Source organism: Sturnira hondurensis, unplaced genomic scaffold, assembly GCF_014824575.4.
Source record: "Sturnira hondurensis isolate 20B ecotype Veracruz unplaced genomic scaffold, ASM1482457v3 Scaffold0013931, whole genome shotgun sequence".
NCBI lineage: Eukaryota > Metazoa > Chordata > Mammalia > Chiroptera > Phyllostomidae > Sturnira > Sturnira hondurensis.
In genome coordinates, this window is record NW_028086562.1 from 2,688,838 (window position 1) to 2,829,061 (window position 140,224).

Here is a 140,224-nt window from a genome sequence, read left to right on the forward strand (position 1 = left end):
CACAGACACACACACAGGGGGATGTCATGCGAGGATCGGAGTGAGGCTGTCGCAGGCCAAGGACCCAGCAGACGTGGGAGATGGGGGAGATGGGGGGATGGGTCCTGCCAGGCATCTTTAGACAGAACACGGTCCCTCAGCACCACAACCTTGGCTTCCAGCTCCTGGAGCGGGAGACTGTTTAAGGATCTGTTGTTCCAGGCCACCCAGTTTGTGGTTCTTTGTTCCAGCAGCTATGCAAACCGATAACTCAGGGTGAAAAGCAAAAACAGATAAAAAACCAAACAGGCAGTGGATTGAGCGCGGGCCTGAGAACCAGATGGTCGCGGTTCGATTCCCAGTCAGGGCACATTCCTGGGTTACAGGCCGGTTCCTTGCAGGCTAACTACCAGCAGGGGACGCACAAAAGGCAACCATACATTGATGTTTCTCTCCCTCTCTCCTTCCCCTCTAAAGATAAATAAATAAATAAACAAATAAATAAATAAAAAGTTTATTTAAAAAAAAAAAAAAACAGGGCAAGGAGCCCGCCCTTCCGTTCCCGGAGCCCCACTGTCTCCGGCTGGAGCAGCCGACCTAGGGAATGCTCCGGGGTCCGTCCTGGGAGCCAGCCCGTGGCAGAGCCGATGTCCTGGGTGGGCAACACCCAGTCTGCCCGCAAGCTCCCTCTGCAGAGAGCAGGTCCACTTTGAAGACCCCAAAGCAGGCTGCCTCCCATGCAGGGCCTTCTGGATGCTCCTGCTCGGCCCGGGGAACACACTCGTGAGCTATAGGTGTGTCTCCCACCCAGGGCGTGGGCCCCTCAGCAGGGTCTCTGCAGCCCCTCCGTCTGCCTATAAAAGCACCCGGGAGGTCCCCAAGCCATCGGGGGCAGTTGTGGTTTCAAACACGCGTTGCGGGGAAGCTCACTACGCTAGCCCAGGCTCAGTGACAGCCCACTCCACCCACGGAGACCTGGAAGACTGTCCTTGGCTGTGAACCTGGGGAAGCCCTGGCTGGGAGACCACGGAACCCCGGATGGGCCCAGCAGACTTTGGGACCGTGGCACGGAAACACGAACCCCTGTGTTCTCCCCATCTGTCTCCGCACCTTTGTTTAAAAAACGAGTAAACAAAAGTGTAAAAATAAAGTCCCCTGGAGTCATGGCCTGCACTCGTGGTGATCCTGTTCTTCTTTTTTCCACGTGATACTGTTTTTAATGCCAACATCAGGGCACTAGCGACTCACAGGGAGTTAATGCAGGGGCCTCAGTTACAATGTTCTCCAAATGCGCAGTTTTGAAGTCCGGAAACGGCTTTAGAAAAGCTAGAATAAAGGTTCGCCTCTACAGGAATCCCAGCCAGCCCGCCCCCCCGCCCCCACACACCGTGTCACCGCCCTTAATCAGCCGCGACCCAGGCGCACGCGTGGAGAGCACCCACAGGCAAGCACGGGGGCTTGACTCATTGGAGAAGGTCATCTATAAACACGTCTGTCGGACGGCCGTGGGAGAGGTTCGCGTCCAACCCTGAAACAGAGAGACTTCCATTTTTCTGTTGGAAAAAAGCAGGTGCCTGGTGTAAACGTGTAGTCAACCGCTGACTGTGTCAGAAAATACTTTAGGGAAATCAGAATATGCCCAGTGTCATTACGCGGGAGGGAGCAAGAGAGGAAAAGTAAAGTCCACTGTGTGACCCGTGAGAACAGGCCCCACGGTGGCCCTGGCCCTGTACCCATGAGGGTCGTGGCCTGGGAGTTTCCTGGTTCCGTGGGTGCACGGCGGGGGTGGGGAGGGGGCAGGGAGAAGTGGGCCCCTCTGAGCACAGAATGACAGCCGGGGTGCTCAGTGTGGCTCTGTGGCACTGGGAATGTGGAGCAGGCCACGTGCCCTTCTGCTGCTGAGGCCTGTGGCTCTCATATAGCGCCCCCCCCCCCGAGAAAAACCCCGCCCGTCACGTGGATGCATGTCTGAGTGTCTCGTTCACGCCACCGCAGTGCCCGTATGTGCCCAATAGCCTGTGCTCGTTGGCGGTCAGGCGGTGCGCGCAGACAGCCGGCCGCCTCCCCCTCCCCCCCCACATCAGAGCGGCGGGCTAACGACCCGTGACGAGTGTGGTCCGTAAGGAGCTGCCCTGGCAAAGATGCCTTTGGACTAATTGGATTTCTTTTCAATAAACCGCACCCAGCAGCCAGATTTGTCAGCGGTGCCGACCGTGCCGCCGGCTCCGCCGCTCGTCCTCGCTGGGTCGGCGTTTAACGAGCCGTTTCCACTGAATTAAACAATAATCGAAGGGCTGCTGATGTCTCCTTTGTGTCTGGTTATTGGGATTTTCTAAATGCTTTTCAGGAAACACTTATTTGGTAAAAAAAAAAAAAAAAAGTGGGAAATCCCCGAAAGAACCAAATGCCTCACCCTTCCTCCGAGGCCCCGCGTGGCCCTGTCTGGGTCTGACTCACGTTCAAGGAGCCTCCCGCTCGCTTGTCCACCCAAAGCTAAGTAAACCAAAGCGACATGGTCACTCAAGTCCAAGTGAGGCGTCGCCACTGTTCTGAGTCTGGTTGAAAGGGTTTTTTTGTTTTTGTTTTTTTTAAGATTTTATTTATTTATCTTTAGAGGGGAAGGGAAGGAGAGAAGGAGAGAAGTCTCGATGTATGGTTGCCTCTCATGAGTCCCCTGCTGGGAACTGGCTTGCAACCCAGGCATGTGCCCTGACTGGGAATCGAACTGCAATCCTGTGGTTCGCAGGCCCCCGCTCAGTCCACTGAGCCACACCAGCCGGGGCAGGTTGAAAGGGTTTTAACCTTGAAGGGGAACCACGTTCCGGGCTCCGGCCCCACGGTCATGATTCTCCGGGAGGGGCAGAGGAGGGGAGGAAGTGATCTCAGTGGATTTGCCAGCAAAAGCAGGGGGAAACCTTTGTTTTTTAAGAAAACCATTTTCTGAAGCCCCAAACTGGTCCTACGTTTCCCCCCATCACAATTTCACTCCCAAAAGCTGCAGGTCCCCAGGCCTCCCTGTCCCCAGACCAGGTGGGTGCCCCTCGCATCTGCGCTCCCACCGAGCGCGCAGATCCGTCCAGAGGCTCCGAGATGCCGGCTGAGCCTCGGGCCGCTCTGTGTCCTCCGGGCAGGAAATTCATCTCTCAGGGTGACATGCGTGGCCCGTTGACGGGCAACCAGCTTTGCTCAGGGCCATGCACCCTCCAGCTTCAGAGGAGATGACCTGAATGCAAGCAGTGACCCACAGAGGGACAGAATGTGTCCGCGGGTTCCAGCAGGTCAGATCCGGGATCCTGTGGCCTGCGACTTCTCGCAGCTGATACTCGGGAGTGCCACCAGACTTCGAGGACCTTCGCAGGCCCCTCCCTTCAGAATTTCACGTGGGCTCCTGTGCACACATGAGACTGTCAAGGAGAAGTGCTCGTGTTGCCTGGACCTTGAGTCGTAGGCAGTCACAGAAGTTCGTGTCGGGAATCCATATGCGTAAGTGAGAGGTCGTCCCAGTGGAAGCCCAGCCCCAGAAAGACTTTGGAGGCAGAAGGGGAGGGGTCTTCCAGGGGCAGCAGCAGCTACGTGAACCTGGTTGAGAGCAGCAGGCTCGGCTGGCTGCCGCCTCCCCTGCCCGGGTTTCAGCAGACCCCTTCCCCCGCCTCCACTCAGTCCCCTGAAGGTTGGAAATCGGGTTTGGCTGTCCTTGTGGGTTTGGAATTGTCCCTTTCGGCTTGGGATGATTGGAGAGTAGAGAGGGGTGGGACGGCTCCCTTGGGAAATGGGGCGGGGGCCCGTGCGGCGGTCTGAGTAATGAACTGAAATGATGATGGGGGTCCCCGCCCTCGGTTTTCAGTGGCTCCAAGTCCTGCAGGCGCATGAGGCTGCCCAGGCACAGAACCTGGGCGGCACTGTCCTGGCTGCCCCTACTGTGGCCAGCGCTCTCCCCAGGTCTCTGGCAGCCACGCCGTGGCGGATTCAGTGCGGCCAGCACTCGCTGAGTCGCCGAGCACCAATGCCAGCGATTTTATTGCAGACGTTCAGTGACCCTCCCCGAGCTCACCCGGCCACTCGGCGGGGTTTCTGTCCGCAGAAGAGGGAGGCTACTTGGTGTTGCAAATATTTGGGTACGGATTTACCCCTGAAGACTCAGGTCCCCGGAGGATTCTACTTTAAGAGAGAGACCACCTGGGACAAAGCCAATTAACTTCGACCAGGGAGAGTGTCCGGTGATCCAAATCTCTCTGTGCCCGTCTCTGCCGAACGCCGCTCAGCAGACATTCTGCGGCGAGAATGAAGACACTGGCCAGAGCTGAGTGGGCCCCCGGGGCATCTCAGCCGCTGTCTTGGCTCATGGTCAGGCCCCATCAGATTGATGCTGTCCCTGTTGCCCATGCCTCTCGTTCCCACCCACGTGGAAGAGATTACAGAACATACGTCGATATGTTCCCTGACCCTTCCCCCAGGACTCACTAGCGGTGCAAACTGCACCCACCCTCAGCGCCTCCAACCTGGGAGTCCCAGATGGGCCGGGCCAGCCCAGGTGACACCAGGCTCGGTCGGTGGACAACTCAGAGTCATGGACCCTGGGGGGTGCTGTGGAGCTCCAGGGCTGGCGGGGGGGGGCGGTATTTCCGCGCTTTGGTATTTCTGATCCAACAGACACAAGTGATAATGCAGCTCGCCATTCTCTTCAGTTGCCCTGACAGTGGGGTGTGGGCAGCGCATTTGGGAGGGCGGGGTGCAGCCCTGTGGCTGCAGGCATGGTGTCTAAGAATCCATGGGGACAAGCCCTGCGCAGCTAGCCCTGCTGCCCAGCATCCGTGCAGCCCTGCCTTCGACTCCCGGGGTGCACCCTCACNCCTCCAACCTGGGAGTCCCAGATGGGCCGGGCCAGCCCAGGTGACACCAGGCTCGGTCGGTGGACAACTCAGAGTCATGGACCCTGGGGGGTGCTGTGGAGCTCCAGGGCCGGGGGGGGGGCGGTATTTCCGTGCTTTGGTATTTCCGATCCAACAGACACAAGTGATAATGCAGCTCGCCATTCTCTTCAGTTGCCCTGACAGTGGGGCGTGGGCAGCGCATTTGGGAGGGCGGGGTGCAGCCCTGTGGCTGCAGGCATGGTGTCTAAGAATCCATGGGGACAAGCCCCGCGCAGCTAGCCCTGCTGCCCAGCATCCGTGCAGCCCTGCCTTCGACTCCCGGGGCGCACCCTCACCTCCCTCTCTTGCGCCATCTATCTCCTGGTGCCCTTGTGTGCACGGCCTTCCCATCCCCTGCAGCCCTTGGTTTGAGCCCCACCCCCCAGCCAAAGTGAGACCGGATGGCGGGGCATGTGGGAGCAGGTCCGAGCTGGCTGCCCCCGGCCATGGGACAAAGACTGTGACTGGCCCTTTGGGGTAAAGGGAGACAGTGCACAGAGTTGAATCCCCACCCGGGACCGGCTGTTCACGCATGTGAACTCCTGAGACTGGCAAGGGTGTGCTTGCTGGCTGAGATCCTTCTAGAATCGTTTGAGGCCCACGTTTCCCTTTGGTTGATGGTTGGGAAGATCGGAAACATGATGACATTCTGTGTGTGCCTCAGTTTACCCAATTCTCACATTCAGAGGCAAAGGGCATCCCATTGGGGAGGAAGGGCTGGTGGCATGTTGCACAGGGTGACTCATGTGAGACCACGCTGGGAACCCCCCCGATGAACACGGAGTGTCGCTGCCACATCGTTCTTGGCTCGGAGCGGGGGGGGGGGGCAGGGAGGCGGCAGCAGCTTGTCACAGAGCCCGGAGCCAACAGCGGGGCTCGGGGCGAGAAGAGTCGGCAGACACCCTCAGCTGGCGAATGCGGCTCACTTACCTGGGCCGTGCTGGTTACGTCGGAAAACAAACAGACCACCCGGAAACAATGCGGCACAGCAAACTGACCGACCACTGCCGCCCCCCAATTTCGTGAGTCACAGCCTGCTTTGGAAGGACTGCTCACTTAAAGGCAGATGTTGTCACAGACGTGTGGCAACACCGTGGAAGGTGACCTCTGAGAGGCAGCCGCCTTTCTTATGAGGAGGGGGTGTACTCCCGGGGGCCCCGGGGCAGGTCTGTGCATCCTGATCCTTACTTACCGTGTCGCCAACGTGCGGGAGAGCACCACGGCCACTGAACAAGCAGTGGATGAGTGACCAGTGAGAGATGGGGACCCACAGGGTTGTCGCTCATCACCGTCTAAGTGATGTCTTCTCACAGGTCTCACTCGGTGGAACAAGCACGGCCCCAGAACAGCCACAGAACTCGGGGATCTCGGCATCTTTTCCCATCACCACTTGCAGGGCCGATGGTGGAAATCGGGAAAAGGCAGCCGGGGGATGCTGAGACTCATGGATGAAGGAGGGAGACGGTGTTGAAATGCGGACGCCACGCAGGTCTGCAGCGATGCCGCTGTGCACCACAGGCCGTGGAAAGGCCCGGCTTGGCCCCCCAGGCCGTGAAAGGGCGAAGGTCCCGGCCTGAGCCTCAGTCCTGGCTGCTTCTCTCACCTCCCAGAGACCGGTCAGCCCGGCTTCCTGAGCCACAGAGGAGAGCTGACCGCGTGGGGCGAGAAGCGAAGACGATGGAATGTCTCTGTGGGCAGCAGAGTCAAGCAGAGACAGGACGAGGCGAGAGGGTCAGATCTCTGATGTGCCCACGTCACAGTGCCACCGCACGGGAGTGACATCCAGGCCCGAAGCCCCGGAGACCAAGCTGGGAGGAAGGCTGGAGGGTGCGGACCGGTGGCCAGGGGGCGGTGGAGCTGTGAGGAGGAGGAGGAGGGCCCAGAGGCCGCGTGATTGCTACGTTGTCAGCAATTGCTGCCCAGACAGAGGCTGGCCTGCTGAGTCTGGCTGTCCAGGCTGAAAGTGCTCCGTGAAGGGCCCGGAGGACTCTCTGGGAGCCCCCACCCCGAAACTCGGGACTGGGAAGGGCCAGGGACACATGGGCAAAAACATAGCTTCCTACGTGGCCTCTTCTTTCTATGCCAGGAAGACACTAACGGTGAATTGTCACAACCCGGCCGTCCCACAGGGGCCCTGCCCTCTCCCATAGAGTGTGAGCAGGGGACAGTGGGTACGTGGCTGGCTTTGAGTGGACGCTCTGCAATCAGGCCCAGGGGAAGGGGTTGGGAAGCTGGACTGCCTGCCCATGCCCTGCACCTCTTCCCTGTGGCCCTCAGAATTTGTCAACAAAAGTGATTACGTCCATTACGTCAGTCAGATAAAAATGGCCTCATGTTCTTGAAGATCAGAAGGGATTGAGCTGGATTGGACTTGACCTCCCGGCACAGAGTTCCCCAAAGCCAAGCCCGGGTGTTCCGAAAGCTTTGGGGGCCCCCGGTAGGTGGGGAACAGTGGATGCTGCCCAGGGGCCCGAGATGTGGGGCTGCCGGAGGAGAAGGAGCTGGACAAAAACGGGGGGGCCTCCCCAAACCACACAGCCCTTCCTCCGGCTGCCTTTCCTGCGGGGAGAAGGATGCTAGCGGGAATGGAAAGGCCTTGGATGTGGGGACGGGGACACTCGGGGACAGGCTATCGGACTCTCAACTCCAGAAAGCCAGGCAGAGAGGACCTGAGGACCCCGGGCGTTGCCTGGGACCAAGGAAGGGCGCCGGCCACGCACCTTGAGCCCTGACGCGGGTCTGGGAACAGACTTCGGCTTGCCCCGTGGCACCTGGTTCAGACTTCCCGAGCTTCCGTTTCACAGACTCCACTGCGGGGGTGGCCGAGGGGTGCAAGCCTGCTCCCTGCACTCACTCTCTCCTTGTCCAGAGGTGAGGTTTCCAGATGTTTCCAGTAAACCATAAAAAAATGGATTCTGACACCCAGGCCCTCAATCGCCTGCAAGGAAATGGTAGCCTTCTCCCAACTGACCGGTTCTGCGCAGAACGTCAGCTTTCCTATCGGGGAGTGTGCCGTGTCCGCTACTTGTTTGTGTAGGTGTCTGGCTGTGTGTCGGGGGCGGGGCACACAGGGGACTGTCGTTTCAGGCTGCCCCCCCCCCCGCCCCGGTGTGGGCAGGGGGATGGTGGAAGAGCTTCCCTCTGTGGTTCAGTGTCCAATGGCACTCCAGAGAGAGTTTGGGCATCCAGAGAGTGGCCTGGAGTCGGAGGTGAGGTGGTGGACACTGAATGGAGGCCCCTTCGGAATCCCAGATTCCCACTGTCGGGGCACAAGGGTCACCAAGCCGCCACCTCCTTGCCGGCTGAGCTCCCTGAAGCTCAGGGCCAAAGGGCAGAGCGGCGGTTCCACAGCCTGGGCACACTGGCAGCCCTGGGCTCGCCTGGGTCGGGAAGGCCTGGTGCGGACTTCCAAACAAAGCCAAGGGAGGGAGCGCCCTCCGGGGGCCCCAGGAGCCTGCAGACCACCCGGTCAGGGGCGGATGTCTGTGCTGTCTCCACACCTGCCAAAGCTTCGCGGGACATGGCAAAACCAAAAGCAGAAAGACAAGACGAAAGCAAATCGACGCTCCAACTTGATGAGCGACACTGTGAAGACAGAGCTTGACGCGGCGGGCCGCACACATTCCTCCCCCTCCCCCAGCATGGCTCCTGCTCTCCATTTCAAGAGGAGCAAAGGGGAACCTTTCTAGCGCACACCAAGGTGTTTCCGGGGGAGAGCAAGCCCATGCAAGGATCTGGGTGTGGCCAGCCCTGCCAAGAAGTGGCCTGGGGTTAGCTGTCTGCCTGACCTTTAACCTTTGCACTGGATTGGTCGGAGTGCCCCATCGGTGAGATCACCATTGCAGGAGAGCCATTCCCAGGGGACCAGCCTTGCACTGGGGACGCAGGGCCCCCGTGAGGAGGGTGTGCTCTCTAAGGAGGGCCGAGGCCCTCAGGTGGCTTCCCCATCTCACAAGATGGCTCCCCTGGCACCTTCAGAAGGTGGGGCTCGCGGCGGGGGTGGGGTCACCCGCCTGGCAGAGGGCCGTGTTTCTAAGGCACCATGTGCCTGCAGCTGGGGTTTCTGGTGACGAGGCTGCAGCCTGCGGCCATGCTGCTTCCACAGGGAGGCTCCCCAGAGGCCGTGGGCGGGCAAAACCCAGATGCTGGCCAGCGGGGCCCCCCAGGAGGCACTGTGTTTGCCACAGTCTCCCCAAGACTCAAAGTCACCCTTGGGCCCAAGAAAGAGCAGGCGACCTCTGCCCACGAACGCGGCGGGAAAGGAAAGCAGCCCACGCTCGGGCCCGGCACGCACGCCGGCTTCTCTGTCTCTCATTTTCAGACGTGCCGGGGCCCTCGTCAGTTTCCCAGCTCTGCGCTCACGGACGCACACACGTGGTAAGGACATATTCCTTTAATTTTTGGAACTGGAAAGTTTCTTTAATTCGACCTACGCTTATATAACACAAAGATGGCCAAGGCCCCGCCCCCCGCCCGGTCCGGCGCCCAGGCCCGGGTGTTCACAGCCGGCTACAGAAACCACCGATCCAAAGAAGATAGTAGTTATGTGTGTGTATATATATCTATGTATATAAGTATGTATACAAAACCACGATGTTCTTCGCCGTGGCCCACGGTAACAGACCGCGCGTCCGGTGCCATCACCGAAGGTCTGGCAGACGCAGGGGGTGTCACCTGCGGGTCTGCTTGGGTGGGGCCAGGCTGTGCCCCGGACGGATGGCGATGAGATGCCGGGTCGCCAGAGGAATGCGCTCACGCGTGGGATTGCATTTCCAGTATACGCATATATACACGCGCGAAGACATCTGCGTGTTCGGGTGTGTGCCTGCGTGTGAGGCTGTGTGTGGCGTGTGCGTGGGTTTGCACAGTAGAAAACACCAGTTGATTCCGTTCGCACTAAAGCATGTTAAATAAATCTGGCGTGTCACCGATAACACTTATTTTTAAAAAGGAACATTGAAGATATTCAAAAATTGCTACGGTACAAAAAAGTGTGTGTGTGTGTGTTGTGTGTCTTTATAGACTTATGTACATCGAGATTAACCAGAAATAGCGACTCTACCGGAAGAGACCCCCACCCGTGTTTTCTGGGAGACGTCTGCGCGTGGCTCTCTCGGCTTCGGCGTGTCGCCACGTCTTCCGGGTCCGTACATGGCACATGTGGTATTATTGGCACAGGTTCAGAATCGCGGCACAAATCCCAGGTGTCCCTGTCGCGGCGTCCGCGTCCCTCGCCGTCTCCAGGTCCTCGCTTCCGTCCCTCGCTGCCGTGCTCCCGAGCGCACGGAGGAGGCAGGTCCCATAGGCGCGAGCATCTTTATAAAAATATATTTGGCCTATAGCGTCCTGCTCCGAGTTCCCCACCGGCAAACAGAAGTGGTAGGTGCGGGGACCCTCCCCTTAGAGAGTTTAGTTTTAGGGTTTTTTTTAATTTAATTGAAGTTTTTACAGGTTCACCAACGGAATCCTGTGTGGGGAGAAAACAAGAAGAGGTTACGTACGTGGCCGCCGGCCAAGGGCAGGGTGAGTGTGTGCGGCCACCCTGAGCCTTGCCACCAAACCCGACCACTGTGCTCCCGGCTAACCGACCCCGTGTGCTCAGCACGGGGAGGGTGTCCCACGGCACCCGGACACACACCCCGGGGACCCCAGGGCAGGCAGCGGGCCTGGGACCTCATGTCAGTCACGGTCATCAATGGAGAAGCCGTTTCCGCCCCTGCACCGGGAGCTGGGCTGAGCTTCCGAGAGGGGTCACCAAGCCCACGGGGGCCCCTGCTGGTCTGGGGCTTGGGGGACAGAGGCAGCACCCCCATCAACACCGCACCTTGCCTTCCTCCTCCAACGTCACCCGTGTGGTTGCCCCTCGGGACCGCCCTCTCCCCTGGGGCACCCCGGCAGACCACCCCAGCGCCTGTGCTGGAATGTGCCCAGCCCCCACCCGCCTCCTCCAATTTCTAGGATTCGGGGGGAGCAGTGGTTGGAAAAGTCAAATGATTCAAACGGAGGGAAAGGTCCGTTGGCACGTCTGCCTCCACTCTGACTTTCTGAGCGTTAAGATGCGTGGAGCCCAACACCGCCGAGTCCCGCTTCAGCCAGGTCCCTGGAGGGGTCCGACCGACCCCCCGGGGACAGAGAGCAGGTGGGGAGCCAGGGGCTGGGGAGGGGACGGGAGGCCGGGGTTCAGTGGGGCAGAGTTCCAGCTTGGGCAGGTGGAAAGTTCTGGAGAGGACGGTGGTGACGGGCACATGGGCGTGTCAGTGCGCCAATGCCACTGGGCTGAGCACTTAAAAATGCTTGGGAGGGTCCATTTTACATTTCCCACATTTTACTGCAACTTTTTAACACGTAAAAAGCATTTAAAGGCTGGTCCTGCTGACCATCCTGCCGGTTCCAGTGACCAGGGCTGCCTCTGGTTTTAGCTGCTGTCCGTGGTCTCAGCGTGGCGACCAGTGGCACCCCCTCCTTGCTCCCACGGGGACCAGGGTGGGAGGGAGCTTCCCAGGAGCCGCTGCCCAGGCGGACTTCCGACCTCAACCAGGTGACAGGGGCTGTCCCCGCACTTCCTCTCAGCCAGCCGTCCCTCAGGGGCTTTCCAAACAAATGTCCCTCGTTGCTTTTCAGACGCCAGCTCCTGGGTCCTTCTAGACTCGATGGACCCCACCCGTCCCCTTGCTGTCTTCCGCCTCCTCCCACGTGTCAGTGGCACCCAGACCTCAGACCTCACGTGTCTGTGGACGGTCCTTCCTGGACACAGCCCTGTCCCTAAACACAGGCTCTGTTGCATTTCGGTCTGTTAGTGAGTCCAGCTCGATGACTTCTTGGCCCCAGGACAAGTGGCAGTGGTTTTTATCTGGGTGCGCGTCATGCATGCGTCACCCCAGGTGACACAGAGTGCCTCCTGGGTCCCCCTCAGGATCGCCCGGTTCCAGCTCTGTGCCTGGCCCAGAGAGGGAGATCCGTGCCGGGTGAGAGAGGCCTCGGCCTCGACCCCTGCCTGCAGGCGGGTGCTGCGGGGGGCAGGTGTCAAGGATGGACGGGTGGAGGGCCTCTCGGAGGAATGACCGACGGCCGTGGGGACAGGAGCCTCTTACTAACCCACAGGCGTCTGCTGCTGCCCAGCGCCTCAGAGGACAGGAGGCAGGGCCCCTAGCCTGAGCCTTGACTTGCCACTTTGGGGGCAGCGCTGGGAAGCCGTGCTACGGCACCGCGCATGCGAGCAGCCGCTGCCGGGACCGCCCACCCGCCAGCCTTGGGCAGGGGGAGACGAAGGGAGAGAGAAATAACGGTCAGCCACCTCCCGCATGCACCGGGGACCAAATCCGCAACCCAGGAAAATGCTAAATTTCAGTCAGAAATTAGTGAAAATCTTCAGTTAGAAAATAGCTTGAGAGCCCACAGACACCTCACTTAGGCCCTACACAGAAACACCTGCTTGGATTGTCCATTGCTGGGCTCTTCCCGATTTCTGGGACAGCCACCTCCTTGAATCCACTGATGCCTGATTAAGAGACTTCTGGCCAAGACGGAGGTGTAGGTAAACACGCTTGCCTCTGCACACAGCTACAGCGAAGACTACAACTAGACTACAAAACGAGCATCGCCCAGATTCATCAGAAACCCGAGCCGCATGGAAGTCAGATGAGCAGGGATTCAGAGAAGCCACAGTCACCCAGACGGGTGCCTTTTCCACAACGGGTCACCCTGCTGAGACAGGGAGTCAGAGCGGCTCTACCCAATACACAGAAACAAACACAGGGAGGCCGCCAAACCGAGGAGACGAGGAAACACGGCCCAAACGGAGGAGCAAAACTCCAGGAAAAGAACGAAATGAAACGGAGATAAGCAACCTATCCGATGCAGAGTTCACAACACCGGTGCTCAGGATGTTCAAAGAAGGCACTGGGTACTGCCGCAGCATAAAAAAGACCCAGGCAGAAATGAAGGTTCTATTAAGTGAAATAAAGAAAAATCCACAGGGAACCAACAATAGAGGGGGTGAAGCCCACCAACAATTTGGAACATAGGAAGAACCAAGCACTCAACCAGAAGAACAGGAAGAGACAAGACTTCACAAAAACGAGAATAGAATAAGGAGCCTTCGGGATATTTCCAAATGTACCGATATCCGAATCACAAGGACGCTGGAAGGAGAAGAGGAAGATCAAAAAAATTGAAAAGTTATTTGAAAAAATAATGAAAGAAATCCCCCCTAACTTAGTGAAGGAAATAGACATACACATCCAGGAAGCACAGAGAGTCTCAAACAATTTGAACACACAGAGGACCGTACCAAGACACATCATCATTAAAATGACCAATTTTAAAGATAAAGAGAAAAACCTTAAAAGTAGCAAGAGATAAGGGGACAGTCACCTACGAAGGAGTTCCCATAAGACTGTCAGCTGATTTCTCAAAAGAGACCTTACAGGCAAGAAGGGGCTGGCAAGAAGTATTCCAAGTCATGAAATCCAAAGACCTACAGCCAAGATTGCTCTACCCAGCAGCTATCATTTAGAATGGAAGGACAGATAAAGACCATCCCAGACAAGGCAAAGCTAACGGAGTTCATCATCACCAAGCCGTTAATAGATGAAATGTGAAAGGGACTTATCTAAGAAAAAGAAGATGAAAACTGTGAGCATTAAAATGGCAACAAATTTACAACTATCAACAACTGAATTTAAAAAACAAACCAAGCAAACCACCAGAACAGGAACAGAACCACAGGAATGGAGATCACATGGAGGGTGATGAGTGTGGAGGAGGAGGGGGGAGCATGGGGGGCAAGTGCAGGGTTTAAGAAGCATAAATGGTACAAAAGACACAGGGGAGGTTAAGAATAGCATGAGAAATGGAGAAGCCAAAGAGCTTACATGCACGACCCGTGGGCGTAAACTAAGGGGGATTGCTGCAAGAAATGGGGGTACCAGGTCAAGGGGGGCATAAGGGGAAAATGGGAAAACTGTAATACAAAATCAATAAAAGATGTTTCAGAAAAGAGCAACGCCAGCTTCCTGGAGAGGTGGATGGATTCCCCGAGTCACCCCACCAGGGAGGAGGGGCCGAGGCTGCCCGGCACCTGGGCCTGCCCAAGCCCTGCTGCCTATACTCAGCTTCTGGGGGGATCCGGTTTTTCTGGCCCAAGAGCTGTCCACTGGGCACAGACCTCAGGAGGGAGGGAGAGGGACATGCGGCCCCACCCTGTGGGAAAGAGATGCGGTGAGCCCAGAGGCCTGGCCGGAGGACACCCAGGACGGTGTCCATACAAGCTCCCGGTCAGAAAAGGAAGCTGCGTGTTGCCTGGTGGTCTGAGATGGGGGTCCGGGCCAATTCTGACTTTGGGGAAACTAGTGCCCCCTGCTGCTTGGAAGGGGGGGTCTCTGCTCACTGGGTCCCACTGGCTACAGGCCACACGGTGGGTCACGAGCTGCATGACCAGCGTCTGCTTTTGCAAAAGCCAGAGCCTGGAGTCGCCCTGGAGCAACGTGGCCGCTGGCCAGCTTCTCCCCACCTGGAGTGGGCGTTCTCCCGCCGGGTTCCCCTTGTTCTGGGGGACTCTTCCCCAGCGCTCAGCTCAGGCAGACGGTTTCCAGAGCCATCTTCACGCTGCTTTGGAGAAAGCGGCCCTTCGAATGACAGAAGCTGGTGATCCTGTTATTGTGGGTTTTCAGACCAAAGTGGTGAGGGGCTCAGGTGCTTTTCCTGTTTTCTTATTACTATGTCCTCAGCGCATTGTTGAAAATAGTAATCCCGCATGATAGATGCCTTCATTACGTCTCCAGCTCTGTTTGGGATGAGGTGGCCTTGGCCAGCGGAAAGATCTGGGCACTGGTGAGCTTTTGTGAGGTTTCCTTGTACCAAAAATGACAGGCAATTAGCCCACAAGCCAGCGGCAGGTGTGTCTGCGGTCACTCTGCTTGCAGCGGGAAGGCCACCGACTTCCTTGTCCTTGTCCTGGGCATCCAGTCGGGCTGCACCTTGGAGGCAGCTGTGCGGCCAGGCTCTGCTGGAACCCACCTCAGAGGCTCCGTCTAGGGGCCCAGTGAGCGCTGCCCCAGCTGGGGCGCCTGTGTCCACCCGCCCACCCACCCACCCACGGGGGAAGCGAACACGGCCACGTCTGGGTCCCAGGTGCACATGTGGGTTAGTGTGTGCAGACCAGACGGCCTGGTGACAAACGGCTACAGCATCATTAAAAATGCATTTGCAGAGGCTTAGCGGCTACGCCAGAGATAAATGTCACCGCTGGCTCTTAGGCCTTAATTAAATGTTTTAGTATTAATTGCTATTTATTTAAGGGGTAATAAGGACCCTGGTGAACAGGAGAGATCTTCCTGGTTGTCCTCCACTCGGCGCTCATGTCCAGGCATTAATGACGAGACTCGGGGACACTGAGCCTTGGAATCTGTAAGCGTCCATCGGGGGCTAACAAGGTGTGCAGAGCCCCCTGGTCGCCCTCTACCTGGTGTCCGCAGGCACGATGGCTGGGCGTGGCCAGGCGCCAGCAAGTCCTGCGGGCTCTTCTCACCTCCCCAGCCACCTCCCTGGATCCTCCGTCTACCTGGATCTGAGCTGGTCAAGGTATTGGGACATGGGGCACCCCCTCCCTCTGTGAGCATGCTCCCAAGACGGCTCCTCAGGTACAGCTGCAGGGTGGGGCCCAGACACCTTGCTGCCTGGGGGCCTAATGGCCTGGGCCTCTTATGTCCTGATGGGCACATCACCTAACCCACCCGGGCCTCTCTGCCCCAGCTGCAGGTGGGGTTGCTGGGAGGGTTGAACTTGACTGGGTTCCTAGACGTCGGTCAGAGTGCCCCCACGCGCCGCCATTCACACGTCTGATTAGGGAAGTGTCCTGTGGCGGGCTACCTGAAGCCGAAGGTGTGTCTGCCTCCAGGCCTGTGGGCCCACAGGTCTTGGAGGAGGAAGGGGGCAGAGGACACACAGGCTGGCACTGCCCAGGTCTGATGTTCTCACCGCCATTTAGGAATCCTGACAGAGAGGCCGGCCATTGCGGGGCCAGCCTGCGGAGGCTTCACGCAGGGACAGGCGCGACTTCCTCTGCTAATGAGTGAGGTCCCCTTTGCCAGCCTAGCTGCAGGAAGGGCCCTGTGGCCTTAATGAGGTGTCCCCTCGAGGTGGACAAAGGCACAGGCTGGGGCAGGCCCAGCACATCTGGCCCTTGAATGTGGGGACAGAACGCATCCTGCCTGCTTTCTGAACAATCTCAGCGAAGGCCTGGGGGGTGGGGGAGGCTCACTTTCCGTTCTAACCTAATTACATTTCTCCGCCCGTTGGCTGAGCGGAACGCTAAGCAGGTCATTTTGGCTTCGGGACAGGAAGGGAGGGCTGGAGATTTAACTTGGAGCAAACACGCGATTCATTAGGACCTGGACCAGGAACTGACTAACCCACTCCCGCTTCTGAAGGCAGCTGGCCGCTCCAGCCCCAGCTAAGGGCTGTGGGCTGAGTCCTCGGCGTCCGGTGAGGGCCCGAGAAGACCCCTCAAATGGGGGTCCCTACTCAAGGAAGGGATCTGACCTCACGTTCAGAAGGAGCATCTCGGGGGGCCGCTGCTTTCTGTGGACGAGCAAAATGGGGACCCTTAGAAAACCAAGCACCCAAAAGGAAGACACATTTAAAGGACCCCGAGCCCGGGCTGCCTCTAGCAGCTGTGCCCCGGCCGGCACGTGCAGCCGGGGGGGTGGAGATGCCGAGCTGTCAGGGCGCTGGGCACACAAGGAGGCAACCGGACGCTGGCGGCCAAGTTAATGCCCTTGAAAGGAAAGCGAATGTCCCTGAGCAGCAGAGCGTGCAAAGTCCATCCTGCTCCTGCCCCGGCACCGGGCCCGCTCTGAATCAGTAGATGTCTTCTTTCTTTGCCATTTCCCTTCTTATCTCCTATCTCTATATTTCAAGTTTGTATCCTGATTCTGCCCGGCGCCCCCGCCCCACGTCGGGAGGTGGGAGGTGGGGAGCTGCCTTCTTCCAGGACCACTTGCTGCCCAGGTACGGGAGCTGTACTGGAGCTGGCTTCCCGCCCCCCAGGCCTGCTAGCGGTGGCCCTGCCTGGGGACGGAGGGACGCTGGCAGACACAACCCCAGTGCCGGGTCAGGGTGCCTGAGTACTGGTCGGTCCCGCAATGGGACCTGGGGGCGTTTCTAACAGGTGGGGCAGAGAGCGCGCAAGTCCGCCCCCCAACCCCCCCGACCCCGGCTTTGCTCGGAAAGGTGATGACGCTGGAATCCCACCCAAGGTGCTGATGCGCAGAAAGGGCCCCTCGCTCTCCCAGGGGGAGAGCAGGGCGGGGGAGGCGAGGCAACAGGGGAAGAGAGCCCAGTCCCCAGCGAGAGGTACGCACCATGACACAGACACGTGGCGTCTGGCCTGCCCCCAGGAGGTAAAAAAGACTTCGGCCAGTCAGCAGGAGATTTCAAACCACTTCTCAGACACGAAGGCCACGGGGATGAGGTGCCGGTCCGAAGAGGAAGGCCTGCAAGGAGCAGAAGCGGGGGCTGGCTCAGCCGCTCCGGACCCACAGCAGGCGGCGCCGGCCTGCTGCCCGGACGGCTTCTCCGGGCACAGAGAAGCTGCCCCCCCACCCCACCCAGGAAGGTGGTGCTCAGCCGGGACCCACCAGCCTTGGGCAGGAAGGGACCCTTGCCCTCCCTGTGACTGGCTAGCGCCCTGTCCATCCTGGGCGGCCTGGGAGGACACAGAGCCTGAGGGACCGGTCACAGGAGGGCTCGCCCGGGGATTTTAGCATTTCAGTCTCGAGACCAACACAAAGCGGGGGGGGGTCTCTGCCTGAGAGGACAGGGACTCAACCTGCATTGGCACTCGTAATAAGAGGGCAGGGCCTGACTCCTATCATACTGTCCCCGTGTTTTGTCATCGTTGAGTCTAAGCTAGCAATCCCCGAGGCCAGCGAGGGCCGGCAGAGCGCTACCTTGGGCCGAAAGCAAGAGCCTTTTCCATCCCATGCTGCCTGCCAGGGCGTAAGGACGCCGGCCGTGCCACACCTTCCCCCCTTCCCCGTGCACAGGGCTGGCACAGGACACAGGGCCAGGGCATGGGACAAGGTGACACGGTGACCAACCCACAGCCACCCCACTGACACAGGGCTTGGCCAGGATTCACATCCAAACCACACACACGCTTGGCGGCAGGAGGGGAGATTCCCCTGCCGATCCCCTGGGGGGCTGGGGGCGTGGCGTCCAGCGGCAGAGTGAAGCCAAAGCAGCATTTGGGAGGAGGATCCGAGCGTTCCCCTCTGCCCCCTCCTCCCCCAACCCGGGCACACAGCAGGGAAGGTGGTCCCGCGTGGGGACACCGGGTGCCTCAGGGCAGGCCCTGTTCTCACAGACTGGACGAGGCTGCGCTAACCACGGGCACTGCAGGGGAAAGTCTCCCTGAGTCTCCCCGTCCTGGTTCCGGGAGGAGCCCCTCACGGCGCCTCGGCCAGTGTCCCCGCTGCCTGTCCTTTCCTGACAGTGGCCTGCAGACCGTCCCTTGTTCCCTCCGAAGATGAAGTTGTTGCAGTATTTTTTTTAATTTCTAAAATGAGGCATGAGTATATGCCTGTGTAAAAAAATAGCTTATTGATGTTTTAATCTAATTCTGGATAAACCTTCCGAAGCTGACTCAGGGTTTCTGGAGCATTCCCAGGCATGGTTTCAGGGCTGTGTCTCCTTTAAAGGATTACAAGTGATTAATAAAAAGAAAAAAACGCATTTAATAACCAGGAGTCTGGCTGATGTTTGATAGATAGCTTTGCTCAATCCACTGTGGACGTTTTATCGGCGGGATTCAGAGATGCTGGCCAGGGAGGGCCGGCCCGGGCGGCTAGCCTCTGGGAGGACGGGCTACAGAGCTGGCTTTCAGGGCCAGTGAGGACGGCCACCACGGGGCATCGGGCAGGAAGGCGTCTGGTCCGCCCTCCGGGGCAGGTGTGGACGGGGGTCCTGACTGCCGCTGTGTCCCCTGTCTGCGCCTGTCCGCCCTCACGCCTGCTGGACCCTCAGAGACACGTGAAGGGCGCCTCCTGCCTGTCCCCGGCCCCGCGCCCGTGCTGAGCCCCCAGGGCTGGCAGCCCAGGGGCGGCCCGCGCCCCGCCCGAGCTCACCGGTTCCCGTTGAACGTGGACTTGTACTCCCCCACGGAGCGCAGCGTCTCGTCGGCGTACGTGGGCACGGACGCCCGGACGCACTCGTGGGAGCACTGCAGGGTCTCGTTGTAGGCGGTGAAGATGTCCAGGCTGCTGGGCACCCGGGCGGAGGTGAAGTCCGTCAGGTTCTGGCAGCTCTCCTCCTGCTGGTTGATCTTCCGCTGGTGGCTGTTCCTTCGGGGGTTCCCGCTTTGGGCGCAGCTGGAAGAGAGAGACGGCGGGTGGGGCCGGGGGTGGCCGGCCGGGGGTGGCGGGGAGAAGCAGCTCTCGCCCTGAAGGGCACAGCCTTCATCTCTGGGCATTCGCTACACACTGCTCAATGTCAGAGGGCGAGTCCCGGCCACTTCCGAAAAACCAACCGCAATCAAGCGATCAGCACCCCTTTTAAGTAAAAGTTGGATTTCCGAGGTGTCTGCTTTGCAGGGAGGGTTGTTAGGGTCACGGCTGTGCTCTCTTACCCAGAGCCCAGGCCTTGTTTGGCTGAAGAGCACCAGTGAGCCAGCAGGACCTTGGTCACCTCCCCCAGACCCAAACACCTTGACGGGATGAAAATCAAGGGGTCCCCAAGGGGGGACCTTTGTGCACAGTCTGGGGTGGCCCGATGGTGCATTTTGGGAGCCACTACATAATTATCTTTGCAGACCAATCTGATGGGGGACCCCCTCCCCTGCCCTTCCTTCACCCCGATGGAGTCTGGAGAGAACCGTGACATGTGCCCCGTGGGGACCTGCCTCGTTTCCCCATTCCCCTGGGCCACAGAGGCTTCCAGGTGGCCCTTAATATGGCCACGGGACCCTGACCCTCCTGAGCTAAGGGGTCAGACACAGTGACAATCAGAGACACCTCCCGTTCCTAGATGTCACTCTGGCAAGTTCCCAAGCGGGGAGTGGGGTGAGGGTGGAAGTCCCCACCCCCTGGAGAAGGGCGGCTATGAGGAAATTTGGGGAGCCCCCACTTTGGGGGACTAGCTCTCCTTCCCCACTCCCGCCCTCTATGCTGGGAGCTGATGACCAGGGAGGGGCGGCAAAGGGGTCTTTGTGAGCCCACCCCCTGTAAGGGGTGGCACGCCCCTGTTTTGTCCTCTCCCCCGAGAGGACTCCCCACTGCTGGCATGGAGCCCAACCCCCCAGGCCACGGGCCCACTCGCCCAGGGCCAGGCCATCTCCCCTGAAGGGCTAGAGCAGGGTTTGCCGAAAACGCAAATGTGTGGGGAAACCAAGAGGAAGCTGGCGGCCTGTCCGTCACACAGCGGGCCACACGTCCACGGTCTCCTCGGGGGAGGGGTTTTTCCTTCCACAGGATGCTCAGCTGATGCGGGGGCCACGCATCCACTCACGGGGCCTGGCCCCGCCCAGGAAGCCTGCTGTAGGCTCAGGGCCATCCGTCCTCCTCATCTGTCTAGAAACGCCCAGGGCCCCGGGCTTGCTGGCCGTCGGAGGTGAGCTCTGCACCCCACGGAGCGCCCCACCCCGTCCGCCTTGGCTGACCCCCGGCTTCCCACCCGATCTGCTGGCGGTGCTCAGGCAGCGCCCCCATCAGCCCCGGAGGATTTCCCACCAGTGTCTGCAGGCAGCAGGGCACTGCTGGGGCAAACTCCTCTGCAAGCAGGTTTACGCTTTGATGCCGGAAGGAGCCACGCTGGCTGGGGGAGGGACTGCCGGCAGGTGGGGGTCACTCGGCAGCTCCCCGCTTTCCCAGGAGTGTAGCAGGTGTGTACACCCAGCAAGGCCAACCTCAAAATAGGCCAATTTCCAGGAGGAAATAGGCAAAGACAGGCCGCCCGGAGCAAAGCAGTAACCTAATTCAGCAGACACGGGGCAGCTCCTTGAGGGAGGAAGGCGGGGCAGCAGGAGGGGTGGGACGGCACCGGTCGCCCAGGAGAGCCTGGGACAGCAAGGGGCAGTGAGGGGCTGGGAGGGGCAAGCACAGCCCCCACCCAAGGCTGCTTCTAGGAATGAAGACAAGGAGGTTGAGGGGCTGGGCCCTGGTCCAAAGGCGCCTGGATCTGATTAAAAGGAGGCACCTGCCGCCGAAGTCGTGATGTCCGGCTGGCCGAGCGGCCATGCGCGGGGCTGCCTATGGCTGGAGGGCAGAGGAAGAACCCCCTGGGGGGGGGGGGGGGCCGGGTTGGAAAAGTAGGATGTTTCTGTGTGCACCTCACTGGGGACCCCATGGCCCCCGTGGCAGCCCAGAGGGCCGAGGATCCTTACCAGTTTTTTAAGACAAGAGTTGTAATCAGAGCAGCTATGACCATGATGAGGGACACGGTGATGGTGACAATCTGATGGACAGCCAGACCTGCGAACAGAGAGGGGGCATGACATGAGAGGGCCACGTGGGGGTCCACAACCCAACCTGCTGACCAGCTTCGAGCGCCCGGGCCTGTCCGTGAGCAGCCTGCACACACCCCAGCTGGGGCCACGGTGGATGGCTGTGTGGGGACAGCCCAGGCCCCGAGGTCCCGCCTTTGCCATGCATAGCGCCTGGTGCTGGCAGCTGCTGGAGTCCAGGGAGGGTCGCCCCAGCCCCGCCCTCCCTCCTCCTTCCCAGAGCTTTCTTGGTCCCCGAGCTGCGACCTGGCCTATGGGCCACTGCATCCTTTCTTGCACCTGCAGAACCCCTCACCGGGTGCAGGTAAGCCCTGGCCACTCTCTCTCCTGCCACCCTGGGTAAGCTCTGCTCCTCTGTTCTACACACCTAGTGGCTGGTCTGCACGGGGTAGGGGGGCCTGGGGGTGGGGGACCTGGCCTGGCCCAGGAGGAGCCGGCACGGCCCAGGACTCACTGGGAAGGTGGGAGACGGCCTTGCAGGCTCAGGGCTCTGGGTCCTTGGGAGACACCTGCTCTCTAGAGTACTCCAACAAGGTCACTGCTCCCTGAGGTCCTAGGGGTGGAAGGCCAGGCCCAGCAGAGGCTCTATGGTCTGGCCCTGCTCTGTGTGGGTTTGCATAGTGGGAGGGGACAGCAGGACAGGGACAGGACTGGCCACCGCAGAAGCTGGGCGGCCAGAGCCCAGCCTATGCAGAGGAGGGGCACCCTCTCCCAGTTCTCCCTCACCCCCCCCGCCCGCATCTTCAGCTTCCACTCCAGTCCCTGCCCACCAGGCTTCACTCCTCCTGATTACACACCTGTAATGTCCCTCTTGGGGGACCCTGGAGGGGTCCACTGGTCAGTGTGGCCACCTGGAGCGTCCAGGGCTCTGGCCGCATATCCTGCTGTGAGCAGCAGCCATAACTGGGAGCCAGTAAGAAAGGCCGTGACGAGCCCCGCAGGCCCCCGCAGGCGTGGTCACGCCCCACCCTGGCCGTGCCAATGCCCACACTCCGTCACCTGAGACGGCGGAGCACCTGTTGCTCCCCACGCCTGGCGCCCAATCCTCACGTCCACTAGCACAGGCCCACCCATCCCGCCCGAGGTCCCCGGGGGCCCTGCAGCGAGAACGACGCGTGTACGGGCCCCGGCGTGGCAGGTTTCAGAGTGCAGCGTCTCTCAAAGACGCAGTCTCCAAAGGGAGCTAATGAGCGGCGCAAAGTTGGTGTGACCAGAGAACAAGGCTTCTCCTCCCGCCGGCCCCTCTGTGCGTGTCGGGAGCGACTCCGCCCCACACGCACAGCACAGCACACCGGGAAGACTGCGGAGGAGACCTGGATGTCACAGGCTGCCCTTGTCCTTTCACCTGTTAACCAGCCCAGTGGATTGAGCGCCGGCCTGTGAAGCCAAAGGTGGCTGGTTCGGTTCCCAGTCAGGGCACATGCCTGGGTTGCGGACCAGGTCCCCAGTAGGGGGCGTGTGAGAGGCAACCACACACCGATGTTTCTCTCTTTCTCTTTCCCTTCTCCCTCTCTAAAAATAAATAAATAAAGTCTTAAAAAGAGAGAGAACCAGGCTTGAGAACCTGCTCTGTTCCAGGCAGTGCCAGGGGTGCCCGCCCTCAGGAAGAGCCGCGCTGGCATCCAGTGTTTATAGGGGCGGCATTCACAGCTAGTTCTGGCCAGGGGCTTCCCATACGCCGGTGCCCAGTCCGTGGCAGCTGCAGTGTGCCTCTGAGACAGCCTGGCTTCCTCTCCGGGACTGCCCGACCTGCCGGCCAATCGGGAGAAGCTTTGTGCCGTATGGACCGCCCTGGATCTCCTCGACGATGGAGTGCCCCCCAGCTTCAGTCACCCCTATCTGTTTCACCAGCTTCCGTGACGCTCAACTGAGACATGGCCGACAGAGGGGCTGGAACGAGCGACCCGGTCAATGGACAGCCAGGGGGGAGGGCTGCTCAGTCTCCCCTCACCCTCCATCCACGCACGCCCTCCGGCCTGGTCCAGAGACCACCATGCTGACTTGAAAACCGTGAGCTCATGCCAGGTCTGCGCTTCCTGTGATGTGAAGTGAGCGGGTGATGATAATGACGATAACATTGGTGGGAAGGATGACAGGGGTGGTGATGAAGATGATGGTGATGACGGTCGTATTGATTTGACGACAGTAATGATCGCTGGAGGGGATGACATTGATCACAGGCACGCTCAACAAGTGGCAGCTGTCATCCGGTGCGTATTATCCCACTTAATCTTGGCAGCAGCTCCCAATGGCAGATGTGGTCACCATGAATGGCAGGGAAACCGAGGGGCGAGGCTGTGCAGGTTCCCTGGATCTGCACATGGGACCCGCCGGCCCCAGAGTCCGTCCTAAGGACTAATACACGATTCCAGGCTCAGGCGCGCTAATCTCAGTGCCGACTCTGGCCTGGTGGCCCAACTCATTCCCGTGGAGGAACCGGCGCTCCCACCTTCCCGAGGGGTACAAGCTTCTAAGTCCTAAGGCAGGTGCTTTGGCCTTGCTGCCTCCCCTGACAGGCCCCTCGGGAGTGTTGCAGGCTCAGGCCAAAAGCCTTGCACACCCCAGTCCCCAGGACAACAACTGAGTCTGTTTCCTAGGCTTAATCTGCCCTTTCAGGTGAGAAGAACTCAATGCTGACGGAGGTCCAAGTGCAAGGGCAGCCCAACTGGAGGTACTGAGGGTCCCCTAACAAGAGCGGGGCCAGAGCAGACCAAGCCACTGGCAGACCTCAACCCCCTCATCTTGTCACTGAGGTGATGCTCTCGAGGGTAAAAGCGTCTGTAATGGCCGAAGCCCCTGGGGGAGAAGACTTTCTCAGCTGTTGGATGCCCTCCCACCTCCCTGGGGGTGAGGACGGGAGGCCACTCATTGTCCTCTTCGGGGGGATGGAGACTCTGAGGTCCAGAGGGAAACTGTTGGCTCCAGAGACCCCCCTCCCCACGCAACACGTGACTCCACCACCAACAGTCCGCCCCTTTGCCTGAGGTCTTCACGAGTCTCTGAGCCCTTGCAGAAAGGGACGAAGTCATCGTCATCTTTATACCTACCCTGGCCCCACACTGCCCGCGACTCTGTAACTGAGAAGCAGGGAGTGGAGTTCCCCCACAGGACGCCCCAAGTTACAATTCAGAGGAAGTGGCACGTGAGTTAGTACCAGCTGAGACGGCTGGGCGGGAACACCACAAGACTGAAACAGCCGTGCTTTCTAGAAAGAGACGTCGTCCACTCACCCTCGTGCACGCGATCTGTGGGACCCATCACCTGTCCTGCGTTTTCACGCCCTGCCCAGCCGGAGGGAAGCCCTTCCCTGGGCCTGCCGATGGATCTGGGATGGAAGGCGCCTCTCCATCCCGGAGTGCCAGTGAAAATCCAACGCCTAATGGAAAACCTAACATGCACGTAACCGCATTCCGGGAATATAATCGGTTAGGGGCAAACGTCTCCCTGCTCCTCACCGATGTTATTACGGCCACCCCTCCTCATCTGCCGGGGGCACAGGCCAAGACCCCCAGAGACGCCCAGAGCTGGGGACAGTGCTGAAGCTGTCCTGTGGTTTTTCCTGCTCACACAGACACACGATAGAGATGAATCTGCCGGGTAGGTACAGTGAGACGTGAATCACAACTGCTAATGAAACAGAGCAGTGGTAACAACATAAGCTAATACATGCGTGGCTTTGGGGCCCTCACTGAGCGAAACACCGGTCCCTTCAGCACCAGCACGGTGACAGCTGACCGGGGTCCGATAAGCGGGACAGGCGCTCGGTGACAGGTGTGAGGGGCACGTCTATGGCCTGGACATGCCGGACAAAGGGGCAGTTCACTCCCAGGCGGGACACGGCAGGACGGCTCGAGGTTTTGCGACACTGCTCAGAGCTGCCCACAACTTGGGAGCTGTTATTTTTGGATTCTCATGGAATATTCTGGAGCTGCCGTTGACCATTCCCAGGAAACTCAGAAAGCGAAACCGTGGGCAAGGGAGGACCCCTCTGCTGCCAGACAGCTCCTTGCGTCCACGCCTGCCACAGGCTCCGCTGGGCCACAAGGCTCCTGAATACGGACCCCAGGGCTACAGGGACCCCACAGACCTGGTGGCCACGGTGGCTGACCGAGGACCTGGCCATGATGTGTGGTAAGGACGACGTTTGCATGAAGCAGGCTGGAAGATGCATGGGTCACACTTCCCATCTTCGGGAGGTCAGCTGGGAAGAGGACGGAACGGTGTGTGGGCAGTTGTGTGTGTTGCATCTACGGAAGCAGCTGCCTGGTGGCTCAAGCCCCCCGGACGCCACCTGCCTCCATCCCTCCAGTCTCTGTGTGGGTCCTGCGTAGGCGAACCTTGCCGGAAAAGGCTGGAGGGCACACATGTCAGGCTTTGAGGGCGGAGCAGTCCCCGTAGCAGCTCTGCAGCCCTGACGCGAGCGGGCAGAGCCGGCGTGGACGGCGCACTCCCGGCCGTGGGACCCGATGTGCAACACCAGGCAGCAGCCAGGGCGGGCCTCTCATTTTGCTGAGCCCTGGTTTCCGGGACAGGGTGTGGCTCACACATGAAGACAGGTTTCCATCTCTGCTGGATGCGTCGTCAAAGTGGGGCCCCAAAGTGCAAGCCTGTGGTCCTGGAGATGGTCCTGGAGATTCCAGCCTCCACTCTCCGTCGGCAAAGGCGGGCTTGCTTCTGAGGTTTGCACGGCCACCGTCAGTCAGTTCAAGACAGCCACAGCCTCCGTCTCATCAAATGGGGCTGTGACAGCCGGCGGCCGGCAGCTTCGCCCAACTGGGCTTGTCCCCGTGAAGCCGGCCAGCAGACCCATTGCTTGGTGTGGAACCCTTGATGGGTTCCCGTGACAACTGGATTAGGCAAGACTCTCGGTGTCGGAGACCAAACCTCAGGGGGAATTCTACCTACTTGTCCACCCAGTGACCCTGAGGGACATTTCAGCCACACGCCTCTTGGCTTTCCCCCATTAAGGTTTAAATAACCTGCATCCTTGGAAAGACAAGACTGTTTGGGTCACAAGGCCACTGTCCACAGGGACCTCACCTCCTGGCCCCCACACATGGTGCTGCTCCCAGAGACGGCCTGCCTGCTCTCTCCGTCCTCACCCATTTTGCTCAATGCTCACACCTCAGGGAACGTCCCCTGGGGGGCAGGTCTCTGGTTGTCATTAAAGAATGCAGGAGGGACATCTGTCCCACGGACCCTCCGACCCTGGGCGGGGCAATCCTTGAACAGACCAGTGCCACCCGTCAGGAGGGCTCTGCCTGGGTTGACAATGGCGCTGGCGCCTCGAGAGCGGGTGAACGCTACACCCCAGGGAAGGAGAAACACGCCGACATCGTCCTCTCCACGGCCAAGGTCAATCCATCTTCAAGCTGTTTGCCATTCGGGCCTGGTCCTGAGCTCGGAGCATGCTGAGTGGGGCTCCCCGCTTCCCTCTGCTGACAGGTGTTATTGTTCTTGCTAATTTAGGGGCTCTCTCCGCTCCTGGTAATTGCCACCGTATACTAATGTGCTGGAATCCGCTGCCACCCAGATAATAAAAAATTAGACCCGGAATAATGGACGGGGACAGATGGATTACCCAGCTCTGCATCAATCAATAGGGCTTTTATGGCTGTATTTGTGGAGGTTTGTAATAAGGCCGGGCCCCGAAGATGGGCTGGCAGTTGGCCATCCATCTCTGGGTCCGGACAAGGAGGGAACCCACAAGGGCTGCTGTCCCCAGCAAACGCACGCCCGCCCAGCGCCTTCTTTCCTGGCACCGGGGGGTGGGTGGCGCTTCTGACCGGCACGCTTGGGGAAGGTGGGGACAGCCGAGGCACAGGGGTGGCATTTCTGCGTATCCCCGGCCCTTCCAAAGCATGAGGATCATGTGCCTGCGTTAGGGACCCAGAGGCCCGGTGACCGATGGGTCAAGGCTGTCCTCATGGGTTTGACAGTTTGGAGGTGACACTGGGCGTCCAAAGTGCCCCTTCCACGGCGAAGAAAGCACTTCTCGGCCACAGACTGTAGCGTGTTGGCTCCACAGCCGCCCTTGACCGACGGTCTCGGGAACCCGTGGAGCTGGCAGCGGCCTCCCAGGGTGGACGAGAGGCAGCCCCGCTTCCCGGAGTCGAGGCTCTCCCAGGCTGACGTCCACTCGGAGGTGGTTGGCCCCTTCCCCGAGCAGAGGGTGTGCCTTCGACAACCAGGGCATTCGCAGAAACAGAGGGCCACCAGCTTTCGTGGTGGGGACCCGAAGGAGTGCGCCATTTTCTAAGTGACCTGCAGAGCCGTCCATGGGGTGAGTGATGGAGGAGCTTTGAGCCAAGGGGTCAGGACAAAGTCTCCTGTCACCAGAAGACCCTCTGGCTCACAGCAGGGACCACAGAGCCCTCACTGCAGAAACGGCCTGCTGACCTCACATTGGAAGCGGTTTCATCCGCCAACATGGTGACAACCAGTCCCAGGGACCTCAGAGCCAGGGTGCGGAGGTGGCCTCCACGGGGGACACCAGGCCATGTCTGGAGACATGTTTGGCCATCATACGGGTGAGGGCGCGACCCCCCCGCCAGCTGGTGGCAGAGGCAGAGACACTGGCAGACGCCCTGCAGTGCCCAGGACAGCCTGGGAGGAAGGTGGGCCCAGACCACCCACAGTGCTGAGGCTGTGCGCTCCCAGGAAAGGTACAGGGACCATGTCAAGGAACGGCGTCCACCCTTCTGACCCATGCCACGCCCCAGAAACGGGGCACAGAGATCCATCCGTGGGGCAGGTCCTGGTCGCCACCGTGCGGCTGCAAAGGGCAGACTGAGGTCCTTTCCCCATCACGCCCCTCTTCTCCGTCCAGCCCCTCCTGACTAACCGCAAAGGCAGGGCTGGCAGGGGGTGTGGGTCTGACCCCGGACAGCGGCTGTGCAGTGAAACTGTGCAAGAAAGCAGCCGTGTTTTATATGGCACTGGGTGCCGTGTGTGGGTCCAGGGGAACCAGGTCACCCTCGGCCACGCCCAGCTCACTGCCACCCCCTGAGGTGGGTGCAGACATGCTCTGCATTTCCATGGGGAGGTTAAGGGGAGTCCTCAAGGTCGCACAGAGCCATCGGGAGTCCCCAAGACCACCCTCAGGCTCAGTAACTCACGTCGAGGACCCACAGAGCTGAACACACCGTCACCCTCCAGTCACGGTGCACCGGGCAGAGCCCAGGAGGCACCAGGCACAGATCTGCAACTGTCCCCACCCTGTGGAGGGATGTCACGGCACTGACACTTCCCCCAGCGACGATGGCGACAATGCAGAGTATCGCCCCCCCACCCCCCCAGGGTGGGACCCAGAGGCCCAGTGGGTCACACACTCACAGCTGACCTGCGTGCGTGGGGCTGATCTGGACTGCAGCCCATCCACTGGGGACACTGCCACCGGAGGCCAAGCCGCCAGGTTAACAAAGACACTAATTAGGAAGGATACTCCCAGGCCGTAGAGCAACCCCCCAGGAGCGAGGGTCGAGGACCTCTCCTCGAGCAAGGCCACCCCTCACTCTGACCAGCAAACTTGGGACTCACACCCAGCACGCACTCCGGAGCCCCGGCCACACAGCCTATGGAGACCACTGTCCCTGGGGGAGGGGCGGCGCTGCCATGGGCTGAGAGGCCCTGGGATCATCAGACACACTGTGCTGGTTGGGGCTCCAATGGGGACTTGACATTGCACATGTGTCCCTGACATGGCTCAAATACAGCTGTCCCATGCCCGGTTGGCCACATGGAGGAGAGGGTTCCTCAAACATGGAGAATTTTCCTGAAAATTTGCTGAGCCCCCAGGCTCAGTGCCAGGCAGACCCCGCCGAACGCATGGGCCCGGGTGCACCCAGCTTCGTCCCTGGGCCAAGTGTCAGCCCCTCGTGTGGCTCAGCCCCAGGGTGGACGCTGTGCTTTCAGGCCTGGGATCCAAGGGGTGGAGTGTGGAGGGCAGATGGCATGGGCTGGGGGCTGGAAAAGCCCCTTTGCAGGCAGCACCGTTTCCCAGGAGAAAGGCCCACTCTGGGAGAGATGCACAACTGCTCGGTCAGAGGTCAGAGCTTCCAGAGCCCGAGCCTGGGTGCCTTCCGCAGGTCACTGTCCCTACCTCTCCCTGCGCCGTTTGCCGAGTCCTCCCGGGACTCTCAGGCACAGGCACGCACACATGCACGCCCTCCTGCGTGTGCACACACGTGCACACTCACACTGACTTTACTGCTCATCTCACTTAAGAACAGAAGGAGATGGCACCAGGTTGCTTTTGTTCAATATGGAAATGACCCACTTCCTCCACTTAACCCTCCCCAGCTTGACTATTTCAACAAAGGGTGACAGGCTGGCAGGCGGGTGCCGGGGGCGGCTGGTGTGCTGGGTGCTTGCAGGGTCCAGGGGCGCTGGGGAGGGAGGCCCGCCCGGCATCCGTCGGCCAGTGCTTCAGGAGCAGGGCCTTGTGCGGTGAAAGCTGCTCTGGCCAGGGTCTGGCAGCCGGGGCTCTGGTCCCGTGTCGGCCTGGAGTCTGTGGCCACATCGCTCCCCTCCAGGGAGGGCACTACACTCAGCCCAGAAAACGGTGAATGGTTTCTCTACGCTAATGCCATGGCTCTGCCCCACAGAGCCCGGCGGCCCCCTGCTCCTCGTGGGCTGGGTTCTCTGGTCTCAGTGAGCCCCATCCTGGTCAGTACGGTGCGTGCGTGGGGGGTGGCCGCCCTCACCCAGGTTGTCATCACAGGGGCATCTGGGTGGAGGCTCGGTCCCCTCCTGGGACCGGGCTGGTGGGCACGTTGGCTTGGAGTGAGGCAGGAGCGAACTTAGATCAGACTCAGTGGGGGCTGTGGGCAGCCTGAGGCCCCGTCTGGAGGCCACCTGCGCGCCCTGGGCCCCTCCTCGGTGTTGTGGACTCAGAGCCTTCTGCTCAAGTCAGGACAGGGCTTGGCTCCCTCCCAGGAACTCAGGACACACAGGTTTGAGAGTCTTCCAGAGAAGACACCCATTCAGAAAACTGGTGACTTTGACCCTGCACTCCCCAGCCACATGACATTTGCTCTCACTTCCACACAGGACAGACTGGTTTGGACCCCTGGCCGCACCCCAGCTCCATGGAACTCAGCCAAAGTCAGGCGAAGGGCGAGCGCATCCTGAGGTCCCACCGCTTCCACTACTCACCACCCAGCCCCTCCCTGTCGCAGCCAGGCCCTGGGGACACATTTGTGAGATCAGAGGAGGACCCCACTTGGGAATCTCTGAGCCCGGAGGGACGCTCCCTGGTGCCTCATGGTGGCTGGGATGAGCCCTGCCTTGGAGCCCGAGGGCCAAAGCAGGCCTGTCTATGGGCTCATCCACCCCCAACGTTGCCCAGAGCATTCCGGGCACCGGTCCTGGGCAGCAGCCCGATGACACACCGTGTGGGGACAGCCATCCTCGGCTGTCTCACCGAGACGCTTCCTGCCGCTCAGAGTCCCCGCCGGGGCTGGCTCCCTCTGGCTGGGGGCCCGTGCTGGCCTCCACTGCTTCCACAGGGAGAGAGGCCCCCGCGTGGACATGGTTACAGAACCCTCCAGCGGCACACTTTCCGGCAAGACCTGAGTCAAACCTTTAGGGATTGGTGGGGTCCGAGAGGCAGGTGGGGGCAGGGTCCGGCCCCAACTCCAGGGAGCACCGTGCAAAGCCGACAGAGCCCTGAGGCCTGGCTGGCAGGAGGACCCGGCTATCACCCCCCAACCCGTTCCCCAGAAACCCGGAGTGGGGGGAGAGCCATGCAGCGCTGAAGGGAGAGGGGTGCAGGTGCCCCCGCCCCCGCCCCCATGGGGGTTCTCAGCACCTTTTCGAGGCTTCCTGGTGGGGAACGCCATTCGAGCTAACAGCAGCTGCTGTCCTCATGCTGCCGTTTCGTTCAAAACAAGGAACAGATAAACGCATCTAAAGACCCCGGTCCCCCAGCCCCCCGCCAGTAGCCACGCCGGTTGCCCTCAGGGATCCCCCTTCGCCCACCAGGATTCGGCCCATGAGGAGCGTTCCTGCCGCCCCACCCACCCCACTACTCTGAGAGCCGCCCGGCGCGCTGCCTGGGAGGGCAAGGCCCTGCCCAAGTGGTACTGGGTCTCTCGCCGCATCTCACCCCTGCTGTGAGGTCTAGACAAGCAAGGCCCGGGCCTTGGTGGCCTTGGGCACTGTCCCTGGGTTACCACAAGAGCAGGAAGGAGGCCCTGAGGGGTGGGGGGCCAGGGCAGGGGGGTCCACAGTGGGAGAGGCAAGCCGAAGGGGGCACGGCTGCCCAGTGCTTTGCTGTGGGGTCCCTGAAACACTCGGACCCACGCCCACAAGACGGCCTTTCAAAAGCACGGGACCGAGACCTCTTCAGAAAGAACAAGCAGAAACGAGCAGAATGTTCAAGTTCATTCTGGGAAACCAGAAGCCAGGAACTCTCCGGGAGTTGGGAGAACAGAAAGGCATTGTTCTCCCGCCCCCAGACGACAGCTCCTCGGAGGCAAGGCGGCGTCTGGGGGCTGCGGCGGCAGCCAAGGCTGCCACCCTCGCAGGAGCCTGGCCCCCCATCCCCGAAACATGGAAACCCCGCTTCCCGCCTGCCCGATCCCGGCCAGCTGCCCGCGGAACAGCCTGCACTGGAGCCCACGGGCCTCTCCAGTAAAGGGCCAGACAGTTCAAGTTCAGGCCTGGTGCCCCACGGTCTCCGTGGAAACCCCTGAAGGCGGCTCAGAGGCAGCCACAGGGGCGATCAGGAGGGGCGGCTCTGCCCCAGCCAGACTCCACCTGCGATGCCGACGCCCACATTTCAAGTAACGTCCACGCATTAGGAGACCATATCCTTCTGATTGCTTTCGACCACTTCAAAGGGTCAAAAAGCCACTGTTAGCTCCCGGGATGTACGAAGCCCAGCAGCAGACACGGTGTGGCCCACGGGCCAGGTTCGCCACACCGTGACCCGGAGCCTGAGATCCCCCGCAGAGCTGGCCCTGCAGGGCCCAGCCCTGGGCGAGAGGCTGCCTGCACAACAGGGCTCAGGCCCGGCTGGGCCAAGAGGACCAAGAGGAAAAGCGGGCGAAAGGAAGAGTCTCGCACGATGTTCGGGGAGGGGGATATCAGGCACCAACCTTGAACGAATGGCGATTCTGACGCCGTAAAGGAAACAGGTTACGAGATGAAGAATTTCAAGAGCGAACTGGGACTCTGTATAAATATTGCCATCTTCTATATAAAGTCTGCACGTGAAGTGTGTTTATATATAGGTAACACACATGCGTATTTTTGGAAGAAGCCAAACCACTTCTGCTGGTTCCTGTGCCACTAGCCTCCGGCAGTCCTCACTCCCTTTCTTCATCTGGGTCCTGGTTTCCCCGTCTGTGCACCGGGGACCCGGGCCCACGCCGGTGGCCCCCAAACTGTTCCCCTGAGGGCCACCATCGTAGCTTCCAGGGGCTAGAGGAGAGTTCAGGAGGAAGCCCCGGGGTCCCACGCCTCCCCGTGTGGCCCCCCTCCCACCTGTTGCCCACATGAGGGATACAGCGTGTTACTTTGGGACCCTGCGCACCCGTTGGTGCACAAGGCCCTGCAGCCACGACGCAGGTGATTCTGCCAAGGGTCGCCCTCTCCCCAGGGAGCCTGCCTGTGAGAGGGGCCGCTGCAGATGCACGCACGTGCCTGTGGTCCCCACGTGGAGCGCCACGTCGGGGGGTCCCGTTTCCTGCCTTCAGCTCGACAGAGGCCCACGGGTGGGGGGGAGGTCACCTCAGGGTGCGCACAGGAAGACCCAGGGTCCGGGGACAAGGTGGCTTCTCTAAGGCAACAGGGCAGCGGGAGGCAGAGAGCCACCGAGGGCGGAGCCAACTGCGCTGCAGGTGAGGCCCTGCAGGGGGTGTGTCCTGAGAGGCGTCCTCCATCCCATGGGACCCGGAGGGGTCCCATCAGCCTTGGAAGCCCCCCGCAGACACCTGCCAATCACGCAGAAAGTGCAAATTCATGGGACTAAAATAACAAGAGGCCCAAAGGCAGGTCTGTGGGTGAGGTGGGGGGCACCCAGCGTGAGACGGGAGTCTGGAAGTGCCCTTGCCAGTTGGTCACGTCCCACTAAAAGGCGGGATGAAGCCCTAACCTCCAGGACCTCAGTGTGACCTTATTTGGAAATAGGGTCAAGGCAGATGCCATCAGTTACGCGGTCACCCTGGACAGGGGCAGCCTCCAACCCAACGTCACAGGGAAGGCAGCTGNAATAACAAGAGGCCCAAAGGCAGGTCTGTGGGTGAGGTGGGGGGCACCCAGCGTGAGACGGGAGTCTGGAAGTGCCCTTGCCAGTTGGTCACGTCCCACTAAAAGGCGGGATGAAGCCCTAACCTCCAGGACCTCAGTGTGACCTTATTTGGAAATAGGGTCAAGGCAGATGCCATCAGTTACGCGGTCACCCTGGACAGGGGCGGCCTCCAACCCAACGTCACAGAGAAGGCAGCTGGGCAGACGGCCTGGGGTCCCGCATGTGGCAGAGCCCACCGTCACACAGCGCAGCTGACTCAGAAACCCGCAGGCTCCCCCGGAGGCCAGAGGGCCCTGCCAGACACCTAAGCAGCCGGCTCACCCCAGCCATGGAGTGGCCTGGGGTGCAGTTCTCCCAGAGAACGGGTTTCCTGGGACCCACCCAAGATCCCCAAATGACATGCCTCCTCTGGACTCCAAGCCAAACGCAAAAGGGATGCCTCCCACCTTCCAGAGTCGGCCTCTCGTCTGGCATCCTCTGCCCACACCAGGGCCAGGAGCTCCAAGCAGCATGTAATCCATTCCCGAGTCACCTCCCTCCAAGAGGAAGCAGGAGGGGTCGGGACCCCCAGGAAGGACCTCTCAGACCCCTTCTCGAGGCTGCACTGCACTTGATCATTTGCTGCTGCTGGGGCTGAAGGTGGGGGTGGCAGGGAGAGAAGCCAGAGGCTGGAAGTGGAGAAGCAAACAGAGGAGCCGGCACACGTGTGTTCCCCCAGGAGGGAACAGGCACACACAGCCGCCATCACTGCTTCTCTCTGGGGCAGAGCGGAGGCACCGAGCCACCGGTGTAGGACGATGTCTGCCCAGACGCTCCGACAGGCTCTGGGCCTGGGAGGGCGTCTCCTCAGTTACACGTAGTGAGTCAGCGCGATGGCGTGTGATTATCTCGGTCGTTTCAATGCTGGCTGTGGAGGGAACCGCCTTCTGCCTCCCTTCCTTCCAGGCGCCTCGACCAAGGGGCTCTTGCCTTGGTGCAATGACCTCGGCCCGGGGGCCTGTACCAGTGGGCGCCTGGAGAGCTGCAGAGTCCAGCCTCCAGGCCCCGTCACTCTGCCTCTGTCCTGGCGTCCCTGTAACCCAGGTGGCCCTGCTCTCTCTGGTCTCCTGCCCCACTACACAGTGCCGCCCCCACCCTTGGACAAACCATCCCGCTTGGCCTGAAACTGGACTTTGTCTTTGTGTGAGCAGCATGTGTATGCCTGTGTGTGCCGGGTGCCTATGTTGGGGCATGCGACGTGTGTGCATCCGTGTGCGCACATGTGCAGGGGTTTTGTGTGTGCCTGGGGGTACAGGTGGCTGTGCGTGCTGCGGGCCGGGTATGTGGGGGGGTGCATGTGTGTGCACATGTGCACACATGTGTTTTGTGTGTACACGGGGTTCCATGTGCCTTGTGCGCTGCAGGCATGTGGCTGGGTATGTGGCGTGCATGGGCGAGTGAGCCCACACGTGCCTACGACCCTCACCCCGGCCCAGCTGGGCCGGGCCTTCCCCTTTTTCCCAGGACCTCTCCTGCGGCCCTCAGCACCAGGCTCTCCGATAGAGCTCAATAATCGCCCTACCGATTGATTCATTGACCTTGGACAAATCACTTAAAATTCTCTGCCTACTCATCTGCCAGGGGGAGAAATACATGAGAGTCCTTTGCGAATCATGAAGTAGTGTGCAAGTGTGCGGATGAAGCCTCGGGCCAGGATAGGAGGCGCGCGTCAGTCAGGCTCCGGAGCCAAGGCTCCTTCTGGCTCCAAACCCACGGGCAGTGCCGCAGCCCGTGCCCGGACACTCCGAGGCCTCGCTGCCCCTGACAAAGTGACTCAGGCCCTCCACGGGCCAATCCGGTCTTCACACTCAGAAGTCCCTGGAGGTCACGGTGACCTCGACCATAAGTCTGTGTACCTCTGCAGGCCCTCTCTCCACAGTCTGCTCTTTCCTTATAACTACCCTTGTCTGTCGATACAGATCCCAGGCTCCCCCAGCTAGAAACGCCCCATCCCGTCGCCCCCCACCACCCCGGGCTGCTGTCCTCGTGGTCCCAGGAGCTCTGGCTGTGTGTGATCACTCAGGGATCGCCTTCCCCTGCAATGATGTCATTGAGGCTGAATCAGCAGGAGGGCCCCAGTGAGGTCAGGAGACCAACCATCCCAAAGCCAGTCCTGAGTCGGTAAATCAGAGATTGTTCTTGGCAAGACCTCCCGCAGTCGGGGTTGAGCCAACCTGACCTTCACTTTGCAAATCCGCCCCAGCGGCACAGATCACTTAAAGGGTTCGGCACAGATCACTTAAAGGGTTCGGGTCAAGATATAAAAAAAGAACCCGTAGGGGGTTGGGGGAGGGAGACGAATTAGAAAACCATTCAGGCCAATCTGGCTGTAAGCTCCTGGTAGTAAAGCCTCAGCATTTGTTTGCTGGCTGACTGTTGATGAATGAACGAGTAAACGAGCAAGCGAATGAGCAAGTGAGCGAATGAGAGTGAGTGACTATGAATGAAGGAAGGGAGGAGAGAATGAATGAGAGAATGAGGGAATGAGTCAGCAAGTGAGTGAATGAATGAGTGGGGAAATGGATGAATGAATGAATGAATGAATGTGTGGTTGAATGAGTGAATGAGCGAGTGAGTTAATAAATAAATGGATGGATAGATGGAGGAATGAACGAATGAGTCCACAGACACCTGGACCGATGCGCATGGGACCAGCAGGCGCCGGTGCATCTACAGCTGCCGTCCAGTGCATTTCCAGTGTTTCTCCGCCCTTGCTGAGTCCCTTCCCCTCTAATCCCCTATACCCCGTCTGGTGGCCCGTCACCCGCCGGCCTCCCCAGCCCACCATGCAGGTGCTCAGATCTTTGCTTTCGAAGCTGCTGCCCCGTGTCCTGTCCCCGAGGGAACTCGGATGAAGTTCTGATCCCGGGTGATAAGAAAGAGCCAAAGTGACCTCATGGGGTCCGCCGGCCCCCAAGTGAGGACACGTTTCCACTTTGGCAACAGCCTCTCGCCCCTCCCCCAAAGACAGGCATGGCGGACAGGGTGCTGCAGCCGTCTTGGGGCAGATGAGTGGACTCGGGCCAAGCTTCGGGGTCCACTCCAGGAGACAATCGGGGGTGTGGGGTCCCCGGTCCTCACACCACTTTCAGCCCCTTGTTATCGCCCGCTGCTCTTTCTGGCCTGACCTTCGACTGTGACGGTGGCAACAGTGCGACTTCTACCACGTTTCCGAGTCCATTAGCTGTCACCCCAGGCAGCAGACACATCCCCCCTCTCTCTTCTTTATTCACTCAGGGACCCTACTTCCGTCAGCGGGTTATGCAAGCCATGTTCAGCCGCGCGCCGCCCGAATTCTCAAAACGGGCGACACCTGATCACTCGGCCGGGGGCACTGACCTCTTTCCCTTCAGAGTGTCACCCAGAAAAACGACAACAGTCAGCATGGCAATAGCCATCTGGTGGGAAGGAATCAAAGCTACTCCTATTTTTGGTCAGGTCGGCAAAACACGTATTCCAATGTGCCACAGAGCTTTAGGAACTGGTTTATGTGCCGCGAGATGATGAGGTTGAAATCGCTGGGTTACAGCCTCGTTTCTCACATGGTGTGTGAGGTTGTCTCGGGGTTGGCCAGCGGGAGCCCCTTCCCGCTGGCTTCCCCATTTCCCTGGCAGCTCCCCGGGTTCTCTGACCACTTCCTCACCTTCTAAGACGACCAGGTGTTCCAGGCCGGCTCCCCCTTCCCGGGCTCAGCCCTGGCATCAGCCATCCCTTCCAGGAGCCCTGTCCCTTTCATGGAGAATGTTGGAAACCGTGGCCCCAGCGCCAGGCGCACTCCCTGCTCCTGGGGGCTGCTGCGCCCGGGCCTCTCAGCCGGAGAGCCAGGACGTGGCTTTATGCCCACTCACGAGGGACCCTGTGCGTTCCTCTGGGCGGGCTGCATCGCGTCTCCCCGAAATTCGTATCCACCCAAACCTCGGAGTATGGCCTCACTGGGAACAGGGTCTCTGAGGTTGAGGTCGTACTGGGCGGGCCCTAAACCCAATGACTGTGTCCTCGCACAAAGAGGGGAGGCCACACAGACATCCACAGGGACAAACGAAGACAAAGGCAGAGGCTGGAGCGATGCGGCCACGAGACACTCGCTGCCCGCAGCCACCAGGGGCTGGGGGAGGCAGGAAAGACCCTCCCCCCACAGTCTCCAGTGGAGCTTGGCTCTGCCCACACCTTCATTTGGGACTTCTGGCCTCCAGGCTGAGAGAGAGTACTTCGTGTTTTATGCGGTGGCAGTGGGGGGGGGGGTGCGCATTTGCTTTTTGTTTTTGAGAGAGAGTGTGACTGATCTGTTACTTCACTTTTCCATGTACTCACTGGCTGCTTCCTGTGTGTGCCCTGGAGACCACACCCGCAACCTCGGCATCTGGGGGTGACACTGTAACCAACTGAGCTCCCCAGCCAGGGCCGCTGCTGTGGTTTTGAGCCCCCCTCCCACCCATCCCAGTGTGGGATGCAGTTGTACGGACCCCCCCACCCCGGAGACCTAAGCCAACCTAAGCCCCTGGAGCCTCCTCATCCCCGAGAAGCTGGCTCTCGCGTGTGTCCATTCGGTCCCCTGTACGAGGCTGACCTCTCAACCCCGCTGGCCACGGCCCTGCTGCCGTGCCCTCCTAGAATGGCCACCGTGCACCGCGCCTTCCGCCGAGACGGCGCAGTCCCTGCAGCTGCGAAGTCTGCCCGCCCCTCTGCGTTCAGCACCTCTGGGCATGTCCCCGCCTTCCACACTTCCCAGGACAGAGGCCGGAGCCACCAACAAGATACCCGGGGGTCTCCTCTTGTCCGAAGCTCAGTCAGATTCTGGGCTTTTTTAAAGACTTGGACGAAAATCACACAGCACAGACACTAAGCGTCTGCAGTGGGCGGGTCAGCAGTGGGACACAGTGCACACTGCCGCGTCTCCCTCTCCGAAAGCTCATCTCGCACAACCGGAATCGTCCCCATGAAGCAGTGACCCCCACTCCCAGGAAGGACCTGCCACCCCTCCCCTGCGTCCCCTGTCTCCGTGAGTCTGATGACTCCGGTCCTGTATCGGTGGAGCCCAGCAGAATCTGTCCTCTGGGGCTGGCTGGTTTCACTGAGCCCAGAATCTCCAGTGTTCACCCACGTTGTGGCAGGTGACTGAGCCTCCTTTTTAAGGCTGAGCAATATTCCAGTGGATGACGGACACACCACGTTGTTTCTTGGTGCACCATCGGCGGGTCCCCGGGTGGCTCCCGCCTCCGGTGGGACAGCGCTGGTGTGGACGTGGGGATGCGGCTATCTCTCTGAGTCCCCGAGTCCGTGCTTTCGGGGATGGTCCCTGTCAGATCCTTTCACCTTCTGAGATGAGAGGGTTTCTGAGTTGGGCGAGGACGCCCAGCGGGAGAGGGAGCCGTCCTGAACACTCTCTTAGGAGACAGCGGGGGAGGGCCCGGGAGGTCGTGGGCAGTGGGGCCCCTCCCGCCGCCGCCGGACACTCGGATGCCAGGACACAAGAAGAGACTAACACACCCTTGACCTAACACACAACTCAAAGTCAGAGGTCAGAGCACCCCGGCCCTGCCGCGCCCCGAGGAATGGACACCTACAGACAAAGGAAAAGGAGCAGCTGGAAGCGGCTGCCTCCCCTTCTTCAGATGGCTCCCTGTGTTAAAGAACAGGCTCCGAGGGGCATTTCTGCGCAGTGTGGGAACACGAAACACACCAGCAGCTCGGGCGGAACACCGGCCAAGATGACTAAGGAGGGAGAGCGGAAATGCAAATCGATCCCTGCCTCCCGGGAACAGACTGAAAAATATGTCCAAAATCAAAGTAACTTTTCGCCTGTTTCCCCCGAAAGCTCGGAAGGCAGCAATGAGAGAGCTGGGGTGAACTCTCGCCAGGGAAGGGCAGGGACGCCGGGGGGACGTGTCACGGATGACGTGTCCCAGCGCCTGTGCCTGGGCATCGGGGTCGACAGCGGGGCACTGTGTGTGCGGGCCGGGCCAGCTCCCCACAGCTGGCAGACCTGGAGGGCTGTGCCCAAGCCAAGAGGCCCCCAGCTCACTCCCGAGGCCCACGCTGGAGACGATGCACAGCCCAGTCTCTCAGGGGGACAGGAAGGACGTGGGGCCCCTCCAGTCCCACCTCTCACCTGACAGTGTCCAAAGGCCCCGGAAGCCTCACCAACTCCCACCCTGCCTGTCCACCTCCTCCTCCTCCTCCCTGGCTGTGAGAAGACCCCGCTGTGGTCACCCCAACATTTCCAGGGCCTGTGCGGCTCGGGGGCCCAGAGCACTGGGAGCCTCAGTTCTAGGGGCTGTGTGACTTTGGGCAAGTCCTTTAACCTCTCTGTACTTCTGTTCCTCCATCCACTGCCTAAGGATCAGAGAAGTGTCCACCTCCAGACCTGCCGTGCGTCTCCAAAGGTTTAGTTAGGCCAAGCAGTCCGAGCCCGGCTCACAGCGAGCATGAGACGCGTGCAGTGGTCACTACAGAGGCTGGAGCGGGAGTCAGATGTCCCCCTTCACATCCGGGGCTCAGCTGGTGTGTTGCATTCTCCCGAGAGGCAGAATTGGAGTTGGGGCCCTTCGTCCTCCCCCCGTTCCAGGTGCTCGGGGTTCAGGGGGTTTGCAGGCCAGTCGGCATCTGGACCTGAATCGCCATGACAGAAGAGGCCTTTTGCCATTTGCTCCGTTTCTTCCCGGGATAGTACTTCCAGGGATAGTACTTCCCGGGTTAGTACTTGGGACACAGTGGCTTCTGAAGGCAGCTGACTGGGGCTCCGGCGAGGCCCCGCGGAGGGCGCGCGGCCCTCGAGTGAGCCGCTCCACACACTCGCTGTCTCTCCCCACGGCTCCTTTGATCCACATTCTGTAAGGGCATCTCGCCCTAGAATTATGAGCGCAGAAATCAGAGCAGGAATCTTGCGCGTTCTATTTCTGGCTCTGGCACAGACGACGCGTGTGGGCAGATCAGACTCCAGAAGTTTCTCTGGTCTCTGGGAGACGGCGCGAGTCACAGTGGCCTCCTGCCCCTGAGCTGGATGGGGACTCAACCCGGCCACCCACAGTGGGTCGGGACGCACTGGACCTCCCCACCCAGTCCTATGCATTGGGGTTTCCCGTGCTGGGGGGTGGGACCCGTTCTCCATGCCCCTCTGGGCCTCCAGAGAGCAGGCAGACCCCAGACTGCCCTGCTGGGTGACTGTTCGGGCCCCAGCCCCTCGCACACGTGCGTGTGTACACACACACACACACACACACGCACGCACACACGGGCCCTGAATGAACAAAATGAATGAATGACCAGACGACATTCGCCTGGGCAGCTTCCTTACTGTACAAGCTGCTTCACAAACCAGGGTCCTCAGGGCAGCCAGGGCCCTGGACAAGGACGGGTCTGCATGGCCCCCTGGGTCTCAGGACAGACAGGCGTTCTGGGAGGGGTGTTGCATTTCCATAAAAATNACACTCGCTGTCTCTCTCCACGGCTCCTTTGATCCACATTCTGTAAGGGCATCTCGCCCTAGAATTATGAGCGCAGAAATCAGAGCAGGAATCTTGCGCGTTCTATTTCTGGCTCTGGCACAGACGACGCGTGTGGGCAGATCAGACTCCAGAAGTTTCTCTGGTCTCTGGGAGACGGCGCGAGTCACAGTGGCCTCCTGCCCCTGAGCTGGATGGGGACTCAACCCGGCCACCCACAGTGGGTCGGGACGCACTGGACCTCCCCCCCCAGTCCTATGCATTGGGGTTTCCCGTGCTGCGGGGTGGGACCTGTTCTCCATGCCCCTCTGGGCCTCCAGAGAGCAGGCAGACCCCAGACTGCCCTGCTGGGTGACTGTTCGGGCCCCAGCCCCTCGCACGCGTGCGTGTGTACACACACACACACACACACACACGCACACACGGGCCCTGAATGAACAAAATGAATGAATGAACAGACGACATTCGCCTGGGCAGCTTCCTTACTGTACAACCTGCTTCACAAACCAGGGTCCTCAGGGCAGCCAGGGCCCTGGACCAGGACGGGTCTGCATGGCCCCCTGGGTCTCAGGACAGACAGGTGTTCTGGGAGGGGTGTTGCATTTCCATAAAAATAAATCAAGTAGAACCCGAGCCAAGCCCAGGGGGCCGCAGCCGGCCAGCCCAGGCTCAGCGCTGCAAGACCAGGAGGAAAAAGACCAGCGGCGGCAGCCCGCAGCCCCAGGGCCAGGAAATCCCAGGAAGTTTCCAGGGTGAAAATAAGTGTTTTGACAGTTTTTTAATTGTTCTCCACACTAGCATGCTCTGAGACACCCCGCTGGGCAGAGAAGAGTCCAAATCTTACTTCAGTGTGTCTTCAGGGATCTGGGCTGGCCAAGAGGTCACAGGGAGGTGTCCAGGCCAAGACATGGATTCGGGGAAGGAGGGCCTCCTGGGGACCACAGGGGGAGAAGGAGCCGCACGCTCACTAACCAGGCGTGGTCGTACGTGGTTGTGTGCGAATGGATGCCCGGACGGAGGGTCGCCCCATGGCACGATGGGCACACTGAGGTCTCGGGGACAGGTGGCGCGCCAGCCCACCCCTGTGCTCCCGCTAAGCTGCTCTGCCCCAGCGGCACTGGGCAGCCCAGGACACCAGGACAGGGTGGCGCTCTTGCTCACCGGCGAGGCCACATCTGCAGGAGGGTGCAATTCCGAGGGCTCCCTTAGGAGTCCACCCTTACCACTTGTCTGGGTTGGCCCATGTGACACCCCAGCAACGAAAGGTCCCAGGAAGAGACGGCACTGGGTTCCCATGGCCTGCAGGGCCCCCTCAGTACGCCCAGAGCCCGAGGGTCCTCCTGCCACCAGCGTCCTTCACAGGCTGTCTGTCTAGGGAGCAGAGAGGACACAGTTGAGGCGCAGTGCTGGGTGGTCTGGCTGAAAGGATCACCTGTGCACCCTCAGAGGCGTGTGGAAATGTGTGTGACGCTGGCCCCCAGGAGAAAGGCATGCTTTCATCTGTCCCCAGGAAGCCACTCTGCCCAGAGGGCACCCCCCGCTGCCATCCAGAGCGCTCCGAGAGCTCACAGACACCCAGGACAGTGACGGGTGTCCCTTCCCCCGCCCCCATCACCGTCAGAGTGCAAATGAGGAGGGGGCACCTGGCCTCCAGGAGGGGTGTTGGGGGATGGGCTGCATGGACAAGGCCCCTCCAGACGGTTGTTGGGGGAGAGCCCTGGCCTCCCAGGGCAGAGTGGGACAGAGGGCAGGCTCCCAGGAGCCAGGTGCAGCGCCAGCTTGTCTCTAGAAACCGCCAGGCAAAGAGGGGGCCCTGGGAGTGTCTGGGCCTTTGCCATGGGCAGGGTGGGTGCCACTGGAGCTGGCCCCTCTGAGCGACATGCACCCATGCAACAGCGAGCTTGCTCTGTGCAGCCTTCTGTGTCTCTCGCCAAGCCTTCGGGCTGCAGGCCCTTCAAGCACCCGCTTCCTCCTCCCTCTCAAACCCTCCCTGCAACTCCGAGGAGAGACGGTGGCTGTGGGGGCGCCCGGCTCGGTGGCCGACCGTGCCCCACGGCCCCGCGGCCTGCCTGTCCTGTCCCGACTTTTCTCTCCCCCTCAGCTTTATAGGATCGTCACCAAATAAAAATGTACACATTTAAAGTGTAAAACAGCATGTTTGATATCCTGGATTTTCCTCAGCTCCCTGGGGGCATCTAGAGATTAAAGAGGAGGCCATTGTCTGGCAGCGTTTTGAAGGCGTCCAAGTGGGTGTCACTTTGAAAGAACAACAGTGAAGTGTTCTCACTGTAAAAGCATTTGCATTGTCTGGTTAATTTGGGGAGTTGAATCAGGAGGAGACCCAAGCGATTGCTCCCTGCTTTGAGGCCAAAAGGGGGAGTGCAGGTGAGGTTCGATCCAGCAGGCTGTGATGAGAATTCTCAAGCACCGAGAATTCTCAGTGGGGGCATCCAGTGTCGCTCGGGGTGTCTGCTCTTTCTTGTGCACCTTGTGTACCTCGGAGGGGCCCAGGCCAAGCTGCACCTGACAGGTGCTCCAGAAACACTTGTCCCTACAGCAGAAGGGGCTGTCCCCATGCAGCAGGTGTGGGCTCGGCACCAGAGAACAGAAGTGGCTGTGTTGTCCTCTTTGGGGAGACGTGTTTTCCCCTCAGGCTCCTCTGACCCCAGGTCCTGCGGTGCCATCCGGAGGCCCCGCGAGGTGCCCCCTATCTGGGTTAGTGGGAGACGCCGCCCCTCCCCCCCCCTCGACCCGCGCGGTCGACAGTCCAGCAGGAGACGCAGCAGCTTGTGCTTTTGCTTTTCTTCCGGCTTTGAAAAACGGGGTGAGGTCAAGGGGAAGGCGCAGGCTTCCCCACCACCCACTGCTTTGCAGGCTCCAGGCTGGGGGGGTGGGGGCACACTCATCCGAAGTGAGATGACGTCCACCCCGAAGGCAACAATAAAATCAGGGGGTATGAAGACTCGTCTTCCGCTCGCAGCAGCAGGTCGCTTCTCTTCCCGCCTGCCTCCTCCTCCGGCAGGACATGACAACTCCACGTGGGGTCGAAGGAAAGTTCCAGAAACATCTATTCTTCTGGGTAAACAGCTCCTTCCCCTCCTGAGGCCTTGCTGGTGTGGGGCCACGCAGGCCCTCTGAGGATACGGGGTCCCCCCCAAAAAGAGAGGCGAGCTGTATTGGATTGGTGAGGGGGTGAAGAGGCATAGGGGTCCTGTTACAGGCGGATTCTGTCGTCCCCCAAAAGACGCTGAGGTCCTAACCTCTGCCCCGTACCTGCGAACGCAACCTTTTAGAACTATGCCTTTACAGAGGTCATCTAGTTAAAATGGGGTCACCGGGGAGGACTCTAATCCAGTACGTCCACTGTCCTTACAAACGGGAATTCGCACGCATGGGACCAACACGCACCCCCGAAACATGCCCTCAGAGGGCCAAGGGAGGCGGCTGGGCCAGACGCTCCCTCGAGGCCTTCCTGCTGGTGCCCGCACCTTGGGCTTCCAGCCTTCAGTGCCAAGGCTGTGAACGTCGGCTGTGTAAGCTGCAGGGTCTAAGTGACTTGGGCACCCAGGGCAGAGAGAGAGCCCCCACGCCTCCGTCCTGCATGGAAGTTCTATTTGGCTTCTGCTGACGTGGCATGATGGTTCATCGGCAATCAGGTGAGTGGACAGGGCAGCCAGAACACTGTGACCATGGACCTCAGAGGCCAGGAGCCCAAGCCACGGCCTCCAGGAGGCACCTGAGCTCAGAGTGAGTGGGCAAGGGCCTTCCTGCCCCGCAGCTGGACCCCCGAACGTTGGGACCGACGCAGTGACTCACGGCACACCTGTGCTCACCTGCCCCACCACCAGGTGAGGCAGAACTAGTTGGTACCTTGGCCGGAAGCCGGGCCGCTTACTCACTCACTGTAGCTGCCGTTTACCGGCAGGAAGTCCAGTCGGCCAAGTGTATTAATTAATGACCCATCCCCTGGAGTGGATGTTGAATTCATTTCATTGATTTTTTTCTTCTGGACGTGGAAGAACAATGAGCTTGGTTGGTACTGGCCAGGGCCGGAAGGGAGGAGGGAGGGACAGTGCCCTCTGGGTCCGCAGGCCCTGTGAGTGACAAGGGCCAGTGGAGAGGCTGCCGGGGGAGGGGTCTGCAGCCGCGGCTGGGGCTGCTGGCCAGTGCCAGACTCTCCTGTGTCTTGGGCCACAGGCCCAGTGTGGCTGGGTCCCCTAGGGAGCTGGTGACAGCGAGGGGGCATGGGTCTTGGGCCTGAGGTGAAGATAAAGACTCAACCAGGAGACGGGGCCCAACAGCCCAACATGGACGTTTCCAGCTGGACGCTGAGGCCCAGACCTGGAAACGTGCGGGGCCATGGTACCCAGCAGCACACCTGGACCCCCCCATCACCCGTGGCCACCGAGTCCCAGCTCGCCCGACTCCTCCCCACACTGCAGTCACTGGTTCTCCCCAGCCAAGCCCCGCCCCCCACGCTCAGCCACGCCCACAGCACCCCACGCTCTCCAACCAGGTGAGTCTCCATCACACGCCCGTCAAGCTTGTGCAGCACACTGGTGTGTGCACACATTGGGTGGCCTCTGCTCTAACGCAGAAGCTTCCTGAAGGTCGGCAGGGTCTTCACCAAGCTCCCGCGTGATTCCCAGGGCTGCCTCGGGACAAGCTTTGGGGCCTGCGGAGGAAGGGGGCGAGCAGGGCACCTGGAGAGATAAACCTCCTGGCCTTCCCTGCGCCCGGTCCTGGCCCTGCGCCCCGGGCAGGGCGGCTCAGGTCCCAGAGCCTGTTCTCCACGGGGCAGCAGCCTGCGTGGCCCAGCTGGGAGCTCCAGCTCTCCTGACAGTGACCCATGCCCTCCCCAGTCTCGACAGCCAGCAGAGACACCAAAGGCTGGCCTCGTTTCTCGGGCAGGCGGCTCCTCGGAGGTCGGAAATGGGCACCGGCCTGGCCTTAGCAGTGTGTCAGCTGCCACGGACCAGAGACTGACGGCTGAGCCCGGTTTGGCCGCAGGGCCTGCGCCCCCAGGGCTAGTCCTAATTCTTTGAGGGAGACAAACACGTCCCGGGGCTGGAGCCGTCCAGCTGCCCCAACACGGCCACCAGGGGAGCTGGGCTGCTCTGCCGTCAGAGCCCGTCAGTACTGCCTGGCACGTGTGGGCTCGGCTCTGCAGCCGGACTCACAGGCAAGCCTCGGAGTGACCGTCCAAGGCAGAAAGTGTTACCCAGGTCTGCAGGCAGGACCCCAGGCCTCATGGCTTCGCTCACCCAGCCCCTGTGCCAGCGGAAGCCAGAGCCCCCAAGACTCTGCCCTGTGGCCACCGTGGGGGTCAGCGCAGCAGGAGGTCAGGGCCTGGGCCAGGTCTTGGTCAGGGCAGGGGCTCTGCTCACAGGCGTCAGCTCTGGGACTGCGTGTCTCTGTCACCGGAGTGGGGAGTTTCTGGGCCGTCCTGCTGAAAGAAACTTCTGGAAAGGGAAACTCACTCCTCCATTTCTGCTGATCCTCCACTCCTGGTGACAGACTTGAAGGCGGAGATTCAGCGAGCCGCACTGAGAGCAAAGCCCAGAGGCCTGTCTGACCATATGGCAGCCAAGTCACGCGTCTGCCCCCACCGTGGTCTCGGCTGAGCCTCCGACACCATGGAGTGCCGCCGGGTGGCGCTGGAGCTTCTCGCGGAACCCACCTGCCGCGACGGTGGGGCTGCTGCTTCTCCTACCAGGTGTGCTCGCCCGGCACCCTCTCCAGTTAGACTCCTGGGCGGGGCAGGGGAGGGGCTCACCCCGCTCAGGGAAAGGGCCGCTTCTCACCCCAAATAACAGCTCTGGAGACAGTCCGCAGCCGTCTGCCCCCCCGGACCCCCAGGCCTCACGGCTTCGCTCACCCAGCCCCTGTGCCAACGGCGCAGACCGAGTGCAGGGAGGTGGTCCGCCAGCTCCCCCGCCCTCCAAGCATGCGTGCTTATCGGAGCTCCGGCCTCGGCACCCNTCTGACCATATGGCAGCCAAGTCACGCGTCTGCCCCCACCGTGGTCTCGGCTGAGCCTCCGACACCATGGAGTGCCGCCGGGTGGCGCTGGAGCTTCTCGCGGAACCCACCTGCCGCGACGGTGGGGCTGCTGCTTCTCCTACCAGGTGTGCTTGCCCGGCACCCTCTCCAGTTAGACTCCTGGGCGGGGCAGGGGAGGGGCTCACCCCGCTCAGGGAAAGGGCTGCTTCTCACCCCAAATAACAGCTCTGGAGACAGTCCGCAGCCGTCTGCCCCCCGGGACCCCCAGACCTCACGGCTTCGCTCACCCAGCCCCTGTGCCAACGGCGCAGACCGAGTGCAGGGAGGTGGTCCGCCAGCTCCCCTGCCCTCCAAGCATGCGTGCTTATCGGAGCTCCGGCCTCGGCACCCACTCCCATCCCGCCCTCTGTCCCTCGGGCCACCGCACACCTCCCCACCCTCAGGACTTGGACGCACCCGCTCTTCACAGAAACCTGGCCGCCCTTCCTGCCTGGACTGACCACCCCCTCCTCGGATCCCCGCTTCCAGAATAACAATGATGCCCTTGCCTAGGCTGGGCCTCTGCAATGTTTCTCTCCAGTCCTTAACTGCCATTTGTCCCTGGCTCGAGCTCTTGTCCTTACCTGTCCCCCTTCCCCAGACAGATTCCTCACCCAGCGGGTGGCATTTAATGCCAACTAAGCAGATCCGGCGGCCAGGGCCTCTCAAACGGGCCTCCCAGCAGAGTCAAGTACAAACTCGACAGTAGGTGGCCCAACCTCGAATCCCACACTTGGAGCCCTCCCCCGGGAATGGGTGAAAACTACCAGGTCAGGGCGCCGTACACCCAGGGCGAAGTTCGGGGTGTGGGGCAGACACACTCTGCGGGGGCCTGTCTCCTGCTTCCCCGCCACCCTGGGAGGGGACCCATTTCCAGGTGGCGGGGAGTGTGGATCCAGGCCTCTTCCTGCAGCTCTGGAGGGCCGGGCGGAAGCGGGGGGAAGGGATGAATGGGACTGGGATTGTTGAGGGAGGCAGCTCCCAGGTAGAAAGTGCCTTAGGATAAACACCAGGGATCTGTAGGAATTAAAGAACCTTCAGGTCCCTCACTGCTCTTCGAAGGAGAATGAGGCCCTGGGGGAAGCCAGGAAGCTTAAGAAGCACTAAATGCAATAAGCTGGGGCAGGCAGCCTGTGAAAGGGAAATGAAAGGAAGCCAGGATAGAGCCATCAGCAGAAGAATCCAGGCTGCTTCAATGAGTCGGAGCTCATTTATCCGTTTGCAGGGGACGCGGCTTTGCTCAGCGGACACAGAGGGGCGCTCCAGGAGGCTGGGCGGGGCCCGAGGGCCGTGGACAGACCCCGTGGACCCATCCCCCACGCGGCTGCGGGTCCCCACGGTAGCCGCGGCCCGCAGGAGGGGCCGCCTGGCATCCATTCAGAAAGTCCCGATTTAGACCCCCCGGGGCAGCCAGGCAGCCGACCGAGTTCAGGACATTGCGCAGAGAGCTCTGTTGGCTTATTTGTGCGTGGATACTTTTATCCTAATTAAGCCACTTGAAACTTTTGAAGTTCATGAGTCATTTGCTTCAAATATCTTTAAATCAAGGACAGATTCACTTCCCTGGGAGCAAACACCCAGCAAGTTAATTAAAAAGGGACTCGGCCTTTAAAGCGCCATCTTGGCTTGGACCCCAGCAGGAGGGAGCCCGTCCTCGCTCCCCGCCCAACCCGGCGCTGGAAAAACCGTTGTGTCATCACGAGACCGGCTCCCGAGGTGGTTCCACTGTCTAGGTCAGGGGACCGTCAGGGCGAGAGGAGATGGCACCAGCCCATCGCTCACGCTCACAGAGGGACGTAGCTGAAGGACACTGAAGGCCTCCCGGCGACAAGGACAATGCAGCTTGGAAATCACCCTTGGCAACGCACGAGTGAATTCCGAGGTCGCGATCACCAGGCAGGACTGGGATGACGTCGGAGCCCTGGCATCCTTGAGCTGCTCCATGTCACCCATACCTGAGAATCCTCAAGGGAGCAGACCCTGAGGGACAATGGGGACCCGCAGGGCTTCGCGGCCCTGCCGGGTGTGACCAGGGGTGGCTAATCAGGCAGGGCCGTCTCCAGGCCCAGGTGCCAGCAGGCAGGTCTGAACACGGGGGCCCGGAGAGCGCTCCGGAACACCCGCTGCAAGCCAACACCCACGGCCGGGAGCTCCTGCGGTGGCAAAGGCAGGGACGGAAATCGGCTCGAGCTCCCCACGACTCCCTTTACGAGTTCCGAGATTAAAGCCCAGGAAATGACTTCCTGTTTTCCTCCCGGGAGACTGTGTGATTCCAGAGTCAGAACACGACCGACAAGGGCATTGTCACAGGAGGAGGGTGTGCCACTCTGGGGAGCCTTCTGCCCTTGACCTCCGGTGAACTTCTACCCCATCCGACACCCACCCTCTGCCAGCACCGCGTGAGGGCAGAGCTCAGCGCCTCCAAGAGCCTGAGCTGCGCGACTTTCCATCCCAAGCCAGTCCTCGCTGGTGCCTTTTCTACCTCAGCATTGAGCCCCCAGGTCACGGGCGAGGACGTGGAACCTCATCAGATGACCTTATCAGATAACTCCACAATGGAGCAGCCAACAGGGCAGCCAGCTGGTGGCTGTAAATCGTCACAAACAACGGTCATTATCATCACCACCACCGTCACCACCATTGGCATCACCACCCCCACGATCATAACGACCAACACCACCATCCTCATCTCCGCCATCATCTCTAGCATCACCACCACCATCATATCCATCACCTTCATCGCCACCATTACCTTCATCACCGGTGTCACCTACACCGCCACCATCACCACGGTCACGTTAACAACAGCAAATGTGCACTCCGCCGCTATTCGGGGCAAGCACTGCGCACCAGGCACGGATGTCTGGCTCAACGTCTGCAGCGCCGTCAGACGGACGCTGTCAGACGGCTGACTCTGTCACTTACCACGGGGCACAGAGAGGACAAGCAGGTCACCCCCGTCCACACAGTTCGTGCCAGGTGGTGCCTGGAGCGTGAAGGCAGGTGGCGGCCCTTCTAACCACCACACCAGGGGAGATTCCCCCCCACTCACTCACGGGACAGTCGGCAAGGGGGCGCCTGACAATTCCAACCGGTGTTCCACGTAATGCTGGCTCTGGAGGGGTCGCAGAGTGCCCCAGGTCACCAGCCCCTGCCCCTTCTAGGCCCGCCCGCACCTGTGCTGTGGACAACAAAACATAATATGCCCCCCCGCAGCATGTCTCTACAGAAGCAAAAACAAAGTTCACAGCTCCCAGAGTCCAATTCCAAACGCAGGTCTTTGGACAGCAGGCCTGACTTCACGAATTCAGCATTTAAATCCCTGTCTTGGCTTGGAGCCCAGCAGCGGGGGGGGGGGGGGGGGGGGCACCTCCTCTCCCTCCATCGCTGCCAGAAACCCGAATTCCAGACTTTGGGGAGCGTCTGGCAGTGAGCGAGCATGGACGGGTATGCCGAGATGAGGAGACTCCTGTGTCCCTGGCAGCCCGGTCGCCCTTGACGACGACGATGTTCCTCTCTGGGTCACGCTTGCTGGGTATAAAAACAACCGGCGTGCACGGCAGTCCTTAGGTGCCAGGCGCAGCACTTTACATTCGGTTCGCTCACTGAGCCCTCGCAGCTGGTGCTTACGGAGAGGCGGTTCTTCAGTGTTGCTGATGAGAAACGGAGCAGACAGAGGCGAACCCTCTCGGGGTCGCGCAGCCCCATGCAGTGGAGCCCAGAGTTACACGTATGACTAACCACACACACACACACAGCCCTGCGATCCCTGAGACGCCCCCCGCCACCTCAAATCCTGCCGAAGATGTGTGAGTAGCAGTCACACTCCACAAAGAGTGAGGGGCCCTGAGCTACGGGGCCCAAAGGCCACGGAGACCCCCAGGGTGCCTGTGCAGACGCTCTGTGCCCCCTGGGGGCTTGCGTCCGGGATGTGAGACCAGCTGGCCTTTGGTGGCTCACTAGTGGGAGGAACTGTCCCAGCATTTCCTGTCTTTCCTCACCTCGGCCTGGAAGCTGACTGTCCCTTCTGGGCCGACCCCCCCCCCGCATTGCTTCCCGGAACTAACATCTCTCTGCATTAGGACACACATATTTACCCCCCTTTAAATCTGTTCTGCTAAACAAATTAATCTAGCACCAGATTATATTATGAAGAACCATAACTCTTTTCCAAGATAAGCATCTGTCGAGTTGGATTAGAGACGTCCAATGTACCGCGAATTAATTTGCGAAGCTTATGACGCTGCCCCCGGCGTTTAACTTCGTAATAGCGAATGTAATTCGGAATAAATGGGCGCCTGTTTTCTCATCCATGTCTCCACAGTAAGTGACGTGTGCAGAGGCGGCAACGGCAACTGAAGGCAGCGCTCCATTTCATTATCGCCACGGCTTAGAAGTTTGCTGACGCAGCGACAACCGCCTAGTGACCTGCCCTCGGGTCCCCGCGGCCATGGCTTCCAGACAGGAGTCGGGCTGCGCTCGGCCCCGCAGACTCGCCCCGCACCCGTGGCGCGCTCCAGTTCCCTGTCGCAGGGCCGGGCTCGCTTTCATTGATGTGCTGCTCTCTAGGGAAGAGGCGCCCAGGAGGAGAGCCACACTCCTCCTGCCCTGGTGAGAGGAGAAAGTAGGCCACGGGACCAAGCCGCCCCCTCCACGAAACCGGTGCAACTCCCGGCCACGCCTGCCTGCCGGCCGGGACGTGGAGACAGCGGGCCAGGCAGAGGGAACAGCGCTGCAGGAGGACCCTGAGTGGCCTTCCTCTCCTTCCCCTCGGGTGTGACGCAGCCCATCCGCGGGGCCCGCGGGGCCCAAACCTCTGGACGCACAGAAGCAAGCCGGGGGTGGCAGAGGCTGCCTGGTGCCCCCAGCCCTGGGGACTGCTGCCCTGGAAATGGCATCACCCCCCACTCCCCTGTGCCCGTCCTCAGTCGGCAGGCAGAGCTGCCTCTCTGAGGTGTGCTCACCCGGATCCCACCTGTGAGCCAGAGCCGCGACCCTCTCAGAGAGAAAGGAAGCTGGGGGCAGGTGGGCACCCAGAGGCCCCCTGCTCTGGGCTCTCCGCAGGCCCTCGTGGTGTGGGGTGCAGGCTGGGGGCCCCGAGGGCAGAGGCAGGCCCTGGCCGGGGCGGGGTGGTCTATGAGCCCCTCCTCCTGAAGCGGGGGAGGGCGCCGCGGTGCAGGGAGAGAAGGAAAATCGAGTGACCTGCAGGAGACGGTCCAGAGCCAAGGAGTGGAAATGTCCCCACGCACCTACACGACCGAGGCGGGAGGACCGGAGCCGCTTGTCCTGACCTCCCTCCTCCAAACCCCACGGAAACGGCACCCCCAGGCCCGCACCTCCCCAGGAGGCCCCAGAGAAGAACACAGGCCGCTCCTCCTTCCCCGCAGCCCCTGCCTCCCCGTCTGTCTGAAGTGATTACTGCCCCGGGGAGGGGCCGCCTGCAGAGCCCCAAGACTCCACACGCTCCTGACGACACTGGCTGCGCCCACATCTGCCCCGCCCTGGCCCAGGACGACGGAGCTCCACATCCGGCCGGGCTCCGTCGCCCCCACACCGTAGAGCAGGCACAGCACCTCGAGGCCTTGCCCATCTGCCAGCTGCAGCAGCCTGGCTCCGCCTCCTGGGGCTCGGCCCACGCCTGCCGGGCGCGCTCGTGTGCCAGCTCACCGACACAGAGTGTCCGTCCCTCCTGGAGGCCCCACACCCGACTCCTGGCCCTTCACGGGGTTTAGGTCCTGCCACTGGGAAGCACCGTGCCACCGAGAAGCATCGCCCGGGCAAAGCTCAGCATCCGTCCCCAGCCAGGCCCCCAGGAAACCCCTCTCCCCGAGCGAACCCCAAACAGAAAGGAGAGCACGTACCTGAGGTCTCTCCCAGAATCCGTGGGGGCTTCGGGTCTGTGCCTCGGTCTTTGCTGGGGCTGGTGGAAGGCTGCGTTGTGCTAACCCCGCCCGGGACCCTGTTCCCGGGGGCCAGGGGCGCGGTGACCCCCTTAGTCTGCAGCGACACGGAGGTGGCTGTGGTGGCCGTGGTGGTGGTGGCCATGGTTGTCTTCCAAGTTTGGAAGCTGGAGACAGTGGTGGGGCCGTGGGGAAAGGTGTTGGACTCCAGGACCTCCTCCTCGCCCGTGGGCCCCCAGGCGATGAACTCGGTCTCCGTGGTGGGTCTGCCGCCTCGGAAGTCGAAGCTGTTGAAACCAGCCGCCCGCAGCTGCCTCTTCCCCGGCCTCAGGAGGGCCTGCTGGTCCGTGGGGGCCCCGCTGCCCACCGCGGGGGACGAGGGGGAGGAGGAGGTGCCCAGGGAAGGGCTGGGTTTGGCGGCAGCGGGGGGCTTGGTGAGCCCCCCCTTGGGCACCAGGGCGGCCACCTGGTCCCGAGGTCTGTGTGCCCGTTTGGCCCGGGGACTTGGCATCTGCCCGTGGCTGCGCTCCACGCGGGCCGGGCGCGGGCTCCACACGGGCGCTGGGATCCGGGCAGGCTGTCCGCTCTTGAAACTCCACAAGCGGGGCGGCCGGTGCGAGGGCCGCGGCAGCAGCCGGAACTCGGGGCTGGGGCCCAGGGCCTCACAGGCGGGCAGGTCGACGGCGAGCTGACACATGGCTATGAGTATCCAAGCCTGGCTTCCCAGGGAGCGGCCCGGCCAGCGGACGGACAGGGAGCTGCGCGGGGGAGACAGAGGCACGTCAGTCAGGGCGGGGCCTGCGGGGGCCCGCTCCCCGCCCCGCCCCCACGCAGAGGGCCCGCTCTTCTCCATGACAGGCGCTCCTCCCAACTTCAAAAGGGAGACCAACACCCTTCGTTAGCTGATTCCAAAGGCCCAGCCAGTGATCTATCAATCAGCTTTTAAAAGAACCCTCCCGACCGCACGTGTTCCGAGAGCGGGCGCAGGCGTGCAGTCTCGAGTCTCATCTCTCCAAGGAGCCCGCAACACGCGGAGGCCCGTCGATAACCCCGCCCACTGCAGGGGCGGAAACCAAGCCCCAGGCCCCCCGGCTGTCGGCCCACAAGCCCACCCCCCAGACCCTGCTTTACTGAAAACTCCCAGAATAAAACAGGCAGCAAGGACATGGGAGGGCAGAGCAGGGCAGCGCCATCGAGACTGACGAGTCCCCCGGGGTCACAGCGGCCACCCACCCAGAGCAGGGGACCCTCGGTCTTGCAGCCGCCTCTGCTGAGTTCTGGAGAGACAGGTGTCCACTCTCAGTGCAGCTGGACCGCTGGACTGTGCCAAGGGGGGGAGCCAAAAGCCAGCAGGTTCTGACCCTGTCCCCCCCCCCACTCTCTGCTGTGTGCCTTGCAAACCCCCTCCTCTTCTGCCTCTTTGTATCGGTGGAATATGCACATTTCAAAGCAGCTGTGACCTCAAATGCCTTCCGGGGGAACCTTCCCAGTTTGGGCCTCCTCGGGGACCTTGTCCTGCTGGGGTTCCACGGAGAGTTCATGGGCGCTCCAGCTCGGCCCAGGCGCGCCGCCTGTGGGCCCTTGCGCTTCCCTGTCCACCTGCCCGCCGGGGGCTAGAAACCCTACCATCCACCCCTCACCTCCCCGGGGGCTGGAGAAAGGCGGGTGGCAGGCCAGCTCTCTCAGGGACACGAGCTTCCAGGTGTGCTCAGGGACTGCCACGTGACACCCAGAGCTCGGGGATAGCCACGTGGAAGGGGGTGGGGACCCAGCCCACGCAGCCTCTCCCACCAGCTCCGGTGACTGAGAACCGGCTCCAGGCGCCATTCAGTCAGTGCTCGTCACCAACGACACCCCGGGGGCTGACAGGAACCTGGCACTTCGGCGGCTGTGGGGGGGAGGGGTAGGCAAAGGTTTCACGTGTGCAGGGCCGGCCCGCAGAGTCTCTCAGAGGCGCCGGAGCAAGGGCTCGAGGCTTTTCTTCACAGGGGGCTCGGCTTTAAAAGGAAACCCACCAGGGCTCAGTGTGAGTCACTGAGTGAGGGCGTGCACGGGAGTGTGTCGGGATTGTATGTCTGTGCGAGTGTGAGGCTGTGATGTGTGTGTCAGAGGACCAGCCTGAGCGTCCACGTACACGAGTATGTGAATGCAGAGGGTGTGGTCAGGGCGAGTCCCTGTGCAGCTGGTTGTGTGCTGCATCCGCGTGTGAATGCACCTGCGTGTCCGTGAGATGAGAGTGTCAGTGAGTGTGTTGGGGAGTGTTCCTTTGTATCAGTGCGTGTGAGTGCATCTGTGTGCAAAGGTAGCCAGGTATGTCAGCACGTGTGTGTCGGCACGTGTGAGTGCATCGGGGAGTGTGTATGTGAGAGTGACTGTGCTTGTGTGCCAGTGTGAGAGTGTGAGTGTGCGTGTGTCCCCCTCATCCCACGCCACCCCCCTTGGGGCTGACCTGGTCTCCGCACGTCATCCGATGTCCAAAGGAATGAACTGCATTCAGGAGCGCTAATTACCAAAAAGGACTGGTCCCCAAACAATAAAGCCCCAGCTTTCCGTCGGATGAAAGTGCTTTGCTGCAGGCATCAGGAATTGCTCATTAGGCTAATGGCCCCGCACGCAGCTCTGCCGGGATGCAGCTTCCCGGCACAGCGGGCCACGGCCACGGTCACCACGTGCAGGAATCAGGTCACCGTGAGATCCCCCAGGCGCACACTGAGGGCAGCTCCCAGTGTCTGCAAGGAGGTCAATGGCTGAGGGCCTCTGGCTCTCCCAGCGTCTGCGTGCCTGGGCGGACCCGGTCCTCAGAGGGAGGAGGTGCTGCTTGGAGCTGGTGTGCCGCCTCAGCCCAGAGGGCACCCCCGTTGTGGCAGGCCTAGGCCTCCTCATCCCCCCACGCCCCTGCCAGGCCCCACGGGGTGCCCGAGTGAGAGCAGCCGCCCACCAGCCGGCCAGCCGGCCCCCTCGGTGATCGGGGAAACTTCCCCACAGCAGCAGCAGCACAGGGCCCGGGCCTGGGCGGCAGAACTTCACACGCAGGACCTTTTCTTTGGTTTTCACCAATCGGGAGCTGTCTTTGGTTGCCATAGAAACCCCCTCATTTCCACGCCACCCAGCCCTTATGCAGAAAAACCGACCAACTGCAAGGGCTGGAGGTCTGGTTTGTTTTCCTCTTTTACAGGTTGGTGGCCTGGCTCAGACGGGCAAGTCAGGAGGGCAGGTGAGCAGGTCCGGACAGAGGTGGCACCCCTCCCCCAGCAGCCAGCCCACGGGCCAGAGCCCCTCCCTCAGCGAGGCCAGGAGCCCTGCTGCCCCCTGCAGGGGCCACCGCAGGGGCCACCACTGGCCTCTTTCCAGGGCCAGGGCCCCACACGCTCTGCTCTGTGGCCAGGCCCGGCGGCCTGTGTTTTCGAGCTGGACCTTCCTGGTCCTGAGACTCAGGAGGGAGGGCTCCCTGGGCTGAGGCTGCCTTGTGACCACGTGCTTAGGTGGGGGGACCAGTGACCTCTGTCCTCTGGTGTCCAGCCAGGCCCCCGGCCATGCTCTTCTCTCTGACCCCGCTCAGCGCACAGTGCTGGGAGGCCCCGGTCCACACCCATTTCACGACCAAGAGGCTCTTCATCCATCCCGCAGGACGGCAGAGGAGCTCACGGCCTCTCGGAGGCCCCGCAGCTGCGGCCGTAACAGCGACGCCGCTAACCACCAGAGCGGGCGAACGACGCTCTGAATGGGCGGGGCCCCCAACTCTGGACACACACAAGGGACCCACTCCCACTCCACGCCCACGGGACGGCTGCAGGAGCAAAGAGGAGGCCTTCCACCTGGCGGGGGGTGGGGACCCGGGAAGTCCCACATGTGGGGGGTGGACACGGAATGTCACAGCTGCTCCTGACAGTCAGTCGGTGGCTCCTCAGAGACTCAGTGACCAGCTGGCTCGGTGACTCCGCTCTGGGGTGTCGGCACACGCCCACGCAGAAGCGCGTCTCTGAGGTCCACAGCCACACGCCACCTACGGGGTGACGTGGGAAGGACCCCAGCACCCAGCAGCTGCCGTGCGGAGAGAGAAGAGCCCGTACCCGCTGTGGGAGGGGGCTGGCACCTGGGAAGGAGCACGTGAGGGGACCCGAGCCGGTCACAGAAGGCCCCAGGCCCCGTGATCCCACGGTCACGAAATGTCCAAAGTTGGTCAGTCCACAGAGACAGGAAGTGGATCAGAGGTGGCCAGGGGCTGGGAGCGGGAGGGAACCAGGGGTGTCTCTGGGGTGATAGATTGTTCTGGAATTAGAAGTGGGGATGGCGGCCCAACCTTTTGAACACATAAAACCACCATGGGGACATATTTAAGAGGCAGGTTTCGGGGTACGTTATTCCTCAAGAAATGGGTGTGTGCGAAGGCCGTGGGGAGGCTGGCCTGGGGGACATTGCAAAGGACACCCAGGCCCACGCCAGCCCCTCGGAGCCCTGGCACTCTGGGTGAGCCATTCAGCTAAGACTGCAGATCCGTCCCCACACAACCCGCTCCCGGCCGCCCAGGTCCCCATGGAGACGGGCAGGCCTCTGTGGCCCCCACTAGGCAGGGTCACAGCCCGCACCCTGAAGCGAAGAACAAGCAGCCCAGCACCCCACCCCCACCCACTGTTTCCAGATGGAGGGCCATCGCTCCGTCTCACCTTATTTTCTAGTTTGTCGCTTTCCCGCACCTCTCCTTTTGAATTTTTACTGAAATCTTATTTTTCCCCAAGAACACTTTAATAAGATTCAATGAACTGAGATTGAATTTAATACCTTCTGTGTATTTTCCTCACACAAAAAAATCACTGTCAAGGAGGGCAGACAAAGACCCCTCTTCCACCCTAGGTGGCACTCCCCTCCCCAGGGGACAGCTGTGTCCAGGTGCTAGGGTCCCTGGGACAGCGAGAGCCCTGGCTGGGCCGGAGCTCACACAGGGGTCTGGGGTCTGCATCCCAGGGTCTCCAGGATGACCCGGGGCCTCGGAGGTGTCCTGAGGTGGCCAGTTCACCGCAGCCCTGCCAGAGCAGTGACAAGCACCCCGTGTACAACCCCAGCATCAGACGACTGTGGACCACCTGTGTCCTGCATGTCTGCTCTCAGGACAAACAAGCCACCTCGGGGAAGACTCTATGTGGTGGAGAAGCTGCCCTGGGCACGGGCTGGCCGCTTTCACTCTGCTGGCCCTGGTTTCTGTCCTTCCCACGGGACGGTGCCCACAGACAGGCCCCGAGGCCTCCCGCCTTTTCAGGTGGTGCACGCCTCTGTGACACTAATGTCCACTAATGTCACAGAGGGGGCTCTCAGTCATACCCAGCGGGACGTGACTTCGGGGGTGCAGGTGGCAGAAACAAATGCTTGCCCAGCACACGGCTGGCTCTTGTGACTCACGCCCCTTCGTGGTGCCCTTCCCCCCACAGACAGGGACATCCCTTCACCTGGGGCTCAGGGACCTGGGAGCCCTGCTGTGTCTGCCGGCACTCCCTGGGCATGACCCGGGTCCAGGGGCTCCCTGTCCCCCCTTCTGTTGGTTCGTTTGCCTAAATAAATGTGCCATGTGTGGACTTCGGATCCGCAGAGACTGAAGCAGAGCAGAGCGGCCATGCCATCCTCCCAGTGCCCCGGGGATGGCCCTAGTCCCCACGCTGCGCCGTCCCCACCACGCAGGAATTCTGCCACCTTGTCCGTGATGAAGCTCCGAGCTGCACCCGATCGCACTGGCTTCTCCTCACCCTCCAGGACCCCACCCAGGCGACCCGGACGTCTCCTGGTCAAGTCCCCTTTGCCCCTTTTGCAGTGTCTGACAGATAGAACCCTCCAGAACCACAAGACGTCTCCTGCTACTGCTCTTCCCTGGAACGGGGTCCTCTCACACCCACAAGAGTGGTCTCTCCTGGGCCTGAGCCTGGGAGGGACCAAAGCCCAAGGGAGTTAGGCACCATGGCTCCGGCACCTGCAGAGGAGAGAGGTGCTCTGGCTGTAACGTGGCCACCCCCACGGCCGGGTCACCACAGGGGTGTGTGCGCAGAGCCAGAGTACATCCCAAATGTGTATCTGATTCGCTGCACCTCGGGCTTCACCAGCCTCCAGGAGTCTAGGGGTGTCCAGGCTGGAAGGAACAGCCGTCCGGTCCAGCCCACCCCTGGGACTTGCGATCTCCAGGCCGAGGACGAGGGGACAGATAACACTAGACCTGCGGGACCAGGGACATAGGAGGAAAAGAAGAGGAAAAACCAGACCTTCCTAACCCATAACAGGGGTGGCTCCACCCCCCGGACAATCAGCCCGGTGGACCCCCGCATTGGGCCTGGGGGGCGCTAGCCCACGCCCCCTCCCACCTTGCACAGCGGTCAGGGCCCCGAAGTCCAGGGCCGGCAGGGGACGATGACCCCAAGTCTCAGTGAGGCCTCACCACGCACATAGGGCATTTAGACCCCTGCGTTCCTCGCCTGGGCCACTTGTCCCTGAGGGCCACAGAGCAATGTTGAGACACTTTTAACTATGGAGAACCAGGGAAGAGGGCGTGGCTGCTGGCCAGGGACCCTGTAGGACATCCCCAGGGCACAGGACAGCCCCACAATGACTCCCCCAGACCCCAGTGTCCCCCAGGCTGCGCTCCAGAGGCTCTCATGCAGACATAGGATCTGCACCCCACCCCCCGGGCCTGGGGAGGCAGGAACCACCCTCTTCACCCCTAAGAAGAAGAGGCTCAGAGAAGCCCCAAAGTGGGGCACTGGCCCCAGGGCCCGGGAACAGCTGCCTGCCTTCCAGTCTTGGCTCTGGGTGACCTGGGCAGGCCGTGTAACCTCCCTGAGCCTCAGCTTCCCCACCTGTAAAATGGGGTCAACATAGGCACCCACACCACGGGGTGTCACGGGGACTCCATGGTGACACTGCAGATGCAGCCCCTTGCAGCGCTCACCGGCGGCCCCACGGCCCCTCCACTCTGCTCGCCAGGCCTGTCTCCTTCCCCTGGGAGCTTGGAGCCTGCACGGCCTGAGGATGCTGCTCCACGGGCGTCTCAGGTGCTGGGAGGAGCCAAAGGATGGCAACGGGCTGGTGCTGGCGTCTGGTTGCCGGGGCAACGGGCCCCAGCAAGTATTCCGGAGGAGTGAGGTGCTGACAAGTGGAGGGTGGGCAGCCCGTGGGCAGGAATGTTCTCTCCCTGGGGGGTGGGGCATCGGCCCAGCTTCTGTGTGTCTGACGCTACCACACCTGCTGTGGCGCCGGGGTCTCCGCGCCCTCCGGCAGCCCTTTTGCGGTGGCGCAGCGGGCAGGGTGTCCAGGACCCACGAAGTGCCCTTGGCCCAGCTACTGGCCCTCCGATGTCACGTCTGTGCCTCTGGGCAGTGCCCAAGGTGTGACCAGCAGCTGCCTCATGGACGGTTAGGTCCCTTGGGCTGGCCAGCTGCCCCACTAGGTGCCCTGGGCCACACCTCCAATGCCTCTTCTGCACGTGGGAACAAAAGTCTGAGATGGGCCCCCAGCATGAGCTGGCCTGTCCTGGGGCCACGCCCTGTCCCTTCTCCACAGCCCCAGGGCCAAGGAGCAGACCTGACGGAGCCTGGCATCCCCCAACCACAGTCGCCCGGCGAAGACACTCAGAGGGGCCTGGGGAGGCAGCATCGGCTCGGCAGCCCGTGGAGACTCAGCCTGGGCCTCACGTGAGAATCGCCGGGTGCGAGTGCGAGTGTCGAGACACAGGCCCCACCCCGGAGCACCGCCTGGCCCCACTGGCACCAGGCCCTGCAGGTTGAGAGTGGAGGGACCCCACCTGTTGCTCACCGAGACCCGGTTTAATCTGAGTCTATGCCCACTTTTGGTTTTTCTAAAAGATTTTATTTATTTATGTTCAGAGAGAGAAGGGAGGGAGAAAGAGGGGGGAAAGAAACATCAATATGTGGTTGCCTCTCGCACGCTCCCTACTGGGGACCTGGCTCACAACCCAGGCTTGTGCCCTGACTGGGAATTGAACTGGCGACCCTTCGGTTCAAAGGCTGGCACTCCATCCACTGAGCCACACCAGCCAGGGTTCTACCTCTGTTTTTAACCAGGGAGAAAGGATGGGGCAGTGGGGAGAGAAGGGGTCCTGCAGGCAGACGTGGTGCCCATGGACCCTTGAGGACAGAGATGCTGGGCTCACACAAGCCCGGCCACCACAGTGGCAGCTCCTTGCAGACCTTGGCTGCGCTCAGCCAGGGCTGGCGGGCCGAGAAGAGGCTGGCGAGGAAGCCCTCCCGCAGTCCCTGAGATGGCCAGAGCCGCCGTGGGAGTGCGAGTTGGTGGGAGAGTAGGCAGTGGGCACAGGCACGCCGCCCAGGCGGGGGGAGCGGCGAACACGGTCCCCGTGCAGGTGGCGCATTGGGCGCGACTCCGAGTTTCCCACGCACTGTCCCATGCTGTCTGCACGGCTCCCCTCCGAGAGCGGCGGCTGTCCCTCGCACGGAGCAGAAGAAAGAAAAGCACAAACACAGTGGCTGCGCTCTGCTCTGGAGAGAGGTCTCAAAAGCACAACCAAAGCGGGCGGAGCTGGCGGAGGTGGGGCTGCCGCCACGGGGAGAAAAGGGCTCCAGGAGGCAGTGTTCCTTCGGGCATCCATCAGGTGCTGGCGCTGTCCCGCCACTCCCCTGACCCCCCACCCCTGACCCTGAGAGATGTGCGTTCCTCCTGGGCAACGTTCGCAGTGCCACGGACTCTGGGCGCCCCCAGTCAGATATAGCCCATTATGGACTGTCTCGCCCCTGAAGAGTGGACTTGGAGGATGAGTGTCGCCGGCCTCCAAAGCACCCACTGAAGTCCCTGGATCCTCATGGGAAATGTTTATTCTGGTTTTGTTGTGTTGGTATTTATGAAACTTGGTCCACGCGCCAGGCTACGTAAGCCAGCCGAGAAGGGCGGAGAGCACCGAGAGGCAGGGGCTGCCTCTAGGAATGACAAGCAGGGCTGCGTGGGCTCCACCGGTTGCCAGGGCGGCAGAGACAGTGGGGGTGACGGGGGTGGAGGGGGAGGGCGAGCTGGCCAAGAACCCCAGGGCCATCCGCCACGAAAAGCCGGGGGGACGTGTTCCTTCCTGGGGGTGACTGTTCAGAGGGTCTCGGTGTGGCTGAAGCACCATGGGCCCTCACACACCAGAAGGTAAACCGAGGCAGGGCAAACCGGCAGGGAGAGCACTCAGAGCAGTCATCACGGAGGGGGAGCAATGACGGAGGGGTGGGGAGGACACACTGGTGTTGGTCTGGGCACACCATGCAGACGAAGGACACCCAGCCGCTGGGCGTGAGCGGAGGGAAGGTGACCTCTGAGCCTGCGATGGGCAGATCTCAGGTCCCAGGGGGAGGCAGGGGCCGGCCCAGCCTAGCACAGGCAGGACCCAGCCTGCCTCAGGGCACCCGGGGACATGGAGGTCCTCAAGCAGCGTCTCCACTCCCTGCCCAGAACATGCCACTGTCTTCAGTCCTTGGTCCCTGAGACTAAACGAGGCTGGGATGGAAGGGGGCCTCTGCAGGGGACCCAGGGCCTCACTCGGCAGCCGGCACGTGGTGCGTGGTGCTAGGGGTAAGCACAGCGGGCGGGGAGGGCAGGACCCCAGCACCACCGTTTGCAGACAGGGAGAAGGAAGCAGACTCAGATGGAAGCAGCCATCACCAGAAGGCCATGAGATCATGCGCACGAACCCCACAATGTAGGTCCAGTTCTGTGTCACCTCCAGGGATAGAGAGTTCCTATGCTCCCAGCAGGTGAGGACTGGCAGGGGGACAGGCTCTTCGGCCTCCCGGCCCCTCCCCCAGTGCCCAGCCCCCACCGTAGAGGACGAGAAGCAGACGCAGGTCCCAGTGCTGTGTGTGGGGGGGAGGCACAGAGACCCCGCACAGGGAGGGCCGGGGGTGACAGTTCGCCCCAGCGTGGCAGGGTCTGCAGGGACAGTGCTGTGTCCAGCACTCACTGGCCAGTGCCCTTCTAGGTCCTCCTTTGGCCGTCCACGGGCCCCACGCACGGCGGCAGAGAGGCACCCCCATTCGGTTACCACGGGGGCTTGGACGGTTCGCACCCGTCGGCGCCCTTGCCTGAGGCCCCAGCCAGCAGGCAGTGCTGGGAGGACCGCACAGCTCCCCAGCGAACACAGGCGCAGCGCGAGGGCGAGCTGTCAGCCAGCCCTGGAGTGAGAGGGGGCCGGGGAATGTCTGCCTGATGTGGGCGCTTCCACCCTGACCACCGAAGGTTTCCCAACCTCAGCTTGGATACCAGCCGTGGTGGGGAACTCACTACCTCAAACCAATGCTAAGCTAATGTGAGGCCATGGCTCAGTCAGAAAAGGCCTCTGGTGTGAACGACACGTGGCTTCCCGTGGTTCCTAGCTACGAGGGACTCAGAACTGACCTGCCTCCTGGGCTGCATGGCCACCCCACACACAGTCCCACACGGGCACACGCAGGCCCACACAGGACCACACAGGACCACACGAACTCATGCAGGCCCACACGAACACACACAGGCCCACACGGACACACACAGGCCCACACGGACACACACAGGCACACACACGGACACACAAGTACTCACACAGGCCCACATGGGAACAAACAGGTCCACATGGACTCACACAGGCACACACGGGCACACGCAGGCCCACACGGACACACAGACCCACACGGACACACACAGGCCCACACGGACACACACAGGCCCACACGGACACACACAGGCACACACAGGCACACAAGTACTCACACAGGCCCACATGGGAACAAACAGGCCCACATGGACTCACACAGGCACACACGGGCACACACAGGACCACACAGGCCCACACGGACTCACACAGGCTCACACAAGCACACACAGGCCCACATGGACACACAGACTCACACAGGCCCACATGGACTCACACAGGCACACATGGGCACACACAGACTCACACAGGCCCACACGGACTCACACAGGCTCACACAAGCACACACAGGCCCACACGGACACACAGACTCACACAGGCCCACATGGGCACACACAGGCACACACAGGCCCACATGGACTCACACAGGCCCACACGGGCACACACGGACTCACACAGGCCCACACGGACACATGGGCACACACTTGCATGTTCACACACACTAGCACACAGGGGTAGATGCTCCTTTACACACACAGGCTTCCTCCTGGCAGCACAGCTGTGAAGCCCCGCCCTCTGGGCCCCTCCATCAGGCACAGGGTCACCCCCCCGCATCTCTGAGTGGAGTGTCCAGAGCTGGGCCACCAACGCAGTGTCGCATGTGGCTGGCGTGGGGACAAAACGCTATAGTTGGGGACTTCCTCCCCAGAGGACCACGTGGAGCTGGGCCAGCCGGGGGCCCCAGGCGGAGGCCTTCCCAGAGGCCGGAACCTGACCTCGGCCTGGCGAGGTCACAGGGCTCTGGCCGAACGCCGGGGTGCCTGACGGCACTTGCAGGGAGCCCGTGAGGCTGTGACTGTCAGGAAGGGGCAGAAACCCTTCGTTTTCTGGGAAACCCGAGTCCCCAGACGTCGGGCTCTGATGGCCAGGAGGCAAGGAGGCCCCCAGCCTCCGCTGTCCGCCAAACACCCGGCTTCCCGCCGGGGCTGATTCTGTGCTCAGGTCCCTGACTGGCGTCTGATGGCCGCCGAGGTGAGCAGAGCCGTAGACACACTCGCTGCCTTCGTCACTCGAGAGGGGTGTGGATGACTCTCTGGAAACTTCCCCATCTCCTGCCCCCCAACTACCACCTTCTCACCCAAACCCGGGGCTCAGGCCTGGCTGTCACCAGGACGCTGCACGTTTTTTGCCGAGGGAACAAACAGTTCCCTTCCTCTGTCAGAGGCAGGAAGCGGCAGGTCTGTGGGAGGTCCCCACTCTGGGACAGTCACACCGCCAACCCTGGGGGAGCCTGATCCTCAAGGGCTCTGACGGGTTAGGACCTCGCCACCCCGCTGGCAGAAGGCACTGCAGCCCCGGGTGGGTGGAGCCCGCACCGCCGCCCAACCTGGGAGGACTGTGAGGGGGATCGCCTGTCCCCAGACTTAGGGCAGACGGTCACATGGAGACAGAGGAGCAGCTCCAGGGAGGAGTGTCCTGAGGCCCGTAAAGGGGACCCTCTCTCGTGACTGTCGCATGTCCCTCCACCTGCTCCCCCACCCTCCACGTCAGGGAAGGAGGCTCGTTCTGTCCTGGCAAGAATCGCTGCTGACTGGACTCGGCAGCTCTCTCTTGCCCTCGCTCTCTGAATCCCTGGGCGAAGGAAAAGCCACAGCAGCTATCAGGAGTTGGGGCTCCTAGTTCCCTCTTCACCACCTCCAGGAAGTCCTCCTTGTTGCTCCTTAGGTGTCCTCAAGCCCCTCCCTCACACACCACCTCCCAGAAGCCCTCCATGACTACCCGTCCATCCCCACCTCCCTCCCATATGAGATTTCCTCCGGAGCTCAAAGCCACCTCCAGCAGCCCCCGCCTGTGACACCCCACAACCACTGGTGGGCTCCCTGCCTTGCCATGAGCTGAGTCTGGCACCCCTCCAGCTCCACGCTTCCCAGGAAGCTTTCTCCACCGAAAATGAGGTAGGAGCCGGCCCACCGACATCTAGGAATGGGGTGGGGAAGGCCTGGTGCACAGAACACAGAACTGAGGCCCACGGTGGGCACTTAGCTCAATCCTTATTCAATACTAATCATGTTTTAATACTAACGTTAACTATGCACCTTAATTTTTATTTTCATCCAATTATTCCACACCCGTTAGCAGCCACAGTGATGGGGGCCGCAAATTTCGGGATGAGCAGACAACGCCCCCACCCTCTCCAACCCAGCCCCCGGCTCGGATGTGAACTCCGCCGTCACTGGCCCAGCGAGTGGGTGAGCCAGGAGGTCACGGCCACCTAGGAAGACAGGAGCTCCAGGTCCTGGACCCCATTGCGCCATGGCGAGCCTCCGGGGCTGGGGAAGGTGGGGGAGGGTGCTGGCTGTCACTCACCCACATGCAGGACAGCCCCCGATGGTCCCAGGTCATCCCGTCCAGAGAGGGAACGCTGCAGCAGGAGGCTGGCTTTGCCGTTGGTCTTCTTCCCTCCCGCCATGATGACTTACAACGACGAAAGGCAGAAGAGAGTCGCATGGGACCAGGTCTGACTCCATGCCGGGGTGGGGGGGCGGCGAGGGCACCGAGGGGCCCTGCAGTATGAACGGAGGAGGGGCGGCGGGAGGTGGGCTCACCAGACCCTCTGATCCTGCCTCTGTCCAGTCGCTGAACCTGCTTTGCCGTCTCCAGCTCCCCGTGAAGGGTTGGTGGGCCCGCGCTTCAGCGTTCCCGTCCACAAAACGGAGATGCGCCCCCAGTCTGTGACGGGTCACACGCAGCTGCCTTTGGAGGCCCCCGGATTCTGCCCGGGGAGGGTCGGGACCGGGAGGGCCACGGTGTCCACGGGGCACAAGAGGCAGGGGTCTCCATAACCAGTTTGTGTTGCTCCCTTCCCGTCCTCTCCCCTCCCTCTGTCCCCACCCAGGTCCTCCTGCCCCGAAGCCTGGCAGCCCCGAGAGGCCCTGGCTCTGGCTCCCTGAACCCCCCGCCCCTAAGCTGCTGGCTAAGGGAGCAGGGCCTTGGCTGCTAAAGGTGGTCTGTCGCTCCCTGGCCCCAGGTTCCTCCTTCCCCCTTGCCCCATGAACTTGAACCTACAGGACCACGACGGACAGAGCCCCGGGCAAATGAGCGGAGAACGCTTTCTGCAGAGGAAAATTATCAGCTGGAGAGCAGCTGCCCGCCCCCGCACACAGCTGGGACTTGTTCCGCCCACACGCAGGCAGAGAGCAGCCGGCCGGCCGGGCTTCCGAACCCTGGAGCTGATGTCCAGCAAGAAGCAAAACCCGCCGGGGGAGCCCTGGCACAGCCCGCCCTGCCTGGCCTGCTGAGGGCTGTTCCGCCGGTTCTGCCGACCCCCTCCCTGCACCTCCTTCCTCTTCCTTCAGGCCCCCGCTGTGCCCACCCCAGCCCCTGTCTCCCACCGATGCCTCCCAGCTGTGTGGTGTGAGGAACTCGAGCACCCTCTCTGTGCCTGTTTCCTCATCCGTGGAACGGGAACCACAGCAGGGTCCCGAGGAGGTTCCGTGGCACTGCCTCTTATCTGGTGCTCAGAGCAGCACCTGGAACTGGCGGCCGAGAGGTGCTGTCGCCGGGCCGCTGCCATTCCCTTCGTGTGCGACAGGAAACCCAGGCACAGAACCCGACTCACCGGTGCAAGGTCACAGGGCTGACTGGCGGTCCCCACTTGGGGCTGCCAGAGCACGTGGCCTTCCTGGGTGGCCCACGGCTCCTCTGCAAATTCAGGACCCGCCATTTGGAGTGGCTGGGCTCTCTCTGCCCCGGCCGGGAGCTCCGGGCTGTGTCAGAATGAGGGAGGACTCTTCTGCCCCAGCCTCTGTCTACACACGTCCCTCTGCCGGAGAGACGAGGCTGGCCCCAAGTCAGGCCAGGCCCCCAGGCCCGGAACAGAGGCCGTTCCCTGGAGCCCTGGTCCCTCCAGAGTCTCCCAGACCCTGCCCCAGGGCGGGGTGTGGCAGGCAGCCCTGCGCTGCCTGGGCGGACGCTTGGCCTCCCTTCCCTGGCCTCCGGCTGGCAGGCGGGGACGCCCCTCTCCGCGGCCGTCTGTGGCAGTTCTGCCCTCTGCCCCTGCAGGAGAAAACACGGGCTCCCAGAGGGCTCCTTTCGAACAGTGCGTGCATTTAGCGGGCGGTGGGCTAACACTGGGGCATTTCATTGCGCCGAGTGAAACCACACTCGGTGTTTGTCCCGTCCGGACAAAGGGGTTTTGTGTGCGTTTGGCTGTCGCATCGAAAAACTGCACCTGTCTCTTTGATTGACTCCACTCTTCCCTTCAGGATTCGAAGCCAGTAATGGGTGCCGAAAACACAGCATTTCAAGCAGAACCTGCTCAGAAGTTTATCTTTGCAATATTTCCAAATCCACCTCAATTCTGAAGTCAAAGGCCTCCTATTTTGCTCGTATATCGCGCAGGTTACCAGACCCTAAACTGCAGCCCTGCAGAGAAACGGCCCGTTTCTGCCCCCCCTTCAGCCTCCAGTCTGTGTGAGCCCCCGAGAAGGACGCTGGGGCTACAGCCTGAACTCCCAAGTGGCGACGTCGCTTTCGACCTTCAGGTCCCTGGGGGGCTGAGAGCTGCGTCCTGGGTCCACTCACTACACGGGAGCACTCCTGTGCACCCGAAACTACAGCTGCCCTCCTCCCAGCCCACAGCTGTCTCCACATGGCGTCTGTACCAGCTCCGGGGTGGCTTTGCAAGGCGGCAAAATGGACAGCCATGACCTGGACGGGGCCAGAGATGGGGCCAGCAGAACTGTACCCTGAGGTCCCGGGGTAGTCATCCACTCGCAAGGGACTCCTGGGGACAGCGGCAGGGGCCTGAGGAGGGAAATGCTCACTGACCCACGACCCAGGCCTCCCCAGCCTCCGACTCCCGGAGGAGAGTCCAGTGGGGTGAGCAGCCCCCCAAATTCACATCCAGAGTTTGGCCGTGTTTGGGAACAGGGTCTCTGAGGATGGAATCGAGTACTGAGGTCATTTGGGCTGTGGTGATGTGACGAGCGATCCGTGCGTCCACCTGAACAAGCCCCGGGACGCCCAGGCATCTGGTCCAATGAGGACGTGTGGGAGGGGCACGCGACTCGGAAGACAGAGCAGAGGGGAGCCCCCCACTGTGGGCGGCCCTCGTCCCACCCGCTACAGATCTGAACAGAACAAAAGGTCGACAAGGGAACTTTCCCACCGGACCTTGAGCTGGGACGGGAGTCTTCTCCAGCCCTCGGGACCCCGCTGAGACATCAGCTCTGCTTGGCGGCACAAGCCCCCTGGCTTCCGGACCGGAGCTTACCCACACGGCCGCTCTCCGGGTCTCCAGCCCGCTGACTGCAGACCCCAGACTCACCACCTCCATAATCTCACGATCCGGTTCCTCACTGCAAGTCGCTTTTTAGTTATTTACATGTCAATGCATCATATATACCCAAAAAGGTACACGCATGTAGGCTCACACGTGTGTGTGCATGGATGCAAAGATGCGGCACCTCCAAAGTTTGGGAGATCAGCACTGGCAGACGACGGGGTCAGCCACACTCACTGATTCACTCATTCAGTTCTTCACTCGTTGTCTGTCAAACATTTACTGAGTGCCCACCACTTGAGGGTCTACAGTCAGCTGCCCTCATGGTGCGTATCCCCTAGGAGGAGACAGGGAAGCCTCTAATCAGGGGCACGGCAGAGCGTGTCAGCCCGCCAGCAGCCCTCCAGCTCTCTGGAGAAATGGCCGCCCCGGGAAGTAGATGCGCAGCCTGTGAGACGGGGCAGGGCCTATACGACCGAGGAGAGCCCAGCCGAGGGTGTGTGGGCAGCACAGAGCAGCCGCCCAGGGCCCAGCCCCCAGCCAGAAGCTTGCCCTGGACCTTCAGGCCTGGTTGTGTGATCCAGATACCTGCTGTGTGGCCTCGGGTGAGTTACTGAACCTCTCTGAGAATTGGTATTCTCAGCTGTCACATGGGGATGATGACAGGTCAGGTTCACTGGACGGTCATGAGGACCACAGGGGAGAGTTCAATGGACATGCACCTGGCCTACAGTCCTGCCGTGTCCACAAAGGTGAGCAATTATTCAGATGGAGCGATTTGCCGTGGGGGCGGGCGGTCGCCACGGTCCCTGCCTCCCAGAGCTCACGCCTCATATACTCCACTGCCCCAGAGCAGGAGCGACCACGATGCACTTCCAACCGACAGGGACAGCACAGGGGTGATGTCACTTCCAGGGTGAACTCACATAACACCCTAACACCCATCTTCTTAGGGGACGCTCGGTCTGGCTGCCACGTTGTGGGCTGCCATTTGTAAAGGGACGCAGGACGGAGAGCCGACAGCCAGCAGGAACCAAGCCCTCGGCCAGGCAGCCTCCAAGGGACCCCGTGCTGGAATGGCCTCGAGCTCGGGGGCATGTCCTTCCCCAGGCCAGCCCCAGGTAGACCCCAGCCCGGCCACATCCTGACTATCATTGCGTGCCGAGCCTGGCTGAGCCAGACCTGGGCTCCCCACCTGCAGACAGTGTGAGATCACAAATGCGTGTTGTTTTAAGCCACTGAATCTGTGGCATTTTGTTACACAGCAATAGCTCACTGATACAAACACTGTCCGTCTTTCTACACAGGCCAAACTCGCCCATGCCTGTGACAGGCTTTCTGTGCAAGGCACTGCTGTAAGGCCCTCACAGGAACCTGTTCTCCCTCACCTGAGCCCACAGGAAGCCTACGAATTTCAGGCCACGGGCGTTTTAGCAGGGACTCGCTCGTCACTCAACAGGGCCCCCAGCACCACTGTCAGGTTTTCTGGGAGGGCTGTCCCTACGATAAGCCTGTGGCTCAATCTGCCCTGTTAGGGGGCTGCTGGACCCGCCAGGCAACCACCACCAGGCCGATCCACACCCACCCAGCCCCTGTGGGGAGAAAACGTCCCATTCCAGAGAATAGCAAGTTCTTCACGCCACGTGCATTTACAGTTCTTATAAGAATGGGTAAATCGGCATTCCAACTGGAGCCCACCGTTAGGTCCGGCTGTGGACAAGGAGAAGCGGAACCTCGTTTTCATCATCTACAGGAAGTCCTGAGCGGCTCCTAAGGCCCTGGACACACACGCACATGCACACACGCACACACACATGCACATGCACACACGCGCACGCACGCGCACCTGTTTCTTTTCTGCAGCTTCAAGTCATCGGCATTCAGAGCATCTAGCTGGTGCCTTCTTACGAGGCAACCCCCCCGCCCCGTGAGTGGCCACGGACTGACTTCCACGGAGTCCTGCCTGCGCACCCGGCCTCACGCCCACGGCGCTGCAAATGCCAGGCTCCAGAGACCAGGTGTCAGCTGCTGCTGCAGCTGCACTTCTAACCCCTCGTCCCCTCGTAGTCCCCTCTCTGTCCCCGGCTCTGCCCAGCAGAGGGGCCGAGAGAGAGTAGGAGCCCCTCTGGCGAGACGACGGAAGAGCCGCTGGCCGGTCCCTGGAGTGGATCCTGGGCTCGAACCGTCCGTTTACTACAAATGAAGGCGGTTCATCTCAGTGGCACAGGCGGCACGGTGGCGTCTCTGGTGGTGGGCACAGGGCTGCAGGGGCGTGGGGGTGGGAGTCCACAACCCTCGGGAGCCCAGCACGCCGGGACACGTGGGGGCCCGTCAGGGCCCACCCTGTTGGCTAGGGTTCCCCTAGCCATTCTGCCACCTGTCACTCAACTCGGGCTGACGCAGCGCCTCTGGTGGGAAACGCATTCACCTCCCACGGGTGGTCCGTGTCACCTGCTTACCTTGAACCAGCCCCAGCCAGCTGCAGCCTCCTGCCCACGACCCCTCCTGCCTCTCCGGAGCCTTCTTCCCTACTGGACGAGCAAAGAGCTCCGACGTGTCTGCACGTGGGCGCCACCCGTGCATGGGGTCCGCACACACTGTCTAGACGCCCACTGGGGAGCAGCTGGACATGTGCCGGGGGCCGGGACCCAGGAGGGGCCCCTCTCTTCTAGAGCATCTTCCCCTGTGAGAGCAACCCGAAGGTGGACAAGGTCGCCTGGTTGAGATGGTCCCACCCGACCTTCATGGGAAGGGCGTGTGATGAAGCCTCAGGGGGCAGGATGGCCGGGAACGCTCCTGGGGACAGCGACTGCAGGGGCAAAGACACAAGCGGAGGAAAACGCAGGGCACTGGGCCACTCTGGACCGTTGTCCAGCTTCTGGAACGTTCTCTCCATGGCTCCTGGTGGGACTGACACAGCCTGGCCATCTCTGCCAGGGAGCAGGTGGAATGTCATGGGCATGAGCCAGGGTCTCCGTTGCCATTTTGGCCGGGCCCTGAGGTCTTCTTCTTTTTTCTTTTTTTTTAAGATTTTATTTATTTATTTATCTTTAGAGGGGAAGGAGAGAGGGAGAGAAACATCAATGTATGGTTGCCTTTCGTGCATCCCCTGCTGGGAGCTGGCCTGCAGGGAACCTGCCTGCAACCCAGGCAATGTGCCCTGACTGGGAATCGAACCGCGATCATCGGGTTCGCAGGCCCGTGCTCAATCCACTGAGCTACACCAGCCAGGGCAATATTTTACTTATTTATTTTTAGAGAGAGGGGAAGGGAAGGAGAAAGTGGGAGAGAAACATCAATGTGTGGTTGCCTCTCAGGCATCCCCTACTGGGGACTTGGCCTGCAACCCAGGCATGTGCCCTGATTGAGATTCGAACCAGTGACCCCTTGCTTCATAGGCCCGTGCTCAATCCACTGAGCTACACCAGCCAAGGCACCCTGAGGTCTTCTGCAAGCTCAGTACCTGCTGGGTGTGGACAGGCCACCCAGCAGGGCCACCCTCTGGTCCACGAGGAGTCCGGCGTGGATCAGGGTCACGCAGGCCAATCTGGGGAAGCCAGAAGGACACAGATGCGAGCTTGCGTGGCTGCCAGTTGGAGAAGCCTTTCTCGCCTGACCCCTCCCACCCCAGGTTTGGGGGAGGCCCAGGTGTCTGTCCACCCCATCGGCCAGTGTCCCGTCAAGGTGACCGAGCTGCTTTTGTTTTAACGTCCGGAGCCAGGGCCACCGCATCTGCTGCCCCTGCTCCTCACAGACTCGACAACACAGCGCCTCTCGCAGGCAGAGGCTGACAGCCTCAGGTCTTCGTTGGCTGCCCCGTCAGCCCCTCCAGGGCCACGTCAACCCCGAAGCCTGAGGACAGGTGGGTAGGAGACCCAGTGGCCCTCAGCCCCGTCTGCTCCGGCCCCCGGATGCATGTTCAGGGAGTCTCCGAGGGCCCGCCTTTCTTCTCCCAATGTGCGTGTGATTTGAAAGCTGACTTGACCGCGTCCCTGAGGCAGCGCTGGCTCCCTGGTCTCTGAGGGGGGTTAGGGTTAGCAGTTCGGTCACCCTGACAGGTGCAGTCAGGTGCGGACACCGGGGGCCCCGGGACAGGGCGAGGGTCGGGCTCTACTCCTAAGGCAACATGACCAACGCCTCTCAGGGGCCAGCGGCCTCATTTAGAATTCTTTGTCAAAGTTTGGATCCATGGCAAATAAACTGAATTTTCACTCCCTTCACACAACTGGTGCTTTTGGGGAACTGGTTTCAAAAAAGAAGAAGAAGAAGAAAGAAGACAAGCAAGTGCATGGAAGATGAGGGAATCGGAGGAGCCAGACTAATGTACAGGCTCCAGAAAGGACAGGAGCAGCCAGCACGTGGGCCCGCTGGGCCCGGCGGCCACGAGGACGGACTGGGAAGGACCTTCTGCGTCCAGAGCCACGAGGAGGAGCGGCAGGAAGTGACCGGCAGAGGCGGCTGTTCCTGCGCAAGTGCCTGGGGTGGAGCCCGGGCGGGCTTCCTCGCCAGCCAGGTGTCCCCAGGAAACTTGGGGGCTTTGACCCGGCTGCCCCAGGGAGCCCCGATGACTAACGGAGAAGCCACGGCCTTCCCGCCGGTCTGCCCAGAATGCCTTCGGGACGCACGGAATGGCGTTGGCTGCACCGCAAACAGCAGCGACACCACTCGAGAGCCCCAGACCCTGGTGCGAAGCCCGCAGGGTCCCTGGGTCCCTGGGTCCCTGGGCACTAAAGGGTTTAACCTCAGAGAAGGGTCTGGGGGGTTCTGGCCTGGGAGATGTCTCCAGGACCTGAGAACATCCTGCCTGACAACAGTGTCATTCGTGTGTCCCTAGGGGTCTGGCCACCAAACAGTCTCACAGCGAAATGTAAGGTGGGAGCCTCGGGTCATGTGCTTGACCTCCCACGCAGCTGGCGGCTGAGGTCAACTCCATGGGCCGTCAGCCCGGTCTCTGTGACGGAGCCCCAGTGAAAACTCAGGGCGCCAAGACTCAGGTGAGCTCCCCTGGGGCCCCCACTCCACGTGTGCAGCTGAACACTGTCCCCCAGAGAGAAGGACGTCCTGGCCCCACGGGGAGAGGACGGGGGTCTGTGCTCCGCCCCAGCAGCCCCACCCTGGCGGATTTTAGTCCGTATCTTTTCCATGTAACAAACCCCAGCTGCGAGAGTCCAAGGGCCTTTCTGGGTGCCGAGTCCTTCGGCAGGCCCCTCAACCCCAAGGCGGTCCTGGACCTTCAAACGCTGTAGCTGGTCTCAGAGGTGTGAGTGGTCCTGGGGACCCCAAATGCTACAACTGGTATCAGAAGGAAGGGGATTCCTTGGGAACCCCAATGGGGAGAGTCGGTGTCAGATGTGAAAGGCCCTTGGACCCACAAACGCTGCGCTTGGTACGGGGAGTGAGGGTTGCCCTGAGCACAGCTCCCACCCAGTTCACAAAAGCATCCTCTCATCGCTGGCCCTGGAGGGGCTCAGGAGGGGTCTGATGGGCCAGCAGAGGAGGGGACAGGTTGGGCTCCGAGTCCTGCTCACTCCCTCTAGTCCTGGTGCTCTGATACCTGGGCCACAGGGCGAGGGGACGGCGTTCTGCCGTGGGCAGGAAGACGCTGGGGACGGGGCCCGAGACATCTCCACAGCCACAGGGCAGGGCGATCCACGCCCTGAGAAGAATCTGTGTCTGAAAATGCTGAATGCGGAGAAGGAAGCACAGAAGTAGGCGAGGCGACAGAAATAGGCACCTTCTCCAACCACGAGGCCTTGTGGGCACAGCACTTTCTGCCAGAGACCCCGAAACACGGGGGTGGGGAGGCACAACAGGGTGCAGCCTCCTTCCCTCGCCCTGCCCCCAGGGGGCTGAGAGCCGGAGCCCACCGAGCCAGACCCTGGGCAGGCAGGGCCGGAAACCAGCAGCCGAGGGCCTCTGCACCCGAAGGCCTGGCCCGCAGCCCCCAGGCAGGAAGCCCCAGGCGTGGCTGCCGTCGGCCCCTCCCTCCACCGCAGGTGCCCGGCTTCCCCAAGGCCTGCGAAAGCACAGCTGGGTCAGCAAACTTCCGGGGGAGGCCCAGAGAGCCATGTTCCCGGCGCTGCGGGCTGGGCAGCAGTCCCCGCACAGCCACTCGGTGCCGCCCTCTAGCACAAAAGCAGTCACAGGTGATATGCAAATGAGCTGGTATAGCCGTGTGCCAATAAAACTTTATTTACAGAGTCAGGCAGCTGCAGGATTTGGCCCTCAAACGCTAGTCTGCAGACCTCTGGCCTAGAGAACAGCTCTCCAGTGTCCCCCACCCCCACTGCCCCCCGCTGCCCTCTGCTCTCATGAACTCTCTGGGTCACTTGCAATCGAGGACTGGGGCAGCTGGGCTGAGCAATTAAAGTACCTGATACCAGTTACCCCATCACTGCGGGGACACAGCGGAATTTTTAAGTGTAAGTATATCTTACGCAAAACACAGGGTGTACTTACACCCCAGAGCGTTTGTTGTCTGAAACGAAAACACAGCTGGGCACCCTGCGTTCCTTCTGCAGCGCTGTCTGGGGGCAGGGAGGTCCAACGCACTCCACGGAGACCCCGAGTCCTCTGCCCCTGCCCTCCCACCCCGACCGGTGATAGTGCTAAAGCCTGGGAAGAGGGGGGGAAGAGGAGAAAAGAGAGGGAAGGAGAGAACGGGAGGGAGGAAGGGAGGCAGACAGAGAGAGAAGATGCCGAAAGGGGGAAAACAGGACGGCGGGGAGCATTAGTGAAAGGATTCATCTGTGTCCTTCACCCACCGCTGCGTAACAAAGGACCACAATGGCTGCAGCTGACACAGCACGGGCTCGCCAGTCTGGGGGACCCACTCAGGGTCACACAACCTCACTGCAGATGCCACAGGCCGCATCCGGTTCTGGTAACGGCGGTCAGCAGAGTCCAGGCCCTGGCAGCTGCAGGACCGAGCTGGCCCCACCTCCTTGTGCACGGTCCCCTCTACCTTCACGCCACATCACATCGTGCGTGGCCTTCGGGTGGGTGACATCCCCCCATCTCTGTTTAAAGGCTCCTGCCGTCTCCCTGGGCCCATGCGGCGCGTCCAGGGTGGTCCTCCTGTTCCGGGATCAACTCAATGGCCCTGACGACCTCTGCATGTCCCCTCATTGTGTTAGGCGATGTATTCAGAGTGTGGCATCACGTCACAGGGGTCCCCAGTCAGTGCCGCTCCAGGCCCACGGAAGGGTGTAGGGTGGACATTCGGTTCCCAGACCCTGGGGCCAGAGGCTTGCCCTCACCTGGAAGCACAGTACAGGGTTCCGGACAGAAGCTCACTGCACCTGGAGGTCACGGGGCCGAGCCTGCGCAAAACCAGCCTCCATCCTCGCAGGCCCAGGACTAAGCCCGACTGCACACGGCCCCCAGACTCATGGTGGTGGCGTTTTTTTTCCTCTGGAGACGCCTGGGGCTCTTTTCTATCACAGTGACTTGGGTCCCAATAACCTGAGTGGCATTTGACAGCCGTAGGGTCCAGCTGCGGGAGGTCGACATGACTCCAACGCCCTTCCACCCGGTGTGGCCATCACATGCTCCACGCCAACCCCCACGGTAATCCGTACCCCCCGAGATGCCCCAGCTCCTTAGCCTGAACATACCAACCACAACACGGTCCCCGAGCAGCTCTGTGAGTCTCAAACCAGCCGTGCAAACCAGGGGTGGCGGGTGAGGGTCCCGTGAGGACTCCACTGCCTGGGAAGCGTGGGGCTTGTGACAGAGTTGTCCCCACAGGGCTTGAATGGACCTGGGGTCCCATTCCCAGGAAAACAGGCTCCAACCAGCTCAGGCTCCCCGTGTCCCACTGGTCACCCAGGGATCCCGTCATGTTCACATTCCAGATTTACACAAGCAGAACGAATAGCAGCCAATATCTTTTGGACGAGAAGCACACTAATGAGGTTTCCACGTCACCGGTCCGTGTCCCTTGGTGACCAGAGGGGACGGCGGGGGCACAGGTGGGGAGGGGCGTGTGGAGGAGGACTCGAGGACTGGAGAGGCCTCTCCCCTCCACCTCCTCGGGGAGCCCAGGACGCCACAGCCACGCTGCGCCTGCCGCCCAGGCCAGGTGGGTGGAATGATCCAGGCTCCCAGCCTCTGAGGCAGGGGGAGGGGCAGGGGGGATGCTGTACTCACCCCCCACCGTGACAGGTCTGAGTTCCTCCTAACGGGGGGGGGGGGAGGGGGCTGTGGTCATTTTATGAGGACCGTCATCCTGTCGATAGAGCCATAATTCTGCCTTGTACCACAGCTTTTTCTGGAAAAGGTGTCAAATCCCCCACGTCGCCTCACAGCCGAGAAGCACGGCGGAGACAGCGCAGGGGACAGGGAGTGGCCAAAGTCTGAGTCTCCGGCAACTGGCAGCCCCACAGAGAAGCGACGGAGGGTCCAGGATCTTTTCTCAAATGACCTGCCCGCCAGGACGCCCCTTAAATGACGTTCTCCCAAGACTTAAATCCCCCGTGTGAAATCCAAACATGTCCTGTGGCCATGTTTGGACATGAACGCTACCAGCTTGTGACTCGGTGGGACTCGGGGTGAAGCCCACCAACAGCAGCAGTTTTTCAGGCCTCCGTGAGCTTCAGTCTCTCCCTGGAGACGAGGGAGGGGTCACAAAAGGCAGACAGAGCCCAGAGAAGCCTGGCCACCATCCTGCCGGGGCTGCTGGCCCAGACTTCAATGATGTGAGGGAAGGGTGGGGCGGCCGCCCACTCTCTGGGGGCCCCCCCACCCAGGACTGGGGCTGGGCAGGTCCCGAGGGGAGTCCGCGGGCGATGGGGTTCTGCTGACTCTGCACCACCTTAGACGAGTCGCTCAAATTGCCCTGCCTCAGTTTACCCGTGCAGACACGTGCACACACAAGGGCAGCTCTCTTTCCGAGGGACTGTAAGAAAGGAGCTTCTAGCTTCACGGCCACAGGGACACAGGCATCAGCGACCTGAGGGACGCCACCTGGAGAGCAGACAGCCGCACCCTGAAGTCTTTCACGTCCCGGGCCAGCATCTCCCAGGGGCACTTGTGAGGGAGAGCAGAGCAGGCGAGGGCAGCTGACTGCAGCCCCGCCCCCAAGCTCCTCCCACCTGGAGTTCCCTGGCTGGGGGCCCCACCCAGAGCTCGGGCCCTGGTTTTCCGATCACCCTCCACTGGGCCCAGGGCCCAGAGGGGCTGCCTGACCCGCCAGGTCACAGGCTCTGCCCAGGGTGCCCCCCCCAAGGTGTACTGGCTGCCCTGACTCAGTGGCCCCTGTTCCCACCTCCCTCCCCAGGGCCTGTCTTCCTGGTTCCAGCTGCACACACCTGCCGGGGGCTTCCCAGGATTCAGTGCTTCCCAGGCCGCACAAAGAAGCCGGAGTCTGGCTGGGCAGTCCAGGCCCCCACACTCTGGCCCCACCCACCTTCCCAGGCCCCCCTATCCCACTGCCCCCCACACAGCTTCCTCCCTGCTATGGAGAGATGGACCCCAATATCCCTGCTCTGCCCACTCCTGGCATAAAGCTCCCCTGCAGCAGGGGACCCGGGGGAGAGCCCCCGGCCAGTCATTTCAGCGCAGGGCGTCTCCGTGTCCCCTTTCTGCAGGAAGCCTTCCCAGCGCGCCAGGTAAAGCTACCTGCCCCTTCCTCTCGGCTCCTGCCATTCTGCCTGCACCCCTTCTCCCACTCCCCTAAAGGTTCCCGTGAGCGCCATCAAGGGCCCCTCCGGCTCAGCACCCGGCACAGCACCCGTGTCCAGCAGGCTCTCCATCCGCACCTGCTGAATGAAGCCAGTGCAGGGAACCCTTCCTGGGCCCAAGGCCCAGAGCCAGCCTGGGCTGCGGTCCCGGGCCAGCTGACCTCTGGGTGACCACCCAGGTGTCTGGTGCTGAGCCACCGGAGCCCTGACCTGGCCAGGGACCCGGGGCAGGAGAAGCCAGATGACAGACGGCGGTGACGTGAGGTGGGGCTCAGGTTTCCAGAACGCCGGGTCTCTGTGATGACAGCCAAATTAGCCTGAGAACGCCGAGCGGAGGGGGCGCCTGGAGCACGAGAGCTGATGCCCCCAGACAGAAATGGGCAGTGGGGAGCCGGTGCCAGGCTAAGGTCCAGAGCCCGCAGGGCCCGAAAATCCGTGGGGGGCAGTGGCACCGTGGCTTCCGGCCCTGGCCCTTGATGGGGCCTCTCCTTCGACGTGAAACGCGGCGTCACAGAAATGAACACGCTTCCCCCGTCTAGCCTAGTTGGGTCCCTAAAGAAGCCACGCTTTTGGACGGAAGCCACCATGTGCCCAGATGGGGGGGCACCGTGTTCTTCCATGTGTGGGAACCGTCCAGAAGGTTCTCCTCACAGCACAGAAGGGGTAGACACTGTGCGAGAAGCAGGTCCCCCCCTCAGGAGGGTAAGGGACTCGGTCCCAAGTGCCAGAGTGGTTCGGGGTCTCGTCACACACAACACGCAGAATAGAACGCCCCTGCCTGGCAGTGTTCTCTTTTATAGAAAGTCGCTCTCAGCAACGGTGGGTGTGTGTTAAGGAAGGCCATGGGTGCCCAGGTAGTTCCTCCCCCTCTGCCTCTCTCGGCTTCTCCCGATAATTTCGGGGGCGTGACCCGTGGGGGAACATTCGCATTTGGTCCCAGCGACCATCGGTCCTGGAGGGGGGCCGCGGCACGCAAGGCAAAGCCGAGAGACGATAGTTAGATGCTGAGCCGAGGAGGGTGTTGCCTAAAGGGATGAGCCCAGGCGTGGACCTGACCTCACCATCTCCAAACCACGGGCACCGCCCAGCGCCGTCCTCGACCTGAGGACCACGTTCCCGACCCGCTGCAGCAGGAGGGTGCGGCAGCCACCCTGGGGTGCATCCCTTCCTCTGTGGCCGCCCTTGGCCTGTCCTGCAGGCCTGGGAGCACCCAGAGGTCGGGAATGGCCCTTCATCTCTGTGTCCTGGGCTCCCGTGTGCGCTCCGCTAGGAGCCAGGCAGGAAGGAGGTCGGCCCGGCGTGCCGGGCACAGTCCCTAGTTGCACCGCTGTCCCCGGCCAGTGGCTGTGGTGCCCCTCAAACACACCCACCCCCACTTGTCTCTGGACTGGGGAGAGCAGGATAAATGGAACAGAGGGCAGCCCTGGGCTGGGCGGCCTGGGTGTGCACCCCGGCTCTGCCGCCGACTGGGCATGGGACCCACTCCTCCTCCGGGTACCTCCCTGGAGAAAGGAGACCGACAACTACCTCCAACCCAGCAACGTCGTGGGGGTGAGTTAAGATGCGTCCAGTGCTCAGAACAGAGCCTGGTCTGTAGTGGGCACTAATGTCACCCATGGGCCTCTGCAGTGGTGGAGGTGAGCCGCCCGAGACTACCGACAAGCCCAGCCTTCAGTCCTGCTGGGTGAAGGGGCACTTGGGACACGTGGGCAGCCCCCTCCCAGCCCATGCCCAGAGCAGAGACGACGAGCCATCTTCAGGCACTTGTCCCTCTCTGAGCCACAAGGAGAGTTAAGAGTCCTTCTCAACACAGAGCTCGGCCAGCGAAGAAGCAGGCCTTGGCCCCAGAGTCGAGACCTCTTCCCCATCCCTGGTCCAGGGAGCGCCTGCTCCTGACGCCAGCTGATGGGTCTGCATCTGAAGCCAAGACCCTCCAGGGCTGGGTGGGCCAGGACTCAAGGTCCGCATGCACAGGGCCCACCAGGGATGGTTGCATCAGCTTCCTGAAGGCTCCCTGCTCCCCGTGGAATGGTCCCCACCTTGGAGCGCCTCGGCAGGTGGAGGAACCCCTGGCTCGTGAGCTGCGGCGTCCAGGACACAGCACAACCTCTTCCCCAGGGAAGCTTCCGGTGAGCGCTGCCCTGCACTCTTGAACCTGCCATGGCCTCCTTGAAATCAGCACCCTGAAGCCCTTTGCTGTGATTTGTTCCAGGAAGGTGGCCATCCCTGACCACCGTACCATGGAAGAGAACACTCGACCCGAGATCGGCATGGCTGCCCAGCTGTGGCATGTCCAGAAAGGGGCGCGGCTCAGGAGAAAGGAACTTGGGGCAACACCGACGGCCCTCGAGGCCAGGGCGCCCAGGGAGGCCTGACTGTCGGTTGGTAGCTCGAGGGGTCTCACTGGGGTGGGGGGACGTTCCACACCCGGGCTACGGGATGGCCTCACACGGGGCGAACTCACTGAAGGTCCCTGAAGGGCACCCTGGAAACGGCTGGGCATTGTGGGCGGCAGAGCACATCCCAGTGAATGCACACTCACACACACACGGCGGGGGGCCCGTCACCCAGAGGTCGCATCCGCCCGGGCTCTGCACTGGGCCCTCGTTCACCCCCACAGCTGGATTTCGAGATGCTCCCAGGAGGGCCTCCTTGGAAGCAGTGACATACTTATTTTTAATTACTAGCTAGGTTGAATACCAGTATCTGTGTCACGGAGATGTTGTCATCCTGTGGTGACACTTCGTTCCTTCCCGGCTGCAAAAGAATCGCTCATGTCGACCGCCCGCCTCTCACCTAGAACTGCAGGTGCCCGGCCCACACAGCCCCGGCGTCACGGCAGCCGGGCCCAGTGAGTGGGGCTGGGCTTGCTTTTGTGTTGCTCTGATTTTCCCCAAAGCGCAGTGTGTGACTGAGGGAGTGAGAAGCCAATTTTACAGAGAAGAAGGGAGCCACACAGGATGGTGAAAACAGTATGCATCGCCCTCATGGCCCATGAAACTGGGGTTCAAATCCCAGCTCTCCCACCCTGGCTAGCTGTGTGACCGCGGACAAATCACCTAACTGCTCTGAGCCTCGCATCCTCCTCTGTAACATGAGGACACAACACCTGCCTCGCAGGGTTGCCACAGAGACCCCGAGGACGGACTGAGACAGTGGGCACCGCTTGGGTCACTCAGCACAAAGCCAGGGTCCCAGGAAGGTCTGGCGGTCTCCCGGGCCCCTCGGAGGTGGGGGAAGGAAGGAGTGGTGGGTCTCATGCCCGGGCGCTCCGGCGCTCAGAGCAGGCTCCGATGCAGCTCTTCCCCTGCCTGCCCAGCGTCATTCCACAGGCGTTCCCCGGGCGTGCGTGCCTATGGACGTGCCCACGTGCGCGCTCCGCTGTCACAAAGCCCGAGGTGACGAGAGCAAAGCTGGTCTGCCTCACAACCGCAGAGTCCCCTGCCCTCCTGATCTGGACACCAGAAACCCGCTGTCTCTGCGCTTGACTTCGCCTCCCCAGGGCGTGGAGCTGAGGCCCCTCCACGCGGGGAAGGAAAGTGGAGCTGGCCCCACGCAGGCTGCTCCACTTCCGGAGCTGACCTGGTTTGCAGGCGGCCCTGGGCAGCCTTCGTACCCAGCGAGCACCCACCGGTCGTTTGTTACTGTCAGCGGCCACGGGCCTTCTGGAAACTGGGGCAGAATCCCTCCACCGCCAACTTCGCCACGGGGCAACTGTGTCACCCCTCCCTCATCTCCACGTCCCTTGGAGCTGCAGTTAAGTCCGAGGGCGGGTCCCAAAGAGGTCACACTCACGTCCCAAACAGACAACCGGTGCTGATCTCTGGCATTGGGCTAGAGAGTCTCCGTCTTTTTAATCAAAGTGTTTACTGCCGGGTCATTGTGGATTCACGAGTGCAGTCGGGTGTCACACAGCCGGTCCCGTGGACGCCTTCCCTCGTCCCCCAGCGGCAACATCGCCGGAGAGTTGCTGTGCAGTGTGCCACCGTGTCCCACCGTCGACACCGGTGGGCACCCAGCGTGTGCCACCCTCGACCACTGCGAACAAGGCTGCCGTGAACACGTGTGTGCTGGTCCGTGTGAGGACACATGCTTCGAGTCTCTGGCCTCAGCACCCACAAGGGAAATGCACCCCCCGCAGGGCAGTGGCCCTTCCCCTGTCGGAAGACAACGCCAGCCTGCTTTCCGGACGGGCTGTGACATGTCCCCGCCACCAGCCCTGCCTGGCCAGCCCCTCCGCGTCCTGGCCAGCGCGGTGTCCCTGCCACCTTCTATCTTGGCTCCCCGACGGGGGACGTGCTGGCTCGCTGCGGGGTGCAGTTGCGTTTCTGGAACAGTTAGTGACGTTGAGCGCCTCCCCACAGGCTGTTTTTCCGTCTCAACATCCTCCTTGGTGAGATGTCCCTGCAAGGCTTTTGCCTGTTTCTGACTAGATTGTCTGAGTTTTTCAAACAAATGTGGAAGCTCTACTTCCTGGTTTTCACGGCCGAGGTCTGAGAGCGCATGTAGCTTGAACACTGGTCCTTGTCACATCGGTGGTCTGGCAGCATTCTGTGTCACGGGCAGCTCATCTGCTCATCCTCTCGAGAAAACAGTCTCTGGAAGAGCAAATTTTAAATTTTTGACGAGGTCCAGTGTACTGGTTTTTTTCCTTTTAAGGAATTGGGGTTCCACTGCCGAGTGGAAGAACCCCGCCTAGCCCTGTGTCTTAAATGTGTTCTCCCTAAAAGTTCCGCAGTTCCACGTTGGGCATTGAACCCTGTCACTCACGCCCGGTGAGTCTGCGTGAGGGCAGGGCGTGCACCGAGCTGCCTGTGTGTTTCTGACTGGGAGCGCACGGTGGTTCCCGCACCGTCTGTCGAGAGGCTGTGTCCCCTCGCCGCACTTGAACCTGCGTCAGAGGCTGTCAGGGCGTGTTCGTGGGGGGCTGTTTATGGGTGTTCGGCCTGGGGCCTCTGCCCCCCATCTCCGGCGCTGAGCCATAGAAGGAGCTCGGACAGATTCCTCGCGTTTTATTATTCAGTTTTCAGGCAGCTGCAGCCATGCCAGTTTCTCCCCCAGCAGATTTTAGAAAAATCGTCCCTGCAGGTACAGACGCTCTGCTGTGACTTCAGGAGCCGCGTTAAACCACCACGTCGCTCTGAGGGGACTGACCTCGTGGCACTGTGGGACCCTCGGGTCCAGGACTGGGACGCCTGCCGGTGCACGCAGCCCCACCTCCCCCCGCGGCTGTGCGTTCCCCGCACACAAGTGGTTAGCGTAATGTTTTGTAAAACTCACACCAAAACATTTCCCTTCTGAGTCACTGTCAACAGCGCGGTATTTTTAATTTCAGCGCCCGTGCGCTCATCCCAAGGAGAGACAGAGAATGAAACACAACTCATCCCCGTGCGTTTATCTCGGACCCCACGCCGCTGCTGCACTCCCCAGCCTCTTCGAGAGTCTTTTATAGATCACGAGAGATTTTCTCCACAGATGACCACGTCCTCTCCCCGTATCGGCAAACCCTGTTCCGTTTCTTCCTTCCCGTGTCTCTATCTCCTTTCCTCCCGGCGCCGCGCTGGCCAGAACTTCCAGCGCCACCGGAGCGGGGAGAGCAAACTCCTTCACTCGCTCCTGACCTCCGGGCAGAGCCTCCGGGGTCCCAGCTCTAAGCACGAAGCTAGTGGAAGGCCTGCGTCGGTGTCTTCCACCACTCGGAGTGAGGGCCCCTCCGTCCCAGACACTCCCGGGAGTCCCGTCACGGAGAGGTGTCCGACTCCTCTGCTTGAGCCTTCCCGTATGAGAGCCGCCATGACTGATTTTCCAACATCGAACCATCAGTGCATCCATGGAATAAGCCCCATTGGGCCACGGCATACACATTTCACATACAGCTGACGGGTACTTGCTGATATTTTTGTTAAGGATTTTGGGGGTCCACTCCCCCATGTGACATGGATTTCTAGCTTTCTTTTGGGGGGACGGCCTGGTGTGCCTTTCACAGCAGGACAGTATTGTCATCGGGAAGTGATCGGAGGAGGTCGGCCTTGGACAGCTCTTTCCTGGTGCCAGGACCGCCCGCTGGGGGGGGGGGGGGGGGGGGGCGGCGGGGGGGGGGCGGGCGGGGGGGGGNCCCCGGCATACCCACCCGCAGCCAGGTTCCGACACAGCAAGTTTCAGGCTTTCGTGTTCCGACCCCACCCTGTGAGCACACGACTGGCCTCTGGAGGGGGCGCTTGTTCTCAACGCCGGTCTCTTCTCCTGCAGTTGGAGCTCCTCACCCCCACGGGCCCCCAAACTCCCTGACACACACGGTCACATGCACACACCACATTCACGGCACACACATCACATACACACCCCCACACACCCAGTAGACACCCCCCTCCCCATATCTGTACACACCCCCCACACACGCTCCAACACACACACACACACACACACACACACACACACACCCCTCTATTTCTGGACCAGTGCTCCTGAAAGTGCTCATTCAAACCAGGCCCTGGCAATTCCCGGCCTCTCGTGCCCCCCTCGCGTGGGCTGTCAACATGGGGGATGGGTGCTGGGGTGCGAGGGAGTGAGGGAAGGCCCTGCCCTGGGGCGGGTCCCGCGAATGTGAGCCCCAGAGGGGCCACCGGGGGCGTCTGCCACCCAGGTGTGCTCGTATGGGGGTCGAGGGCCGTGCCGGACACCTTCGCCCAGGGCAGCCCTCCCCACTGGCAGGGGGCCCGGCCCATCCTGCTCCTGGTCTCACCCCCCCCACCTGATGCCTCTGACATCTGTGTTAGAAGGGGACGGCTCTGTCCCTCTGCCTCAGTCCCCAAACCACTAGGTGACGACCCGGTGTGGGACAGGCCCTACAGGTCCACCTGTCGTACCTCTGTCGAGACTCTGGGACCTTGAAAAGGCAGCGGCTGCCCCCACCCGCCCCCCGGGCTGCCTCTGGGCGTGGCCAGGCCCCGGGTGGGTGTCCACTGCAGAATCAGGAGGGCCAGGGCCGGGCTGCCCTCCTGGGAGCCCAAGCCATCGGAGCGCGCTGCCAAGGAAGCCTCGGCGGGGGCGCGGGCTTGACCACACTGGCCCCCCCCACGCCAGCGTCCACAGGAGAGTGCCCGGCACGGCAGCGGTGAGCCCCGCGGGCTCCGGAGCACCCCGAGAGGGCACTGAGAGAATAGACTGTACCCCTGACTTCAAGGACCTAGCACAGGGTGAGACGTGTACTTGACACTTCTCAGCGCTTCCTCTGGATCCCACGTTGAAATCGGGAACATTCTGTCTACCTTGGGTTAAACCAAACAGCGCATCAAAGTTGATCTCACCTCTTTCTTTCTGATAACGGGGCGACTGGAAATTTTCAAAATATGAACGTACCCTAGCTGTACCGGGCAGCCCCGGTCTCCACCCTGATAAAAAGGAGCTCCGCCCCACGCGCTCCCCGCCACACGGGTCACACCTGCCCGTTGCAGACTCTGCACGGTGCCGGCCCACGGTCGGCAGCTCTCCAGAGCAGAAACGGAGTAGAAGTGCGTGCGCCGTGAGTGACAGCAGAGACTGGGGCGTTCTCCCTCCTGCCTGTCACCAACCGCTCTCGGCATCTGCCCACCCACCCGCCCACCCACGGCCTCGCGCTCCAACCAGAACCTTCTCCTTCCGAGACTCCGGCTCTGTCTCTAGTTAAACTCGTCCTAGTCCCCAGCAGGTGACCACACCGTCTCGGTCCCCGAGCCAGCTGAGGGGAAGGGACAACCACGGCCGCACTGGACGGCTGGCACATTCGCCTTCCACGCCCAGAGCCCCCCGCCAAGTCTCCCTGTTCCCCCTGGATGGCACCTTTGCCCCCCATCCCACTACCAGACATGTGCCACCCACCTTCACGTTCTCTCCCCATTTGCACCCACCTTTCCTCCAGAACAGTGAAAAATGGGGTGTTCTAGCTCCTACTGAACTGATAATGACTGAAAGAGTGCCTTGGCATAATGTTTCCTGAACATGTCTGCCTTCCAATTATAACCCAATCAAGCCAAAGGAATGAATCTCTAATGGTGGAATTCTGAGTACCTGTATGCCAGGCTGAAGAAGAGATATATCTGCTTGAGTCAGAACAGGGCCTACCCTGAAGACTGGCCTTGGCTGGGCATTCCTTTCCCGGCTCTCACTGTGACATCAGGGATGAGTGACCACAAGGACAAGCCTCAGCACCTCAAGGGCACTGTGCCATGTGGACACACCCACTCATCCACAGACATCTCCTGAGTGTCCCCTATGCACCAGGCACTCTTTTCAGGAGTCAGTGAAAAATGGGGCACAGGCCCCGCCCAGAGGCCGACGCTCCGGTCCACTGCAAAGTGGACACACTGCCAGCCACGAGGCCCTGGCCCCGCTGCCATGCTCTCCCCTCTAGAAGCCCTAGAGGTCACACACAGCCAAGCATGATGCTCCTCAGCAGCCGTGCCGCCCAGGCAACTGCCCACTTGGGGCTGGAAGCGCCAGGAAGGCAGAGAGGCAGCGGCCTCGCCAGGACAGCCCTCCTTGGCTGGCCACCGAGAGAAAGTGCCACAGCTGGCAGAAGTCCCAGTGAGTGGACCGAACCAGCAGAGGGGACGGCGGGCTGGGGGGGGGTGTGTGGCGCAGATGGACCCGGCACGGCTGCCACGAATCTGTCTCTGGGTGGCGGGCGATAAGACACGAAGGGACACAGTGCGGGCATTGAGTGGGGACGCAAACACAAGCCCCGCCCCTCTCCTCCCCACCCCCCCACCCCCCGTTGGTCCCCTGGCAGGACCCTTGACTAACACGTCGGCCCACCCCTCCCAGTTCTCTGTGGGTGACAGAGGAGACATTTATCAACTACAAGGACCCGGCAGGTGAATGGTGGGCTTCTGGTCTCTCATGGTCCCCAGGGCGCTTTCGAACGTGAGAGAATCTGGAAAGGATCTGGAGCTCAGCGCAGCCCGTTAGCTCGGCTGAGCTGAGGCTGCTGGGAGGGGACTGCACAGCCAGCCCAGCCCTGGCCTTGGCAACAGCCGGGGACGGAGTCCTCACTGCTCTCTCCTGAAGGGGCTTTGGGGGTGACGCGGAAGCGCCATCCTGTTCCTGGGGGGTTGCTGGGGTGCAGAGGGTCCCCCCCGACCAGGGGCTGGAGCGGCCAGGCCTCAGGAGGCAGATCTGACCCAGTCCAGACATAGGTGGACGTCCAGGTGGCCAGGGCCCCCACCCAAGGGCCCCCGGGGCTCTGGCAGGCCCCACGCAGCCTCTGACTTTCTATGAACGGCAGGCCGGTCTGAGTTACGTAACCGCCACTCCCCACTCGGCCTCTGACTTGCCGGCTCTGAGATTCCTGGAAGGGGTCTCAGAGAGCGGTCCGCTGGCTGCCTGGTCTGCGCCCTCCAGGGAGGCCCCGCCCCCGCCTCTCGCCCCCCTCCCCGGTCTGATTGGCATCGGGCAGGAGGAACCCTCTCGAGCCAGACTTCAAACACGAAAATCTAGATCAAGGATATATTTGGCTTTCCGAGCTAATCTGCACATCAGCCTGGTCTCCACTGACTTGTAACCCTTTGAAGGAAACTGGGCAACTACGCGTGGAAGGCAGGTGATTCGTACGCAGCCCCGGACAGCAGCCCCAGGGTTCTAGAAGGCTCCGCAGCGCCGTGCGGGCTAGTCGGGTTGGGGCCTGGCATCTACCCACTTCACCATGACCCGGAGTGCTGCCTCGCCCACACGCCCGGGCACCGTGGGGCCTGCCCACCAAGAGTGCGAAGACTCAGCCCAGCCCACTTCTGCCAAACACCTTGATGGTGCCCAGCTCAGTGGGTGGGGACGAGGAGGCTGCACGGGGTGCTGCCACTCCACACCACCCAAGTGACCGGGGCCAGGAAGAGGCGCCAGCAGCGGGAAAGCAAGCTGAGCCCTCTCCAGGGACCAGAGGATGGACAGACAACTCAGCAGGGGCTGTCCAAGCTGCCGGCCCTGCTCCTTACTTATCATCTTCCTCCAAGCACAGACCGAAAGAAAGCAGGTGATTAAAATAAATCAACAGAAGGGACAGACTGGGAGGAGCCTGCTGCCCCCTCCTGCACTTGGACAGTGGCTCCCCGGGGGGGCGGGGCGCTTGAGGGTAAGGGGCGCACTAACGTGGTGGAAAGATTTGAGCTGCCTCCTAAAATGGCGATTCGTTCCAGCGTCATTGTCCCTGATAAGAATCCCAGCCACGACGCCCCGTGGATCCCAGCTGCAAACGTGGGCATGGGCAGGGCTCGCTGGAGGGCCCTGTCTGTGGACAGAGCGTCTGACCAGGCTCCGGAGTCACTGGAGGACTCCACGGGCAGGGCTGCTGACAGCCGACCCACGGGGGCTCCCTGCGGCAAGGCTCCGAGGTGGCTCCTCGTGCTCGGGGAACTGCAAAGTGCCCGGTGAAAGAAAAGTGTGTGACATGACGTTGTCATACCCCCACCCCCACTGCAGCCGCACCCCAGGGCCTCCCAGACAGAAGGGGTCGCAGAGCCAGAGGGGAGGGCAGACAGAGCAACGCCAGGGAACAGGAGGAAGCAGCCACTGTGGCTGGGCAGTGCATTCCTGAGGACAAAAGCCTGGCACTCACCAGGCCCCGGACAGGCAGCAGAGGTGCTCACCAAGGAGGCTCACTCGGAACCGGGGGTGCTGCTGAGTAAGCAGCACCCCCAGCTGCCCCCGGTGCTCAGGGAGGTCGGCCTCCGTCCAGGGCGGCTGGGCGCACTGCTGGCCGCCTTCAGGGGCCACCTGGACCCGAGTTCTGGCAAGGCCTTCAGAGCTTTGCTCCAACTCCTCCCCCCTCCCCTGAAAAGCCTCTGGTCGGATTCCCCTCCAAGAAGGAGAGGCTCCCTGCAGGGCTCCCCTCAAAAGCAGAAGCAAAACACCAGGCCCAGGCTGTGTCCCAGAAACCAGAGCTGACAGCCCCTCACTCAGTGGACACCAGAATCGTCATCCTCTGACCCCTGCACCCCAGGCCCTACATCTGCCTGTCACAGCCAGGCTCCAAGCTGGGCGGCAGGAGGCGGGGTGCTCACCTGGAAGCCAGGGACCCAGCAAAGGCGACTGGCTGACTCCAAGGCAAAAGCACCTTTCGGGTCAGGCCCCCTGGCTCTCAGGGGGCACGAGCGGTGCCCGGCGTGAGGCACGGCCTGTCTGCCGGCTGGGGCCGGCTCTCGCACATGACAGGGCTCTCTGCTGCCAGCCTCCCACACAGGTGACAGCTGGTCCTCAGAGACCCACTCACAGAAAATCTCTTGTGCTAACAGTGAAGGGAGAAAAACAAAAGGTCAAACTTCAAAATCAGCAACAGAACTATTTCCTAAAGCAAAACGCTCGCTGGGGGATGCTTTAGAGGGACTGTGCTCATGAATCCCGGACCAACAGAGAGCTTTCTTCCGTGATATTTACTCTCCTCTCCTCTCATCAGAATGTATTGCTCTTTCAATCCAGCAACTTAGTAATAAAAAAATGTCCGTTCAGATAACTTGCAGGCAGTCAAAGCAAGCAAGTGCCAGACAGCTGAGGAGGGGCTGGGAGGTCGGGCGTGGGGGCCTGCCAGGTCTCCCCAAGGCCGGGGCTCTGGCTGACACCCGAAGGCAGAGGGCAGGGTTCAGGATGGGTCTCGGGCACAGCCTCCTGCTCCATTTTGTCTGCGCCCGGCACCTTATCTGGTGCACGCACACGAACGGATTCAGGCCGAGCTGATGCCCAACACCAGCCGCCTCACCATTCACCTTTCCCAGCCCGCTCAGGCCAGCGAGACCCCGCCTCTCGGAGAAGGGAAGGCAGCTGGCCTTCCAGAGAAAGGCCCGTGATAACGTTTGACAGTTCTCGCTGGCTGTCATAAACAGTCTTTGCCCCAAGTGGGGAATCCTCTCCTGTATCAAGGTAGCTACAAGACGCAGGCAAGCTCCATCCCCTTTCAATTTCTCAAAATCAGGACGCGCACTTGATCCTCCTGGGGGCTCACTCCCCCCGCTGGGACCGGCTGGCGGCGGGGGCGGCTCAGGCGGCCGCCCCGGCTTCCTCCCCAACGCGGGAGCGCAGTGCATCCCAGTGGACGAACTCGGGAACCGCACGCTGGCTCTAGCCGCCTCCGCCGGCGTCCTCTGGGCTCTCGCTGGCGACCTGGGACCCAGCGCACCAGCTCCGCGGAGCCCCAGCAAGAGGGCTCGGGCTCGGAGGCGGCCTGCCCCGCCAGGGCTCAGCTGTGCCACGCTCAGCACTCAACGGCCATGGGCAAGGGTTGAAACCGGAGCGCCCACGCAGGCGGGCAAAGTTTGCGAAAAGGGGGCTTCTTGGGCACCCCCCACGAGGGGCTAGAAGCCCCATTCCAGCTAGCCCTGGAGTCTGAGACACAGACAAGCCCCGGGGCTCTCCCACGGGTGTTTCAGTATGTAGCTGGGGGGGAGGTGCCTGCTTGAGCTCCCCTAGAACCCCAGCATCTCGCGCCCCAGCTGCCCGTCAGCTGTGCGCTCCCATGGAGCCCAGAGGTCACAGACAAACAGCTGGATAGGCAGCTGGAAACCCAGGAGGCCCCTGCTCAGCCCTGGAGCCCAGAGAGAGACGAAACACGGGCTTGGAGGCTGCGTTTGCTTTCCTCCAACTCTGCCTGCCGAGCTCTCGCCCGGAGCGCGGAGCTCTGGCTTTCCCCATCAGCCCCAGCCCCCGCCCTGGGTCCACAGCCCGCCGCTCCCAGCCGCCGGCGTCTCGCTCCCGGCTCGGGGAAGAGGCGCGCCGGGGCGGTCGGCCAGGACACTGCGCTGCTGACGCCTCGAGGTGTCGGCGCCGCTGCCCGGACCCCAGGCGCGCGGAGCCCAGGAGAGTGGGCCGCTCCCTGCGGAGCCGATGGGCTCTGAGCTCCAGACTGGCGCCCCGACCCGGCTCCCGGTGCACTCCGTTGGCCGCTCGCGGGGAGCGGCGGGGAAGGAGTCCCTTTATTTGCAACACTGAGGAAAGCGCCCTTTCGCCCAGCCCGGCACCCACGCGCCCACCCTCACCAGGGCGCTGGCCGGGTCGCTCACCTGAGTCCTAAAAGCTGTTGAATCCACATGGTCACGTTTGGGGGAGCGGAGCCTCAGACCTTGCTCGCCCCGGCCATCTGCGCGGCGCCCGATCCCGCTCGCTTTCGTCCCGCGGCGCCGGTCTCTGGCTCTTGGTCCGCCGCCCGCCGCCCGCTGGCCGCGGGGCGCAGAGCGAGTCAGAGCACGGCCGCGCGGGGCTCCATGCCGGCCGGCGCGCCGCCGCCGTTGGGGCGCATGGCTCAGGCTGGGCGGCCCGCGGGGGCGCACATCCTCCGGCCGAGGCGTGGAGCTCGCGGCCCCCTCTGGGGGAGACCCAGCGAAGGCAGCGGCGAGGCCTGCGGGGAAGGGGCAGGCTGGCCTGGGAGAGGGACGCACTCCTGCGCTGCAGCCGCGCCGAGAGGGTCGCAGGACCAGCGGCTTCGCCCTCCGGGGCGGCGAGGAGAGAGGCCGGGCAGCGCCGCCGCGAACGGTGCGTGTCTTTAGCCTCTAGTCCGAGCTCTGCGCCGAGGGGGCGGTGTAGCCCGGGATCCGGGGAGGCGGTGAATCGAGAGGATCCGCGCGCCACCGGGCCAGGGGGCTCTGCCCGGGCTCTGTCGCGGGTCCGCACAGCCTGAGTTGGCCGGGGGCACCGTCTGAGCTCTTGCAGACGGCCGCTGCGCCGGAGGCGGGCAGGAGGCGGGCACGGGAGGCGCGCGGGGCGAGGGCGCCGTGGAGCGCGGGGCGTGGGGACGCGCGGCGGCGGCGCGGCGGCGTGGAGGCGCGCGGGGATCCCGGGGCCCCGCTGCCCGCGCCCACCGCGCCCGCCGCAGAGCCGCCTCCTTCCGTGCGTCTGCCTCTCCGCACACTTGCCCCCGCCTCCCCGAGCGGGTCCCAACTCCGCCCGCTTGGCCCGGCTCACGTCACCCGCTTCCCCGCCCCTCGAACTGGAGCTCCAGCGCCCTGTCCGGCCCCGGCTGCCGTTCTCCGCCCCGCCTCTCGGGGGCCCGACTCGCCGCGCAAGGCTCGGCCCGGCCCGGGCAACACCAGGCGAGCCCTGGCAGCCCCTTGCTTATCCCCAGCTGGTCCGGGTCCCCACCTCGGGAAAGGCCCGAGAGAGGCCGCGGGATCCGATTGGACCGCCGGGCGCCTCCGGGTGGTGTTGCCACGGTAACCAGATGGCTTGCGAGCAGTTCGAAGTTCGTACTCGGTTACCGGCGCGTCCCCTGGACCCGGAGAGCTGCTCTGGGGAAAGACCGTTTCCTCGGGGGCACTTCGGGGGCGCACGGAGAGGGGCTGCGCGAAAAGTCCCCCCGGATGGGGCTGCGCGAGGGGCCCACGCGGCAGTGCATGGGCGGCGGGAGGATGCGCTACTGGGGTTCCTTCTCCTCCCGCTGCCTGGGCCGCTGCCCGGCCTCGGTCTCCGGCTCTGACTGAAGAAGTTCCTGGTCGGAGGGAAGCACCTTCTGCCCCAGGCCAGCCCCTCCCGACTCCCCAAGCATCAACAGGCCCCCCGCGGAGTGCCAGGCAACCCCTGCTGTCCACTTGCTTCTCGGCCAGGCCCTGACTTGGAAGGGGACGGCTGGAGAGCTCCAGGACTCAGCCTTCCATAGTTCACGCCACCCACCACAGGCTGGCTCCCCTGCTTCCCCGACCCGAGACGTCCCGGGCCTCCCTGGCCAGGCCGCAGTGCAAGGCAGTGACCAGCAGAGGAAAGACGCCCGAGGGGGGCCTGGTTCCCTGCGAGAAGTGACAGAAGTCACCGTGGAGGGCCGACCCGCTGGCGTCTGGAGAAACTTCAGGGCCCTGCTTTCCACCCTCGGCGTCCTGCCCTCGAGAGAGTCGCAGCTCGGGGCCCTAGAAATGGTGTGGTGCACACAGTTCTCACCCGGCAAGGGTGGAGTGGGGCCCTGGGCGGGGTCGCTAACTCACAGGGGGCCCGATCCCAGCTGAACTCCGGAGTCACCACAGCACCGCCACCCCCACCGAACCGGCAGGTGCAGCTGGTGCCTGGGGGAGGCGCCCTGTGAGGCCAGGCAGGCCCTTCCTCCCTGGGCCCCCCAGACTCAGGCGCAGAGCAGCGTCCGCTGCCCAGCCAGGACGCTGACTGGCAACCTGCCTCCCCAGGAGGCTGCCAGAGCAAGGGGCAGGAGGCGGGCGAGTGTGGGGGCGCGGCGCCAGCCTCCGCTCGGGCAGACCACGAGCCCCTGTGGGCTGAACCCCAGGGTCCTGGGCCTGTGATTGGACCTCTCTGACCCTCGGCTTCGCCTTCTGTGAAACGTTTTTGTGTTCCCGTCCACACACGGTTTCCTGTAGGGATTCAGAGAGGCGGCCCCAGCACCAGGCCGAGTCAGCCCTTTGCCTGATCTTCCCGGAGGCCCCTCTGCACCCGCCGGGGGGCAGATCCGGGGAAGGGAGGCAGGGCGGTCCCGGAACATCACGCTGGGTCCAGGGTAGCCCGGAGAATGGGGAGGCTGCGTGGCTGCCCTCTAGCGGGACCAAGTGGGAGTGCTGCGTCTGGGAGACCCTCACACAGCCGGAAGAAACCTGGAGGAGGCTGCACGTGGTAGGGGGGCCCCCCCAACCCCCAGCCACTCTGCCCCACTGACCGGTGGGGCAGCCCTTGCGCTGCGAACCCCGCCTCAGGACATTTTTACTGCGTGCCCTAAAATGCACAGGAGGAGGAGGAAGCCAGGATATTGGAATGCACTGTGAACGTTTTAACAGAACGCTTTGATATAGCAATGTGTGTGTTCTTCTTACCACCGCATTAAGTAATTTCTCATCCGCACAGAAAAGTACCGGAATGTGGGTGTGGAGATGCGCAGCCGTGACGGGCCGAGACGTCCGCCCTCTCGGTGACAGGGAAAGGGGACGTTGGACAGTGGCAGGCACCGTCACTGTGGCTGTCTGCTGCGCACATTGTTCCCGGGAGGGAACACGAGCCTGCAGTTCAAGTTCACAGACATAGCGATGCCCCCATCCAAGTGTGAAGACCCTTTGAAGTCTATCCACACACCTGGGGGACCTCGCACCCCAGGGGTGAAGCCAGGGCTACCCAGAGAATCAAGAGGAGCGTCTTCTGAGTACAGACCGGGGGCTGTCCTGTGACAGAGCCCGGAGGGGCCTCAGAGATGGAAGACCACCCAGAAGCTCCCCAAGCGTGTGCAGGCCTTTGTCCTGTGCGGGGAGGGCAGAGGCCCCTCCCCACGCCCCAGCTGGCACACGTGGCCTCACACGAGGCACTCGGTGCATGTCCCTGGGTCCCGAAGGCGGGGAGCTCCAGGCCAGGCCCCGCACAGAGAGTGCCCCCTACTACTGTGTCGTTATTTTCAGCCTGGATGAGAGCGTTGTCATGTGCTACGTGCTGAAAAAAGACGAAACCACAGCTCCCGTTTCCCTGGTGCTGGAACTGCTTTCCTGAACTTGGGAAGCGTCTCAGGTTTGGGGCCGGTTCTCTTTCCTTCTCTCTTGGGAAGAGGGTGAGCGCGTCACTTAGAAGCCAGCATGCAGGCAGCGCACACGCGCGCGCACACCCACACATGCCCCCCCACACACACACACACAGCTGCAGCAGCTGCGAGAGGGAAGCTCTCAGATGTCCCCGCCCTGGGAAGATCTCCAGGCCTCCAGTCCCCTCCCACCCTGCCTGCCCATTGCCCCCCCCCCCAGGTCTGCGCTGCCCTGGGACGGGGCCCCAGGCCTCNCACCCTGCCTGCCCATTGCCCCCCCCCCCCAGGTCTGCGCTGCCCTGGGACGGGGCCCCAGGCCTCTCCAAGCCCCTCCCCTCACCCCACCCCAGCTTCCCAACCTCAAGGTTGCCTGACCCGGCAGGCTCCCTCTTTGAAGCCATTGTCCCAGTGGCCTCACAGACCTGCTGACGGTCAAGTCCCATCGCAAGCCAAAAGGACCTGCCATTGTGCATTTTCCTCCCAGGGAGGCAAGTGTGTCGAAAGCGTGACATTTGCTTAAGTAACTAAGTTTGTGATTTGAAGTGAATAGGAAAGTGCTGATCAAAGTCATCACATGTTCCTTTCCAGCAGTCGCATAGGATCTTCCCTGCCCACCCCCCGCCCCACTTACCAGCACCCTCCCTCACCCCCAGTCAAACTTGGCAGGGGGGTGATGGGGAGGGGGCGGGGCAGGGACTCGGGTCGCTTTTCCTTCCTTCTCCCAGAAGGCTACGCGCCCAGAGACTGGCCTTTCTCCCCTGCATCTTAGCAGCTCCCGGGTGAGGCTGCCCAGGGCTGTGGCCCTCACCCCGCCCCCGCCCCAGGCGGAGTGCCAGGGTCAGGCTGCTGGGCCAGAGGTCAGAGGAGCCGAGAAGCTCCTCAAACACACAGAGGCAAATGACTCACAGGACACTCACGCCCGCAGCCCAGGGAGGGCCGGAGACAGTGCCGGGTCTCTCCTGCCGCTCAAGCAGACGCGTGTTCAGAGAGAGAGAGGCCGTCCTGGCTCGCTCAGGGCAGGCGGCAAGGGGGTGCCGAGCATTTGGCCAGGCCTGGCATGGGGAAAACCCTCACCCAAGGCTGTTCAGGAGTCTCTGTGCTGATAGGTCTTCCTCTTCGGTGTGGGTGGAGAAGAGAGGGCTCATTTGCATTGCAAATTAGAGTGGTACCCTTGGAACCCGCCCCCTGGCACGGGGCCGGGGGTGGGGGGCTTGGGTGTGAAGCTGGAGAGAAGTGGGTGGGTGGGCAGACAGACAGGGAAGCGGGTCAGGGGCTGGGCCAGCCTTGGGGGACGGAGGGGGCGCCTCGGGCCCAGGCGAGTCCCTGCGTTTTGTCCTAACTGTGGCTGGGCCCGCCTGAGGTCGTGTCCTGCACTGTGGTTCCCCCCCAGGGGGGTGGGAGTATTGTGAGAGGTGAGCTGGGGAGCGATGGATGGGTTAGTCGGCTTTGGGCAGGTGGGGTGGGGGCAACTGTGGAGGGGGGTAGCCAGAGCAAAGCACGAGGACAAGGTGAGTATCTGGAGAAAGATGTGAGAATATTTTCTCCTCCCTCAGCTCCCAGAAGACTCTGCCTGGGGGGGAGGAGAGATTGCAGGGAGGGGTACCTGCCTTCACAGCGGTCTGGGCATGGGGCTCTGGGCTGATTCCTGGGGTACCATGGATGAAGAGGGGGAGCGGGGGCAGAGAGGGGCGGACCGTGGCCTGGGTGCACAAGGGGCTGAGAGCGGAGGGTGACTGGCAACCCGGGGTCTGACTCCGGCTAGTCGGAGAGGGGAGAGGATGCCTCCATCTCACTGCTGAGCCCCGGGGGGGGGGGGGGTAGAAAGTCCCGATGAATGGCGCGGTGGGCACACGTCCACCCATAGAAGAAGCTCAGGGAAGAAGGCCCCTGCCAGGAGGGTCACTGCCTCTGGCTGGCCTGGAGACCCTTGGCTCTGGGCTGAAAAGACAAATGTGGTCACAGTGGGTCTGAATAGTTGGTGTCCCCTCCCCCTCACGTGGAAACCACGTGGGGCGGCTAAGGCCGGAGTGCGTCTCATCGGCAGACAACGACCGGAGCTCAGGGGCCGGTCCAGCCACGCCTGGGTGCTTGCTAGTGTTCACATGCCCCTCGGCCCTGCGGCACGTCACCTTCACTCCGGGACCCAGCCCCCAGCCCTTGGGGTTCTTCTGGGAAGGACCCCACGTCGTGTCCGCGCACATTTCACTGGCCGAAGCAGGCAACGGAGCCAGGCTGACCACCGCGGGGTGGAAAGTACGAACCTCCCACGGGAGGGACACAGGACACTTCAGACACTCATATCGTATTCTTACCCGTAGGTATCAGCAGTTCGAGAAGATAACTCATAGCTGTGCTCCCTGGGGCCCTGAACTTGACAACACCAGAATTCGTTCACGGGAGAGAGGTGCGCTTTCTGCCAAGTACGTGGAGTGTGTGTGACTTTCTCTGTCTCTGAACTCTGGGCAGGCCCTCAAATCCCATCTCTAGTTCAGGATGACTCTGAACTAGACCTTATCACCTGTTAACACTGACCCAGTGTCGGGGCTCACTGGCTCACCTCTAATTACAAAGGTGATGGTTCTCTGGGGGCCGCCCTTCTGTCTAGAGGGGGAGGCTGTGACTAGTCCAAAAAAGTATCCCCAGCCTGGTCACCGTCATCACCACCACCACCACCATCATCACAACCTTCCTCAGCATCACCATCATCATTGTAATCGCCATCACCATTTTGGAGGGTGTTGCTGGAGCTTGGGACCTTCGGAGAAACGCATTCTGACCGCACCACAGAGCAGTGGCCCGCGCCCCCCCAGCCAGGCTCCGCTGGGCCCTGCCTCCCCAGCAGCAACTTGGGTGACAGCTCACAGCTGATCTGGAGAGTAATTGAGCAGAAAAGCCACTTCCTCCAACAACGACTTCCTCGAGCTGCTATCCTGGGGCTTGAAGAGGCTTCCGGAATGCACCACGCGGGGGGTGACGTTACTGACCGAGTGCCCTGGCGTGGGGCACATGTCCAGCTGGTTCACAGTATGGCCTGAAACTCGCCCCAGTCTATGAGCCTCAGCCACCGATGACGTTGACAGTCGCAGCCCCACCTGGGCTCTGCAGCGACGCGGAGCATCAGACAGCTTGGACCTAATGCTCCAAACCCTGCCCCGCAGCTCGGGCGCGGCAGTGGGGCCCGGCACAGCCCAGAGCCGGGCGGCCGTTCTGGGCGAGAGGGCCTGAGACCAGCTGGGGCAGGGGGTGTTTCCATACGGTGGTGCCCAGAGTGGCCACTCCAGAGCAGGCCCCCTGCCGGCTGGCAGGCCTCCTCACACACATGGGTGCAGAGTTCAAGGCCACTGCCCCAGGTCACCCAGCGGGGAAGGGATGCCTCGGTGACCCAGGGCTCCATCCAGGATGACACAGGAAGGATGCTGGAGAAAGCCGCTTCTCACCACCTTCTACTCCCGCTTTCTGAGTGTGTTAAGAACAAAACCCCCGGATGGCCCCCCGTGTTCACGGCAGCGACTCCTGAACTCTGCCGATGGCCATCCTGGACCGCTTTTGTCCCTGCCCAGTACTGCTCATTCTTGTCTGATCGATGCTGGCCCTTCATTTTGCCTTTGAACTTGCCCGTCTGTGAAGTGCTCACCTTTATTTAGTTCTCTAGGGAGCATGGCTGTCGTTACACGCTGCCCACTGGCCACCTGCCGGCCAGTCTCCCTCCCCTCCTCACCAGCAGGACTTTGGTTGTGGAGGGAGTGGTGCCTGTCCCTGGCCCAAAGTTCATACAGTCCGGCCCCGTTGTCCCTGGCGTGACCTGTGACACAGTTCTGGCCATCAAGTTGTGAGCGGAAATGGCTTGATGAGACTTCTAGCAAGTTCTTCAGGCAGTATGGACCCTTCGACACACACCTTTTGCCTTCTTTTGTGCCCTTATTCCTTGCCTGGAATGCAGGTGGGATGCAGGAGACGGAGCAGCCATGTTGTGACCATGAGGTGCTGGGTATGAGCGTGGAAGCCGCGTGCCAAGAATGCCAGGGCAAAGCGTAGAAGTGGGCAGGGCCCCTGAGGCCTCGCAGACATCCCCATGGACCACAAATCACCTGCCTACCCACCTACCTACCTGCAGACTCTCTGTTAGAGAAAGATGCATCTCCGATTAGTGCCACCTACACTTTTTTTCCAGTTTCCCCCGACTCCCAGCCAGAGGTGAGCCAGATGGCCAGAGACGTCACCTGCTGACCTGCAAGGCTGGTGCAGCTCCAGTCAGGCCTTCATTCCCGCCTACAAGGGTCTCAGCCTCCTCGGGAGGAACTTTCCATCCCCCGCGACACATTACAATCAGAGGGTAGACTGAGCAAATCCAACATCCAACCCCTAAATGGAAAGGGGGCACATGGTTTTGCATGGAATCTTCCCGTGACCCTCTGCACGTGCGGGTCTACGGCCACTTCACCCACGTGCAATGTCGCATCGCTGCCTCGGGGCGGGGGCGAGGCGGGCGGCAGAGCTAAGGCACTTGTGGCCCCTGGGGGGTTCCGGTGTTTCCGGAAGTTTTACCGAGTAAGGAGGCAAGAGTGGTGGCCACTTTGGGTTTGATGTCTGATGCTCTGTGTCCCCTTTGTTGCCGGAGCCGAGGGAAGGCTCCAGAGAGGGCGGCCTGGGTGCGTGGTGTCTGCAGCAGGTGTCCGGAAGCCTCGGCCCGCCCACGGCTCCCCAGATGAGCTATACATAGCTCCCAGGTTCTGCAGCACCACGGTGCCTGTCCGGGTGTTTTCTGAGGAGCAGGAGACCGCCATCCCTCCCCCACACCCGCCTCCCCCCCCCCCAGGGATACAGCCCCCGAGTCAGCGAGGGCAGTCGCAGCCAACGAAGGGAGGCCGATGGCAGTTGGGGGACACGGTTTTTGTGGGCTCCCTTTTGGAACTACACCAATTAAAGTCCTGCCCTTCCACTTACCAGGGGTGGTGTGGCCTCAGAGCTGCTGTACCTGCCTGACCGTGGTCTCCGGCTTAAAAATGGGACAGTGTTGACCAGTGTGACCCAATACACTCTATATAAAATAAGTTAATTTAAATTTTTTTTAAGGGAGAAGGGGACGTGGGAGAGGGCAGGCATGCCTCGGGGAGCGTTGGGGCACAGCACTGCTGCCCTGTGAGGCCCTCATCGGGGTCGCCATGGTCGCTGGGCGGGGACTCCCTGACTGTGACACTGACCTGCACCTGAGCAGAGAGGCTGACCCCTGACGCACGCCTCACGCAGCGAACCAGCACTGCGCACCGACCTAGGCGGCAGGTGCGCTCACGCAAGTCCCACACGCCTGACCGCTGGATCGGAGGCCCACGGAGACAGTGGACGGACGCACAGGACACGATCGTGGGCCTGCCCATCGAGGCCCGTCTGACGGCCGTGGGCCACGCCATCCCCCCCTTCACTCGGTGACTGCCGCCTCAGACCCGTGAGGTCCATCCTGGCCTGTTCCGGTGAGCTCCAGATGACACACGGGCCTTGGTTACAGTTAAGGATATCAATTCATCCAAAGCTCTTTCCGGGCACTGAGAGGAGGTGCCTCCAAGACCGGCCCCTGGACACAGTCCAGTGTCAGCGATGGGTGTGCGTGTGAGACTGCTCACCAACAGTGCGAGGATGAAGGACACATGGCAGGTGAACGGCACCACAAGACAGGACCCTCGACAGAGCAGGAGACGCACGCGGCTGGTAAACACTTGAAGGAACAACCGGCCTGTTAGGAGTCAGGGGCGTGGACCGAGGCAGACGCCCACAGAGGCCACACAGCGTGACCTTCCCCGCGAGACCGAGAGCAACGCACTCAGTGGTGTAGACGCTGCGGTCTCGGGCACACACACACGACCAACTATTTATAGAGGCAACACTAAGTGCTGGTCCTTTGGTTCTGGTTCTCGGGTTGGGTGGCGGGCTCAGGGAGTGCCTTATGTCAGTGAAAATAGAGAAATAAGGAAAATAGCCGGTAACAGCGACCACAGCAATAACGAAGGAAGGCCATGGACGGGTGTCAGGTCATGGGGGGGAGACTCAGGAGGAGCCCAGGCACGGGCAGTGGCTGCACCAGCACCAGAGCCTGGCCTGCAGAGAAGGTTCCAGCCCCTGGTTCCCGCTGAGCTGTCCAGCGGGGCCCCATCAGCAGGGTGTTCCAGATGGGCTTTCTGCAACACTGGGAACTTCGCCTCACCCTCTGTGCACCGGAAGATTCCCAAAGCTCCGCCTCCGAAGCCTCCGGCCACCCCCTCGGACAGAGTGGCTACCTGAGTGCTCCCCGGTGTCTTCAGAGGGCAGGCACACCCCCTCTGCTGCCCCTCCACCGGGGTCAAGAAGGTCAGTGACCGCACCTCCCACGCCCCATTGCAGACTCCGCCGGCTGCCTTTTCCTTTCTCGTCTCAGCAGCTCTGACCCGTGAGCATACGCGGCCACCCCGGGATCACTTGTCTGGGGCCCACAGGACAGTCCCAGCCCCACCCAGGCTCAGACCTTGAAGGGCTGACTACCAGGGGACTTGACGTGGAGGTATCTGTCTGTGTCTCCCTTCCCCACAGCGACCGTGTCCTGGCCGGAGACCACAGCGCCGCTCCAAGGCTCCGCGCCTTCTCTCCTCACCCCAGCCACGCGTGCTTTCCTGTGGCCGACAAGGCGTGTCACTGATGCTGGTCTTGGGATTTCACTCAGGGGCGCCAGCTGCCCGCAGCATCGCCAGCGACTGGGCGAGGACGTTCTATTTGCCGGGACAGTGACCCACTGCCCTCCCACCACTGGGGTATTGCTGACACCATTGTCTGAGGCTCCGACCGACCTGGCCCTTGGCGAGGGGTTTCCCTGTATTTGGGGCAGAACAGACATTGCGGCCTCCCGGGTGCGGAGCGGGAGGGACCCGTGGCCCCAAACTGCTGCGGAATGTGTCCTGGATTCTAGCTCGTTGACGTCCCTGGCGGTCCCAGGGGCTCCTGCCCTGTGGCACTGAAGCACCTTTTCTGGGTCTTCCAAGGGGCCTGGGCAGGAGGAGAAAGCCCAAGGACAGAGCGAGCCCTCCGCAGGGCCCGGGGTCCGCCTGGGCCGCTCCTCTGGCCTGCTGATGTTCCTGCTGGTACGTAGGAAGGACGCGGACGGGGTTTGAACAAGAGTCAGAGAGAACTCGTTAGTCCTCCCCCGACTTGGACGGTCAGGGTGCAGGATGAGGTTCATGGCACTGTTGCCGTTATCAGCATCCTCTGGTCCTGGGGCTGCAGCCTTTTGTCCGGGATTTCAAAGCAGACCGTTTTGTAAGGAGACGGCCGTTCATTTGTACAGGGTGAGGCAGCCTTGGGTAACGGAGCTTTCAGAGTCTTGCTGGAAAAGTGCTGGCTGCTACCTGGCATGAGTAATAGAACCAGGAGGTCCCTGAGAATGGGGGCCAGACCCCGATATCAGAGGACAGGTCTCCCCATGCTGCCGGAAGCAGGGCCTCGGGCATCTGAGTTCCCGAAATTCCCTGCAGCCACCTCTGTCCTCCTCATGCCTGTGCCCTTCCCCGGAACCTTGGCACCAAGGAGAGGACAGGGGCAAACCAGGCCTGTGCCTCCGGAGAAGCACGGCCAAGGTGCAGGCTATGGCCAGGGTTCGAACCCTGGCTTTGCCTTGGAAATTTCAGCTGTGTGTCCTTGGGCAAAATACTCACCCTCTCCGAGCTTCTGTCAAATGATGCTAATAATAGTTTCTACCTCTTGGAGGGCTCCAAATATTCTATGCGACATAAAGGTGTTTGGGGTGTAGTAGGTGCTCAGTAAGTTACAGCGAAATGAAAGAGGGTGGGAGCGGTGCCCCTCCTGGCTTCTGAGGCCACAGCGGCCCCCAGTTCGACACACACCCTGGGCACAGCTCGCCAGGCCGGTTGGGGCCTCGCCTTCTCTGCCCTCTGGGCACGTCCCCCAGCACTTGCCGCCTGGCTCCTCCCAGGCCCTGGGAACCCTCACCCCTCCCTCACCCCTCCCTCACCCCCCAGGCCTCTGCACTGCCGACGGGTCCGTCCTGGAAGATCCCCACCCCCACCCCAGCTTTCCTGCTCCTCGGCCAGTTGGCCCCGTTTCCTTAGGACAGAGTTCAGTGTCACCTCCTCGGTCACAGTCCTGTTGGATTAGATGTCCCACTGCACCCATGTGTCCTTTCCTTGCCACAACCCAAACCCAGGTGTCCCCTTTCCCACCACCCTGTTCTGCCGTCTTCCTCATCCTCACCCTCACCTTCATCCCCACATCCTCTTTGCTCCTTCCGCTGGACCATCACTTCCTCCTGGGAAGAACTCGAACGGGCCATCCTACTATCTGGTCCCTGCGGGCACCCAGATGCCACTTGGGAAGCCCTTCCTGGCCCCGCCGGAGCACGTGAGCCTCGGCGTGCAGTGTGTGAGCAAAGGGGGCGTCCGAGGGAAGCCGACGTGTTTCCGTCCTTTCGCTGGTGTTTCTGGGGCCATGCAGAGATGACACAGGGGGCCACGCCCCGCCCGGCTCGCCTAGAGTGCCGAGGACCTAGGAGCCCAGTGGGTGGGCAGGTGGGGAGGTGCGGGGTGGGGTCGTGGGCAGGCGGGCCCCAGGGAAGGCCGGAACGGGCCTCTGACACTCTCTGTCCAGAGGGGGAGCCCCCCACCCCCAGTCACCTGGCTGTCGCCTGTGGCATCCTAAGAGCCTCTGACAAGTTAAAGGACGTCATTTCGAGGGAGGCCCCAGCCAGCGGACAGTTCCTTCGACTGTTGTGACGTGCGGGACTCACTTGTCTGGAAGCCCGTCACACACCAGAGTGGTGCTGCCACAGGCCAGGCCTTCGGTGGCACGCCGGGATTAACGGACGGGGGGCAAGCAGCTGGGTTAAGCCAGAGGAGACCTCGGACAGGGTCTCGGGCAGCAGGATGTCCACACCACCCTGCCTGCCGGACAGGAGACAGGCAGGTTCTCACAAGCTGCCTTTACGTGCTGAGGAAGGTGGTCCTGTTTTGGGCTTTGGGGGCTTTTAAAAGCAAATGAAAAGCAAAGCACAGTAACTCCAAATGTCTGACTCACTGAAGCAAAGCAGACCCACCGTCCAGGAGAAGGGCTGCCCGGGCGCAGAGAGATGGGGACCCTGAGGCAGGGCAGGCCCTGCAGGCTCAGCCTTGGGAAGTGGGTGGAGACGGTTGTTCACCCAGACCTCCCACCCCCTACCCCCGCTGCCGCCCCGCCTCCACCTGCCCCAGCTCAGGGCCACATGGTGACCGACGGACAGGCAGGCAGTACTTCCTGAATGGGAGGGGATGGCACCCCCTGAACCCTCCACTCCCACCAACTGAATGCTGGGGAGCCCCATCCTGCTTTGTACTATTCCTGCTAGGAGGCTGTAGGAGGGGACAGGCACCCCAAAGCCTGAGTCCTCTTAGGGTTCCAGGCACCCCATCTTTGTGTTATGTGAGACTCACAGATTCCCGGCTAGGGCAGCGTCCTGGACAGAGCCGTGGCTCTGGGCTCCCGGTGGTGGGGACGAGGGAAGGAGAGCCAGTCTCCACGGTGGATGGGTAGCCTGCAGTCTCCTCCCTCCTGCTGGCACTGGCCCGCAGTTCTCAGGAGCAGCCTCCAGGGTGTGACCTGCCTGTCCCCATGGCACGTGTCCCAGGGGACACCTCCCTACTGTGTCCAGCAAGGTCTCGGCCGTGCCCCACATGCAAAGTCCACCTTCCCCCGCACCTTCTCAAGAAGCTCAGCAGCCGGCACACTGGGCTCGTCGGCTCCTGCCCTTCAAGCATCTGGAGGGACCCTGGCTGTGTGCCAGGCAGGCACAGCAACTGCCTTCCATAGACGTCTGGTCTGGGGGGGGACAAACGCCCCCATGTAGGCTAAAAACTGGCCCCCAAAGGTGCCCATGTCCTAATCCCCATATGTCACTTCACGTGGCAAAGGGACTTCACAAATGGGGTTAAATTAAGGACCTGGGGGTGGGAGATTATGCCCGAGGATCTGGAAGGACCCAATGTCATCCCAGGGTCCTCAGAGGGAGCCAAGCGGTCCAGTAGGGGGACCAGAAGGGGTGACCCCAAAGCTTTGAGGAGGAGGAGGGGCCGAAAGCTGAGGAAGGTTGGAACCTCCAGGAGCTGGAGGGGCCGCTAAGGACTCTCTCCCGGTGCCCCCGGGAGGCACCGGCCCCGCCCACACTTGATTCAGGACCCAGACATCGGAGATTCTAAAATGATCAAACTTGTTTGAGTCTCCAAGTTTATGAAATGTCGCTAGAGCAGCAATAAGAAATTAACGCCCCCCCCCAATTAACTACGAACAAACCAGAGTAATGAGCTCAGGAATGGCTGGAGGAGGGGGGTGTCTCATGGAGAGGGCCACCTGGGACCAGAGGCCAGGTGTCTGAGGAGGGGCTCAGCCTGCTGAGGCGGGCGGGCAGAGTGCGCTTTCGGGGCGCGCAGCCAGAGCCGGGGCAGGTGGGCCGACGGGGGCACAGCGGGGGCCACGGTGTGGGCGGCCATCTCCACCACACTGTCCCGGTCCCTGTGTTTTCACGTTTCTTCCCAGACCCACGCAGCCCCATGGCCACTGCCACGGCCAGGCCACAGGCGAGTGCCCTCTGGGTCCTGGCCCCTCCTGGCCTTCCGGTCCTTTAGAGAGACTGTGTTTGGGGTGTGAGACGGCCTTGGGGGGCTGTCCAGGGTCGTCTCCGGGGAAAGAAGGAGTTTGGCCTTTGCCCTCAGCTTCTGGGCAGTCACCCTGAAAAGAGGGCCTGTGTGTAGGGTATGGTGGGTCACCCCAGGAAGACCAACCATGTGACTCAGGGTGGGGGCTCCGGGTCGGGCAATCTCAACCGCCCAGTGACTGAGATCGGCTTCGTGGGCAATCAGCCAATCAATAATCAATCAAGCATCAGTCAATCCATACTAGCCCCCTAACAGAGCCCTGGTGGTGTGCTAGCCCCCAGGCTCAGGTGAGCTTGCCTGGTGGATGACATGTGACATGTGTCTTCACACCTCAGTGCTGGAGGGGGCGCGGCCTAACCCCAGGGGGAGAGGTCAACAGAAACTTCCCTTTGGAGCTGACCCAGCCCACAACCCAACGCCTCTGCCCTCGGCTGGTCCCGACCTGTGTCCCCACCTGTGACTCACTGAACCTGTGAGCCAACTGCTTTCACAGGTTCTCTGAGTCTTTCTAGAAAGTTCTCAGGCCTCAGTGTGGTTCGAAGCCCCCCCCCCGCCCCCAGCTGGTCTCTGTGTCAGAAGTGAGAGTGGCCCTTTGTGGAGATGGGGACCCTGACCCGGGCAGTCTGGCCAACTCAGGTCATCGCTCCCAAATGCAGGAGGTTGCACCCCTGCTGGAGGGGTCGCCAGCGTCTGAACCCCAGCACCGGCCTCCCCAGCGCTCCGCATCCCTGGGTAGACCCCAACACCTGGGTCCACGTTCCAGCTCCTTGTTGTGGCTATGGCTCTGCCTTTCTCTCCAAGAAACATGAACTTGAAAAGCCGCTCCAGCCGCTGACCCCCTCAAAAATGCAACTCAGTGTGATTTCAATCGACTCGCTCAGCTCAGAACGTTAAAAATGCCAACTCCCCACTGTGCAGAGAGCAAGAAAGGACGCGCCTTGTTTAGAGAGAAAGCTCGGTGGGCAGGAGGACCTGCCGGGAGCTCGCACCTGAACTCGGTCCTGGGTTGGGACAGAGCGGGAGGCGCTGGTGCCACACACGGGCTGGACGGGCCCCGGGGACGGCCAGGGCGCGCCTCCGGTCCCTGTAAGTTAGAGGCGGGAGGGCCTCTCTGGAGGCTCCGGCTGCCTTCTTTACCCTCCCCATCGTCCTCCGATCTCCGGTCCTTCCTCCCGCTTCTCCTCTGAGCCCAAGGCAGGACGGGTGCTTGGAGGGCCGGCGACTCCCTATCTTCTCCCAAGCGAAGCCCTGGGGAGCCGCACCCCTAGCTGAGGCCTTGGAGGGGGCCTTTGGGAGGTGCAGCGGGTGGACCCTCGAGAATGGGATTCGTGCCCTTAGAAGAGGACACAGGAAAGAGCATCTCCTTCTGACACTCAAGGATGGTGATGAGACTGCAGCCTGTAACAGGAAGGGTCCTCACCAGACACCCCCACCCCCGCCGGCCCCTTGATCCTGAGCCACCGTCGGGCAGTGAGCTGCAAATGCCTGAATGTCTGCAGGAATGGTGAAAGCACCAGGGTTACTGAGACCGGCGCTCCCACTGGGTCCCTGCAGCGACCACCGGCCCCTCCAGATGGCCTGCTTCAGTCCCCAGCCTGGCCTCTGTCCTCGGCCCCAACTCGGTCTCTGTCCAAGGTGTCCGTGTGGCAGCTTGTTTGGAAAGTCACGGGCGGGAGGGGGGAGCAGGGAGGATCGCTGCTGGGATCTGTCACCGCCGACAGTGGGACCCCTTTTCGCCTCCGCATGGCACGGCCCATCTTCAGATATCATATTTAAATGGGGAAGCAGTGAACTGTTTGGCTTCCTTCAGCAGCTGACGATTCCGCCGAGTGAGACGTTCATTTAAAGCGGCACAATAAAAACCCTTCTCCGTTGCCTCGAGACTCCGAGAGGAGGCTCTGAAGTAGCCTGGGGAGCCGGCTGCCCCACAGACGGGGAGGGTCCCTGCTCAGGGTCCGGGTCCACCTGGACCCCGGCCCGTTTCTGCAGAGCTTGCGACAGCCCCTGACCTGGGACCGTGGCTAGGCTCCCCACACTCCGCACCCCGCATCCCACACCCCAGCTTTTTTTCCCATTGCAATGTTGCAAACTCCACAATCACTGTTCGGGGTGCAGAGCTGCTTTGGGGGCGCTTTCTATGCCCACACCGGGGGTGGAAAGGTCCAGCCTTTTCCCCAGCGCAGCCATGGGACCCTGACTCCGCCGAGGACTTGCCCACCTGCTGTCCCCACAGAGGAAGCCCCAGGTGGCTCTGTCCCCAGGCATGTCCTGCTCACCTGTGGGACACCAGAGGGGGGGTTGCCCAGGGCCTGCCGGCCCGGCGGGAGAGGCGAGGTTGTAGAGGCCGCGTCCCACCAGCCTCTCCTCGCCATCCATCCCGGCCGAGGGAGCCGGCACCACTGCTCGGGCAGTTACCGGAGGGAGCAAATTGCTGGGTTTGTCTGTCTGTCTCTGTCTTCGGAGGTCAGGGGGTCCCTGGTCTCCTCCACACCCTTCGTGCCCATGGCACCAGGTCCTCCACATGCCTCCCCCCGACCGCTGTCCCCGCCTCTGCCACTTCCTGCCTTGGCCTTTGCTCACAGAGCCTGCTGTCTGTCACCATCGGCATCGGCTGAAGGTTCTTCCGCCCGGCCTGGCTCCCACCTGCTCCTCCCACCTAGCAGCACAGGTGTGTCTCTCCCGCGGGGGGCTTCCCTGAGCAGGTGGGCCACATTACGGACCCCAGACCTGCACAGAGCCGGCACACTCTCCTCGCTCCGTTCTGTCCTTTTGTTATCTACCCTGTTTCCTCCTCGCGGGGTTGCGGCTTAGGTCCCACTCAGGTCTCCAAACACAGGCCTGCACACGCGCGCGGCCTCCAGGAACGGACGTGTGGGGTCAGCGTTCGCCCGGTGAAAGGACCACGCCTGCCCAGGCCGCAGCATGACTTCGAGGCAGTGGGAGCCCGTTGGAGGAAAGGCCCGAAGCAGCTTGATCGCCTCCCTGGGGGCTGATCCCTGTGGTTCTTCCCAGGCCCACCGAGCTCGGCCAGGCGCACAGAGGCCCTCCATAAAAGCATAATCGGGGAAGGGGTAGGGGGCAGCTCCCGGAAGGCGCCCAGGTGTTAGCTCCTTACCAACCCAGTAGCCACAGGGACGTGTGCCACCCTGCCACACGAGTGCCCAGAACGGAAGCGCCGTCATTAACCGCCATAGATCTGTCTGGAGAGACTTCCTGCTGGCGATTCGGACAAACTGCCCTGAATAGTTTCAGCGCACGTCTGCGCGCAGGGCTCAGGAGGTGTGGATCGTGGTCCGGGTGAGTGACGGCAACACCCCAGGAATTGTAACTACCTCCCAGGGCTGAGGATGAGTCAGTGACCTCCGGAATGTGAGCCACAGGAGACAAAGCTTGTCTCTGGTAGCAAACGCTGCCTCAGTTTCCTCCCTGCCCCTAATGCATGGTCGGAAGTCAATGACGGGTAAGACCCTTCACAGCGGGGGGCAACCTGATCCAGACTCAGTCCCTTGGGAGGCCTTCATGGAAGGACTGGGGGGGCTGCAACAAAGAGCAATGGACTCTTGCCCCCCAGCCTTGACATAGCCCGAGTCCCCATATTCTCTGGGAGAAGCGCTTCCTGGCTCTAATCCCCTTAAGCCTGAATACCTGATGGGGAGGGGTGCAGCTCCTTGCCTTGCTAGAGCGTGTCCTGGGGGAAAATCTGGCATCACAAAGACTTCCTGATAAACCTGTGAAACCTGATCTGCTAAGAGTGCTTTCATTCACGTGTTTAGGGTTTGAGCAGGAAACCCTCAAACTCTGTTCCTGACAGACTCTGACTCAGACTAAGCCTTCAGATTTCTTCAAAATCTTATCTACTGTTTGATCCTTGCCGCCTGTATTCCTGTGTGTTAGACCCCAATAAAAGCTCCTGGAGGAAGGGGCTCAAGGCCTTTTTCCTCTGAGAAACTGGCCACCTCTCTTCCCCAAGCAGATCATGTCTTGGCAGTGTTCACTTTCATCGTGGTGGACGGGGGGGCTTGCGGGAAACATCGCCCCCTCAGTCCAGGGCAGCAGAGGGTTTGAATACAGTCCAGCCCCAGCCAGGGCTCCAGGCCCTGCCAGCCTTCGGTGCCCTCGCTGGATGGCAAGGGCAGGAGGAAGACCACCTGGAACCTTCCAACTCCCTCCAGTCCCCTGGCTCCGTCCCAGAGAGTAGCAGCCAGAGCTGGATCTCAGGAGGGAGAATGAGAGGAGCAAGCAGCGATGCTGGCCCCCAGGGAGGCCCAAGGGCCACGTGCAAAGGGCAGGAGCTGCCCGTCCTGGGTAACCTCCGAGGACCCAAGTCAGAGAGAGCAGTGGTGTCTGGCGGGGACCCTCGTCCTGGTTTGGAGATGGCTGTCTTCTCGCCATGTCCTCATGTGGTGGGAGGGGTGAGGGAGCGCTCTGGGGTCTCCTCCAGAAGGACACTAACCCCATTCCTGAGGCCCCACCTCATGGCCTCGTCACCACCCAGAGGCCCCACCTTCTAACACCATTCCATCAGGGGCTAGACTTTCAGCATAAGATTTAGGGCACGGCGACATTCTGCCCATAACAATGACCTCGGTCCCGGTCTACCCCCGTGGCCCTGGCACCTTGTCGAACATTCGTGCCAGAATTTTCACGCTCCAGCCTAGTGTGACAGTGACATTAGTGTTAAGAGAAGCCCGTGGCTTCAGGGCGGACTGCACCTACCAGGTCACGAGACGTGCGCTGTGAGTGGTCTCCAGTCTGCGTGCAGCTTGAGCAGAAAGACCACCAGCGAAGACCACGCAGCCTGGCTTTCAACACTCGTCAGAACAGGGCTCCGTCCCTCCTTCATCCAGCCAAGGACAGCCCTCCGGCCTGGCTCAGACCGGGTGACAGGCACGGCCCCACACCTGCCCCAGCCACCCTCGGCAGGCGGCCAGCGGTGCGGGGGGGCCAGGCTAGCACTGAAAGACCCCCAAGCCACCAAAGGTGGGGTCAGTGGAATGTAACATGCCAAACACCAGGTGTGTGAACCCTGACAAGGACACAGGAGCCCAGTCTGCCCTGGGACGTGCCGGTGGGGTGGCCGGCAGGCTCCGGCCGAGGGAGCTCCTTCCCTGGCTGCAGGTGTCCGTTTAGAGCCATGGGTTTATTTCATTGCTTGTTAATGCTTCTTTACACTTTGTAATAGGCCCTTTCGGAAGCAATGAGCTAAAATAATGAAAGTACACATTTAATAAAAAAAGCAATTACTGAACTTCCATTGGTCACTGCAATTCTGCCGAGGCTGGAGCTTCCTCCGCTTGCTCGTTCACGCCGCCCACCCACCCGTGGGCCCCAGTGAGCACTGCGATGGCACAGCCACGCCCGCCGTGTGTCCTCATGTAGAGAAGACTTTGCCCGAAGACGAGGCTTTCCCGCCTGCCGCTCCAGAAGGCGCGGTGTTTCGTTCAGGTTCAACGCTATTCTTCTAAACACAGTTTGCTGGGCTCAGATTCTAAGCCTCCTTGGGCACGTGTGACATGGGCTGTTAATGTATCGGGGCCACCAGCAGGCGAGGGACCTTGCACGCTGGGGAAGGAAGCCAATTTCACACGGTGACATCGGATACTTCCGATGGGAAACCAGGGAATTCCAAGAACGGGTCAAGGCTTTCCAATCCAGTGTATGAACTGAAGATACATACCGTTCCAGGGTTTCGTTCTGTGTGGGGGAAACCACGCGAAACTGTTGCGAGCGCCAGTGCAGATCGGTTAAAAAGTTCCCCGTGGAGGGAGATGAAATCATTCATCATATCCTGGTGATCACGTGTGTCCGTATTTGATAAAAGCTCGAGGTTAAAAGCAATGTTTTTGTGGCAGGCAGTCGGGAGAGCGGACGCAGGTCCGAACTGGGTCTTGGAGCTCACCCTCAGATTCACTCGTGTTCCACAACAGAGACCATCCAACAACCAAACGATACAAACGGTGGCAAGGCGTCACAGATACCTGTGCATGGACACAGAGCAACCGAACTGTGACAGCTTGTCTCAAACAGACACCGAATCCAGAAAGCCCTTTGAAGGTGGCTACGAGGGCTGGCCATTTGCCGCTCGCCACAAACACGCGGCTAGGAATGCGTGAGCCTCTGACAAGCTTCCTCATAAATTGACCCACGTGTCCTGCAATGGCATGGATGCCTCGGGGACCCATCCTCTGACTTGTCATCGTGTCGAGTGATTCAACGGCCAGAGCAACCACAAGAGAAAGCCTGGGCGTTGGGGGCTTTTAACACGGTAATTATCGACAGCACAGCTGGCAAACAGGAAGACGCGAAACCAGTCCGGGGCGTGCAGGGGACGTGTGGGTTAAACTCAGTAGTCATGTCATTGAGCTCGGTGACATGCCAATTCCTCAAAGACCACAGAACATCCTTCACTGAAACCTTATTTGTAGTGACACGGATATTTATCTAGACTGGAATGGAACAAATTAACAGATGTACGAGTCTGCTGCTTCTGAATTCAAAAAAAATCGTATGTAGAAATGACTTGGGAATCGACAGTGGATTTGATGGGTTTTGTCTTGTAAGAGCCCGTGTCAGAGAAAGCTCTCGGAAGAAAGGCAGCAACTCAGCCTCCGTGAATGCACTCGGGTGAAATACTTACGTGTTTCACTGTCGGGGGAAAAATAACTGGGAACACATCCTCGGTGGGGCAGAGCCCGCTTGGAGCCTCGTGGGCGCCCGGGCGCCTGCAGAGACGGTCCAGTCTGACGGAGCGGGGTCAGTTCGAGGTGTCAGCGATTCCAGGTACATTCGCAAAAAGTGCACCTTTGAGGAAGGGCGTGGACAATTTTAATGGAAACTTTCTCAATGTTAGGGTTCTACTGAAACATTTTTATTCTTTAGAAAAATCCCCATTCTTTAGAAAAATTCCAGTGAGTCTACCAATGTATTAAAACCCACTTACCACTGAAAAATACTCGGAAAAACCTGGCTTTATTTTTAGTGCCCCCGTTTCCCTGTGAAACGTGTCCCAGTTTGGGTGACAGATTGATGCGCAGCCCGCACACCTTCCAAGCGTGTCGCGCACAGAGGTTTCCAAGGCTTGAGGTCTCCTGGCAGCTCACTTCTTTCTGGTGTGCGCGGTGGGAGGCCTCCGCGGCTGTTCCGTTTAATTGAGGCGTAACTTAAAACACGGGGAAATCAAAGGGCTTAGGTGTGTGAGTGGATAAGCTCCGACGTGAGTGTACACCTGCATGACCAATACCCAACCAAGACACGGAATGTATCTGTCACTCTAGAAAGTTCTCTCTGCCCCTTTCTCCAGAGGCTGCCATTCTTCTCATTATCCAGACTCAGAAGAACTGTGTCCCGAGCCGGCTCACTCAGAGACCAGCTGCCCATGGGGACGAGGGAAGTCGACCTTCACACTTGCCCAGGGCTGGCTGCTTGTCTGTGGGACGGAGCCCCGGAGCTGTGGAGAGAGGCCCCGGGCTGGTAGGGTGTTGGCACAGCACTGGGCACACAGAGGGCTCTCGGTGAATGAGAGCATCGTCGGGGTGGCTGGGGGTGGGGACCGTAGCTCCCACCAACTCAGGAGTCCCTCCCCACAGAGGGTCCGAAAGGACTCAGTTCCACCGTCCATTTGGTCAGGCTGTTCTGCTCTGCCCTACCCGTCACCAGGTGTCCCGTCTGTCTGCCAGGTGTGCTACCTGTCTACCAGGTGTGCTACCCGTCACCAGGTGTCCTGTCTGTCTGCCAGGTGTCCTACCTGTCTGCCAGCTGTCCTACGTGTCGGCCAGGTGTCCTATCTCCCTGCCAGGTGTCCTACCTATCATCCTCCAACTGCTGAAACTTCCTGTAGTCTCCCTCCTTCAGACAGAGACTTGTGGGCCTCTCCCCGCCTAGAGTTCTGTCTTGTCTCCTGACACTCCAAGAGGGATCCATGTCCCTGTCCCTGTACGCGTGTGCCCCACCCCAGCCCCTTCCTGTGGCCTTCGCACAGTGGCGCTAGCTGCCCCAGGAAAGGTGAGCCCCACGCCCCCAGTCAGCTGCTGCTCTCAGGGTCCCAGACACTCCACTCAGCACCGGACACGGTCTCCTCGCTGTAGCCACTCAGTGATGCTACCGTGATTCTGAGCGCTGGTGCAGGGTTGTTTAACAAACTGAGTGGGAAGCAATCCCAACTGGGAAGCCCCAGCCGTTCTGCCCATTTTATAGATAATAAAACCGAGGCTCAGAAAACTGAGGCCGCTGGCAGCACCCAGCCAGGAGACAGGTGCTTCCAGCTCCACTCCCTGGGCCCAGGCCACACTCTTCCCGAGGCTTCAAAACCAGTGGGGGGGGGGGGGGGCCCACCCTGAGCAGCCCAGACCCACCAAGTCACCGGGGGCATTGAGAAGTCCCAGGAGATTCTGTTGGCCACAGCAGAGCCCAGTCCTGTCTCAGTGGCTCAGCTTCACTCACCCATGATTCCTGCGTGAACCTCCAGGACTGAATAGGGGGCAGAGAACGGAGCTCACACTCCCTGGCGACCTGAGCCCCTGTCCCCTCACCCCCAGGACCCTGCGGCTCCAAGCCCCACCCCCACCCCCACAGGGAGAGACCAGGCGGAGCAGTGAACAGCTCCCCAAGTCCGCCTCACATCTGTGCCCCACAATGCAAACTCGAGAGATTATTTTTACCCGAAAGTGCACTTGAACGTGTCTGATAATGTATTTATAACGGCCTGAGAAACTCAGCTAGTAGCAGCCACCCTGAGTGACAAGGAAAATTGTTGGAAATTGTTCCCTGTGAAAATAATGAGCCCACTAAAGCGAACCAATCAAAACAACTTCCTGCTGGCTTCCTGCACAGCCAGGTGTGGCGGGGCGAGGGTGGGGATGCTCTTTTGGGGGGGGGCGCAGGCCCCGCACTTGGCCTGGTTTCTGATGCGATACTGGGGTGGGCAGGGTTCGGGGGCGCTCTGTGCCTTGGCACGGAGGCCTCTCGGGCAGCAGCCCATCCCCGCCATCCCGGGCATGGGACCGGGAAGTGGGACAAGCCAGGTGGCCCAGAGGGAGTTGCAGGGAGTTCCTAACATCCCCCAGGGGTAACTCAGGCCCAAGTCTCCACCTGGGGGCGGCCCACTGGGAGGCCAGCCCCGCCCCTATGGGTGCTCAGCCTCCCCGACCCCAGCACGGCCTAACCCATGCCGTCCCCCCACCCTCACCCGCTGCCTCGTCCCTCATCCCCTGTGCCAGCAATGTGCCTGTACCTTGGCACCTGGCTCCCAGATCCGGCTCGGATGGCAGCACCGCCACACTGGCCCCTACCCTGCCAGTGGGGAGCAGGCCCCTCTTCTGCACCCCAACAGGCCAGCCCCCCACCAGAATGCGTGGCTGGGCCTGTGGACACCCCCCTCTGCCAGCACAGGGAGCTTCTGGGGCTCGAGACCACGTCTGCGCCTCCCAGGCACCCGGGCTTGTGTGGGGTTGAGAACAGGTGTGCACAACCTGGGCGCGGGGCGACCGACGGGCAGCGTTAGGTAGGGCAGGGTTTGCAGCTTAGGCACACGGGCCCCACCAGGTCACGTGTTCCACAGTGCGTGTCCCATCCCCTTCCCTTCCCGCCACCTGAGGTTCACAGACGGCGGCTGCAGGTTTCGCCCTAGACCTCTGTTCTTTCTCTGCCCTTGACCCCATTTCTACCTCGGCCTGGGCCAGGGCTCAGCAGCTGCTCCCTGCCCACTGCCTGGCCTCCCACCCCCGGCCCCCACCAGGCCCCCTTCACACTTCCCTCCTCGGGGGCCAGGGTAAACACGCCCCTGCTTCCTCTTGCTCCGCCTCCCCCCCCCCCACAGTGCCCCTGCAGCAGGTGCCTTGGTGCACCTTGGATGATGAGTGTGTGAAGGGATGTCACCGTCCCTGAGCCTCCCAGGGCATCCTCTCCTCCCGGGGCTGCTGCCCACGTGCTCAGGGAGTGAGGCCGAGACCTGTGTCTCCCTGCACGTTGAGTGGGTGGGTGTGGGTGGGCACTCCTCAGGAGGCTCCGCCCTCACCCAAGAAGCACCAGCGTCCGGCCTCCCCTCACCCCACATAGGACAGGGGTTGGTGTCCGCCCTGTCCTCCTGAGGGTAGGGGACAGGACATTCCCAGGGTACAGCTTCCTCGTGACCACGTCTCTCTGACCCCAGGCCCCCGCTGGGTCTGCTGCACCTCGGGAGCCCCAGGAGGTGCACAGCTGCTCGAGGTGGGGCACTGAGTCCAAGGTCTACCAGGAGGCCCAGCCTTTACGGAGGCCGGGGTCACTGAGTGTCCCCGAGCTTGTTGGTGAGGGTATTTGGGCTGCGCTGCTCTTCTGGGCCCTCAGAAGCCGGTGTTCCCAGCCAGGGGACACTCTGGTTTCCTACCAAGGGGTCCTGGTCACTGGGAGCAGCCTTGACGGAGACACCCGGGTCTGGGCTGGCAATCCTCCCCTTCAAGGCTTATCCTTCTAACTGAGCTTCGGTGAAACGCCAGTGCCGGCCTGCGTCTCGTTCATCTGAACACAAAGCGAAGCCCCTGAGATGGTGAGGGGAGTGGAGGCAAGCTGGAGGGGGGGGGCACCTGGGGGCCCGTCCAGGGACAGACCCAGCCTGAGTAGCTCGGCGTGAGCGGAGAGGGGCCCCCAGATCCGGAGGATCTGAGCCCCTCTTTTCTTGATGGCAGGGCTAGTCCGAGGGCCGTTTACACTCTCCAGAGTGTCTGGCGTCTTTGAGCATCGTTCCATCCGGAGTTGTCCGGTCGGCGGAGGGTGCGCGTCCCGCCTGGCAGCTGGTGGGGCTCAGTGTCATGACTTCTGAGGCTGGCTGTCACCTTTCTGGCTCTCCAGTGGCACCTGCGTTTTGCTGTTTCCAGTCCCCTCCCCACGTTAAGGAGAGGGGACCCCCATTCCCTTGGGAGAAGGCTTCCTCTGTGTCTCCTGGGGGACCTGTGGGTCCCAGACTGGCTCCAGCCAGTGGGCAGTTCCCACCTCCCTGACCACCGGGGTCCTTCATGGGTGCACAGGATGGAAGGCAGCTGAGCTGGGTGACTTCTGGCCATTTTCTAGGTGGGATGGAGACCAGGCTCCAGTCTCTCCCACGGGCCCGGTGACGGAAGGGCATTAGCTCCACAGGCATTTCACAGTGATGAGGAGGGAGCAGGTTCCGAACGAGACGTCCGGAAGACAGCAAGCAAAGACCCGGAGCGTCGGGCCTGGGAGGAGCTATGGGTAGAGTTGTGCCCCCCACACCCACGCCAGTCGGTACCTCGGAACGCACGATCTTTGCAGATGCAGCTGGCTCAGCCCGGTGTGGCCGATGTCCCCATAAGGACAGCAGAGGTCACACAGAGACACACAGAGCAGGAAAGAAGTCACGTGGCCAGAGAGTGTGAACAAGAGGGACCACGTGCGTGGCTGGTCGGTTCTTGGGGGTGGGGCCTGTGCAGCCGCCGCGGGGACTCAGAGACCGAAAGTGACCACGCCAGCTGGTCTGAAACTGAAACTGCCTAAGAGCGGGTTGTGGCGGGCGGTCCTACGGTAGACTGCAGCCCTCCCTCCAATCTCTCCCTGAGTGGAGCCCGCCCCTTATCTGTGCGTCCGTCACCCCTTATCCAGGGTGACGGACTTCCCTCTCCCCGGCCCTCAACGCACGGGCACGGCCCAGAGCCAGGCCACAGAGCTCCTCGTTGTCAGTGTGTTCACTGCTGGCTGCTAACTGTCCTGCACCCACCTGGGTTAAAGAAGTGTGTGCCTATCACCGTGTTTTCTACCCAATCCCAGAAGTTTCCCGATTTGCAGTCTCCTGCCCCCCTAGCCCACCACTGGTAGGTTTCACGCGCTACCTTCCACCTCCTCTGATCGCAATGTGCTAAATGAGACGCAAAGCTGCCCCGTCTGGGGCTTTGTGTCAGTCCGCTGAGGCTTTGCTTCCTGGCGACTGTCATCCGTTTGGCTCAAATACACTCGTGGAAATTCTTACAGGTTTGGACATTGCTTCTTTTTTTTCCAGATTGTATTTATTTATTTTTTAGAGAGGGGAAGGGAGGGAGAAAGAGAGGAAGAGAAACATCAATGTGTCGGTGCCTCTCCAGTGCCCCCTACTGGTGACCTGGACTGAAACCCAGTCCTGTGACCTGACTGGGAATTGAACTGGCGACCCTTTGGTTCACAGGCCGGCGCTCAGTCCACTGAGCTGCGCCAGCCAGGGCAGAATGCAGTTTCTGAGTGCTTCTGTGCGAGAGTTTGGACTGTGCACTTTCAGATTCAATTGTTGCAGCGTGACAGGGAACGTTACCTGTTTGTTTCGGCTCCGGGAAAGTATCGACTGATAGAAGTTAAACAACCTCCCCAGGGCGGCAGAGCGCAGTTCTGTCTGGTGCTACGACTCATCCTTGTTCTTTTAGTTCGCCTTCACCAGGTTGTGCTTCATTTCCAGAGGACTTTAGAAGGAAAGAGGCCCAGCGTGCTGGGGGCCTCCCCGAGGTGGCGCAGGGGGCGGGCGCTCTGGGGCAGAGCCGGAGTGCGCGGCGGACTCGCCTGCTTGCTTCCGAGCTCACCATCTGTGCCTCTCTCGTCTTCCCCGTGTTTTCTAAAACGTTACACGGAAATCTTAATACGGGGAAGTGAGTCTCAGAAGGCTTATTTGTATCTTGCTTCTCTAGCAAAAAAACAAGCCGCGTGTTCATCCCCCCACTTTGGAGGACGAAGCTTCCAGGCGTGGGGAGCAAACGCAGGGGGAGGCTGAGGGCCTGGCTCTGCTCGCTCCTGGGCAGGCCCCGCGGGCTCTCGTTTTTCTGCGGCTTTCTCCCCAGCGGCAATCCCTGCACACCACAGCTGGACCCGGAGGGGCAGAAAGTAAGAGGGGCCCCTGGGTCCCAGGAGAGCCATCCCTGGGCCACACGCTGGGCCACATTCACAACAGGAAGCCAGCCCGGAGGACCTCGGGCCAGGCGTTCCCCTTCCTCTTTCCCTGCCACCAAAACATGGGGACAAGAGGAATTTGTCATTCGTGGTGGGGATGATGAGCAGATCAGTGTACCCCACTCTAGAGAGACAGGAAAGGGGACCCTCTGCTGTGTTTCCTCGTCGGGGGGCACCATGTGGTTCCTGTCCGAGGCTGTTGGCTGCCCGCCAGGGCTCCCCCTCCGATCCACCTTCACCGCTGCCTGGCTGGCCGCTGTCCAGGAGGGATCACCCGGACCCGCAGCCACACCTCCGCAGGGCGCCGGCCACCTCCTCCTCCTGCCCCTGAAGACAGAGCGTCAGTATCTAGACAAATGCCAGGGTCTTACCTTTTCATATCGGGTGGCTTCCTGCCACCGGAAGAAAACCTCCCTCAAACGCCACGCCGCCGAGAAGCAGGCTCTGACCACCTGCGTGGTGCACTCTGGCCTTCCCTTCACACGCCGCCCCCCCGACCCCCCAGCAGTGGCTCCCCTCTGTCTGCAGAACTCACAGAGCAAAGAAGGGCCCTGAGCCACGGCCCCGAAGACAGGTATGCAGCCTGGTTTCCCAGTCTGTGGATGTGGCCTTCTGCGCAGGAGGAACCGAACAGAGGCACTGGTCACCCGGGTGGGCCCTGCCCAAATGCCATCCTGTGTGGGTTTAGGGGCACAAGGTGGAGGGGGTTTGACTCGGACACAAAGAGAGAAGCCCCGGGAGACAGAGGCAGCGATGGCAGTGATGTGGCTACCAGCCTGCAGGGTGGGGGAGGGGAACCTTCCCTCGAGACCCCGATGAAGTGGCCCTGCTGGCACTGGCAACGGGGACGTCTGGCCTCCTGTGCTGAAGCCGCATGGTCTGTCCAGGCAGAGACACTCGGCAGAGCGGCAGAGTCCAGCCTCAGGGAGAGGAGGGCCACTGGGGTGGGTGGAGGGGCAGAGCTGAGCATCGGGTGGCAGAACTGCCCTGGAGAGGACACAGTGGCGGCGGTAAAGGCCCCTCCCCACATGGAGCCTGTTGGGGGAGGGAGCCGAGAGCAGTCCTCACAGGCAGGTTGTGGTGGCCCCACCCTGGGGTTTGGGTCCCACTCTGCAGGCTCAGGACATTGGTGCATGGTTTTCGGGGGCTGTGGACTGGAGGGGCACTCCAGATAAACAAGTGGAGCCACGGCTGCTCAGAGGATGCTCATGGGGGCAGACCGTGGGGCCTACAGGGCTGGAGGAGGGGTAGTCCTGGGGGAGGGGGCAGACGACAGGGCCTGTCGGGCCAGAGGCACTCAGCAGCGTGCTCCCCGTGGAGTAGGCAAGGTGCCCAGGGAAGCTCCTGACAGCAGGGGACTGGATGATAAACGTCAGGTGTGGGAGGCAGAGACCAGGCAGCTGTGATGGAAGCCGGGGGCTCTGGCCTTTAAAGACTAAGCCACACAGCAGGAGACAGCAGAGGCGGTGGGGGAAGGCATGGGTGGTGAGGGCGGCGGGCCGGCTCTGGGGAGGGATGGGTTTCAGGAGGAAGGGGGCCCCTGTGTTCAAGGCCGCTGAGAGCTCTGGCGGGATGGGGGTGCACGAGCTCCTTTTCTGCAGCCCGAGGAAGCCCCGGGCAGCCTTGAGGAAGTACGCGCTTCGTGGCAGGGACAGAGTTGACCAGGTGCCAGACAGGGGGCTGCTGATGAGAAGCAGGGAGAATTCCTGGAACCCCCCTGACCCGAAGCTTGGCAGGGCACCCGCATGTCAGCTCTTCCTGAGAGTGACTCATTACAGTGTCTCTCGGAGCTGTGCCAGCCCCTCGTGAGACCCACGTAACCAGCCTCGAGTTCCTTCCTTCCCAGCAGCCCAGTTGTCCCTGGGCCCCCAGTGCAGGCCTTCCTTCTAGAGCCGTGAGGGGGTCCCGCTGTGTGAGACACCCTGAACAACCCAGCCAGGAGCGGGCTGGGCTCCAACACTCGCCAAACACGGGGAGAGCCCAGCAATCAGAATGCAAGCGCCCAATGCAGCCGTGGGCCGAAGACCTGGACACACACCTCAGGAGGGAAGGCGACAGAGGTGCTCACATCCGGTGTCATCAAGGAGACGCAGATTGAAACAAGGTGACGCCACAGCACCTCTCTCGTAGCAACCGGATTCCAGACGGCTGACAGCAGCGGTGCCGGCCAGGACACGGCTGGGGGGACTGAGGCCCGGTGCGGCCGCCTTGGGAGCCAGTCTGGCAGGTTCTCACGAAACTAGATGTCCTCTCACCGCAGGGCCCAGCCATCACGCTCCTTGGGGTTTATACAGGTGAGTTGAGAGCTGTGTCCACACAACTTACGTGGACATCCGTGTGCACACGGATGTTCATGGCAGCTTTGCTCCTAACCGCTGAAACACGGAAGCCACCCAGGCACCCTTCGGCAGGTGAGCGGATGACCAGACTGTGGGCCTGCCAGACAAGGGGATACATTATTCAGCACTAAAAAGAACTACGCTGTTGGGGCCTTGAAAAGAGACAGAGGGACTTCAAACGCATGTGGCTGAGTGGCAGGAGCCAGTCTGCAAAGGTCACAGGCCTTACGATCCCAACTCTGTGGCATCCTGGAAAGAGCAAAGCCATGGAGACGGTGGAAAGGCCAGCGGTTGCTGGAGTTAGGGGGGCGAGGGGAGAGTGGGAGGACTTTTGGGGAGTGGAGCTGTTCTGTACCTCAGATGCTGTCATGGTGGGGACAGGTCGTTACACCTCTGTCCAAACCCATTGACCGGCCAACACCAAGAGTGACCCTAATGTGCCCTACAGACCCTGGGTGATCCGTAGGTGTAGGTTCATCGACAGTGACAAATGTACCATCTGTCAGGATTTGCTAGTGGGGGCCTGTGCCTGTGGGGCCCACCTCGTATGAGAAAACTCTGTGCCTTCCCCTCAATTTTCCTTTGACGCTGAAACTGCTGGAGAAAATAAACTCTATACATTAAAAAAAAAGGATGCCCCCAAGGCTGTCAGGACAGCTGAGGGTCCCCACACCCATGTGGGCTGCCTTGGAGACGCCGGCTCGCAGGTGCCCACCACACACTGCCTGGAAGGCGGAGCCCGGCACTGCGGGGCCTGCCTGGGGACTCACCTGAGGCCCTTAAGCCTCAGGTCAATGGCAGGCAGAGTGCCTGGCTTCCTCCCGGTTTGCCAAACACTGCACAGGTTGCGTGGTGTTGATGTGATCTCCTACGAATCCATTTGCTGGTCCTTAACCAGCTGCACATCCAGCCCTGCCTCGCATTCTCCCACGGGACTCCCCTGGGCCTGAACATCCTCTCAAACGCCTTCTGAGGGGACGTCCCCAAACACAGCCAGCCTGGAACAGTGCTCACTGGTGTTTTCCTTCGATGGCACGTGATTGAACTTTCAAAACCACGGAAGCAACGCCCTCTGGGGAGGTACCAGTGTGAGCCCCACCCCCGAGCACAGAAATATGGGAGCTGTCAATGCTGAAACCCAGGCACCCCTCCCTGAAGCCAAATCCTCTGCCCCCAGCGACACTCCAGGGTCTCTTTGGGCACATTGACACCAAGCAAGACTGGGACTGTTCCTGAGAAAATGACCCTCTGCGCACCCGTTCACACTTCCGACCCCCGCCCGGGGAATGTACTCCCATACTCCTCCCAGGCAGGGTCCCAGCCCCTGGTGCCTGCAGCCTTTACTGGAACAGAAAACAGGCAAAACTCACAGGAACACCCTGAGCGGTTGGGGATCCACCCCTGGCCTAGCATGGCCCTTTCGGTGCCCCTTCTCCTCACTGAGACCGGCCCCTACAGCATGGGAGGCCCAAAGAACAAGGCAGGAAGGGGGAGCTGGAGACGCTTTGCCCAAACCAGCCTCCGGAGACTTGCCTGCCCGGGGCGAGGTTGGTTCTGACCACCCCGCCTCTTCCGGCTGAAGGACGCCCAGCCGCTCTTGGCGGGGTTCCCGACCCCCCCGGGGCCCCCAGCGCACGTGTTGCCCGTCCCAACTACGTAAAATGACGTTTGCTCCGCGAGCCCACCTGGCCTGCTGCATCCTCAGCCTGTCGTCTGCACGCAGACCCTTTAAAGTCAGGCCGTTCTTTTCTGAGGTCTCAGGGGACGGGCGTTTCTTCACCTGAGTTTTAGCGCTGGTTCCACAGCCCGACCTCCCCACATGCACGTCCACTTTCTCGTTCTGCAAACCTCCCACCTGGCCTGCACACAGTGATCTGCCAGGTTCTGCCGAGAGCCATCTGGAAAAATCTTAGCTCTCAGGCTTTAAAAGGAATGGTGTTCTGCCAGCTGAGACGCTGTGGTTATGACACTGTTGGGTGCCATCTCCTTTCTGGCAGAGAAGGTTGCTGAAGACCGTGGGAAGCCTACCAAGTAGACGAGTATGGGGGCGAAAAATAAGGTAGAGACCGGGGGTTCGGGAGAACCAAGGGCCCGCAGAGGTGCGGGGGCAGGTCCCGGTGGTGCCAAGTACAAAGCCTGGCCTGGCCTTCTGGGCCACACACCCTGGCTCCCCATCCAGGGCCTCGGCTCGGGTGTCCCCCTGGGGAAGGAAGAGCGTCCTCGGGAGGGCTCTGGGCCCAGCCTGGGCTCATGCAGGACAAAGCCTAGTTAGGCACAAAAGCTGAGGGAGAGTGTGGGGGTGGGGTGGGGGCGGATTTGCAGGGTGAAGAGCTGCCAGCTCCTTGGTTGACTTTTGCTGGGAGGGGGGTTGGGCGGGAGGGCGTGTGAGCTGGATGGGGGGCCACCCCTTGTGACCAAACTTTACAACTGGGGGGGGGTGTCCAAAACTCATGAGGGCCCGGGCTCCTGCCTCGAGGTCAGTGTGCAGCTTGGGGCCCCTCATTAAGAAGGGGCTGCATTCCCACCAGCCCTCAGGGGGCCAGTGGACCCCACAGCAGAGAACCAGGGAGACCCCACAGCCTCCCTGAGCTGCGCGGCCTGTCCTGAGAACCCTGGGCTGCCAGGGTGAATGGGGGCGTGTGTGAGCCTCTCCTGAAAACACACTTGCCGCCCCTCCCCCAAACGAACAGAAGCTGACACCTGGCCCTCCCTGGCCTTCTCTGTATTGACTGGAACACCCGATCCAGAGCACGATTCCATCAGCGGCCACCTCACCTGACCGGAGGTGGGTGACCGGGACAGATGAGAGGTCACCCCACCCGCTGCAGGAGGTCGGGTGGCCGGGCAGCCGCCCGTGTGATGAGGCCCACTTGTTCTGAAACAGAAGGGGCGATTCAGGGGAGGTGCCGGCCTGCCTGGAGGCCCGGACGGTGCTGAGTTACCGGAGTGGCTCTCTGCCTCGGCACCCGCACCCGTGCCAGCCCTTCGCAGGCCGGCTTCCGTGTCCCTTTCTCGGCACCAGTTGGCAGGTGGCGAAGCAAAGGCTCCGAGAGGTGAAGCCGTCCATCTGGGCACATGGTCCAAGGCACACGGTTCAGGGCACACGGTTTCCTGTAAGCGGACTCCAGGCAGAATCCAGCTGTCGGACCCAGAGCCCGCGCTTCTGCTCCGTTTCAGCTGCACTTGAACCACCTCTTCCCATTGTCCTGGTGCACAGCCTGGGCGACCCTTCCGTTCAGTCCTTTCCAGAGGCACTGCCCCTGAGGGACCCAGCCTGGCTTCCCAGGCCCGCCCTCCAGCGCACGGCTGTGCCCACCCCCTCCCCTTCTTGGCCCTGCCGCCAGGTCTCCGCCCCTCCCCAGCACACTGCTGTCCTCCCCTGGAACTCCTGACTTCGTCCCAGGCCCCGTGACAACGCCAGCTAAGTGACCTGCCCCCTCCGTGCTTGGCACAGCAAGACACAGGCGGGAACCACACAGGTGGTCGAAGTCAACAATGAGCACTGGGATGCTGTTAGGACTGGAGTTCAAGTTCCACACAGTGAAGTCGCCCGGGAAAGGGCCTCACCGGGCCTCCCGGGGCCCGCTCTGCAGGTGCTGCTGGTGGTGTGCGCCCGGCTGGGTCACGTGGGTCACTGGGCGCAGGTGGGTGGCTACCTGTAGGCACCGTTTACGTGCTAGGTATCTGCGCACTGGCTGCCTCGACTGTTCGAACAGCAGGGATCTGATACACACCATTTCATAAGCAAGTCGATGCCTAGGACGTCAATGATGTCATCACACATCATCTTCTTGGTGGAAAGTGATGCTGGGGTGAAGGCCCACAGCTGGGGTGAGGGTGCTGACCGATGGGGTGTGTCCCCCAAACTGCAGTCCCTAGGCGTCAGTTCTGGGGGTACGGGGGCCCCTCTCTTGCGGGTCTGGGGTCCTCGCTGAGCTCTGGGCCCTGCTGCCTGGCCCAGCACTGAAGGCATTTAAGTTGTAACTGACCCAATACAGACCCGCAGCAAAGTTTTGTTAACTCGTCTCCCGGGGCAACTAAGCCCTGTGGGTCTATTCAGCAGCCCAGGGCCACCTACCGGCAGAGGAAAAGGGACACCTGGAACTGGGGGCCTCGCCGTGCCCCTGTGTCCGGCATGGTGCACGCCCGCACACATGTGCACACTGGTTCACACTCACACACAGCTGGGTCTTCGTGAGGAACAACATTGAGAGTGCGTGTGTGAGCCGCTGGGGAGACGCCCGTGATACTGCTGTGTGGGGTGTGTGCACGTTCCATTGCCCGGGGTCAGCTCTATGCCCTCTGGTCTGTCTGGGACTGGCCTGGGGAGGTGGGGGTGGACACCTGCAAATAGCAGGCGGACCCTCGGGTCCCTCGGGTCCCACCGAGGGCTCAGGTTCCCACACAGGTACTTCCAGCTCCGGCAGGAGACCAGGTCACTACCGGGTGCGGCTCCTCGTGGGATCCGATGCCATCCTGGCCAGCTCACGATGCACTGTCCCCAAGGGGCCTCAGGACACCTGAGAGGCCGCTTCTGTGTTCAGCGGACACAGCCAAATGCACCTTCTCGGGGCTCTTTGTCCTTTCTTTGTCCCTTCTTCAAACACCTGGGGTTGCTTGTAACCCCAGAGCTGTTTCTGAAACTCTCCCTGGGTAGGGCCGAGGGTGAGGGGCGAGGGCGCAGCCACAAGGGACAGTGAGGGCCTCAGTCAAACGTCCCCAGCGGATGGGGGAGGGGAGGCCAACATTAACCTCTAGATCATCCTGGAGAATCCAAAACGAACAGAGAGCCTCTTACCTGTGGTTCCGCCTCTATGCAAAGTCTTGGGCATGCAGTTCGGGTCCCCGATGTACGAGAAAGCCGAGTGTTTGAACAAGAAAGCCTTCCTCGCCCCAGGACACGTGCTGTGTGGGTGTGGGCACTGTGGCGGGGCCGCCCTCCCTGTACTGAGTGAAAACCGTCATGTTGCCCTCGGGCCATAAACATGGGCCCCACAGGCGCCATCCCATTGGTGATGCACGAATGCATGGGGGAGGGGAGTGATTGAGGGAAGTCACCCGGCTGGTGGCCTCTGGCTCGCGGCTGCTTGTCCTCTCATGTGGGCAAGACAGGGCCCCACCCACAGGCCAAAGGCTGTGCCCAGAACCCGTCTCATCATCCGGCTCTGTTTCTTCCTCACGGGGTACAAGGGAGCCTGGTGTTGGGGCCGCCCAAACCACTGGAGGGGACTTCCTTCCACCTGCACCCCAGGTTCCAACCTCACCTCTGCCTCCAAACCACGTTCAACCAACATCTCTCATCAGTCCACCCTGCTCCCCTCGGCCCCCTCTCTGCCTGCCTTCCAAGGACCACCTTCCCTGCCCCTGCCTGCCTCTCCGACGCCCAGCTGTCCTCCGCGAAGCCTGCACGGCCCCAGCAGACCCGCTCCCCACTGCTGCCTTCCCACGGTGCATAGCCCGTCCTCCTTACAAATGGCCACTCACGCACATCTCTTTCCTTCGCAAAACGGTGTTCTCCTGGGGCAGACGGGTGCCCTCGATCCTCCTGCGGCCGGTGCCTGCTCCCGGCAGGAGGTGAGACTTCTGTTGGTTTTAGTTGAACAGTCAGGTTCCCGAATGAGAACACCCCCCACAGCTGCCCGTGGAGGGGGAAGGGGCCCCCCTGAGCCCAGAGACAGAGGCCGTGGTGGGGGCGGGGTGCACAGCGGCACAGAGCCCCGTGTCTGCGGGTGACTTTGGTCCCAAGGGCAACGATTCCTCTATTTCATCGTCTGTACATTTAATTTAAAAAATCTTATCTTATATTTCTGTGGTAATGGAAAAATCCGTCTCCGTTTTTTTTTTCTTCACAGAAAAAGAACCCTAAGAATCTTACAGCATCTTTAAGCAGCTCACACCCCCAGCCCTCGCCCTGGTCCAGCGTCCCAGCCAGGATGAGCCACAGGCCTGTCCCTGGTGTGGCCCTTGACGTGGCCAGGCCTGCCTCTGGCAATGGCCCCCAGGAAGCCCAGCTGTCCAGGAGGGTGAGGGCAGGCAGAGCGTGACTCCGGCTGTGCCAGAGGGGCAGAGACCCGAGGCAGTTCCCCGCCAGGCCACCAGGGGCAGGAGACCAGGCACATCCCGGAGACTCAGCCTGGGAGCTCGGGGTGGCCACTGCGCCTGCGTTCTCAGATTGCCGCACCGCCCGCTGAGATCCCGACACGGAGTGGGCGGAGTGGGAGTAGCCGGTGTTCCCGCCTCCCCGGGGCCAGGTCTTTCCTCATGACCAGCTCCAAGCACCCATGCGGAAAGAGGATGTGCTCTCCTCAAGGGCACCTCTAAAGAGCCTGGAGACGTCCCTCGCTGTCCCGGAAACAAAGAGATGCCTTGTCCACTAGTCGCCTGCAAACCGGCCAACCCCACGCCAAGCCCCTCTCCACCACCCGATGCTCACAGTGCTGTTTGTAGATGTTTCGGGGCAGGAGGCTGGGGGTCCGGGGGGTTGTGCATCTCGCCGCAGACTGTAGAGTCGGTGAAAGGGACACGCGTGTGTGTTCTTGTACCCAGCTCGTTTTTCCTGGCTCCTGCAAAACAGGAGCTCAGAGTCCCCGTGAGGAGACAGACCGTTGACTTCTGTGTCTGAAAACACCCAAAATACCTCCCACGAGGGCCCCCATTCCACTCTGTTGGTTCTGCCCGGGCGGGAGCAGCTGTCTGCGTCCCAGAAACAGGACTTCAGATTAGATTATCTGAATGAGGCTGGCAGCTGTTCGTGTGGGAGAGGTGAAGGGCCGGCGCCATCGACTCCTTGATGGAGAAGAGGTCTCGAGAGAAGGTCTGCCCTGCTCGCCTGGGTGCCCGGGCTGCACCCAGCAGGACAGATGGCTTCATTCTCTTAAGGAGGGGCCCTGGGGACAGAGGCCACATCTTCCCTGGCCACCTACTGCTGGCTGACCATTTATAGAAGCATTTGTTCAGTTGAGCTCCTGCGTGTGGCGAGTGATAGCTTTCAGGGAATATTATTTAGGCAGAGAGAGAGCTTTTTGTGCACATTTTCTGGAAATGGCTCATGAGCCACAGCAAAGCATTAGCACAGGGGACCCCAAGACTCAGCAAGGAACCCTCAGGAGCCTGTCTCCCTAAAGGTGTTTGCAGGTAGGCTTCACAGTGAGCCCTGTGACGTTAGCCTCACACGTTGACTTGCTGGAGCCTCGGCGCCCAGACACATGGGCAAAGGCGACTCTGGGTGTTTCTGTCAAGTGTTTTGGAAGGAGAGTCCAAGTGAAGTCTGTGGACTTCAGAGAAGCAGACTGTCCTCCTGGGGTGGTGGGCCGTGCACAATCAGGCGACGGCCTGCAGAGAACGGAAGGCTGGCCCGGGAGGAGGAGGGCGGCGCTGCCCTCGGACCCCCGAGGCTCTGTCTGCAGCAGCAGCCGGCTCCCCAGCCCACGGCCTTCGGACTCCGACCGCGGCTCTCTCCTGAGTCCCCACTCAGCCCGCCGGCTCCCCACTGGATTTCAGAGTCCACATCCCCCAAGCCCACCCCTTCGAATCAGCCTTTGTCTTTATGTATTTACATCCTGTAGGCCTGGTTCTCAGGAGACTCCTGACTAATACAAGTCCCCATTTGGAAAAGGTGGGGTGTGGGGGGTAAACACACAAAAGCGGATATTTTATGCCCCAGAAAACAAGCCTTTGGTTTGAAAGATGACTTGATTTTACACTTCAGCCTCAGCGTTTTCCACACTCCCAGTAACTAAGAGCGTGCTTCAGCTGCAGAGGTCACCACTCGGTTCCGCCTTCGGAGTGTCCTTCCGTGTCCCCACTCCGCCACCCTCACCGAAGCACCACTGCCTGGCGCCTCCTCACATCCCCACTCTGGTTGTCACCTACTGGTTCCCTCCCCTTCGATTCTTCCTCCACGGGACAGTCCGGTTCTGCCTACAGTCTAATCTCGCCCTCCCTGAGCCTGGACAGACAGCTCGTGGGGCCATGCGAGGAGGGGGAGATGTAACTCAGCTTCGGCTCCGCTTCCCTCCGAAGCTGCTAAGAAGCCAGCAGAGACCTCAGGCCCCTTGGTCCTCCCCCCGGTTGGCACCCACAACTGAGGAGTCCCACCCTGAGCCCCACCGCATGTCTCTGCCCCTTGCTCACCAGGTTGCAAACATCCAAGTCTGAGTTTTCCAGGAGCTACCAGACTGCTTCTGACCTCGAGGACGCACCTCCTTTGCCCGCTGTGTGGCCCGCTGTCCTTGTCTCTCCGCCACAGCCCCTGCACGAGGCTGACCGCTTCCTCGAGGAAGGGCAGGCAAGGAGCCCAGGACAGGCCCGAACATTCCTTGTATCGCCTCACAGCACCCTGTACTTTTTCTTCATCGCTCTTATGATTTTTTTATTATTTGGTTCTTTGTGCTATTTACCTGCTGTATGCCGACTAGAGAGGAGCCCAAAGGTCCTGGGACCATTTCTGGGCTCACCACGCCCACCTTCCCAGGCCCGGCGGGACCCCTGCCCTGCGACGAATGCTCGAAAATTAGGTGCTGACTCTCATGAGACCTCATAAGCCTCCAGCTCTCCAGGGACCTGAGCACCAACACAGCTCCATAAATCAGAATCTTCCACTAAATTTTGCTGCCTACATTTTCTCATTAAAACCTGAAAGTTAATTTTCACTGGCAAGAGAAGGGGCGATGATTCCTGGGTTTGCTAGAAGGTGGGAAGCGCCTGCCATTCTTCGCAGGCCACCGGAATGACGCACGTGGGGAATTCTCCACCTCCATGGGTCATGACGGAACTGGGGTCTCTCCCACCAGGCAGGCTGGAAACGCAGGGGCTCGTGTCACCTGGGCCCCCCATGGCCAGGGGTGCTCCCTGACTTTTCCCTGGGAGCTGGGATGGACAACAAGGATGACGTGAGAACCCTGACCATGGCAGTGGCTGTAAACTTGGGGTCCCACATCAGCAGGGGTCAGGTGCTCTCAGTGACCTCAGGACTAGCCACTCTGGCAGTGCCAACCACAGCGCCGGGTGCTCTGGAGGGGCACCCAACTGTGGTCCAAGGCCTGGGCCGAAGAGGAGGTTTGGGGGACTCTGACCCCGCAGAGCCCCTTTCCAGCCGGAGCAGCCACGTCCCTCTCTGGTGGGATGCATTGTGCTGTGTCTGAGGGCTCCCAAAGCCATGGCACCGACAGGCCAAGGCCTCCACACTCACGTGCCCAGAGGAGGCCGTCTCCAAAAGCACAGATTCACGCACCCCGCTGCCTGCTCAATGACTCTGCATTGGACACTCAGTAGGATTCATTCCCCCAGACCCCCGACGGACACCCCCAAATGCTCAGGCCGCACAGTCTAATATCACAGCGAAGCTGACCTCGCCTCTCCCCAGTTTCCACTCCCTCCAGCCCCCTCTCGCCCCAGGGACCTGGCTTTCATCCTGCCAGCTTCTCAGGCCACGGACCTCAGAGCCGTCTCTGAGGGTGAGGCTCCCTGCCACTGTCACGGGGTCTTTCGGGGCGTCTTGTTGGCTCTCCCGTCGGGGCAGGCAGGTGCGCCACAGCTGAACACAGCTGGACACAGCAGCCAAGCCGGGTCTGCACGGGCTGTTTGGTGCAGAACAATGTTCATCTAGAGAATTACGTGTAGAGCATTTCTTTGGCATAGAAAAACTCAGGGAAAATAACTTTAAATTAAACATCTGTTTGAAGGCACCGGAGGCGGCTGGGACGATGGGTGGTTCCAGAGGGAAGGCCCAGCTCGGCGACGGAGCCAAGCATCCCGGATGGCGCCCGTGCGCGAAACCTCTGCTGAGTGGACACCCGCCGGCTGAGACGCTGACCAGGGCCATTTCCAGCCCCGCAGGGCCTGGCGCGTGCCGGGCGCCCCAAGCTGTCAAGAGAAGATGCACGCGTTCCAGGAGACACGTGGTTGTCAAGGCAGGACCCAGGAAGGGCTGTCACCGGGGAACGAGCGCAAACCAGAAACAGACCAGCCTCTCCTCAGCCCCTCCAAACACAGGGAGGAGGGTGCGAGAGAGAGAGCAGAGGCTTACACCTTAAACGTCAAACCGCAGAACTTCGAACCAGGCCAGGGGATGTCCCCACACTCCAGGGAGAAGAGAAAGGGGACAGATGAGAACCCAGGGAGGGGCCGTCTTTCTTGGGGAGGCGCCTGCTGCTGGGAGGGCGAGCCCTTAAAAGGCAGGAGGAAAACAGTGAAGACGCCGAGCCACTCAGCGGCACCTTCCGTAGTAGCGTCGTCAGTGTGTCGGGGAGAAAAAACGACGGTCCACAGCCCTCCTCCCACTAGAGGTCCTGCGAACCACGCCCGGCTTCCGCTGTCCCAGGGCCTAAGGAAGGGCAAGGGTGCAAGGAAAACCAAGAGAAAAACAGACAATAGAAGCAAACCTACCGCGGCTTCCAGAGGCTGAGGTTTCAGACTCGCACCTGAAAGGAACGGTGATTAATATCTCCGAGAACGTTTGAGAACAAGACATAGAATTTTGGCAGCAAACTCGAAACTATAAAGGTAAATCATAAGGCCATTAGAGAACTTGGAAATAAACACCCACAGGCGAAGCACCGAGGCGGACAGTGAAATGGGAGGCGGGCAGATGGTCTGAAAACGCTCCTTGCAGACGAAGATTTCCAAATTGGCCCTTTAAACTCAAAAAGATGATCAGCCTCATCCATCACCAAGGGAATGGAAACTGAAGTCCCAAGAGGAAGGCGCCACAGTCTGACCAGAGTAGCTAAAATTGAAAAACAAAACCCCCCAAACTCTAACAATACCAGGTGGGGAGGGGCTGAAACCCCCACACCCTGACGGCGAGAGCAGAAACAGTCCACCCACTCAGGAGACCGCCTGGTGGTAGCGGCCGAGCTTGGCTGACCGCATCCCCGAGGGCCTGGGCATTCCATCCCGAGGCACACGGAGCCCCGGCACACACTTGGGGCACCGTGGCAGCCGCCGGGGGCACCCCCGGCCCAGCGCAGCAGCGGCGCCATGGGAGAGCTTGGTGGTACGGAGGCCGCAGCACCAGAGCAGGTGTGCGCCTGTCAGTGCAGCCCCGGACAATTCTGTCCTGACGCTGAGCGAGGATTCTGCTTCCAGCGCACGGATCTGGGACCGGGCACGCCTGCTCTGCGTGTGGCTCTGGAACTCGGGAAGTGGGTGCAGGGGTGGGCGCCGGGACACCCTGCCGGGGAGACTCGGAGTCCGGCAGTCGATGCCCGCTCGTGTTCTGGCCCCGACAGCCCCTCCAGCCCCGTGCATAAGTCTGCGCACGCCAATTTACAACAACGAGAGCTATCTCCCAATGTTGCCAAATGTCTTCTGGGTGCGGAGGCAAAATTGCTCCCCGTTGAGAACCAATGAACTAGAGGAGTGAGCATTTTGCACCGTAGAATGTTTTAAAAGATGTGGAGACGGGTTCACCCAATAACACGGAATCACCAAGATGAAATGTTCCCCCTTAGGTGCTTACTTAAACAAAAAAAAATATTCACCTCCGCCGTCAGCAAACAACCCTGAGGACTAAGCACTGCGCTGCTCCCGGCCGACGGCAGGTGCCTGCCTCGCAGTCTAGCAGAGAGCCAGACGAGGCGGACCCGTAATTGGCAAATCAATTACAGGTAAAATAAATGGTGTGTCCCTCCCGTCCTGGCGGCCACGCTGCCGGCTGCAGGGACTTACCCTTTTTCTCCGCAATCTTGTTTGCGTGATGAATGTGCTTCGGCAAACCTCCCGCCCACCATCACCCCTCTCTATCTGAATTATCATAAATTTCAAATTAGTGGCGATACGCCAATAAGTCTTTCGCTCACTTCCCGTTTCCCAGAAAAACCAGCTGGACAGGGCCTCCTCGCACCTGGGAGCTCATGGTGCACCCAGCGTGGCCTCCGAGGGTCCCCTCCCCGTGGCCCCCGGGCGGGGGAGGGAGGCAGCTCCCCAGCCTGCTCTGTCAAGTTTGAAGCCACAGAGGTTCCGGGGGTCCGGCATTTCGAGCCGGGGCTGACATTTCTGCCCTCCCTGTGGTTCCTTAACACGCGGCGGTGTGTCCTGCTTCAGAAAACAATTTCCAAAGAAGTTGGATGGCTCGTGTATCAGGGAAGGGTGTGGAAGGGCAGGGAAGGAGTGATGTTGTTCCGACAAAACCCATTTCAGAGGGAAAAGGGTAATTTTGTGGTGTGCCCTTACGAAGAGAGAGAGAACACTAAGCCCACGACTCTGAAGAGCTGCCTCGGATTCCATCCCAGGTGGAACCAGGGTCACCGAGACAGACAGGCCTCCACCCGCCCCCCTGCCCGAGCCTGGGGCCAGAAACAATGGCCTCCGAGAGAGGGGAGGCTTGGAGCCCGCTGCCCCCCTCACTGCCATTCGTCCCCTCCTGCTGCCTCTACCCCCCCCCACTGCCATCCCCCCTCCTGCCACGACCGGCTTTCTGCTGTGACCATTGCGGGGCCCTCCCCCCGGGTCTCCACGCCAACTTTCTCCAGAGCAGGTGGATCTAAAAGCCTCAAACAGCCGCAGAGACAAAAATCGATGCTGTTGTCAAACACGGAAAATGCCAACATGTCAGAAGGCTCGGTGCGCACACGCAGCGTTTTCTTGTCATGCCTGGTCACCTCTCATGAAATGTCCTTGGGTGGCCCTTCACCAGAAGGAACTGACGAGCAAGTGCAAACAATCAGACCATGAGGGAGAAAAGAACATTCCGAACTCCCACACGCCTCCCTTCTCAGGCGGGTCCTGCCTGGGACCCGGTCCCCAGGAGGCACCGTGGGAGGTGACGGTCGTCTCCCGCTGGCACCGAGGCAAACGGAGCTTCATTGGGCCAGGCCCTGTGAAAACAGAAGAAAGGAAAATGCTGTCCTTCCTCGGGTTGGCCCACGGCAGGTTACCCGTGTGGGGAGGCGCGCACCCCAGTCTCTAAGAGGTGATGAGGGGACCTGCGCTCTAGAAGTCCTGACGCCCCGAGTCCTGAGAGGGCCGTCGGTGGAGGCCGCCTTCCCCGAGGACAGCAGAATGGGGAGGGACTCAGAACTGGGCTGATGGACGGGGTGGGGGAGGCCGCTGCAGGAGCGGCAAGCCTGGTCCTCCGTGCGTCTTCGATGTCACAGTGAACAGCAGTGCTCGCCCTGTTCGAAGTGGGTCCCCTGCAGCCCGGGGACAGCCGTCAGTCACACAGCGCTGAGCGCAGGACTGAGGACAGGAAGGGAGAATCCCTCGTGAGCGGAGATCAAAGGTGCAGAAGGCCCGGCTTCACCGGTCCCGTGGTGGGAGGGGGGATTTTCAGGCACCAATCCAGCTGACCAGGATGCCCAGGCCTGCTGGGCCCAGCCAGGCAGGCCCTCGGGCCAAAGTTTGCTGAATAAGCTGGTTTTAATGAATAGGCAGGTTCGCCCAAATGAGCAAACATCGTTCAGCTAGTAGGTTCCCAGAATGTCGAGGAAGCTAACGGTTCGGTGACTGACTCATGACAGCCTCCTCTTCCTGCGTGGGGATTGCTGGGGACAAACGCCCTGCTGAGGCACAGGTCTTGCTGAGGCACTGAGAGTGACATCATAAGGCCACTGGCATCTCAGGTCTCCACAGTTTTCAGCAGCGTGATGGGTTCACTCTTGTCCTGTTTCGTCACTGAAGAAAGTAAAGCACAGGGATGTTCAATTCAGTCACTTGCCCAAAGCCACACAGCCAGAAAGTGGCAGAGCCGGGATTCGAACCGGGCTCTCGGGCTCCAGCGACCATACTCCAGGGATCCCCACTACATTCTGCCATTTGCCAAATCAAGCCAGAGCACTATACGGAAGGAACACAAGCCAGAGAAATCTACGGAGAAGGGGGGGCTTTCCAGGAAGCCCACAGTTTGAGTAGGAACGAGAGCTAACACTCAGCAAGTCAGGGGGTGGGGTCTCTCCTTTTCACACCTGTGCCAGACACCCCTGCCCGCTGGTGACAGGAGAAAGGACAGTCCCAGCCCCCTGCCGTGTGGTTCAGTCACCTGGCGGTGAAACACTGGGGCACTCAGACAAGTAAGCGGTGCCGGCATTTTGGCGCCGTGGCTGGCACCACCCGGAGCAACGCCGCGGCCAGAGACAGTGCGGCCTCGGCCGAAGCTGGGTCCGAGGCCCGCCTCCTGCTCCTCAGCCTCCTGCCCCGCAGAGGATCCGGGCTCTGATGCAGGAACAGATGCCCCGGTAAGAAAGCAGGTGGCGGGAATTCAGAGTTGGGGGCAGAGTCTGTGGGGGGCAGCGGGGGAGGGGGGGCCAATAACTGGTTTCTTCAGAGAAGACAGTTCTGATCGGCAAGTAGAAGAGAATAGTCCTGGGTGGGGACAGGAGTTCGGGTCTGCCCAAAGGGGCAGCAGGAGCCACAGAAGATTCCAGAACAAGAAGGGTGCTCTGCAGGGAAGATGGAGACAGCATCAGAGGAACGGGGAAGCCAGTGAGTTTGGACCACCCCCCCCGCCCCGGTCTGCGATGGAGGAAATAAAATTTTAGTTCGAACCCACGGGGTTGGTGGTCCAGCCTTCCATCCGCTCTGCTCTGGCTTCCGTGCGCCCCTTAACACGTGACCTCCACATGACCCCCCGGAGGAAGGACCTGCTGAGCCAAGGCCTTCCCTGCCCAGTCACACTGTCCAGGTGGCATGAGGGAGGTGGCCTCTCCGTGGGTGTGATCGACCCTGCTCCACACTCCAAGTCCTCAGACGTGCAAGGGCGACCCGGCTTGTTTCTGGGTGCGGGAGGGGAAGGGCAGCTGCCGTGTTAAATAAGCCAGTGGCGGGAGAGCGAAGGTGGCTGTCCTCAGGGGCCTGGCCCTCCGACACCCGGCACCTGGCCGCTGACAGCTGTGGGGGGACGCAGAGGAGGGTCTTGCCACAGGCTGCCCCACACCCCGGCCCCAGCTGGGCCTGGCCCTTCCTGGAGCCGTGGGCCAAACCCTGTGCCCCACCCCCCCGATTCTTACATTGAAATCCTGACCCCCAGGACTTCAGGATGGGCCTGGATTTGGAGATAAGGCCGTTATAGAGCCCACCAAGTTCACGTGAGGTCACTAGGGTGGCCCTAGTCCAGTCTGACTGGGGTCCATATGAGAAGAGGAGGTGAGGACACGGACACACACAGAGAGACGGCCACTTGAGGACACAGGGAGAAGAAGGCCGTACACGCACCAAGGACAGAGGCCTCAAGGGGTCCAGCCCTGCGCACCCCTGGGCTCTCATCAGGAGATATGGCCTTCTGTCGTTGAAGTCACCCGGACTCTGAGACACATCACGGCCACCCGGGCACCAGTACAGCTGGTGTGCATGTCGGCCCACAGTGCAAGGCAGAGACCAGGGGTCGGCCACACAGCTGGTGACAAGTTGGCCGCTGACAGACAGCCAGCCAGCACCCACAAAGCCCCGTCCCCTCCCACGTCCGGTAAGAGGGCGAACACGTGAGACTGAGCACCAGACTCGGGTCCCGTCGGCTTCCACGCAAAGGTTCCACGGTGCCGTCTGCGTGTCGCTGCACATGCCGGAGGTACCTCCTTACCCCGTCTCCTCCCGGGGGGCCTCATGGGCCTCCGCTAACCTCACCCAGTGCCCGGGGGGGGGGCCTTCCTGGGGTCTGAGTGCCTGCTTGTCCCTGGAGAGCCAGAAGGCAGCCCAGAAACTGCTCAGGAGGAGGAACACCCCAGAGGAGGGCCGCCTCCCCTAATTCCGGTCTGACTGTCCCCCTAGTAAATCGACAGCTCCGTCATGTCTGGGATGGAGGCGTTCCTAGGCAGTGCGGCATTTCGTTTGGGGGGACTGGCTCCCCATGCTCTGCTCTCACCCGGTGACACAGATGTCCCTGCCAGGGTGCACCTGCACACCAGAACCACCAGCAGCAGCCCCCGCCCCGCCCCGCCCCACCTCTCGGCTGCTAGAGAAGAGGTTGCTTCATGCAGCCTAGAGAATCCATCTTGGCCCTGTGTTCTGACCCCATCTGCACCCTCTTCCCAGGCCCCAGCAGGCGGGAGATCGCAGCTGGTGGGGGGCAGCGGGGCTGAGACGTCAGGAGAAGCCCGACCGGCCCCAGGAGTGAGAGGGTTAACTGGCCTGGGGCTGCCTAGGAAGGGATGCTCACCCACCCCGAAGACTGCGTGGGCTTCAAACAGACACTGAGCGAGGAGAGTCAACTGCCCGTAACCCCAATTACCCAGGAATAACACGACTCAGCAGATGCCTCCCAGGCCTGGGTCCCATTCGTACGTGCTCAGCAGTTTCCGCTTGAAGCCAGGTGTTCACACCCGTCGCTCCCGGCCCGGACGTGACCGGAGCCAAGTGGGGCTATTGTCTCCGGGAGGGTCTCCTGGAGCCACCTCCTTTGTGTGCACAGGGGGGCGCATCTGGGGAGAAGGGACGTTCCCGCGGGGCCCCCTGAAGGAGACAGGGTACCGGGGCCATGCTCCCCTTGGCAGGACCTTGTCGAAGTCCTCCAGCAGCTCCTGGGCACCGGAGAGTCCCAGTGTCCCCAGCCGACCATAAACAGTGGCCCAGCTGGAATCGGCTTGGGGTGCCCATCACTGTCCCCGCAGGGCTCTGGCGTTTCCCTCGAGTGTCTCCATGGGGACGGTGACCACTGCTCACCAAAGACACTTGTCCAGACTCCCAACCCAGGGACCCCTGTTTGGCCTGCCCAGGGCTGACCGGAACATCAAGCCAGGTGGATTTCGGGACAGGTCATCTGCCACCTTTCCTGGTACTGTCTTTGGGGGTGCACGCGAGCATCTGGGAACCCAGGGCTCCCTGTCCCATCAAACAGCCGCGTTCGAACCCCGAGGCTCAGGACAGCAGCCATCAGTAGCTCTCGAGGTGCACCCGGGGCTGAGGTCTACAATTTGAACCTAAAGCCCTGGAGGTCACATGTGCCCATACCTTGGCCAGAGGGTGGGGGAGCCTGGGACAGGCGTCTCTCGGCCCAGAGGCTGTGGAAGGCCTCTGCCTCCAGGCCTGGGGGAGGGCACAGGGCGACAGGAGAATGGAGCAGGTTTTTATTGCATGTCTGTTGTTCCAGGCATTCGGCAAGATGTTTACATGTTTCTCCTCATTCGGCTCCTCCGGGGGCCCTTGCCTCTAAATGTCGTTTTCTCAGCGGGAGGAGGATCAGAGACAGCCCTGGGTTCTCGGCCGCTCCTCCCACAGACAGATGGGGCCCAGCCCCCGCACGGGACTCTGAGCGGACTCCGTGACTGAGTGTCTAGCACAACAGCAGAGCTGATGTGGCGGGTCCCAGGGCCTTTGGACACCGGCGCCTGTCTCTGCCCCCTGAGGATGCTTGGTCCTTGGAAAGCCATCTGCTCGGTGAGGTCAAGTGCTCCGCGGCGTTCATGCCGTGAGGGCGCCCAGGCCGGCTCCCGGACAGGCGTGTGGGACAGGGGGCGCTCACCGGGCACCCCCACCTGGGGCCCGAGATGGAAGGGACCTTCCAACCCATCCGGCTCCTCATGGTTCTAGACACAGCCACGGTGTGAATCGGACCACGACAGATACCAAACAAATCCCACCCTGTGGAACCCAGCAACCAGAGTCAGGAAGCATCAGTGAACCGTGTGGGGCGGTTCGTCGCATGGTGAGGCTGTGAGAACACTTGGCTACACCGACTGCGCTAGAAAGAGAGTTAGGGGTGTCTGAAAGGTTAAGTTCTCTGAGGCCACGACATTGTCCGCAGGTGAGGTCCACAGTGGAAGGAGGAATCGCCTCCCTCCCAAGACCCCTTCTCCCCAAAACCTTCATCCTGCGAAATGCAACAGCCACATCCGGGGCAGAATTTATGATCAATCCAAACTGGGGAGAGGGCTGTAAGTCACCCTGACCTACCCCCCCACCACCACTGGGTCCCTCCATTTGTCCCCACACACCCAGAATCGCCACCAGTGTCTCCCCTGGAGAACAGCGCCCGCAGCCCCTCTCTGGCCCTGCAGCGGCTTGTGCAGGACGGTCCCCAGCCACTGTGTGCCAGCAAGGCTGTTGACGAGGGACGGACGGCCACGCTGGCTGCTGCCTGCTGCTCTGGTGAGCGCCTGCTCTCAGAAATGCCATTACACCCTAATGAGCCGCTCCAAGCAGCAGCTTCGCAGCCCAGCCAGCTGCTGCAAGGGTCGTTACAGCTTCGCTGCAGAGATAAAAACACCCAGAAAACTCCTGAAACTGATCTGACATTATGCTGTACTTGGGAGCAGTCTGGCTGTCTGCCACCGACTGATTAAACCGTGAAGGTCACTGTCACGGGGAGAGCAGAGCTGCAGGCATGGGGCAAGCATGGGTCCAGCCCTGTCCATCACGGCGGGACCTGGGACCGCTGGGCGATGCTGGCCGCAGTCCAGGGTCCCGGCATCGGCACAGGCTCAGGGGTGTCGCCCGAGCTGCCCACCCCCAGGCTCCCACACCCCAACCCAGTCAGCGGGTGGCTTCTGCTTGCAGTCAGGACACACAGACCCTCCACCCGTCGGGGGGTGAGAAGCTGCAGCCCTGGAAGGCAGAGCCCACCCTGCCAAATGATCCCAGCCCATCTCGGGGGCAGATCCACCCAGTGGTTTTGCTTCGGCTGGAGAAAAGTTCCGTGGGCTGAATGCACCTTCGATGTAGAGGTGCCTCCTCTCTGACCTCAGTGGGGATGACAATAGGGAGGACGATGGCCATGGTGATAATGACGATGGCCATGACGATGGCCATGAGGATAATGACGACGGTGATGCTGAGGATCCCGGAGGGAGTGTGGATGCCAACAACCATGGTGACGACAACGACGACGATGCCGAGGACAACAATAATAATAATCAAGAGGATCCATGTTGATGGGAGGCGCTCACCTGCGCCAGGTGAGAACTTACAGCTCTCGTGCTTCCCACGGCTGCAGCAGGGCCAGCGCCCTCCCTGAAGGCAGGTGGCCCGGGGACACGGCTCCAGGACTCGGGCACAAGGGCTCAGCCAGGGGGACCCTGGCTCTGCCTCTTCCCTGCCTTGCTCAGACTCGTCCTCTGAGGTTTGCACGGGTTCCAGGGGCCCAGATAAGGGTGCAGAACTGCCCTCGTACAGCACAGGACCCCTGTGGCCGTCCCCTGGTTGGCAGGCCGTGTCCGAATTTTTGCAAGTGGTCGTGCATCAAGGAACAGCCACCCAATCCAGCAAAGAGCCCTTCATCACCCCAGGGACAGCTGGTGACACGGGCGGCAGGCCCACTCACTCACACTTAATTCCACTCGCTTCTACTGAAGACCGCGATGCGAGGACCT

The 140,224-nt window shown here is 61.3% G+C and overlaps 1 protein-coding gene across 1 annotated transcript; it reads right to left on the reverse strand.

Moving 5' to 3' along the window:
* Window positions 1-9,327: 9,327 nt before the first annotated feature.
* AJAP1 (adherens junctions associated protein 1) lies at window positions 9,328-91,804 on the reverse strand. The gene is made up of 6 exons (XM_037062100.1): window positions 91,665-91,804; window positions 53,028-53,824; window positions 21,268-21,355; window positions 19,016-19,258; window positions 17,252-17,383; window positions 9,328-10,356 (listed from the first exon to the last, which is right to left on the reverse strand). Exons 1-5 carry the CDS (start codon window positions 91,691-91,693, stop codon window positions 17,311-17,313), a joined length of 1,230 nt encoding a protein of 409 aa, XP_036917995.1. The 5' UTR covers window positions 91,694-91,804; the 3' UTR covers window positions 9,328-10,356; window positions 17,252-17,310.
* Between the last annotated feature and the right edge of the window lie 48,420 nt (window positions 91,805-140,224).

What these genes read in the sequence shown, in the direction of transcription:
- AJAP1 (XM_037062100.1), bottom strand. Translation starts at nt 91,693, where the DNA reads ATGTGGATTCAACAGCTTTTAGGACTCAG. An exon ending in CAACAGCTTTTAGGACTCAG is followed by an intron (nt 53,825 to 91,664) that starts GTGAGCGACCCG and finishes TCCCCCGCGCAG; the next exon opens with CTCCCTGTCCGTCCGCTGGC. An exon ending in GATTCTGGGAGAGACCTCAG is followed by an intron (nt 21,356 to 53,027) that starts GTACGTGCTCTC and finishes CTCTGTTCGCAG; the next exon opens with GTCTGGCTGTCCATCAGATT.